Source organism: Girardinichthys multiradiatus, chromosome 20 (genome assembly GCF_021462225.1).
Source record: "Girardinichthys multiradiatus isolate DD_20200921_A chromosome 20, DD_fGirMul_XY1, whole genome shotgun sequence".
Classification (NCBI taxonomy): domain Eukaryota; kingdom Metazoa; phylum Chordata; class Actinopteri; order Cyprinodontiformes; family Goodeidae; genus Girardinichthys; species Girardinichthys multiradiatus.
Genome location: NC_061812.1, coordinates 30,927,803 through 31,038,419, shown reverse-complemented (window position 1 = coordinate 31,038,419; position 110,617 = coordinate 30,927,803). Strand labels below are relative to the sequence as shown.

The 110,617-nt window shown below is 39.2% G+C and overlaps 8 protein-coding genes across 15 annotated transcripts; 4 read left to right on the top strand and 4 right to left on the bottom strand.

Moving 5' to 3' along the window:
• The first annotated feature begins 1,357 nt into the window (after nt 1-1,357).
• Nucleotides 1,358-8,595, top strand: LOC124856725 (neuritin-like). The gene is made up of 3 exons (XM_047347503.1): nt 1,358-1,661; nt 2,818-2,971; nt 4,194-8,595. The coding sequence occupies exons 1-3, from the start codon at nt 1,610-1,612 to the stop codon at nt 4,420-4,422; spliced, it is 435 nt and encodes a 144-aa protein (XP_047203459.1). The 5' UTR covers nt 1,358-1,609; the 3' UTR covers nt 4,423-8,595.
• Nucleotides 8,596-11,577: 2,982 nt separating this feature from the next.
• On the bottom strand, nt 11,578-15,102 carry sys1 (SYS1 golgi trafficking protein). Its single transcript, XM_047347501.1, has 4 exons — nt 14,847-15,102; nt 13,585-13,843; nt 13,430-13,497; nt 11,578-12,222 (listed from the first exon to the last, which is right to left on the bottom strand). Exons 2-4 carry the CDS (start codon nt 13,744-13,746, stop codon nt 11,982-11,984), a joined length of 471 nt encoding a protein of 156 aa, XP_047203457.1. The 5' UTR covers nt 13,747-13,843; nt 14,847-15,102; the 3' UTR covers nt 11,578-11,981.
• Nucleotides 15,103-25,818: 10,716 nt separating this feature from the next.
• On the top strand, nt 25,819-36,378 carry LOC124856113 (bile acid-CoA:amino acid N-acyltransferase-like). Its single transcript, XM_047346325.1, has 11 exons — nt 25,819-25,998; nt 27,155-27,364; nt 27,574-27,673; nt 28,736-28,926; nt 29,016-29,191; nt 29,859-29,975; nt 30,104-30,189; nt 32,499-32,592; nt 32,859-32,939; nt 35,729-35,864; nt 35,955-36,378. Exons 1-11 carry the CDS (start codon nt 25,890-25,892, stop codon nt 36,053-36,055), a joined length of 1,401 nt encoding a protein of 466 aa, XP_047202281.1. The 5' UTR covers nt 25,819-25,889; the 3' UTR covers nt 36,056-36,378.
• Nucleotides 36,379-36,530: 152 nt separating this feature from the next.
• Nucleotides 36,531-37,488, bottom strand: LOC124856114 (protein S100-B-like). Its single transcript, XM_047346326.1, has 3 exons — nt 37,320-37,488; nt 36,960-37,103; nt 36,531-36,729 (listed from the first exon to the last, which is right to left on the bottom strand). Exons 1-3 carry the CDS (start codon nt 37,329-37,331, stop codon nt 36,580-36,582), a joined length of 306 nt encoding a protein of 101 aa, XP_047202282.1. The 5' UTR covers nt 37,332-37,488; the 3' UTR covers nt 36,531-36,579.
• Nucleotides 37,489-48,202: 10,714 nt separating this feature from the next.
• inpp1 (inositol polyphosphate-1-phosphatase) lies at nt 48,203-59,357 on the top strand. Of its 2 annotated transcripts, none has more exons than XM_047346587.1 (6): nt 48,203-48,446; nt 54,264-54,490; nt 54,573-54,633; nt 55,985-56,185; nt 56,257-56,431; nt 58,450-59,357. In XM_047346587.1, the coding sequence occupies exons 2-6, from the start codon at nt 54,287-54,289 to the stop codon at nt 58,949-58,951; spliced, it is 1,143 nt and encodes a 380-aa protein (XP_047202543.1). In that variant the 5' UTR covers nt 48,203-48,446; nt 54,264-54,286; the 3' UTR covers nt 58,952-59,357. The 2 variants fall into 2 exon arrangements, with proteins under 2 accessions (XP_047202543.1, XP_047202544.1); XM_047346588.1 differs by lacking the exon at nt 48,203-48,446 and adding an exon at nt 53,145-53,163.
• Nucleotides 59,358-61,800: 2,443 nt separating this feature from the next.
• dnajc14 (DnaJ (Hsp40) homolog, subfamily C, member 14) lies at nt 61,801-77,870 on the bottom strand. Of its 2 annotated transcripts, XM_047348100.1 has the most exons (8): nt 77,673-77,870; nt 76,243-76,408; nt 75,103-76,137; nt 74,911-75,017; nt 73,130-73,249; nt 72,819-72,979; nt 70,499-70,601; nt 61,801-65,798 (listed from the first exon to the last, which is right to left on the bottom strand). In XM_047348100.1, exons 2-8 carry the CDS (start codon nt 76,282-76,284, stop codon nt 65,501-65,503), a joined length of 1,866 nt encoding a protein of 621 aa, XP_047204056.1. In that variant the 5' UTR covers nt 76,285-76,408; nt 77,673-77,870; the 3' UTR covers nt 61,801-65,500. The 2 variants fall into 2 exon arrangements, with proteins under 2 accessions (XP_047204056.1, XP_047204055.1); XM_047348099.1 differs by having other exon boundaries at nt 75,103-76,408.
• A 3,339-nt stretch (nt 77,871-81,209) lies between these two features.
• Nucleotides 81,210-90,401, top strand: nab2 (NGFI-A binding protein 2 (EGR1 binding protein 2)). Of its 3 annotated transcripts, none has more exons than XM_047346615.1 (8): nt 81,210-81,510; nt 81,667-81,743; nt 81,969-82,891; nt 82,996-83,129; nt 84,174-84,225; nt 84,320-84,416; nt 84,511-84,696; nt 88,948-90,401. In XM_047346615.1, exons 3-8 carry the CDS (start codon nt 81,980-81,982, stop codon nt 89,052-89,054), a joined length of 1,488 nt encoding a protein of 495 aa, XP_047202571.1. In that variant the 5' UTR covers nt 81,210-81,510; nt 81,667-81,743; nt 81,969-81,979; the 3' UTR covers nt 89,055-90,401. The 3 variants fall into 3 exon arrangements, with proteins under 3 accessions (XP_047202571.1, XP_047202569.1, XP_047202570.1); XM_047346613.1 differs by having other exon boundaries at nt 81,216-81,510; nt 84,320-84,428; XM_047346614.1 differs by lacking the exon at nt 81,210-81,510 and having other exon boundaries at nt 81,517-81,743; nt 84,320-84,428.
• Nucleotides 90,402-92,761: 2,360 nt separating this feature from the next.
• zgc:113184 (uncharacterized protein LOC553745 homolog) lies at nt 92,762-98,025 on the bottom strand. 4 transcript variants are annotated; one of them, XM_047348034.1, is made up of 5 exons: nt 97,937-98,025; nt 97,015-97,076; nt 94,416-94,544; nt 93,970-94,337; nt 92,762-93,885 (listed from the first exon to the last, which is right to left on the bottom strand). In XM_047348034.1, exons 3-5 carry the CDS (start codon nt 94,525-94,527, stop codon nt 93,724-93,726), a joined length of 642 nt encoding a protein of 213 aa, XP_047203990.1. In that variant the 5' UTR covers nt 94,528-94,544; nt 97,015-97,076; nt 97,937-98,025; the 3' UTR covers nt 92,762-93,723. The 4 variants fall into 4 exon arrangements, with proteins under 4 accessions (XP_047203990.1, XP_047203993.1, XP_047203992.1 ...); XM_047348037.1 differs by having other exon boundaries at nt 94,416-94,547; nt 97,937-98,020; XM_047348036.1 differs by lacking the exon at nt 97,937-98,025 and adding an exon at nt 97,181-97,278 and having other exon boundaries at nt 94,416-94,547.
• Between the last annotated feature and the right edge of the window lie 12,592 nt (nt 98,026-110,617).

The window sequence follows — 110,617 nt, the reverse complement described above, 5'->3', positions numbered from 1 at the left end:
TAAGCAGAGGAGCAATTTGAGCCAGAAAATAGTTGTATTAGTGATGGAACTGAAGGACCCAAACCTGTCTTTATTTTCCCAGATATTTGCTGCAAGTATTTGTTTGCTTATAAACATTAGGTCATACAATAAAATCCCAAGCTTTGAACATATAATAGAGCTCTGTTAAATTCATCATCCAAAAGTGGAAAGGCACTGGCACAATTGTTAACCCACCAAGACAGATCAAGGATACCATTAATCAGAGAAGCAACCATGGTCACTATGGAGGAGCAGCAGATATCTACAGCTCAGGAAGGAGAATCTGTTAACAAGAGAAGTTCTAGTTGTGGACTCTGCAAATCTGGCCTTTATGGAAGAGGGAAGGTGGGCAGCAAATATGTGGAAGAAGGTACCCTGATCAGAAGAGACAAAAAATTATATTTCTGACCTACATACATCAGTGTGTGGCAGAAAACAATTACTGCACATCACCTCTAACTCACCATCTGAACAATGAAACATGGTGGTGGCAGCATCATTCAATGGGTTTGCAGGAAGAGGAAGTTAGCCTGAGGTGATGGAGAGATGGAAAGAGAAAAATACAGGGCTTATCTGAAGGAAAGTCTGTTGGAGATGCGGTGGACATTAACCTTCCAGCAGGACAACGACCATACACAGCTAGAGCTTCACTGGCATGGTTTAGATCAAAGCATATTCATGCATTGGAATGGCCTAGTCAAAGCCAAGGTCTAAATCCAACTGATAATCTGTTGCAATTAAAAATTGATGTCCACAGACGCTTGACTGTCCAATCAGACTGGGTTGTGTTACTTTAGAAGAAAATTGTCATGGTTTTTCTAGATTTGCAAAGCTGGCAGAAATCTACCCCGAAGGACTTGCAGCTGTATTTGCAGTAAAAAAGTGGTTCCACAAAGTTTTAAAAGCGCTGGATACAAACGCATATATACAATGCATGTAAGATGTTTATTAGTAATACCATTTTTTTTAAATCATCATTTTTATCCCAATTAAGAATTTCGCAGTGTTGGTCTATGTCATTACATTCCGATAAAATGTGAAAAACGTTTAAGGTCGATGGATATTTTTGCAACGAACTGTGTTTTCTCATATTACTTTTAGAAGGCTTCCTGCTGCAGGTCATAATCCTGCTCTTTGTTTAGCATTAAACTGACAATGGAAAAAGAATGGTTGGAAACCAGCATATTCAGCCTACTGTAATGCAATTCGGGGGGGTTGTCGGTTTCAGAAAAGGTTAAAAAGCTAAATAAATGAAGATCTAAATAATGACAGCCTCACAGCGCGATCAGGGGAAGCTATGGTGCTGAGCAGCTCTGGTAGGTGGGAGCTGTCCGGAGCTGAGGGGGGGCAGAGAGATGAGCTCAGCGCCCGCCGGGGGGCAGGTAACGTCAGCTGTCGGCCGGAGCAGGCAAAAAAGGAGAGAGAAACTGTGCAGGAGCTGCACACCTAATGAGTTTTTATCAAGACTCCATAATAAAATAAGAATGGGCAGCTAATCTGCTCCGTGCATGAGAACCAGCAGCGCCTCGATCCATCCTCATCCCAGAAGTGTCTCGGCAACATTCCGCCTGGCTTGAAATGGGATGAAATGGGATTATTCATGTCGACTAAGATCGGATGGATTCTTGCGATCGCCTCTGGTAAAGTAGCGCAAGATATTTGTTTTATTTGTTTGGACAAAGACAGGTACTGTTAGGCTTGATTTATTTTTATCTCCATCCATCCTACCCTTGTCGGCTAGGTGGGTGTTATCTTTGTTTTAGGACTGCGTGATGGTTATATGAGACCTGCACCATCGCCAGCTGGCTGTCGTACAGTTTGCCTGGTGTGCAAGCTTCAGGGCATCGCTATCTTAATATTTAACAACAGAAACAAAGTGGTTGGCTATAACTTCAGGTCCACTTTTATAGATATTCATGTTTAAGCTGCAGTTGTTTTGCATTCAGCAGAGTATAAACATGGTTTAACGTTAGAAATTTAAATACACAATAAAACTACTCTTCCTCATTAGGAGGGAGAGTAGTGTACAGATTTTACGTTTTTTGACTGCCTCAAAGGAAGCACTAAGAACTAGATCACACCTTGTAGAAGTATTCGTACTACACGTTAAAACCATGAACTTCAAAGTACTTTTCTGGGTATTAATGTGGTGTAGCTACTGTTAAGTAATGCATAATAGTTAAGTAGAAAATTATAACATTGTATAATTGTATTTTATCTTACAAAAGAAAAGCATCGCCACAGCATGATGCTGCCGCCGCCGTGTTTTACCACAGGGATGATTTGTGCAGTGTTAGTTTTTCATCACACATAAGGTTTAGCATGTGACCCAATTCAATTTTGCACTTTCTTCCATCTATTTTCTGTGCATGGTTAGTAGCCAAACAAATGGACTTAATTTTGCTTTCTTCTTGCCAGTCTTAAATAAAGCCACTCCGTTTCCACACACACCTACTCATCACAGGACTGGTGCGTATCTCCAGCCAAGGCATGGTACACCAAGAAAATAAGCTCACACATACTCAGACCTTTAAAGTGAGCGGTTAACTTAACCAAGGATTGAGCAGTCTTAATAAAAGGCATCAAAGTAGAATGACAAATGTGCCAAAATTTCAAAGGTGTAAATTTTTTTGCAAGGCACTATTTTTCTGTTCGTTAGTTTAGTCTATTTTGTGGTAAAATATTCTAAATTGCTTCTATAAGATTGTGCACACATTTAAGAGTTTCTATTTTAAATCTGCCTGTTTTTGGTTTATAATTATCTAGATCTAAGTGGCTCTGGTTTCTGTTTTGCAGTTTTCCTGCTCCTTGCAGTGCCTGCAGACTGTGTAGATGTGAAGTGTGAGAACGTTTATAGGGACTTCTCTGAATGCGTCCTGGAGCTGGGGGAGAGCATGGATAACTACCAGGAGAACGTGACCAGCGAGCGGGGAGTTGCTGCCGTGTGCAGGTGACAATGATTATATATATATATATATATATATATATATATATATATATATTAATTGCATTTTCAGACTTTATTCGTTATTATTGTCTAAATGTTTCCAACCATCCTGCTGTCTGTACATTTATTCTTCCTTTCTTATTTCTTTCCATCTTTTCTTGCTTCCTTCTTCCTTTTCACACTTCCTTCCTTCCTGTTGTTCCTTCTTTTTTCCCTTTATTTCTTCTTTTCCTACCTTTCTTCCTTTTGTTTTTCCATCTGTCTTTCCTTCCTTCCATTAATCTTTCAGAATTTCCTTAATTTCCCTCTTTTCTTCTTCACTGCTTTCCTTCTTTCCTTATGTTATTCCCTTTCCTTTGGTTCCTTTCCTAATCTGTGCCTTCCTTTGTTCAGTGCCTTTTCTACTTTCCTTTCTTCCTTCCTTAATAAAATGCCTTATTTCCTTCTGTCCTTCCTTTCTTCATTCCTTACTTCTTTCCTCCGTTCCTTTGTTCCCTCCTTCCTCTATTCCTCTCTCCCTCCTGTATTTAAAACCTAAACTCAATGGATGCTTATCTGCAGTAAATTCATGGTGATACTTTTTCTTTTTAAATTGGCCAAGGATGGATAGCTGTATTTAATTCCCAAAGGTATGGAGTTTGGATCTGAAAAATGAGCAGGAACCTTGAATTTGGACAATTGCAATTGATTTTAGACCTAAATTTGAATAAAAGAAAAACTTCTTAAATGAAATTACCAATTCTGAAGCATATTCACAACATTTCAGCTCAATTAGTATGACTGAGTACGTTAATGGAGATATTCATATCAAAAGCATATACTGTAGAGAGGGGAGCAGATGTTGTAATCTCAGAGGGAGAAAAGAGGAATGAATGATGCTGAGACACTGGGCCATTGTGCTAAATAATTTATGACTTTACTGCAGCAGTAATGAAATTCAGGGGACAATTTCTTTTGACATTGTTTTGGCATAAACTCGACAACCCTGGAAGTTATTGAAGGCAAAGATTTACACTTCAAGGCTTCTGTTAAAAATTGTCCACTTGTAATATCTGCGATATTGTCTCGCTCCCGGATGCTGTTGCCATGGCAATTGAAAACCAGTCTGACTCACTTGAGGCCATCTGAGCAACAGATTATTGGCAGCTAATTAATCCACAGCTGCTGTAGAATGCATGAAAATCTGTCACAGGTTGAATTATGACGGTCCTTTGTTTTGCCACAGCCACTGGGAAGCTTTCCACACGTGTGCTCTCACAGCCCTGTCGGACTGTCAGGAGGAAGTCAGCTCCATCTGGGAGACCCTGAGGCAGGACTCCAGGAAGATCCGCTTCCAGGGAAGTCTGTTTGATCTGTGCAGCCCCAGCTGCTCTCCCAGTGTACGTTTGCCCCTTGCTGCCCTCATCCTGCCACTGGTGCTGGTCCTGACTGGGCCTAATTGGGCTCCTGTATAGATGGTACATGGGTGCAGTTTAGGAAAATAAGATGGAGGACAGGCTGAAAGGGGTCTTCAGTTTTTATGAGTTTAAGTACTTCTGTGCTCAGATGTAACGCCAAGGATTTAAAAGAGAAAAATGTTTTAAAGGGTTTTTTTACACTGAGCTGTTCTTGTTTGTGGTAGGACAATCAATTTTGTTAGGCCAATAATCTTTCAAATCTTCTGAATATACTAAAGCCTATTTCTCCAAGATATAATTCACAAAGCATAGGAAAAAGATTATTTTTTGATCTTTAATTTAAAGCAGATTATAATAAATGCTCACTTTGATACAAATGATTTCAAATTCATTTTGGTCAGACATAGGTTACTAATATAGAAGGGGATCCATGTTCTCCATACCTAATGTTTTTAAAGTAGCAACTTTATTTTCTTACAAAGATGCCTAAACCGCCTAGCCAACTTGTGTATGTGGGCCCCATATTGATCATGGAGCTTGGGCTCACCTGGGACTTCTCGTATGGGGCCCACTTATGTTTACTAAATAAATATAATATTGGCAAAACAAGCTGTGTACTAACTTTGAATCTCAAATGGGTGTTTACGAAGGCAGAGTTGTCCAAAATCAAACCTATAGAGATAGTTATAACGGGGTTGTTATGTAACCTGTAGACAGTCCCACATGGCTCTTTGTTTTTGGCCTGTTTCCGACCCTTAAGTGATACTGGCTTGGCGATGACACTTCAATTAGATGTAACTACAGAATAAAAGATATAAAACATGCAAAGTTGCTCTTTACCCAGATAAAAAAATACCAATTATTGATTTTTATAATCATAGGCTTGGTTTTCATCCGCTTCTCAAATCTTTAGTATTTTCTAAATATTAGACTAAGCACACACTATGTTTCAGCTCAGACTTGTGACAAAAGCTGTAAATATGATTGTTAGACGAATGGCATTTTTTTACAGTACAGTGGCTTGAAAAAGTAATCATACACCTTAAACCTTTTCACATGCTGTCACATTTGTCACGCCTTGGTTCTGGACTTCATTTGTTCAGTTAAGTCCTCTAACAAACCTCTGAGGCCTTTACAGTAAAGCTACTGTGATGCTACCACCACCATGTCCCTGAAAACATGGATGGTGTATTCATGGTGAAGTGCAGTGCTCTCCGACAAACCTCAGAGGCATTCACAGAACAGCTGTAATTATACTGAGACTCAATTACCGCCTTCCTGTCTCTTGTGAAGAAAAGCATTTCCACAGTATAATGCTACCACCACTATGTTTCACCATCGTAATTAGGTGTATGTCGTCTGACGTCTTGATTTTATTTAGCGGTAGCGGGGGGGGGAGATGGGGGGGTGTAATGCAAATGCATGCCATAATCTACAGATTTCTAAATAGGCGTATCATTTTCCTTCCACTTCATAATGATGTACTACTATGTGTTGGTCAATGACATAAAATCCCAATTCAACACATCACAGTTCAGGTTTATAGAGTGACAAAATTCAGGGGGTATGGATATTTTTTCACTGTAGATGAACATGGAGTTTAGCAATACTTCCAAAGAGAAAACATATTTGCTGCTTGCCCTGTTGTGTCATCTGGGGAAAAAAAACACTTGAAATTAGGAAACATTTGCTCTCTAATGAGTAGTTTTACTGAATTTGTTTTAATTTGAACATTTCTTTTTCAAACAATACTGGTGTTTTTGTAAAAAAATAATAATAATTGTACATGGAGACATGAACCTCACAAGCCAGATAGCTCACCTTTTAAAAATTAAAGTTATATGTTGTCTTGAAACTAAAAATTTGATATTTTGATGCATGGTGACTGTATATCTGGATTTATATTTATATAAGGTATTTAGAATATGGAGCAATACTCTGACATGGTGCATGGTGGGATTCAAACACCTTCTAGACAGATCTACTTCTGTTGCCCCATTGACTTGTCACATTAGCGCCTTCAGTTTTGTTTGACTGACGGTCAGAGGGCAACTCTAATGAAGAATGAGAAAGAGAGAAAAATATAGTTTATTTTTCTTTTTTATACCTAGTGAAACCAAATTGCAATTTAAAACACAATATAATCAACATAGACTGGACTTAATTACCACTGATCAACGAACTCTGTTCACATGCAAAAAGCTACCAGTTTGAACTTCAGCTGGACTTTTTCACCACGTCTAGAAGCTTAAATGCATGTGTTGCTGCAATGTGATTTGCCAGTTTCCTTCTTGTATTAAGAATTAATTGAATGGGTGTACCTAATACAGTACAGCCAATGAGTGCAGATTTATCTTTGTATCAACTATCCAAACAACAATCTTAATCTTGATTTCCTGCAAGTTTTTTATAGAAACTTCTATAGCCAAGCAATCAGGACAAACTGATCAGTAAAATCACAAGAAAACATTAAAGAAACATTTAGCCAACACCTACAGCAGAATATCAGTTTTAATAAAATGTGTTTATTGATTGATCATTCAAAGATCCAGAGCAGCACATTAATTTGATTAAATAAATTAAATCAGAGCTAATAAGGAACTAGGGCTACAATTGACAAAATGCTCATTTAGCGTGTTTCATTTATAAAAAATGATGTGACAATCAAAGAAGTTGTGTAGAGATTTATACCTCTTTTTACCATCCATGTCAAATTATTTGGCCTTCTGCCTTAAGTCACAGCTATCATTGTTTGTATCACCTTTTAATGTGTGTAAAATAATAACTGAAGTGTGAATGTGGATCTTTCTTGTGAAATATTGCTTACCTGCAGTGAATATGTTTTGGAATAGTGAAATTATAAACAAAATACAAGCGGGGGAATGAAATGTTTAGTACTCAAAGCCAATGTGCATGTGGGCCCCATGTGGATTTTGGTTTAGACTGGGCTAGTATTAACTGGATGTAGACTCACAAATGACTTCTTGAGCAGAATCCATTGAGTTTAGTCAAATCAGCCCACTTCACCAAAACTAGTTCAGAATCAACTCTGGATCTCAAATTAGTGTTTAAGACAATCAGTAAAAATTATGAAACACATCTGGGATCCATGTGGGTCACAAATTCTACCTATAGTCCTTCTGCATTATACCTATAAAGGAAAAATAACATGGAGCCATTATGTTACATGGTGACATTCCCATCTAGGGCCCATTTTTGGCATATTTCCTACCATTATGTGTCCCATATGGGAATGTTAGCTACACCTTGTTTATTCAATACAAACCCATTTTACAACAGCAAAACCAATGCTGCTTCATGGCAGGAGGATCTACTCCAGAAAAATACCAAATAGTTGTACAATCTGGAACTGTCATAGTTAAGAAAATGTTACATACTTTTTACAGCGAACAAACTAACTCCATGATCAGCCTTTGGTAATACAAGTTTTATTGAAATAAGTTTGAGTTCTGCAGTTTGCGATAACTAACATTTATCCCACTCATCTGGTACAAATAAAATGTCATGGATGCCTGTAAAGATCTGTAAAAAGTTTATAAGGACAAAGTGTTTTTCACTACAAAAAGGAAGCAAGTGATGGTGACCTGTTTAGCAAGTGTTTGCTCAAGTTTTAACAAAATTATGTCAGCCTTTTCATATTTCTTTTTACTACAGACAGCCCTACCAGGTGTTTGCAACTGTTACTTGTTTGATCTTAAGATTTTGTTTCTCGCATGATATATTATGACCATGTGTCTGAAAAACTCTTAATTTTAGCTTGGATAACATGTAAGGTGGTTTGTGCATGAAGTGTAACAGAATCCTTTGTTACGCAGGTTTATATTATCCACACATCTCGCCTCTCATTATCCCGTAAGCATGTTTGTTCTAGTTGTTTCTACTTACTTCATGTTTTAAAAAGAGTAGTAACATGTTAATCCATTGTGTGCCTGGTAGTGAAACACAAAAAAACAGTCATCTCCTTAAAGCATGAGCAATATCTTCGGAGAGGACCCTTATACCTTCATATGCGGTTGATGAAAGCATGAAAACGGTGGTGATTGTGCACACAATAAAAGTAGGCTGAGACTTAACGCTGGTTTATTCATAAGAATTCCTGAATGTAAGTTCAACATGTTTCCTTTTTTACACAAACATTTACAAGATTCTGTAAAGCAATATATGGAAAAACAACATAACTGTAACAATAAAGGGTGAATATTAAAAACAGGACGTGTGAGCATTCATGTTTAACGGCAAAACTGGTGTACAGTGCAACTAATATAGCACACGTTCTCAGTTTTCCATCTAGCAGTGAACTGATAATGAGGACCACAAATAGCCTTTGTTTTTCCTTGTTAGTGCTAAGCCATCTGCTGCTTTCCACCTGGATACTTCCTGCAGACACAGAAGTGACTGAAAATGACAGACCAGGGCCTGCGGTAGAAAACCTCTTAAGTAAAGAGATGTTCATGATGTGCATCACATTAGAGATGCACATCATGAACGAGAAACAAGAAAAATATTTGTGAACATAAACACTAAGTAAACATTTCAAATAGCCACCAACTGTGTTCAGTGAGAATGAAAACACTGTTAAGATTTCATGTCCAGGATTTAGCTAGTAGTACTGGTGCAGCATCGATGGGAGTCACAGCAACATAAAGATCGGTTGATGTTAATGTAAAAATCAAGCTTTTCCTACAAAAATAACTCATTCTGTGATGTCAGCAGGTCTTACTTTCATAACCAGGATCATACTTTTGTAAATCTAAAACCTTCCAACCTTCTATCTTTTCCTGCAGTTAACTGAAAAAGTATTTGCCTCCATATATGTTTTTTTCTATCACAATTTAATGTTTCATATTATGCTTCTTTTAAATATCAAAGAGAAACTGAGTGCATACAAAGCAGTTTTTAAATCATCATTTCATTTATTAAGGGGAAAATCAATCCAAACCAGCCTGGCCCTATGCGAACATATAATAACCCCTCAACCTAACAGCTGGTGGTGTTTTTGCGAGAAAAGAAAATGGGTGTTTCTCATCACTGGGGAGGATTTTTGTCCTACTCAGAGCTCCCATCATTCAGCCCCATTGGAGGGTTTTTGAGTGTTAAAGATCTGCTTAACATCACGCCACAGCACCTGAATCATATTTGGGACTTTGACTAGGCTACTCCCAAGATATTACTTTTTCTAAACCATTCAAAGATGGGCTTGTTTGATGCTTATTAACCTGCATATTTGTTGCATTTTGCAGGAGGAAACCCTTTCTACTCACCCTGAATGTTATTCGATTTATTTAAAAGAAAAAACAGATCTCTGCCACACAGCATGTTTAACTTGGTAGACTGATCAACACTTTCTAACAGACATTTGTTTGATACATTTCTCTAACAGTCTTGGTAAAAACAAAGTACCCCCGCTATCAATGGTATGATTTTAACATACACATTCCAGGTTCTAAAACTATTTCAATCTGACCTAAAATGGATAAAAACACATTATAGATTCTAATATGTTATTTATTTTAAATAGATGAAGCAAAAACATTTGTAAAAAAAAAAAAGAATATAAAATGCATAAAATCCTAAAAAGGAAACAACTTTTCTCTTTACCAACACTGTAATTTATTTCTGAGGACAATAAAACACAATAGTAATATGGGGGCCTTTATGTCTACAGCATCGGTACCCATAATGATGTTATTATTATACGTTATGATTATGTTAAGTGGTAGCATCTAAGACGATTTCTCTGTACGTTGATTGTAAGAAATGTTTCATGTGATCCAGTCAACATACAAAACAAACCTCAACAATCTAATATCTCTCAACGTTTGGTCTTTATACCAATGATAAGCTTTGACACGGACAAGGAACAAAAAGACTGTTTTTAACTCTGGCTTCAAATGAGTAAAATTCAACTAAAACTGTTTTTTTAAATATGACCACCAAGCTTTTATTTAAATGTGTTAAAATATGTGCGCCCTCTTGCATCAACCTTAAAATATCCACTTCAAAGTAAAGTCAAAGCATGGCATGGTGTGTGAAATTATTTAAAGCACACATTGTTTGAAAAGACACCAGAACAGACTAGCTATGAATCCGATGACCAGTTTTGGAAGAAGACCAACGCCCCTCCTGTTCTGTACAAAATGATCTAGAAGCCAAAAACAGTTTGTAACTCGCACTGATTTTATGTTTGGATCATATTGATAAAACAAGAGACACCACAGTACTTACAATAAAATCAAAAACACTGCATAGTCTGCATTACCAAACTGTAAAGCTCAAAGAATGAGAGCATCTGAATGTGCATCACAAGACTTAAAAATTAAAGCAGTTCGCTTGGAGTTTTAGAAGCATTAGGGAGGCGCATGCTCCAGAAAACGTCCATGTACTTTTTCCTGTCATCTTCCCTCTTGTCAGAGCTCAGATGATGGCTGACAAACTGTCCCTAAGCGGGCCAGATTGTTCTGCATAATACACAAACGTGCAGAGACAAAGCCAAACAATACCAGCAGCAACAAGCTTAACAACTTTGATCTAGACAGGCAAAACCAAGCCTGATTTCATTACCCGTGGGTCGATCGGCTGAACCAGAATCCAGAAATAAACCTGACAGAAAAATCTGTGGGTCCACTGGAAGAGGGCTGTGGACAAGAGATGTCCCTTATAATCTGATACATTTGGAGAATGAGCAAATGTTACCAAGTGAAAATGTGGTATGTTGATAGACTCCTACCAAAAAAGACTGAATGCTGAAATAGAATCAGAAGGTGGTTCAGCAAAGCATTAGTTGAAGGTTGTGCACACTGATGCAACCTAACTGCTGGAGCTTTTACAGCTCATTTCTCATTTGAATTGTACAGGATTTATGTCAAGTTAAAAGGTGTAAGAAATATAGACAGGATTCATAAAGGTCTCAATTATTTAAGTGTCAAATACCTGAATATTTAACACAGGTGTGGCTTTTAAGAGCTCTGGTAAAAAGAAGCAGGAAACACCAAAGTTTGATTACATTATAGACCCGAACACTTTGTGTTTAAGACTATATTCCACGGGAGTCCGTGGTAGACTATGTGCACCTAATATGGAGGCCTCAGTTCTTAAAGCCATGGTCCCAGGTTTGATTCCCGTCCTCAGACCTTCTTCTTCTCTCTGCCTTGCAACCTGTCAAGCTACTGATGAATAAAGGCCACACAATCGTAAAAGAAATACTATATTCCACATTTTATACACCATGAACTTTAAGAAGGATCCTAAACAGGATGATAATGTGGGCATGGCATGTCTAAATTACAGAGTATCATAACATGATGATAAATGTATTAACAGGAGTGAACGTACAAACCATTACTCTAGCTGTAGGGATGATGGTGTCTGCTTTGAAAAACATTAAAAGACACATTTCAATAAACTAGAAAAAATACTGTCCAACATTTAATAAGCAGCTATGAATAAATATCAGGTCAGCTGGAGGACCACTTTATAAGATTCATAACTATTCAGTCTGTGTGTTCATGTAGGGGTTTTTCTTCTTTCTGTGTATCAACCATGAAAAACAACCTTCTCATTGAGTTCCTCTTGTCTTAAAAAAAATCTACACATGTTCACAGGTTAGATTTGGGTCCAGTGTTGACTGGAATTGCCCTGAGCTCAGTCCGCATGCACAGGTACTCCCCTATAACAGCCATCAGCGCGATGCAGGCCACGTTGACGAGCCACCAGGAGAGGGCCGAGGGAAGGTGGGAGTTATAGATCCAGCAACCAATCATGTGAAAAAAGTGCACGGTGATCGTGAAGTCCAGGCACTGCTTCCCTCGGCGGATGAAGAACCACAGACCGAGAGCACTGCCAGAACATTCAGAAGTTATCCTCAGAAAACATTGGTTCTTTCAGTTTAGATCAAATGTCCTTAATACGTACTGTACTTGAAATGAAAAAGAACAATTGAGTAAAACAAAAAGCGTACGCTAGCTGAATTTAGTTTTGAAGACTAAACATGTTTAATTCAAAGCTGATTGGATTTTAGAAAGTTGCTGTAGATGAATGCTATGCTGAACACAAAGTAGACTCTTCACACATTTACTGCAAAAACAGAAGAGTGGGAGGAGGAGGAGGAACACATGCAAGGCAAGAGAGTAAACCCAAACACACTACAATGAAAAAAAAAACATTTGTTTGGATAAATTTGGTGCAAAACATTAATCAGACTTCACTTAGCTGGATAAGCATTTTGTGTTGCATTAAATAAATCCTGAAACTACACAGCATTTTAAACTTTGAGCTTGAAATTCACGATAATGCTTAATAACTGCCATTTACATTTATTTTCACTGCTCTTTCATCTACTGTTACTTACAGTTTTCAAATAGTTTTTATTATTTGCCATTTTTAACCCTTGTGTAGCATAGGTAATCAAGCCTATGATCCCTGTTAAAATGTTCAGGTACAACATGCAAACAATTACATTTCCTCTCAACTTTTAAATATCTGAGTAACTGTTAAAGTGTACAGCTTCCAGTAGTTGAATAAACTCTAGTAAGTATTTGACCAGCAACTACACTTGTTTTCCTGCACCTTATGACCAAACACAGCTAAAATGGCCACAAGATGGTGGCTAAACTAATTTGAAACCACTACTATTTCTGTAAGTCAATGCAATCAGCTGGGTTTCCACAGATAGAAAACAATTTCAATGGTAAACAGAAACTGACTATCATTTAATAAGTAGGATCATACTGAAATGTTCGCACTTGACCTTGAATCCATCTGTATGATTTGATTGAATTTAACTTTTTTGTTTAAGGTGCCTTGAGACAATATTTGTTGTGAATTGGCACTATTTAAATAAACTGTAATGAACTGAAGCTATAAACCACCAGTTTAAGAAGACAAAAAACCTTCCATTAGTCATAATCTAAAATGTTATACTTTAAGGGGGCTGTGATTGCTGAGGGGGTTTCATATTCTTTAAATCTGCAATTTAGTGAACAGAAAACCTCCTCCTTTTTATCTCTTTGTGTGTGCACAGATAAAGACAGCAGCAATTTCTCACCTGGTAAGAGAGTTCAAGATAAACGCCATCATTGAGAGCCTGCCCTGCACTGTTGCAAAACCAAGGACCTATGAAAAAAAGAACCAGCATATAAAATGCAGGCTTAAAGGGCACAGAGATAACAGAGAGAACAAATTAAACATTTTCAAACTTACTTCATAGCTGAAAATCTGATTTAGTGACCGACTACTCCGCACAAGGCTGTCCACTCCAGCCAACCACAGGCCTAGGAAGCTGTAGTAGATACATTGCATCAAGACAATCTGGCATAAAATGAGGACTGGGTCCCAGATGTAGCTCCGGAAGTTGCTGGCCATATTTCACTGATGTTACACATGCAGGCCCAATGAATATTAGCAACTGGCCCAGTGCATCAACATCTGGCCCATCCAGTATCACCTGTGACCTCCTAACCTAGATGCAAAATAAAAGGAAATGCTTTTTTAACTGTAGCTCTACAGGTAAGCTTGTATAAAAAGCTCAATAAAAAGATTTAAACAGTAGCATCACAAAATGATCTTCATAAACAAAACTTAAAAAATCTGTCTAAAGCAGACGTTGCAGCAATAATAGTGGTAGAAGTAGTACAAATTAAAATAGTACAATGTGTGATATCTTCTTTTTAGCTCAGACATGTCCAAAACAAAGGATAAGAACTCCCAAACAGGAAGCTGTCTTCTTGTTCTTGTAGCCCTGGGAGAGAAACCACACTTATCTGTTCTTGCAGAGTTTGTGCTGGCCTTAAGGTATGTTAATATTAAACATCTGCTGACCCCCAACCTCAAACCCACTGAAAATTGGTGGAATTTGCCTAAAAGCTGGATTGGTGCCATGAAACCAACCATTTCTGGTAAAATCAATAGTCAAATATTCAGCAAGAATTATGCCAGTTTATCCCAGGCTACAACAATTGCAACGGGACATTTAGCCAATTATTAGAGGGGGTTTATGTATATATTTCTGTCTGTTTGTACAGTTTTACAAATGTATGGATTAGAAGAAAATTAACCATGCAATTAAAGTGATGCAGCCATTTTTTTTGTATCATCATTGTAACTCATAAAAAGCTAAATTCAAACAGTTCATAAAATGTACACTCGTGTCTTTGTCACATTCATTCATTACACAGTCACAGTAAAAAGGGCATGGGGGGGTAGTAGAATCTGAGGTAGAAAAGACTGAAAGCTGCTAACATACGGGCAGCTATTAGCTAACTCCACTAAAACATCAACACAAGCAGAGGCGATCAATTCAGAGGCAACCACACGACCTCGAATCCTGCTATGACAATTATCCAAGCAAAGAAAGTCTTGTTGTGTTGAGGTTTTGCCCAACAACTAAGACGGAGGATGACAACAGCTAGCATGTTTTTTTACAGCTGACCGTTTAAATGTTACAGATACAAGAAGACACACACCTGAAAACTGGACCAGAGGCTTCAGGCAGAACTTCAACTACACCACTTCTCTTAGATCACGGGTTTTAAGCCTCTCCAGAGATGAGGTGGATTTATTGACGACGGACTATTTACAACAAAGACGTCACAGCAGAAGACCCGGAAACTGAACTAAAGTCCTTCTAGTTCTGTGGTTGGATGAAAGTAGGCAAACAACGCTATGGTGCATTACTGCCACCTACTGGTAAAGAGGGTTAATCACGGCGGAGGTCATATTTTAAGATACACTTTCAGTTTCAATCAAGTAAAACTTAAATTAGACTTAAATTAACAATGGGTTTTTTCTATTGTAGATTGAATACAAATTAGCTATAGCATGTTTTTCTATCTCATCTATAATTATATTACATCGAACAGTATCATTTTTATCTGTATTCTTGATATTTTTTAAACAATCTGTGCATTGTAGTATTGTTTACCTTGTTCAGTACTTTGTTGTTTTTTTGTTTGTCCTTATTTACGTTTTTTTTACATCTAAAAATAAAGAAAACCGGAATATCACATGTTTCATGGTTTTGTTGTGTCCTTGTTTATTTTTGTTGTTCCCTATTCAGAATCAGAATCAGAATCAGAATCAGAATCAGAATCAGCTTTATTGCCAAGTTCGTACATACAAACATGGAATTTGACTCCGGTACACTTTGCTCTTTTGTTCTGTTTTTGCATTACAGAATATATAAATTTACAATGTACAATATACACATATCTAATAAAAAGGTGCATTTGCAACATCTGTATGCTGTTGTTCTGTACTCTATTAAATGTTCAACAGAGAAACAGCCTGGGGGAAGAAACTGTCTCTGTGGCGGCTGGTTTTAGTAAACAGTGCTCTGTAGCGGCGGCCTGAAGGTAAAGCTCTGAACAGTTTATGTGCAGGGTGTGTGGCGTCTGCAGAGATTTTAGCAGCTCTTTTCCTGACCCTAGACCTGTATAAGTCCCTGGATGGAGGGAAGGTCAGCCCTGATTATTCTCTCTGCATTCCTGATTCAGGATTTGATATTCTAATTACCCCTAATTAAGGTTTATTTTTAGTATCCTTTGTTGTTTTTCTAGAATTGTTGTTTTATGTTAATATTTGTTTCAATCTTGGATCTTGTACACATTCTCTATAGCTGAGATCTGCAAATCCATTTTCTGCACTCTAGGTCAGTCTGACAGTGTGTTTTACACCTAGCTCTTTTGATGCATATGTGTAAAAGCACCTTATGGTCACTGATAAAGATGGTGAAGGGTTTGTGATGCTGTGGGTACCCCTTGTTCTCTGTGCTTTTGGATCGTACATCTTTAATAACTTTGATATTAGTTTAGTAAGTTTTGAAGGCTTTTCCTCTTAACCAGTTTACCTCCTGCTTTTTGTTCCTACACCTTTAAACTTGGTACTAAGGTCCTGTATTTTTCTAGTAGATGGCGATAATGCATCTAAACGTTTGATGCCACCCGCCAAAAAAATCTCAAAAAGAAGAAGAATAACTCACTTGAGTGGTAATCAGACCAGCAAACTGAGTTCTGTCTTTCATGTTTCCTGATCCTGTTTCTTACCGGTGTTTTCCCTCCTCTCTTTAGAGTTGAAAGGACTGAATTTTCTGTTCATTGTTCCGAGGTTAAGTTCACAATTGGCTGAATGGACTTCACTGTGCTTCCCCAACCAATAGTCTCTTTCAGCTTACTGGAATCTGCAAGCCCAAATAAGGTACTAACCTCTTCTCTGGATAATCTGCCTGCAAGAATCCTGTCGGTCTACCCTCCAACTTCATATACACCTCCTGGAAGGAAACCCACATCACCATCTCACAACAACCTCACCTGTCAAACTCACCTGCCTCAATGGCCTCACTCACCTCCCCCTGGAAACTCATCGTCTTCCAAGATTCATCTACAAACATTTCTAGTCGCACATTAGCTTCAGCAACCTGTATTCACTTACGTGTCATCCTCAGTGCTCCAACCAGCAGAACCTGGATTTCCTGACGACCTTGTTGCATTTTCCTGTTTATCAATAAATCAGTTTAACTTGATCTCTGCCTCCGTAATTGTTGCTTCCGCTAAAGTCACCAGGTTTACCATTATGACACTGACACGATCTTTAGTGTTTTGATGCAGTGTAACATGGGTTACTGCTGAGACTATGTAATACTAAAATAGCACAGAATAACAAATATGAGTCCTTTATAATTATTTTTTTTAATTGCTCAGTGTGTGTTGAACTTAAAAGAAAATGGCGTCTTTAAAAGATCACACTTGAAAATGCAAGTTCGTAGATCAATTGATTCTGCAAGGCCGCGGCATATTTTATATTTCCAAATGCATTGAAAGTCATTTCACACTTGAGTCTGTTTAATTTGATTATTAATTACTGTTCAGTAATACCTGAGACCATTTGTGCCAGGAAGATTGTTTTTACAACAGATAACAAGTATAACTCACTGTTTACAAAAAATTAAATGGTGGGTTTCAATTAATTATTTCATTATCTATTATTTCATAATTTGATGATATGCAGATGTAAATTGACAAACTATTCCTTTATATTTTCTTTAATAGATAAATGCCTTTTAGTACTTTTAGCTCTAATGCAGATGATCTAAATAACATATATTTATCATGTATTTGTAGTTGGTTTTTGATGTTGCTGATGGAAAAGGATGAGGACGAGGTAGAAACAACAGAGAGGATAAAAGTTTGTTTGGGACAGAGAACGGTAAATTAACTCTACAAGAAAACTGTTAATAAAGAGATCACTGTAGTCCGCAAGAAGAATGTTAGAGAGGAATTCAAAATAAATCTGAAATTCAGAGAAGACAACATACAGCTTGGTCCGACAGCTTTATCCAGCTAACTCAAAAAGAACACATATCCCACCAGCAACAACTCTTAGAAATGGGAGATTACTAATAATTTACAAGACAGAAGAACTGAAAAACAAAGCCTTACATATTGAGGGTATCTGTGAAAAAACACTGCGAGAGAAAATAATTATAGAAGATTATAGGAGAGGAGTGCTAACAGGAATACCTGTGAATGAAGACCTAGAAAAAGCTTAAATGAAGTATTCATGGTGTGAAGGTGAGTTGAATAAAAAGATTGTTGAGAATAACTGGTGAAAGAGTTGAAGGAGAGAGATGAATGTTCAGCCAAATTCAACGTCACATTTAGAACATCAAGTAAAAACTGGCGGCAGAGCTTCGGGGGTGGATGAGATCCGCCCTGAGTACCTCAAGTCTATGGATATTATGGGGGTGTCATGGTTGACCCGCCTCTTCAACATTGCATGGCAGTCGGGGACAGAGCCTCTGGACTGGCAGACCGGGGTGGTGGTCCTCCTTCTTAAGAAGGGGGACCAGAGGGTGTATTCCAACTACAGGGGGATCAAACTCCTCAGCCTCCCTGGTAAGGCCTACGCCAGGGTATTGGAGAAGAGAGTCCAGCCGATAGTCGAACCTCGGCTTCAGGCGGAACAGTGTGATTTTCTTGCTGGCCGTGGAACACTGGACCAGCTCTGCACCCTCTGCAGGGTACTCAAGGGTTCATGGGAGTTTGTCCAAACGGTCCATATATGTTTTGTGGACCTGAAGAAGGCATTCGACTGTGTTCCTCATGGTGCCTTGTGGGGGGTGCTCCAGGAGTACGGAGTGGGGTACCCTTTATTAGGTCTCTGTACAAGCGGAGCGGGAGTTTGATTCGCATTGCCGGCACAAAGTCGAACCTGTTCCAAGGTGCATGTCGGACTCCAGTAGGGCTGCCCTTTGTCACCGGTCCTGTTCATAAGTTTAATGGACAGGATTTCTAGGCGGAGCCAAGGGCTGGAGGGGGTCTGGTTTGGGGGCCAGTGGATTTTGTCTCTTTTTTTTGCAGATGACGTGGTCCTGCTGGCCCCCTCTAGCCAAGACTTACAGCATGCACTGGGGTGGGTCGCGGCCGAGTGTGAAGCGGCTGGGATGAAGATCAGCTCCTCCACGTCCGAGGCCATGGTTCTTGACTGGAAATGGGTGGCTTGTCCTTTTCAGGTTGGAGGGGAGATCCTGCCTCAAGTATCTTGGGGTCTTGTTCATGAGTGAGGGGAGAATGAAGTGGGAGAATGATCAGTGCGGCTGCCGCAGTAATGGGGACCGCTGTGGTGAAGAGAGAGGTGAGCCAAAAAGCGAAACTCTCAATTTACCGGTTGGTCTACGTTCCTGCCCTCACCAATGGCCGTGAACTTTGGGTCATGACCGAAAGAACAAGATCTCGGATACAAGCGGCTGAAATGAGCTTCCTCCATAGTGTGGCCAGACACTCTCTTAGAGATAAGGTGAGGGGCTCGGCCATCCGGGAGGAGCTTGGAGTAGAGCCGCTGCTCCTCCACATCGAAAGGAGCCAGTTGAGGTGGCTCGGGCATCTATACCGGTTGCCTCCTGGACGCGTTCCTCGGGAGGTGTTCCAGGCACGTCCCACCGGGAGGAGGCCCAGGGGACAGCTCAGGACACACAGGAGGGACTAAGTCTCTCGGCTGGCCTGGAAACGCCTTGGGCTTGTTGGAAGATTTGTACATGAATTATCATTGCTTAGTTTAAAAAGAGTCTTTATCCTTGTGATTTACCATTAGAAGACGTTTTCATTTATTTAGTTTGGTAACTTTGATAGAAGTAAGTTTGACTACTTTTCACATTTGTTTTGAGTGTTTTATGAACTATTAACAGAATTGTCATCTTGTCTTAGAGTTGCATTTGGGTGGTTGCTATGCAGACTGACAGTCCATACCAGTTGGTGGCGGTAGTGTACCAATTCGTTGTTTGCCAACTACCAATGAATACCAAGAAGAAGACGTCACAGCCACGTAGGCCAGCCCCTCCCCTTTTAATGGTCGTTCCCCACCGTTCGTCTGCTACGAAGCTGAAGTTGGCTTCCGATTGTAGCTTCCGACTCGGGAAACGACTACTACTTCAAAAAGCGGCCTGTATTCATTAGTAGCTGGGCAGATAGAAAGGCAGAATGAGAAGGGGAAGACCAATAAATGGCTCGGTAATTGAACCCAGGACAGCTGCATCAAGCACTACAGGTCCTTCTCAAAATATTAGCATATTGTGATAAAGTTCATTATTTTCCATAATGTCATGATGGAAATGTAACATTCATATATTTTAGATTCATTGCACACTAACGGAAATATTTCAGGTCTTTTATTGTCTTAATATGGATGATTTTGGCATACAGCTCATGAAAACCCAAAATTCCTATCTCACAAAATTAGCATATCATTAAAAGGGTCTCTAAACGAGCTATGAACCTAATCATCTGAATCAACGAGTTAACTCTAAACACCTGCAAAAGATTCCTGAGGCCTTTAAAACTCCCAGCCTGGTTCATCACTCAAAACCCCAATCATGGGTAAGACTGCCGACCTGACTGCTGTCCAGAAGGCCACTATTGACACCCTCAAGCAAGAGGGTAAGACACAGAAAGAAATTTCTGAACGAATAGGCTGTTCCCAGAGTGCTGTATCAAGGCACCTCAGTGGGAAGTCTGTGGGAAGGAAAAAGTGTGGCAGAAAACGTTGCACAACGAGAAGAGGTGACCGGACCCTGAGGAAGATTGTGGAGAAGGGCCGATTCCAGACCTTGGGGGACCTGCGGAAGCAGTGGACTGAGTCTGGAGTAGAAACATCCAGAGCCACCGTGCACAGGAGTGTGCAGGAAATGGGCTACTGGTGCCGCATTCCCCAGGTCAAGCCACTTTTGAACCAGAAACAGCGGCAGAAGCGCCTGACCTGGGCTACAGAGAAGCAGCACTGGACTGTTGCTCAGTGGTCCAAAGTACTTTTTTCGGATGAAAGTAAATTCTGCATGTCCTTTGGAAACCAAGGTGCCAGAGTCTGGAGGAAGACTGGGGAGAAGGAAATGCCAAAATGCCAGAAGTCCAGTGTCAAGTACCCACAGTCAGTGATGGTCTGGGGTGCCGTGTCAGCTGCTGGTGTTGGTCCACTGTGTTTTATCAAGGGCAGGGTCAATGCAGCTAGCTATCAGGAGATTTTGGAGCACTTCATGCTTCCATCTGCTGAAAAGCTTTATGGAGATGAAGATTTCATTTTTCAGCACGACCTGGCACCTGCTCACAGTGCCAAAACCACTAGTAAATGGTTTACTGACCATGGTATCAGTGTGCTCAATTGGCCTGCCAACTCTCCTGACCTGAACCCCATAGAGAATCTGTGGGATATTGTGAAGAGAACGTTGAGAGACTCAAGACCCAACACTCTGGATGAGCTAAAGGCCGCTATCGAAGCATCCTGGGCCTCCATAAGACCTCAGCAGTGCCACAGGCTGATTGCCTCCATGCCACGCCGCATTGAAGCAGTCATTTCTGCAAAAGGATTCCCGACCAAGTATTGAGTGCATAACTGTACATGATTATTTGAAGGTTGACGTTTTTTGTATTAAAAACACTTTTCTTTTATTGGTCGGATGAAATATGCTAATTTTGTGAGATAGGAATTTTGGGTTTTCATGAGCTGTATGCCAAAATCATCCGTATTAAGACAATAAAAGACCTGAAATATTTCAGTTAGTGTGCAATGAATCTAAAATATATGAATGTTAAATTTTCATCATGACATTATGGAAAATAATTAACTTTATCACAATATGCTAATATTTTGAGAAGGACCTGTAGATCTATAGACTCCTCATATGGTGCACCTGCTGTAGCCCTGACCCACTCGGTTACTTATTTAACTCTTAAACAAGTAACCGAGTTAAATACCCCTTCGTAATTCTCAGATTGTTGTTTTTTCTGTGGATTTAGTTAATTTAAAAAAAAAAAAGTTTACAATTACACATACATTTTTTGCATATGGACATCTTTGCAAATTCTGAAATAAAAAGATTTTATTTGATCTTATCTAAAGTCACCGTGCTAAAGAATTGAACTGAGATAGTGTCGGAGCTGTTTAGCAGGTATTTCATTATTTTGTCAAGTTGTAAATAATCATCAAAGATGACTGGGCCCACTTTTTTTTAAATTAAAATGCAGCATCAACTTACCAGAGACAATGGCTTGTAAAATAAAAAAATTTAGAAGACAGATACATTCTATGTGAGGATAAAGTCAATTAACTTAAATTGTATCAATACAATAACTTTACTTTGGTTTATCTATATAGGTTCTCACTAGACTACAAATGTGGGTTTGTTTTTTGGGTTTTTTTGTGTACCACCTAGTGTATTAATTATTTGCTGTTACCATATGAATCTACTTTTTACTTTTTGACTAAGATTTAAGAAAATCAACTTTATACCAATTTCCATTTTTGAAATGTAAGAATAAAGACTTTGATGAGAATGTCACGTTTAAAAAGGTAATTTATGTAGATGACAAAAGAAGCACATTTATCTGGCCCATAGTAAACACCTCTGAGTTTAAGAAAGCCTTTTGTCAGCAAAAACTAACTATTGTAGTTTTTGAACTAGAGCGGAATAAATATGCTGAAGGTAGTGCAAAATGAGGTGGAATGGACCTTTAGCCGTTTCCCGAATCGAAAATCTCAATCAGAAGCCAATTTCAACACCTGGTAGGCCTACTATTTTCTTATCCAGAAACACAACAAAGACAGTTAAGTCAACGGTAAGGTAACTTTTGGACCCCTTAGAGGTGTGAGAGAATGTTTTTTATTGTTTGCTCCTGGAAAAGGTGGACAAACTTCCAGTTTGATCCTGGTCTTCCAGGTGGAGGGTGTGGTGATCATGCTTTAACTGGATATCAAACCTTATGTTTAAACTTTGAGATTGTTGTTTGCTCGCTGGGCCATCTATTTTCACCATGTCATTCATACATTTAAGATTTGTCACATTTCCAAAGTAAATATTTAGTTAGTAAGCTAGCTCCAAATTAAATATTTAGTTCCTAAGTAAATGTTTAGGTCTGAGCTAAATATTTAAACTAAATAATTCATTTGCTAACTAAATAATAATTAGCTCAGACCTAGACATTTAGTTTGAAACTAAATATTTAGCTTGCTCACTAAATATTTAATTTGCAAGCCAAATATTTAGTTTGGAACTTGGACACTTTTAAATGTATGAATGAGATGGTGAAAATATCACTTTGAAAAATGAAGCCCCATTTTTTTCTCTTATGACCGGCTAAATAACCCAAAATATTGCTGTCAAATTTTGACTGTGAAACTTTACAAATATGTTTGTACTTTATGTCAATGTGTATCTGCATATATGTTCCCAAACCTGTAGGTAAATGCAAAAGAACAATTAAAGCTGCAAACAGCTTGGAGCAGCCCTCGCTACTGCACCACTTTGGCTTGTGTCGCAACAGCTGCAGCTCTATTATCTGCTTTCTTTTCCTTTTTTTTTAAATATATCCTGTCCCAGCATTTTAGGGCTACCATATAGAGCAGATATTTGCCTACATGTGCTAAGGCAGTTTGGCTGTACAGAAAGGTTATTTTAAGACAGTATAAGTATTAAGTGCATGCATTTGTGTTGAGTTGGTGCATGTGAGGGCGAGTTTGTCACCTGGAAATGTACATTTGTAAGTGTGGCGAGAATGGTAAAAGGTCTGCTGTCCACAGGACCTAAATGGAGCGAAGGGCAGGTGGACCTGGCTCCTGAAGGCCGCAGCAGTCCCAGGCAGCCAGACATAAAGCATCACCCCAGGGCAGCCATATGCCCTGCACAGTAGTAGGTCACCAGCGAGGACAGGAGCAGCAGGCCCCAGGCCAAAGAGACGCGAGGCGGGACGGAGGGCCCTGAGTCCCCCAACCCAGCCACATTACCAGCCGCACAGGCCAAGCCCAGGAACCAGTCCCCCCAGCAGCCCAGGGACTGCGCCAACCCTGGGCAGCAAGACTGCCAAGCACCAAGCAGGGGAGACCTTCCAGCACCCCTAACACATCAGGCAGGCACCAGAGATACCCACCAAGTTAGGCAGCCCCCTGCTGGGTCCCCCATGGTGCCTAGATCCCCAAGCCATCCCCACACCCCCTGTTCCTGCCGAACCGGCATGGCGTGTCCCCTGAGCACAGCCACCCTCCGTGGTGTCCCTGGCACCGGCATCCCTATACCCCATGTCCCCTGATCCCAAGGTGGTAATGCCCATACCCCCTACGCCCCTAGGTGACATATATTTAATTATAGGACCAAACCAATTCAAAGTTATTCTGTTGGTTTTTCTTACAAACAGATATTCTCTCCATAGAAACAAATTCTAAATGGCATATTTTAAAACTTATTATTCCAGTTCTTGTATTGTTTTTAGCAGTGCTTAGAACTGCAACAAGAATGTGGCGTATATTTGTTTCCGAATCTACTTTTGTGAAGTCACCAAGAATGCAAAGTGAGGGGCAGATTGGAGCTGTGTACTGTTGGCATGTTGATACAAGTATTTGTCTGTCTGCTTTTACATGTGTATGAATATTGATGACATCTTTTTCTTAATCTATAAGGTCTAATTTATTAATGACCCACTGTTGCCAGCAATAGCAACTTTAACTGTTTTGTAAACATCATCCTCAAGGTTTGAGTTTGATCATAGATGAGTAAACCAGAATTGCCACCTATGCTCTAATTCATCCCAACGTCTTCAAGAAGGTTGAGGTCAGGACTCTGTGCAGGCCAGTCAAGTTTTCTCCACACCAAACATTATACACCTGCATCCATGGAAGTGATTGTAACACCGAAATTCATTGATTTCGTGGTGTGACCCAATACTTTTGACAATATAGTGTATTTGCACCGAATTTCATAAACCTCGGTCAAATCATGGGTTGGGGCTGATTGCTTTAATGCTTCTAGGGGGCGCTGTAGAGGAATTAGGACCTGCCAACCAATTTGTTTTGCCTAAATATCTGTTTGGGGCTGTGTTAATATCTATCATATTAAATTTGGTGCGAGATCAGATAATATATGTAACAATTAGAACCGAATGTGTGGCCATGGCGTGATATCGGATTTCATTACGCTGCCATGACCACACCCTCTAGCCAAAAGTCTCAGTACTTGAGAACAAGTTATTCTAACTTGTCTTCTGTCACTGGGTACAGTTTCATCTTGATTATGTCACACGGGTCAAATGTGGACCTTCCAAAGTAAAACATTACACTTTCTGTTCTCAGAGGGTGTGGCCTAAGTGATGTCAGCATTTTACTATTAAGTTTTGTTGGGGATTAGATGTGGATCAATCACAGAAGGATTTGTGTCTCTGTGACTCTGTTGGAGCCATAGCTATAATATAATTTAGTTTTTCTTGGCAAGAAGTCAAACTTTGAGGTCTGACCTCACCCCTTGGACATACAGGAATAGTCAGGATTTTGATAACTTTAGATCCCCTGTGCCTCATCAAAACCCGTAGGAGACGTTTGATCAAATGTGGACACTAAAAACAGCCAGAACAAGGTCAAAATCGCAAAGTCAATCCAAGATGGCCAACTTTCTGTTTGTTGTAGAGCATGGCCGCAAGAGTTTTGAGAGGGTCTGGAGAAGCTCTACAAGTGTACCAGATTTCATACCTCTATGATACGGTAGATAAGGTGGGTGTTTTGAAATTTTCTGGGAAGGGTGTGCTCTGGAGCAAGTTATTTTGTGACCTTTGCAAAATCCTTAAAATGCTTCAATTTGACGCATGACTGACGCATGTGAAAAATCTGGTCAGTTTTTGTATATGTTTAAGCTTCCAAAAAGCCAATTCATTTGTCAGGAGACTCATAATAATATGAAGCATTTGAATTTCCATAGGCCTTTGCATCTCTATTGTTGCTCTTGTCTAGTAATAACAAACTAATTCTCAGAGCTTAAACTCCACTTTAAATTCAGTGTCGGGTCGTGTTGCAGCTCAAAGGTCTAAGGTTAATTTCTAACTTGTGCAACTTATGCAAACAGACCTTGACATGTGCAGCTTACTGTTTGACATGTTGTTTTCCATTCCCTGATACCCCCAGCAGACGGTGATGGATGAGTTTTCCAATATTTCGCTGTTTGATCTTTTGTCATTCCTCTATGCAGAGCACACAGAGACGGTCTAATGTTCAGGGTACATCTGAGTGTGAACGCCATTCTGCAGCTCACTGACATTAAGATGAAACCAGGCTTCAGTGTTTATAGGAAACTGGCAGGGTTGGAGTGGCTTACAGGTAAAGTTGTGGTTTATCTTGTGCCGTTCTTTTCGGGGGGGCTTCTATGGAGGATGTTTGAAGGCGTAAAGAGGACAATCAGTAACTTAATAAAGCACTTCTTTACTTTTATATGTACTTTTCTATGTATTCTAAATAGTCAGTCATTTCATTTTTTTGATGAAATGACTGACTATTTTATATGTACTTTTCTATGTATTCTAAATATATTTTTATATATTTTTTATGTATTTTAAATATATTCGTTTTAAATATATATCATTATTGAGACCTCTCCAGTTATTCTTTCTCATTATCTGACTTTTATTTCATTTGATTGAAAAAATATATTATTTGTAAAGCATACCAGTCCGTTGGTATGCTTAGGGTGTGCTAAGGTGTGCCTCTAGTTCTCTCTGAAGTCCTAGGGTAAACCCATATTTTAACTACAACCAGACTTTAAAAATATGAAATCATTAATTCCTACAAACTAAAATTGTTCAGTTCTACAAACCCAAACTGGGACTATTCCTTTTATAATGCTGTGTTAACTCCTAGGAAACGTGAGGCAGGGTGGATGTGCAACAAACTGCCTTCTGGAGACAAGTTTATTTTCTTTATCACCATTTATACAGAGGATAATTTAAAATGCTTCACAAGATAATAAAGGAAAGGACATCTCAGGTTTATGGGAAGCAAAAAAAAAACTAAATGCTGCCTCACCTTGTTTATTGCTAGTACTGGAAACACAGAGTAAGTATGTCTCTGATGGCCTGAGCAGTCTTCATGGTACATACATGACCAGCAACTCAGAAACGTATTTAGGGTTAATGCCATTCAGTGCCTTACATAACAAATACAATTATTTTAAAATCCAGGGTTTGACAAACTGGGAGCCAGTGCAATGACACTGGTATGATGTGACCCATTTTCACAGTTTTGATCAGTATTCTGGCAGCAGCATTCTGGATGAGCTGCAGCTGCCTGATGGTTTTACAGACACCAGTGGTGGGATCAAACTTTAACTGTAATTCAACCTATTAAGCTAAAGGTTTCTATCCCCTGCCTTGAGACCTTTGCTTGATCCCCCCCCCCCCCTTCTCTCTTTGCCCATCTCCTGTCTGATTATTCTTAATAAAGGCCACTAAAGACCACTTTCATCGTCTTTATCCTGCAGGGGCAGTTCGGTGGAAGAGCAACACTAGACCAGCCCCAATATTGACGGCTGCTCCAGTTCGCGCCCTCATTGACGAGCAGATGAGCATTAAAGGACACTTCCTGCCCCCACACTGTCCTGTCACAGTGTGTGCAAGAATGCACAGTGATGAGGGAGACCTATGGCAGTCATTTGCTCATTATAATGCAAATGAGAGTGGAGTTTTAAGTTGTGAGTAAAATTGATTAATGGCTTCTTGTTTTATGTATATATGGGGTGATATGTAAGGTAATTTTTGATATCTGCTGGTAAATAAAGAAGAGGGTGCAAATATGTTAGAAAATGCCAGGTTTTATATTACCAGACTTTAACAAATGGTGTCTAGATAGGTTTTCATTTGCTTTTGTCTATTTGTTTCTTCTTCCTCCGCCTTTTAACAGTAACCCGTGATCCTTCTGTTGGAGGCTCCTATTTGGGCTGTGAGCCGATGGGACTCTTCTGGAGTATCCAGCCAGCTCCTGGAGAAAGAGAAGGTTTGAGGCACGTGATGAAAACAAACTCGGTATGAGCTTCGCAGAGTGAAGTTTGTGGCGTCAAACTCAAGCATGTCTCCTGATGTACTGATGAAAATTATAAAGAGCTAATATACAGTGTCTTTCAAAAGTTTTCATTATATTCCTAACTCAAGGCACACAGCCAACATACTTAAAAATGATTTTTAAGCTTTTTGGCCTACATGCAACATGCCATGTGTGGCAAAAAACTAACCCTGCCCATTAACATGAGCCTAACATCCCCCGAGTGAAACATAGTGGTGGCGGCATCATGCTGTGGGTGTGTCTTTCTTCAGTAGGCACAGAGAGGTCATTCTAGATAAGATGAATGGAGCAAAATAAAATACGGAGCGGAGGAAATATAATGCGTAGTTTTTAGATTTTATTTGTAAAAAATGTAATAAAAGCAAATATCGATTTTATTTTTTTTTTTCCCATTTTACACTTATGTGCTGTCTATGTTGAAATCCCAAAGTAACACATTGAAGTTTGTCATAGTAGCATGTCAAACAGTGGACAGGTTAAGGGGGTGTGAATATTTTCATGAGAAAACAAATGTGTTAGTCCTGAGCAAAGCTATATTTATTAATCCTATTCTAAAAAGACAGTTTTACATGTGTTGAATGCAGGATGTTTTGCTCTGATTCCCATTTACACGTTGCAGAGCTTAGTCAGGATGCATCCATTTTTTACACCCATATCTCCAAAAACGCAACATATGTGTCACTTTTGTCTTTCATTCTAAAGCCGTCTTCTCTTTATCTGCATCCATCCTGTTGGGATCTTGTCTCTTACAGTTGGAGCTTGTGTTGCATGAATCTTTTGAATGAAAGAAGCATGTTTGTATACTAACAAACCGAATGAACTCCGTGAGATAAAAAGAGATAGTTATGTTAGCTTTTAGACCTGCAGAAAGCAAAGAATCCTTGTTTTTTTTCTTTTTCTTTTATATTTTCCCAGCTTAGATCAGGTTTTTACATTTCATTACTGATGCTTTGTCATGCAGGGAAAATCAATAAATTTCTAACTGAAATCAACTCTTTTGAAGACTGAGGAAGAAAAATGTGGAGACTCCTTACATGGTGCACATCTCCCTCCTGGAAGGCCACGTCTCACCCAGTGAACAGCAGATTACGGAGCTGGCAGCTGTAACTGCTGAACGGTGGTACATCGCACCAGGAGTGAAGAGAATAGAGATTCGTCAAAATGGAGTTGTAGGGACATTGTTCGTACCTCCTGGTGAGAGTTTTATCCATTAATGTTGTGACTTTCCTCCTGTTAAGATACAATTTACCCTTTATGCACTCTTTTGTAATGGTTTCCTGCAGGCCCAGGCCCGTTTCCAGCCGTACTGGATCTGTGGGGAATGGGTGGAGGACTGATAGAATACCGCTCCTCTCTCCTGGCATCCAGAGGTCACATTAGTTTTTCTCTTGCCTACTTTGGGCACAAAGATCTACCTAGTCCACCAAATTGTATCAACGTTGGGGATTCATATTTTAAGGCAAGCTAATGCTTTCACTCATCTGGTCTTAATCATTTTAGCTAAATCTACAGTACTCTTCACATTCTCCATCCTCGTCCAGCCTTGTTTGTCACACTTCCAGTTGTTTTAAACCCTTTGATGTTTGCTCTTACCTTCGATATGGGCAAATCTAAGTAACAGCTCTTTTTTTATGTTGACATTTTTTGACTTATGAAGATCTGCCTTACTTGAGTGGTATGTTTTCTTGTCTTTTCCATCTTGAAGAGTGTTTAAAAGAAATTTGCTTCAGTGTCATGTCATCATCTTAAAACCAAGAAACAAGAAGTTATGAATTACACTTCAAAGCTCTCTTAATAGTAAAGTATGAATTTCATAATGCTTCGGGGGCGCTCTTGGCTCAGTGAGTAAAGTATTCGTCTTCCAGTTGGAAAGTTTGGGTTCTAGCTTCCTTCTTCCACATGTTGAAGTAACCCAATGATGTCTATACCAATCTGCGTATCAGCATATTAATAAATGTAAGTGTGATAAGTAAATATAGCTCTGGTATAAAGCACTTTGCGTGGTCACTATGACTAGAAAAGTGCTATATAATATCAGTCTATTTTCCACTCAATTACATTTATTTTATAGGGGTTGTTAGTGAAGCCACTATTGGTCATTATTAGTTTCTATCTTCATCTAACAGACTGCCTTCCAACTGCTTCAAGATCACCCTCAGGTCGTTTCAGACAGAATCGGGATCATCGGTCTCTCCTTCGGATGCTACTTGGCGCTTCGCATTGCTACCAGAACCGGAGTTCAAGTTGGTCATGAAGCTTGCTGTCTGATTTTAAACCCAACTTCTAATCTTAGAATTATGAAATGGTAGGTCGGTAATTATGTGGAATATCTAAATTGATTGAGTTGCTCTCATTCTGTGTTCCTCTGCAGCCATCTTGTTTGGTTTGTATCAATGGCCCAATGGGAAGTACGGTGCCACTCATAAATGCAGATGGCAGGACTGACCAGTTTGAAAGGTAAATAGTTAGGTGATACTGATGAAATGAGGCACAACGGGTTTCAGAACCACAGATGTCTTGAAATAAGCCTTATTTGATTTGACAACTGTTAAGAATTAAAAGAGCAGACATTTCTTTTTAAAGGAAGTCAATATATTTTCTTAGATTTGTTCCTTCTGATCAGTTTGTTATTATATGCTACTATATTTATAGGATATACATTGCCTGGCAAAGGTACTAACACCATTTGAAGATTTCACATTTTCCCAATTAGCCACCACAAACTACAATGTATTTAATGGAAATTTAATGTGATGGACCAACACAAAGTACTGCGTAGTGGTTGAAGTAGAAGGAACTTTATATAAGGTTTCAAATGGATTTTAGAAATAAAAATCATAAAGTGTTGAGAGCATTTGTATTCAGCTACCTTAAGTCAATACTTTGTATGACCAACCTTTCAGAGCAATTAAGGCTGCATGTCTTTTTGGTTATGTCTCCACCAGATTTGAACATTTAGAGACTAAAGGGATTGGATGTCGAGCTTGTCAGATATTCCTAAATGAATTTAGGTCTAGCAGATGGCCGCTCACACTGGGCCTGGTTCTGCTGGAGGTTTCTTCCTGTTAAAAGGGAGTTTTTCCTCTCCACTGTCGCTACATGCATGCTCAGTATGAGTGATTGCTGCAAAGTCAACGCCAGTGACTGTCCACTGTCTCTACATGCTCATCCAGGAGGAGTGAATGCTGCAAGTCACTGACTGGATGCAATCTGCTGGGTTTCCTTAGACAGAAAAACTTTTTATCCAATTTGAATAAAAAACTGAATCTGACTGCACTGTTCAATGGTTAGAATTATTTGGAATGTATGTACCTGACTTTTGTGAAGTGCCTTGAGACAACATGAGTTGTGAATTGGCGCTATATAAATAAAACTGAATTGAATTGAATTGAATTGAATTGAATTGAACCTCCGGCCCAGTCTAAAGTCTTTTGCTGCGTTTCTTCCAGTATTGCTCTGTTTAGCTCAAACCGTCGTTCTATCAACTCTTACCAGTTACCCTGTCATTGCTTGAGAAGAGCATTTCTACAGCATGATGTTGTCACCCCTATGTTTCACTGCAGGCATAGTGTGCAAAAGGTCATGTGTATTAGTTTTCTCCACAAGTAGCCTACAGGTAGGCCAAAAGTTAAATTTGTTCTCATCTCTTCAGAGATGCTTCTGGCAAACTGCGAACAGAACATATTTTGACTTTCTTTTAACAATGCATTTCTCCTTGCCTCTTTTCAATAAAGGCCATATTTATTGAGTCTGCATCTAATAGTTGTCCTGTTGGCAGATTGTCCCACATGAGATCTGGATCTTTTCAGCTCCTCCACAGCTATCATGAACCTCTTGGGTGCTTCTCTGATTAATGCTCTCCCTGTCTGATATGTACGTTTCCGTGGACAGTCATGTCTTTGCAGTTGTGCCATATTCTTTCCATTTTCACATGATGGACAGAACAGCACCCTGGGTCAAAACTTTCTCTCTGACCTGTCTGTTGTGTTCCTTGGTCTTCATTTTGCTGTTTGTTCACCAATGTTCTCTAAAAAACCTCTAAGATCCTCAAAACACAGCTAGATTTTAACAGATTAAGTTACATACAGGTGAACTCTGCTTAGTGTATAATCTGACTTTTGAAGTCAGTTGGTTCCACAGAATTTTATTTTGGGACATTAGAGTAGAGAAGGCTGAATAGAAATGGACACCATACTTCTCAGATCTTGTATTTGTCCACTTCATAATTAAGTGCTACTTTGTGTTGGTCTATCACAACAATCTCAACAAGACACATAGTCATAGTAGTTATATGACTAAATTGTGGGGGGAAAGGCTTTGTATACAGTGTTTTTACATACATTTCAATCTGCTTATTAGTGTGGCATTCTGTAACCTCACCCATTGTCCAAATAGGGTCACTTCCAGCTCCAATTACATTTAAATGGTAATAAATTGAAAATAAAGTGGCATAAAACAACAGTTTACCAAGGAGTAGATAAACTACATTCATTTTCTTTACAGCATGTATAGTGCAGGTATACCCAAATTTAGTTTATTTGTTTATATATCTTTGTTGTTGATCATGGTCAAGTTGGATAGTTTTAAAGTTAACATATTTAGACAGAAAAACACATTCTGTGGGTTACTCATCACTGAAACACAAATCAGTTGTAAAATAAAACAAAGAAAACTGAGCTGTTAGTAATCACTGATGCTCTAATTTTCATCAACATGTTATGAATAAGTAAAAATGTGATTTATCTGCTAGTTTGCCCTGTTTTTAGTTTCCAGGAATATTGGAATTTTGATGACGAGGGACGCGTCATTTTCAAAGAGATCTCCTTGCCTGCTAATCTTCTTCCCGAGAGCTTGGTTAAGGTAAAGAGACAAAAGATGGGTACACCTGGTGTTAACATGCATCCTTACTGTGCTGAGATCTGATCACTCAAACAAGAACAGATGGTCATAGGAGATGCTGGGGGCTTTCAATCATAGCAGCTCATTTAAGACGTGTTGACCCAGTAAACATATCTGTTGACCTAATTTAACTCACCTGTTAAATTGCCCTCCTCACTTTGAGCACACAAGCAGATTCACATATGAAAAGAAAAGATTAGTAATTCTGCTTTGTTTTTCTTCTGCAGCTGGAGAAGCTCGATTGTCCTCTGATGTACATAGTAGGTGAAGATGACCTGAGCACCTCAAGCACTGAGAATGCAGATCTGGTAAAATCGGTTAATTAGATCCAGATTTGTATTTTTGTTTGGAGCACGGTTCTGAAACCTTTCATGAGTACCACTTCAAACAGAACAAAGAAATTAAATTTTCCCTCAAGAAAAAAATGACATTCATGTTCTAGCAACCCTGGTTTGGGAGTTGGTGCAGCTTGTTTTTGACCCATGTATTTGGCAGAACTATTTTCTTGTTCGGTGTCTAAAAATTATACTGCAGTGGGATGGACCTATGGGAACTTCTCAGGAGGTCTGCTTTTATGAAATATAAAATGTCCTGCCAGAAAGAATGTTGTTCTTCTTGACACCTCAGGAAATTTATTTCTTTGTTCTTGTGGAGTATGCATTGGGCGTAAGTATAACCATCCTGATGAGTATTTAAAACACTACATTTGATTTGTACTTTTTTCATTTGTTTCCTCCCATTTAAAAAAAAAAAAAAAGAAGAAGTAAAAAATACATCATGATTGTTTTAAACAAAATTAGTTTTGAGAAATCATTGATGAGAGAGGATGTGCGCACAGTGGTCATAGCTCCTCCGTCCTACTAAAGACGAGCTGAAAAAAGTCATGTGAAACTGTTAAAATGTTCCATTAAATATTAATTTCTTTGAAAATAAATGTTCACATATTGATGTCAAACCTTTCTTTTATTTATCTGTTGGAAAAAAAAAGGCATTTGATTATAGGTCAACACTAAAAAGGCATCTTTTTTTACTCGTTAGGAGACCCTAACCCCTAACAGCAAGTCTTGCCCTTTTAGTTGAAATAACTAAAATGAGACACTTCTTGTGGTTACCTACTAATCTCTGACATCAGTTTTAAGGAAAGTTTCCCCAGTCCTAAATTCAGCTATGAGATGTTTGGAGAGTTCTTGTTCATCTTGTTTCAAATCTTCCCGCAGCACCTCAACAAGATCAAGATCTGAACTTAACATTTCTTAATATGAAGCCAGTCTTTGATGGATTTAACAATGTGTATTTCTTTTTTTTGTGTGTGTAATTTTCTTTGTATTTCTTTTGCTGGCAGTTTAACATTTCCAAAGCATATAACCAGTTACAACCAAAAGAAAAACATAAAAACTTTGATAAAAATAAAAATAAAACAAAAATACAGAAGAAGTGGTGAAGAGGCTTGCTTGACAACCAGACACCTTGGTACAAACACATTACTGTATCATAAAATAAAAGTGGTGGGTGGTTGGGTGGGAAGATGTGGTTTCACATGAAGTCCGACTTTAAAGGCTTTACATACTCAGACCATTTTGACCAAATTCTAAAAAATATATCTTCTTGTATCATGAGAGAAAATGTGATCTTTTCCATTATTTAAGTTTCATGCACAATAGCAAGCCATTCTTCAATAGTAGGTGGTTCCACTTTCAGCCATTTTCGTGTGATAGCCTTTTTACTGGCTGCCATAAGTAGACCAAACAATTTTCTATCATTTCTATTCAACTTCTGTTGTACATCAACCATATACATTGTAGTGCATATTTCTGGTATTTTTTAGGTCATTCTCATGAGTCAGGGCTCTGTTTTGCTTCACTTTTAATATTTTTACAGATGGGCGCCCCTTTTTTTGATACATAAAAGTAAAACCTGTGCATTCTCTTTCAGACTGCATAGGCATGCAATCAACAGTCAACATATGACATTTTAGGGATTGTTGGAGATTTCTTTCATGATCTTGTGGTCTGCTCTCAGGGGGGTGAACTTGCTTGTATTCCCAAAAGTGGGCTTGCTGGTAATTGTTCTAGACTATTTTCTGTACGGTGGAATGACGGATTTTTAATTCTTTTGAGCCCTTACCAGACTCATAAGCTGCTGCAATCCTCTTTCTCAAGGTCTCAGCCTGCTTTTCCAATCTCCCCATGGAGTTCACTCTCAATCCAACAGTTAGCATTACAACAAACTAAATTACAGAGGTTTAAATAGAGCAAACTTCCTTCAAAATGCAGAGTAACACTGTTCTAATTATGTGCTCCTGATGTCATATGACTGTGTGATTTTCAACATTTCAACCAGGACCTTACAGCAAGAAGGTCCTGGGTTCGACTCCCGGCCGGGGTTCTTTCTGCATGGAATTTGCATGTTCTCCCCGTGCATGCGTGGGTTCTCTCCGGGTACTCCAGCTTCCTCCCACAGTCTAAAAACATGACTGTTAGGTTAATTGGTCTCTCTAAATTGCCCTTAGGTGTGAATGAGTGTGTGGTTGGTTGTTTGTCCTGAATGTCTCTGTGTCGCCCTGTGATGGATTGGCGACCTGTCCAGGTTGTACCCTGCCTGTCGCCCGTAGACTGCTGGAGATAGGTACCAGCTCCTCTGTCACCCACTATAGAATAAACGGTATAGAAGATGAATGATTGAATAAATCTGGGAATGTTTAAATTTCTTTTATACAAGAAATTGCTTTTTTATTACTTTTTACACAAAATAGCTCAGGTTTGTTAAAAGTTAACTATTCATGTTAGTTCTCCATTTGGAGCCAAGATCATAATGTTGTTTAACCTCTCATGCCTTTTTGGTTTTTCTGCACTGTATCTTTGCATCACAATTGGGTTTATAATGAATTATTGGCTCAGTGTTAAACTTTTTAAAACTATGTTGAATACAACTAAAGGTAGCCCTAAGAACCACATGTTGAGAACTCTGGACCTAGAAAGTTCTGATATTTTTTTCCTGTATGACCCATGTGATTAGCTAGTATGTCTTCAAAATTTCTTAAATTTCCTTCAGTCATATGTTTTTGCATGCTTTTAATTCTTGGTTTCTAAATCATCAGATTGAGAAGAGTCTACAGTCTGCCGGTAAATCCCACCTGTTGACCCGCTTGTCGTATCCCGGCACTGGTCACCTGATTGAGCCACCCTATTCTCCGAATGCAAGAGAGTCCATGTGGGTCATCAAGCCGAAGAAATGTGAGCTGCCTCTGTAGTTTTGCATTAGCAGGTTTCTATTCTTTACTTGTCACTGTCATTGTTACATGTGAGTTGATGTTTCTCGTGCAGTAATCACAATGTGGGGTGGCCACCCTGCACCCCATGCTGCTGCTCAAGAAGATGCCTGGAAGAAAATCCTGGATTATTTGGAAAAACATCTGAGAAGTTGAATGTCTGGATAGATGCTGAATTTGAGAATGTTTTACATGCGGAACCTCAAATTGAAGCTGGTGTTCAATTTGCACAAAAACTTCAAAATCCATTTGTTGCTATGCGGCAAGTTGCAGATTATCCACAGGAGGGAGCTGCTTGGCCAACCACTGGACACGCATTAGTGAGGGTGGAAATTCATCGCAACAGCACTGGGCTGCTGCTGGATAATAGTCTCTGAATTTGTTTTCAGTCTGTACTGCACCATCTAAATACTGGCCATTTTATTTCATCTAGTAGAGAGTTCATAACAGAGTACTGATCTGTGCAAGCTGCTTCCCACCTCTGAGATGAGGCTCTAGTTCTTCACTCTAAACAGAATAAAGCATGGAAAGAATCTGTCATAATACAAACACAGATTTAACAACAACCTGCTCTCTGATTGGTCACAATCCAAACTAATCAAGTCACACTAATAGAAAAAATGAAGCCAAATTTCCAGGTTTCCTAAGTTGTTTAATGAATATTTATTGTAAACATAAAATCAATGTTTGTGGCTCGGGGAGACGACTTCATGACATGCTGAAGTAACCATGGCGATGAGGACTATGAACTCTTTGAAGTCAATCTCCCGGTCTTTGTTCTGGTCCAGATCAGCAAACACCTTGTCCAGAATCTTTTTGTCACTAATTTTCTGTGTAGAAAGAAAATTGTTCATCAAATGCAGGAATTGAAAAAATAAAATTGGACAAGTTGGAAAAACTACCGCAGCATGGGTGACATTTGTTTTTGCCATTCAGTGCATCTATAATCATGCAGCATCACAAAGATCTTTGAGGTCTCTCACATTCCGGTATTGATTTACAGTTTCTGTTGTGGACGTGCTTCTGTAATCTGACAAAATATTTAGATTGAATTGCTTACCATTATGAAGTGACTCATCTCATTGTTAATGAGTGCTTTAAGGTCTGCCTTCTTGAGCGTGCAACGGTGACCGGAGTATTTATGAAAAACATTAATGATAGTGGCCATGGCGCTCTCCAACTCTGATGCAGCATCCTTAGAGGCCTGCAACAAACAATTTACAACCAAACAGCCATTATTTCGATTTCCTTACTGCTATACAAAGCATTTGTATATTATATATATATATATATATATATATATATATATATATATATATATATATATATATATATATATATGGGTTTTTTTCTTTCAAATTGTGAACTAAAACCCTTCATATTTCCAGATAGAACAAAATATTGTGATACTAGTCCTTACCTTCATCTGCATCAGCTGCTTTCTCCAGTAAGGATCTTGAGTGGGACTGAAGACTAAATAGCAGTGTGCCGTCGACCTCGCCCAATTTACGATAGACACGTGGCTGTATCGATTAGCCTGTCATCTGTCATTCACTACATAATGCACTTCTAATGGACGCAAGTGGTCAGCTCTTTTACTAAACACAATCTGCTCATAAAAAGCATCATTTCATGTGTGTGTGTGAGGCTTTCCACTTTCTTGTCTTCTGACCTTCTGTTCAGACAGTCCTTAACAGAACTGCAGGAGTCTTCAGTAAAGCACTTTTAGTTTACGTTAGTTTGAGATAGTATGTACCAGTGTTAATTTTGACAGAACAATTTAATTTTCATTGAAATACAACTACAAATGTCAGCGTATTTATTTTAATATACTGAGCCAAGACAAAGGACTGAATATCTGAAATTGAAAACAAGCATGCAAGATTTTTTTTTAACAAAACCTTAAGGTGTGCATCTGCATTCATTCCCCTGAGTCAATACTTCGTAGAAGCACCTTTCACTGCATTCACATAATAATATGCACTGTTAGTTTTCTACCAGACACAGCAATTTGCCCACAAGCCAAAAAGTTAAATTTTTGATCCCATCTGACCAGAGCACCTTCTTCCAAGCTGTGTTCCCTATATGGCTTGTAGCAAACTGAGACCAGGACTTCTTATGGCATCATCTTTGCAAAGGCTTTCTTCTTATCGCTCTTCTATAAAAGTGTCAGATTTGTGGAGCAAGTGACTAATAGTTGCCTGGTTAACAGATTCTCTCATCTCAGCTGTGAATCTCTTCAGTTAATCCAAAGTTACCATGGGCCTCTTGGCTGCCTGTTTGATGAATTCTCTTGTTCGGTCTGCCAGTTTAGTTGGAAAGCCATCTATTGTTAGATTTCCAGATGTGCCAAACTTTCCAGTTTCAGAATGCTACGGGAAGCTTGAGATATTGTTTTATAACCTAAATCTGCTTTAAACTTTCTCCCAGTTTGTGCAGTACAAGTACAAAGGCAATCAGATTAGTCATTTGAAAATATTTACGTCAACACATCTTGGTAAGTGGTAAATGCACTTCCTTTTAGTTGTGATATAAAACTCAGCTGAGCCAAATATGTCCCAACTGATCTGCCATTAACAGTTGAAGCTTTTGTAATATTCATCTGAGAAGCACTTAACTCTACATCTGTGGTTTCTTTGCCTCTCAGCAGGAAGATATGTGGGGGATGCTTGCGGCTGATCTGTGGCATCACAGATGTCTAAAGACTAAAATATGTTATACTATCTTGCTAAAACATTTGTGAATACAGCGACATCCAAATAATAATCTACTGTTAAACTTACACTTGCCATCCTATTTACTTTTGACTGAATTGGTCTTTATGCATTGTCACTGTTACTTAACATTAAATTACAAGGGTTGAACATTTGGAAGATGGATTTGATGGCAGTAATTTTCCACTATGCTAGTCACTGGATGAAGAGAAAAACCTACTCCAGATTATTTGCCATTCACAGAATTTTCCAATTGCTCCTATTAGATTCTTTATGGAGATGGAGGTATTAAATTGGGGCTTTGAATGGTATTCAAGTCCTTCTCAAAATATTAGCATATTGTGATAAAGTTCATTATTTTCCATAATGTCATGATGAAAATTTAACATTCATATATTTTAGATTCATTGCACAATAACTGAAATATTTCAGGTCTTTTATTGTCTTAATACGGATGATTGTGGCGTACAACTCATGAAAACCCAAAATATCTATCTCACAAAATTTGCATATTTCATCCGATCAATAAAAGAAAAGTGTTTTTAAGACAAAAAACGTCAACCTTCAAATAATCATGTACAGTTATGCACTCAATACTTGGTCGGGAACCCTTTGGCAGAAATGACTGCTTCAATGCGGCGTGGCATGGAGGCAATCAGCCTGTGGCACTGCTGAGGTCTTATGGAGGCCCAGGATGCTTCGATAGCGGCCTTTAGCTCATCCAGAGTGTTGGGTCTTGAGTCTCTCAACGTTCTCTTCACAATATCCCACAGATTCTCTATGGGGTTCAGGTCAGGAGAGTTGACAGGCCAATTGAGCACAGTGATACCATGGTCAGTAAACCATTTACCAGTGGTTTTGGCACTGTGAGCAGGTGCCAGGTCATGCTGAAAAATGAAATCTTCATCTCCATAAAGCTTTTCAGCAGATGGAAGCATGAAGTGCTCCAAAATCTCCTGATAGCTAGCTGCATTGACACCTGCCCTTGATAAAACACAGTGGACCAACACCAGCAGCTGACACGGCACCCCAGACCATCACTGACTGTGGGTAATTGACACTGGACTTCTGGCATTTTGGCATTTCCTTCTCCCCAGTCTTCCTCCAGACTCTGGCACCTTGATTTCCGAATGACATGCAGAATTTGCTTTAATCCGAAAAAAGTACTTTGGACCACTGAGCAACAGTCCAGTGCTGCTTCTCTGTAGCCCAGGTCAGGCGCTTCTGCCGCTGTTTCTGGTTCAAAAGTGGCTTGACCTGGGGAATGCGGCACCTGTAGCCCATTTCCTGCACACGCCTGTGCACAGTGGCTCTGGATGTTTCTACTCCTGACTCAGTCCACTGCTTCCGCAGGTCTCCCAAGGTCTGGAATCGGCCCTTCTCCACAATCTTCCTCAGGGTCCGGTCACCTCTTCTCGTTGTGCAGCGTTTTCTGCCACACTTTTTCCTTCCCACATACTTCCCACTGAGGTGCCTTGATACAGCACTCTGGGAACAGCCTATTCGTTCAGAAATGTCTTTCTGTGTCTTACCCTCTTGCTTGAGGGTGTCAATAGTGGCCTTCTGGACAGCAGTCAGGTCGGCAGTCTTACCCATGATTGGGGTTTTGAGTGATGAACCAGGCTGGGAGTTTTAAAGGCCTCAGGAATCTTTTGCAGGTGTTTAGAGTTAACTCGTTGATTCAGATGATTAGGTTCATAGCTCGTTTAGAGACCCTTTTAATGATATGCTAATTTTGTGAGATAGGAATTTTGGGTTTTCATGAGCTGTATGCCAAAATCATCCGAATTAAGACAATAAAAGACCTGAAATATTTCAGTTAGTGTGCAATGAATCTAAAATATATGAATGTTAAATTTTCATCATTACATTATGGAAAATAATGAACTTTATCACAATATGCTAATATTTTGAGAAGGATCTGTAATCTTTTCAGGCTGCGATGATTATAAGATGTGTGTCAGTTTTGACTGATGGGGGGGCTCATTGTTTAATAGAGAGGCATGACAATAAATTAAGGTTTGAGGTGGATTCGTTTTTCAGCTCTAGGTCATGTTTACACCAATACCATCACATACCGAAAGCAACTAGCCGCTTTTTATACCCAGTTGACCCTGTATAATTTACAGTAAGAAACCATGAAAGGTAGAAATCAGAAAGCGAGAAATAATATTTACGCAAATCTAACATCCTAAACAATATATGGTACCTAATGAATATTTACATAAATACAAATCATTTTAAATTAACAAAACTAAAAATAATAAATCAAATTTAACATGACTCCTCTAACCTCTACCCTCCTAATCTCACTGGTTTTCTCAAAAACAGCTTTTAGGCACCATCTGGAGCATGTCTCTCCCTTTTGCAGAGAAAAATAATTCTGGACTGTGCTTAAAAGTTGGGAAACCGTTAAATTTAAATAAGTTCCACCAGTTCTGATAAGAGGGGTTCAAATATCTGGCTAAAATTATTCCAGGCGCTTGTTGACTGAAATAAAAAGCATATGGTTGAAATACAACATAAGGAACATTTGATGAAAAATCAGCAGGGTATCATATATAATTAAACATTAATATGATTGGTCCCAGTGGTGATTGTATTTTAAATTCTCACTATAACTGTATATCTTGTAAGGCTTTGTATTCGACAACTAAGATAAATGTGTGTAATAAAAGTGCTGAATTTCTGCGAAGTGTAATATTTTGTCTCTTGGTAGTTTCCTCTGGCTTAATGAAGAGCATTTCTTGAAGCACTCAAAACATTCAGCGAAGGATGTGGGGAAAAAGGATTAAAAATGTTAAAATTTAATCTGAATATCCATGTGCTTGATGCACCCAAGTGAGAAAAAATACATTTAGTGAATATGATTTCTTCATATTGAAACTTCAGACATACAGTCTCTTGCAAAAGCACAACCACAATCTTTATTTTGATTCTATGTGATATAGTACAAATGAAATGGACAGAATATATTGTTGCTAGCACAGTCCCTTTTGCGTGGATTTGGAAATAAGCAAAACAAAGCTTGCTTACAGTGCAAATGTTAGTGTCAATAGTGTGCCTTGCCGCCCTGGGTAGTGAGCCCTTTTGAACACAACAAAACTGCTGCTGGAGCCTGGGTGGTGCAGGGGTAAACGCTCAACCACTTTTCGGAGGCCTTAGTCCCCAATGTAGGCTGCCAGGGGTTTGAGTCACGGCCCGTTGAGCTTTGCTGCATGTATTTCCCCTCTTCCTCCTCAGCTCACCATCAAATAAGAGAAAACAAAAGCCTCTAGTGCTGGAAAAACATTAAAAAAACTGCCACTGGGATGATTTCTACAAAGTAACAATTAATAAATAGAAGCAATTCTAATTTAGTATTTACTGTTGACAGTAAATACTTTATCTTTATCTTTTCTGATACTTTATTAGCTTGGCTGTAACATTTTAAAAACTGTCAGTTATGAAACAGACTATAGTTTCATTCAGATTTGATTATTAAATGAAACCAAAATATAACTGTAAACCAACTTAAAGTCTGATAGTGATGTCATTTAGGAAGTGCTGAATGAAACTATGAATATCATAATATTCTAAACACATCTAAGTTATTTCAGTATAAACACAACACTAAGAAAATGTGTTTGGTCATTTTTTATCTTTATTGTAAAATGCTTCTTCATAATATATCTTGTTGGAAAGTCTGTTTATCTACCCATAAATTGTGCCACATGGGAAAACTTACCAGTAGAGGAAAGTATGTGGACTTCACACAATAAAAACTGTTTTTGGTGGAGGCAGTGTGATAGTTTGGGACAAGATCTCCCTAAGTGGAAAAACCTGTCATTAATTGAGGCAATCACAGTTCAATTAAATTCAATTCAAAAATACTTTATTAATCCCAAAGGGAAATTAAATGTTGTTATAGCTCATATTATGAAGGTTTCTTCAAAGAGTCGTTATAGATGCTGATGGCTGTGGGCAGGAAGGATCTCCTGTAGCGCTCCGTCTTACAGCAGATCTAAAGAAGCCTCTGACTGAAGACACTCTGTTGTTGTAGGACAGGCTCATGAAGAGGATGCTCAGGGTTCTCCATAATGTTCTTCATTTTATGAAGAATCCTTCTTTCCACAATGATCTCCAGAGGTTCCAGAGGAGTCCCCAGAACAGAGCCAGCCTTTTTTATCAGCTTGTTGAGCTTTTTTAAGTCCCTGGCTCTGATGCTGCTTCCCCAGCAGATGATGGCAGAAGAGATCACACTCTCCACAACAGACTTATAGAAGATATGCAGCATCTTGCTGCAAACACCAAAGGACCTAAGCTTCCTCAAGAAGTACAGTCTGCTCTGTCCCTTCTTGTAGATGGCTTCACAGTTGCATCTCCACTCTAGTCTGTTGTCCAGGTGAACACCGAGGTATTTATACTCCTCCACCACCTCCACTTCTTCTCCCATGATAGAAATAGTTTTTGACTTATTCCTGTTTCTCTTAAAATCTACAATCATCTCCTTTGTTTTAGTCACGTTCAAAATGAGATGATTGTTTCCACACCATGCCACAAAGCGGTCCACCACCTTCCTGTACTCAGCTTCTTGTCCATCTCTGATCCACCCCACGACTGCAGAATCATCCGAGTATCTCTGCAGATGACAAGAGTCTGTCTTGTACTGGAAGTCTGAGGTGTACAGAGTGAAAATGAATGGTGAGAGTACAGTCCCCTGTGGTGCTCCTGTGCTGCTGACTACGTGGTTAGACTCATAACCCTTCAGTCTCACAAACTGTGGTCTGTTTGTCAGGTAGTCTTTGATCCAGGAGATTGTTGAGGCCTCAACCTGAGTCTTCTGGAGTTTCTGACAAAGCAAATCAGATTGAATTGTATTAAATGCACTGGAGAAATCAAAGAACATGATCCTCACAGTGCTGCTGGCTTTGTCCAGATGACAGTGGGTTTGTTGAAGCAGGTGTATGATGGCATCTTCATCTCCAACTCCAACTCCACAGCGATAAGCAAACTGAAGGGGGTCCTGATGGTTTACTGTTTGCTTACTCAGGTGGGCCAACAGGAGTCTCTCTAGGACCTTCATGATGTGAGATGTTAGGGCAACAGGTCTATAGTCATTGAGGACTGATGGGTGAGTTTTCTTTGGTACCGGAACAAGACAGGAGGTCTTCCACCACACCGGAACCTTCTTCTGGGCCAGGCTAAGGTTGAAGAGGTGCTGCAGAATCCCACAGAGCTGCTCTGCACAGGCCTTCAGGACTCTAGGGCTGACATGATCTGGACCTGCAGCCTTATTCCTATTCAGTCTCTCCAGTTGTCTCTTCACCTGACTTCTTGAGACACACAGGTGGAAGGGGGAAGCAAAGGAAGCATCAGCATCTTCTGATATGGTTGAAGGCAAACATGTAGAAGCAGAAGGGTCTAGGGCTGAGGTGGAAGATAAAAAATGTGAGGTGTTACTGGACAGCTGTGGGTCCTGTGGGTCAAAGGAAGATGGAATGTCTGTTTGGCTGTGAGCAGGAGAGGAGGATGCGAAGCTGGTTTCTGAACTGAACCTATTGAATAATGTGTTCAGTTCATTGGCTCTGTCCAGACCTCCATCGGTCTAATCTTCTTTCTGCTTGAAGCCTGTGATCTTCTTCATCCCTGTCCACACATCTCTGATATTGTTTTGCTGGAGCTTGCTCTCTAGCTTCTTCTTGTACACCTCCTTGCTGTCTCTTATCTTGACTTTAAGTTGCTTCTGTATAATCCTCAATAATTTTCTGTCTCCCTCTCTGAAGGCTCTTTTTTTCTTGTTAAGCAGGTCCTTCAGGTCACTGGTGATCCAAGGTTTGTTATTGGGGAAGCATCTCACGGTTCTGGTGGGGATGATGTTATCCACACAGAAGTTTATATAGTCGGTTACACACTCAGTCATGGCATTGATGTCCTCTCCATGTGGCTGGCACAGTGCGTCCCAGTCTGTAGCCTCAAAGCAACCTTTCAGAGCTTCTTCAGCTTCCTGTGACCATTTTCTCACAGTCCTCTTTATTACAGGTTGTCTCTGAACAAGGGGCTTATATTTCGAGAAGAGAAAAACAAGATTGTGATTTGATTTGCCTAGAGGAGGTCGTGCTGTAGAGATGTATGAGTCCTTGACATTTGCATAAAACAAATCCAATGTTTTGTTTTCTCTGGTAGAGCAGCTGACAAACTGTTGAAACGTTGGAAGTGTAGCAGATAGTGAAGCATGGTTAAAATCACCAGAAATTGCCACAAAAGCATTGGGGTTTTGTGTCTGTAGCTTAGCAACAACTGAGCTGATGGCATCACATGCAGTGTCAGCAACAGCGGAAGGTGGAACGTAAACTGTTACCAAAATAACACTGTGAACTCTCTGGGTAAATAATATGGACGAAAACTTACTGCCAACTGTTCAATATCTGGACTGCAGAGATGACACTTCACAGTAACATGTCCTGGATTACACCATCTGTTGTTCACAAGTACTGCCAGTCCACCTCCTTTACATTTGCCGCTCCTCTTTAAATCTCTGTCTGCTCGTATGGTTAAAAAGCCCGGCAGAGAGACTCTATAGTCGGGGATATGATCCTGCAGCCATGTCTCAGTAAAACACATGATACTGCATGCCCGGTACTCTGGCTGGGTCCTTTGTAGGGCTTGGAGTTCATCCAACTTGTTTCCCAACGATCTCACATTGTCCATCATAATCGACGGAAGAGATGGTTTGAACTTCCTCCTTCTCTCTCTTCTCTTAGCACCTGCTCTGCATCCACGGCGTCTCCTTTTCAACTCATCAGGGATTTGGGGTTGTAGCTGAAGTATTATTTGAGCTTTTGAGATATTAATCAGCTGCTCCCGGTTGTAAGAAACAACCCCGTTGCCATGGCAATGCATCATAACAAATGTCCAAAAATAGAAAGTATTAAGAAAAATCCTCCAAGCTGCACAGCATCCGACACTGGAGTGGACAGTCATCCAAAAAAAATCAACTGTATCCACCACAAGAGGAATAGTTCCCAAAAAAGAATAAATCAGAATCAAAAGTAACAGAGCTACTCCAACCTGCTGCCACCTTGAGCGGCGCAATTCTAGAATACATATTGAGATGAGATTCTGTAACCAATTGCAATCCCATATCAGTACGTCTTGTTTTGCAAATGTTTAACCAGTGTTCAACTTCTCACAAATGTGGAAGTGCTTAGAGGTGGACAAATGGACCTTCTCAAGATATATTGCCAATAAACACTGTCACAACAAAGAAATTATAAATGTTCTGACTTTCAACAGTGTTTATATAGGTCCCTCCCAGCAGCTGTAAGATTCTGTAACCATCAGTGCTCCCAACAAACTCAAAGGGTTGTTTATATCCCTGCTATTATTTGCACATTTCTCAATTTTCTTGTAAATAATCTTGTTCTTTTTGCACAAATATACAGAGCACAGTTTGTAATTTTCTTTTATCTTAGTTGCACATTTCTTAGAATCTGCTATTTTTCATGCTTTTTTTCTTACATTGTAGGGAGACCGGGGACTGTCATTTTTCTCAAATCAAATACAAGCTAGCATGATGTCACTTGTACTGCACATGCTCAATTGGAATGCCCCCTCCCCACCCTTTTTTTGTTTGAGGTTTGTTTTTGTAATACTGTTGTGTGATTTAGCTCAAACCTATATGGTTTGAACGAGTGATACGTTTTTACTTAAATATAATGCAGTTCATTAGGTTAGAGCAGGGACAGGAGGTTTTAAGCGGCTATGTACATGCCTTTTTACGTGTTTATGTGCTGAGGAGGATACAATGAATAGTATCTTCCTCAGGCCAGTTTTCTTAAAGGTATATTTTGCATAATGAATGCAGGTACTGACAATTGACAAAATTAATGTTATTTGTCTCACAAATTGTTCCATTCTTCCTATGTCACTAAAAACCTATTGTATTTTATATCAGTTTGAATCTTTGACATCTGCATAAAAGGCCTTTTCATCTAGGCAAATACAGGTCCTTCTCAAAATATTAGCATATTGTGATAAAGTTCATTATTTTCCATAATGTCATGATGAAAATTTAACATTCATATATTTTAGATTCATTGCACACTAACTGAAATATTTCAGGTCTTTTATTGTCTTAATACGGATGATTTTGGCATACAGCTCATGAAAACCCAAAATTCCTATCTCACAAAATTAGCATATTTCATCCGACCAATAAAATAAAAGTGTTTTTAAGACAAAAAACGTCAACCTTCAAATAATCATGTACAGTTATGCACTCAATACTTGGTCGGGAATCCTTTGGCAGAAATGACTGCTTCAATGCGGCGTGGCATGGAGGCAATCAGCCTGTGGCACTGCTGAGGTCTTATGGAGGCCCAGGATGCTTCCCACAGACTTCCCACTGAGGTGCCTTGATACAGCACTCTGGGAACAGCCTATTCGTTCAGAAATTTCTTTCTGTGTCTTACCTTCTTGCTTGAGGGTGTCAATAGGGGCCTTCTGGACAGCAGTCAGGTCGGCAGTCTTACCCATGATTGGGGTTTTGAGTGATGAACCAGGCTGGGAGTTTTAAAGGCCTCAGGAATCTTTTGCAGGTGTTTAGAGTTAACTTGTTGATTCAGATGATTAGGTTCATAGCTCGTTTAGAGACCCTTTTAATGATATGCTAATTTTGTGAGATAGGAATTTTGGGTTTTCATGAGCTGTATGCCAAAATCATCCGTATTAAGACAATAAAAGACCTGAAATATTTCAGTTAGTGTGCAATGAATCTAAAATATATGAATGTTAAATTTTCATCATGACATTATGGAAAATAATGAACTTTATCACAATATGCTAATATTTTGAGAAGGACCTGTAAGCCACAATCATCCGTATTAAGACAATAAAAGACCTGAAATATTTCAGTTAGTGTGCAATGAATCTAAAATATATGAATGTTAAATTTTCATCATGACATTATGGAAAATAATGAACTTTATCACAATATGCTAATATTTTGAGAAGGACCTGTATATATTTGTCATGTGATCAAAACTGATAAGTAACCCAAATTATATTATAACATATTTTTTATTAAAAATAGTAATACATCATATAATAATAATAATAAACCTTTTATTAATTTTATTTCACTCTTAATATTTATTAAGAGTTAAATATATTATATTTGTAACATGCTGCAAGCGGCTCTGGGTCAGTAGCAACATCTGACTCGTTGCATTCTGATGCAAATTGTGAAAAATGTACCTTCTTTAATGAGCTTTAAATGGTTTTGACTATTAACAGATAGACGTAAGCTTATTGTATACAAATTTGGTTTGTCTAATCCAAACCATCTCTGAGCAACAGAATCAAATGCAAAAAGTATTGCCCTACCTTTGACCTTACAGTGCAGTCTATCGTGTTTTCCCATGTTTTTTAAATCATTATTGCTATCTGCGTGCTTCCATTTGCCTGTCACTTTGCCGCTGGTACACCTTCATTTCCCCACCGAGGAACAATAACTGTTTCTGTTTGTGCCTACATTTTAAATTGTCACCTGAACGCACCGCGCTTCGTTTCCGGTTGTCTGTGCCTTGAACAAACCACCGCGACGTCCTGCTGTGGCGCTGCTGTCTCCGCCTTGAATGTTTAGCGTTCCTGTGCGAGGAGCGTCCGGCCTTCTTGCGGTCGGAAACTGACGTAAAACGACCGGTTAGGCAGAGCTCGGCGTGAATTAAAATCTTAAATATAATAATTTCACTGGAAGTCCACGTCCGCTTTCCGAACTCGCTGCTGATCGGAACAGACAGGAAGACGCGGCTACCCAGAGGAAGATAGAAGCAGGCTGTAACCTGGCATTGGTAAGGTTTTAGTCATTCACACGATTTATTTATTTTGTTTTTACTTTGCCATCATTTAAATCCTGTCATACATGATTTCCTATCGATGCGAAGCGATACTCGTCCTGATTTTAATTGTATGGCTGAGCAGACGACAATAAGGACAGATACAAGTCGGAATGGAAATAATATAATAAAATACACGCAAAATCATATTGTTTAGGTTACCTCACGGTTTATGCTACAGTCTTTAGATAATATATTGGGGCTGTGATGTTAAGGGCTCCTAAGAGACGGTTCTCCAGAATCTCTTCCTGGTTTTTCTTTACAATTTTGCCAGAACTTGATCATTTTCTCACGGATGTTTTTTGAATGATAAAGAAACTTATCAAGTGGTGTATTTTTCCCTCTGTAACTCACGTTCCTTGATTTAAAAAACACAGCTGGGAAATAATGTATGGATTTCTACTGCAGTATTTAGCTAAATAAAAAGGTTTTAAAAAGAGGGCTGAACAAAACATTTTTTCTTGGTCGCTGCGTGTATTTGGTGATGCAGCGGCGCCGGATTAATTTCAGACGTGGGGAGGCGTGCGGGTATTGCGTCGCACAAACTCAGTTTTGTCACACTATGATGTTGGCGCGTACTTTAGGGGCGTTTTAAGGGTCTTGATATATTGGGAGCTTTAGTCCAGAACCCTCCTTCCTCCTGTTCCCTCTTTAAAAGTTGCCCTTTAGAGTCTCTGTTAATGTATTTTGACCACCATGTTTATTCCTCCTGCTACCTGCTGAGTGGGTTTCACCCCGGTCTCAGCATAAATGGTGAGATCGGACAAACGGTTCCCAAAGAAGATGTTTTTTCTTCAGCTCTTAGGGACCAGTGAAGCCCAGACCTTAAAGGGCTCTGCTTATTCTCATAGAATATGAGTTTATGTAACCCCAGATTCATAAGAGAGAAGCATAAAGAGAAGCGGAAAGGCTTCGAGTGCGTAAATACGCAGTCAGAGGCGCCCTGCGCAAATGAACAGGGAGGATAAATAATCTCGTCAGGGGCACATGACAAACCTGCTGCTGTGGACAGTGACGACACAGCTGAACAAACTGTAACATTCTAGAAAAGCAGGAGCAGAATATAACAGAAGGAAAAACATCAGCAGCTGGATCATTCAGAATGACGCAGCGCAACAACCTCCTGCCTGCTTCAAGCGTTCAGAGCAGAGGGCGTCTGTTCGCTACACGGGAAAACACGCAGTGCCAGGCCAGCTGTGGTTCTCACTGAGCCCACAGGAGGATCCACCGTTAGGAGTGGACCACTTCCCTCTCATAGTCCATGGCCGAAGATTCTCCTTTGTTGTTTTGCTCCAGTTCAGCTGAACCCGCAGCCTCTGGACGAGTCACTGTTCCTCCTGCAACCCGTGGAGGAGCCGCAGGAGCAGCGGAAAATAAAGAATAATTTTAGATAATCAAATTTTACCTTATCAGAATCAGAATCAGCTTTATTGCCAAGTTCGTACATACAAACAAGGAATTTGCCTCCGGTACACTTTGCTCTTTTGTTCTGGTTTTGCATTACAGAATATACAAATTTACAATTTACAATGTAAAAATATACACATATCTAATAAAAAAGGTGCATTTGCAACATCTGTATGCTGTTGTTTTGTACTCTATTAAATGTTCATCAGAGAAACAGCCTGGGAGAAGAAACTGTCTCTGTGGCGGCTGGTTTTAGTAAACAGTGCTCTGTAGCGGCGGTCTGAAGGTAAAACTCTAAACAGTTTATGTGCAGGGTGTGTGGGGTCTGCAGAGATTTTAGCAGCTCTTTTCTTGACCCTAGACCTGTATAAGTCCTGGATGGAGGGAAGGTCAGCTCTGATTATTCTCTCTGCATTCCTGATTACTCGTTGCAGTCTGGACCTAACCTGTTTTGTGGATGAGCCAAACTACACTAAGATGGATGAAGACAGGACAGACTTATATTAAACGAATATTAAATCTTTAGTTTTTCTTGCTGTCATATTGTTGAACAGTATAGAATTAATTAAAATATAGTTAAAAGCTTTTAAAACAACTAAGTTTTAACTGAGTTAAAAGCAATTAAATATGGCTTTCTATATTGGGTTCATATATTTGTACATCCGAGTCTAAGGGCTTCACCAGTCATGGACCTCACCGCACGTCACTGAAATTAGATCAATTATAGCCCGGGGAATACTAAATATGTGCATGTTACAGGCTATTATTATATCACAAATAATCCCAACAAAGATTTATTAAGAACAATCATTAGGCCTACATTGATACACGAACCGGTAGAATAATGATAAACAGGAGTGTTTTCATTGTAAATCTGATTTGTCATATGTAATATTTTCTTATTAAAATAAAGAAAATTAAAATTAAAATAAAACATTGTCTTCTGTTTTGTCGTTGTTTTTGAACGGTTTTTGCAGAACTTCTGCTGACAAAACAACCGTTTTTTCCTTTTTTTCATATTAACCAATATTGTCTTTAATAAAAGAAAAAGTAAAACAGAAGTTCTCCATTCATTAAAAACGGTTTCGTGCGTCCTGGGCGTCTGGAGAGATTATGTGACGGCCGTTCCTGACTGGTTATGCATTCAGAAAACGAAACAATGACCCTGACAGGCTGCCACAGGTCCGGATTATTTTATTCTTTTATTATTTCAAAGATGTTCACACGAACAGAGAAGGTCATTGCTGTTCTTTTCATCTGCCTGCATTTTCTCCACATAGCGACCTTCCATCGGTGTTCACTGCGCTGCTGTTGCAAATTGCAGCTGCCTTTGGGACACGCATGGATGACAGACTAATAATGAACACAGCTATTTGCAGTTTTAGTGAGTTAATAACACTGCATGTGTTATAGAAACATATTGGCATTGGTGTTATTGTGCGCTTCTGATTTCATTGCGCATTTAAGTATATCACGCTGTGCGTGTTTTTGCGGATGCTGTCCGGTTTCAGGAGCCACACGTTTTGTTTGTGACTCTGTCTCTAGACAGCGAGAGAACCAGAGAGGGAGAGAGAGAGATCCGTCGCAGCCTCTCAGCACAATCGGGTCTAGCCCACGTGAATATCTGGTGGGACCAGATCACGGCCGGCCAGGGCCGTAAAGTGCGGGGGGTAATGGCCCCCTGCCGCCCTCCCCCTATTTCCGGCGCCACTGGTGTGATGACATCACAAGAGGCACAATAGTCGAGCTGATCAGCCGCTGTTAGTAAAAACTATATCAGACGAGCAACTTTTAACAGATTTCAACACAGATTCTGAAGCTTTTGAGTAAATTTTTAAGGGGTTCAGCCTGACGCAGCTGATGATGCCCAAACCATGGGATGCTGCTGTGGACGCTGAAGCTAAAGCTGAAGCACACATTGACAGTGACAATGATTGTCTTCAGATCTTTAACTAGAACCAATCGGTTTAAATTCCTATTTGTATCTTTCCATTTGATTGGTTTGCCTGCATTTTCAGCACCCCTACAATTAGTTACTACTGTATTCTACTTTCATCCCCTTACATTGGTATGTTATTTGTCAGTACAGTGGCACTGCATGCAGTCTGAACTCATTTCTTTAGTTTACATGAACAATGTCTCTTCCGATTGAGTGGTGGGGTTGTTCTATTCTTCCCTCTGGTGTGGACTGGAACGATGGTGATGGTATAGGCTATACCTGGTATCTGGTAGCATTGGGCTCATAGAAACCTGTCTGCTCAGCAATGATTTTTAACAAATCCTCCAACTAGAACTCAACCAGACCATGTGAGGTTTATAACAACTCTGGTTAAAATGATCGGTGAAGATCTTGATGATAAAATCTGGCCTTTCCAGTCCGCCCTGTTCCACTTGCGTTTTGTCGTTGCCAAATTTTCCCACATACATTTTGTTGCAGCTATACAGAATTTGAAAACCATGCAAAAAAAACAAATACAAGAAAAATACACATCCAGAACTCTGATCGGTTATGTGATGTCACCCGAGGCATGTGAATGTAAAAGTTTGTTTTGGGTCAAGGTAGATAAATAATTTCACTTGCTAATTATTTATATCAAAACAGAAAAACAAAGTATGTGAAGTAACTAGTATCTCTTATATCAAGTTATATTGTAAGTGACAAACTAGAGTTTAATGAAAAAGTCAGACTAGTAGCTCTAAATTACATTAAGAATATGGGTTAAACTGTAATAAACCATGTCAAAGCCAAAATAGTGAATTGCTGTTCTGTTTTTTTTGTCATTGAACTCTAAACAAGCAAGCTTACATCATTTGAAGAACTTTCTCTTAGGGTGTATTCACACCAGGAAAGTCATTTGGTCCGCTTGTTTGGACTGGACCAAAAGCGAACCTTATTTTTTTTCATTTGGTGCGGTTTGTTTTCACATTGTACTTTTTGCAAGTGAACTATTACTTGTAAACAAAGCCACGCGGATGACGATCATTGTTCCCATTGGACAGAAATGACGGGGGCGGGACAGAACACAGACCCGGAAATTGAGGAAAACATCCGTAGACGTGCTGCGTGCAGCACCTCTGTTCTGCATATTTGTGTCGTTACTACAGCTGCAATATTATTGTGAGGGTGAAGAGCAGCTCATTCAACACAGACTTTGAAATGTTCCATTTATAATGTTGGAATCCCGTCGGAGAATACGTCCTGAACGCCGACGTTCTCTACGTGCAACAAGCCGGTAGTGTTGCTAAGCAACACACAGCTTATCAGGTATGATTACCTTACAACACACACCTTTGCTACCGGCTACGGTGGCTTTTTATGTCCAAAGAGACGTACGCTTTTTGTAGTTGGTTCGGATCGGGGCCGGTTTGTATTCAAACCATAAGCGAACCGCACCAGAGTCCGTTTGGAAGCGGACCGAGACCACCTCAGAAAGTGGGTCTCGGTCCGGTTGTTTGGTCCAAACCAGGGTTCGCTTGAGTGTATTCACACCTGCACAAAAGGTCCGGACCAAGAGGGGAAACGAACTCTGGTCCGTTTAAAGCGGACCAAAAGTGACAAGTGTGAATACACCCTAAATAAACATTTATATTAACCCAAAAAACCATGCTAATAATGAGTAAGTTGCGTAGAATTACTGTAAAATACAAATTGATGTTTTCAAAATACCTCTGATCAGTTGCCTTGGATGATGTCATCAGACAAAGGTTTGCGTTTGGAAGCTTGTTTCTGGGAGAGTATGATTCATCTTGAGCACATGATGATTTAATATAGGATTGTAAACAAATAGAAAACTGACGATAAAACGTTGTGCTACAGGTGCAGAAAACGTCAGTTTGTAGGTTTGAAAAAATAACATCTGAATCGTAACCATTTAGTCATCAAGGTATACAAAAAGATCCTAAACTTAAAGACTAAACCAGGGAAAATAAGTGAAATGATAAAAAGTCCAAAGAAAACCGTTCAAACTTTATTTAAAGCTATTGATCAAGACCACTTTGAGTGTCACAAGAAAATGTTTCTCCTTGGAAGCAAAATAGAAACAAATGAGGGGTGGCTAAAAGGTTTTCAACAGCACTGTTTATACGAATGCTTTCTCCAATCAGTGTGTGCCTCTGTGTAACTCTAATGCTATGATGCAAAGTTTTGCATAATTTCAAAGTATTTCCTTGGGAATTGAATTGTGAGCTGAACACGTTTGAACTTTCTCTGCTGGGTCACATGCAAAACCCTGCAGACACATCCCTCATCTCTCCCGCACTCATTTCCCTTTTCAGAAGTGCCCTGTTTTCGTTTTTCAGGCTATAATTAGCCCATCGTGCAAATGTGACCTCCTTCATCGCGTTTTCTCTTTCTCTCCCAAACAGTTCTCGGTCTGTCTTGCACAGACATGGCCGATCTGCTGAAGCTGCTGCTGCGGGTGGGTGAGAAGGCTGCGAACGTGGCTCGCCTCTGCAGACAAGAGGCTCCTCTCTTTCAGCTGCTGGTGCAGGAGAAGACTGGAGAAGACAAGAACAAGAAGTTTGTGCAGGACTTCAAAACGCTCGCTGATGTGGTGATTCAGGAGATGATCCGGCATGATGTGAGAGTTCAGGTGGGAAAAGTCATTAATTGTGACCCAGCAGAAAGTAGTAGAGCTGAATTGGGTTTTTATTGTCATGTTTTCTAATTTGCAGTTCCCTGAGATGGCTGGTTTCATTCATGGAGAGGAGTCAAACATGTTTGAAAATGGGCTTGGTAATTACTCATACTTATCATTGTTTTTACAATGTTTGCATTTCATATTTCCTTTCTGTAACTCATTAAAGTAAGGCAGTTATTAAGGCTGGCAACAGTTAGGAGTAATAATAAATATGTCACACACAATTTAGGGCATTATGCATGCAGCGCATGGGATAATGGTAAGCCAATAAAAATATGTAATAGCAAAGCCTTCAGCTCCGATGCGAGTTAATATTCTAAAACGTATATGGTTATTAGTTCAGTGAGGAGGAAGTTAAGACACATGTTGTTTGAGATTGGAACTTGGAGACCCGACAGAACCAGCACTCAGACATGTAGAAACACTCTGGAGAGCTCACTCTGCCTCTAATTTCTCACAGTGGTGAATGACTGCTTGTGAAAACAATTATCCAGCCACATTTTAAAAGACAATATTCTTTTTGCCTCTTTTAAGATAGAAAAAATACAACTTTAAATGTTTGAACACTCTCAGACAGATACTGGTTCACGCCAAGGATAAAACAACCTTACACTTCCTTAGAGGCATGATGGATGCAGTCCAGTGTAGCAATTTATGTTCACAGCAGCTTCTGTGTTGGGATGGTCTAACACAGAAGAGTCAAATTATCTTTCAGGCCTGAGAACACAATCCCAACTGTGCAACACAGAGGTGGCACTATCATGTGTGGGTGTTTTGCTGCAAGAGGGACAGGTGTTCTTCATATAATAGATGGCATCATTGAAAAAAGAACATTGTGTGGAAATTTGAATGCAACATCTCTAGACATCAGCCAGCAAGTTAAAGTTTGGCCATAAATGAGTCTTCCAGATGGATGATAACCCTAGATAAAAAAAATAAATCTGCAAACAAATTCCCCGGTTAAATTGGTATCGAACACAAAGAAACTATTTTAGTCCTTTCTGGCCTAAAACAGGAAATGCATAGTTGGCTTTAATTTCAGATGAGGGAAAAGGGATTTGGCTTTTTTTTATACAGTAAAAATAAGATTTTAACTGTATATAATAAAATTGTTTTCGTGTTATAGAGGTATGCTTCCAAATAATTTATTGTGTCACAAAAGATTTTTAAAAGGATTGAAAAACAATGAAAAGGCAGAATTTAATGCATTTACTTTCAATACTGAATTTGTTTGTTTTTTTAAATAAAATAGTAATTGACCTATAAACATGACTACAAACTATTTTACACATGAAGAGATAAGCATACATGTGGTGCGCTCTTCAAACACAAACCCAGCACTTCAGTGTGTCACTGTCCAAATATTTAAACACAATTACAGGTTCTGCTGTTTAAACACCTGACGCCATTAGCTATAAATTAACCAAAGCCTCACTGTGTCACCAGGAGAAAGTGTGACTGTAACAGTGTGCACCACAGAGGAGGAGACCGCGAAGCTATTGGCCACCGTGTTAGACGGCGACCAGACGGCGGCGTCTCTGCTGGCTCGAGCCATCCACCAAGACCCGGCCACCATTGAGGTGAGCACAGACAGCCTGACGATTCCCCTTAAACCCTCTGAGCTTGGCATCTGGATCGACCCCATAGGTAAAAAGACTAGCTGCTATAATAGCTCCCAAAAGAAGAGCTGAATATTAATGTCTCTATTATGTATCAAGACGCCACCAGTCAGTACATAAAAGGGCGAGAGGAGGTGCTGGAAGAGGGCCGCTTGTTCCCTTCAGGTCTTCACTGTGCGCTGGTTCTGATCGGGGTTTACCTGCGGAGCACAGGCGAGCCAGTCATGGGGGTGATCAACCAGCCGTTCAACAACAAAGATCCAGCTGACAGAGGGTGAGCTGAGCAACAAAGAATCTTTGTAACTCCTGTCTATCAGCTTTGAGCATTCAACTCTCTTCCTGATAAGGCACTTTAATTTTATTTTCATTCTTAACATTGACTTTGTACTTTCCTGATCAAAATCTTGAGAGCACTTAAAATATTGCAAGAATGTGCATTTTGCACAGTTGGATCTTGAAAGTAGAGCTTCACATTGCTAAGAAAAGAAATAGGAGAAGGAGACAAAGAAGTTTGAGCAGACAATTTATGCACAACTGCATTTAAAGTCAAACATGCTTTTGTCAGCTGAAGACAATAGCCTTTTAAAAGCCCAAATCTGCACAAAGATTTTGATTCTATGTCATTTTCTGTCAAGTATTTACACTTTCAGGACCTCCTGATGGCAAATGAAAAAAGATTACTGTCTTTGAACGTGGTATGATTGCTGAGCTGCATAAACAGGGCATCTTACATCGAGCCATTGCTGCTGAGGTTGGACGCAGTAAGAGAATCATTTTGAATTTCTAATAAGACCCTGAGGGTAGTGGAAAACAAAAAGGCTATTGGTAGACCCAAAAAACTTTCACTGGCGCTGAGCCGCAGCAGGATGCACTTGGCTGTCTGCCAAAACAAAGGACGATACTCGACCTAAATTAAGGGCATTACTGGCGCTGACTGCAGACCAATCACCATGGGAAACAAAAAAGCGTCATCAAAGGCAATGTCTCTTTTAACAGCTCAGAATTGCCTGTTTAGACGGAGCACCAGACATGAGACATTGAAAACTGAAGTCTCATTCTCTGACGAAAATAATTTACCCTGTTCTGATGGGGTCCAACGTTACTTGCATGACAAAAAGATCCCACCTGAGATGCTTTGCACCAGGGGCAAATCATGATTTGGGGTGCTTTTTCCTTCAATGGAACAACGGAGCTTCAGGTTGCAGGGATGTCAAACAGCAGCTATCTATGTGGAGATGTTGCAGCGGGCATCCTCCATGATTGAGGGCCATCGTCTCTGTAACAACGAATGGGGTTTTCAGCAAGACAATGTTGCAGTTCGCAATGCCCACCTGATTAAGAAATTTTTCCAGAAAAATAACATCACTCTTTTGGACCATCTTTCATGTTCCCCTCATCTAAATCCGATTGAAAACATTTGGGGATGGATGACAAGGGAAGTTAGAAAAAATGGACAGTGAACGCCCCTCGTGGAGCCATCTTCAACACTTGGAGCAACAGTCCCACTATGTCTCCTGGAATCAATTGCAGCCAGCGTGCCTCAATGACACGAATGTTTTAGCATTGTGAAGCTCTACTTAGCTCCTTAAGATCCAATAGTTCAACGAGCTAATTCTTGCCATTTTTTTAACTGATCTTAAGAGTTTTATCAGGATAGTATTTGATATAATAATATTTTTATTTGGGTCAGCAATAACATTTGTTGAGCAGATTTAAATGAGCAGAAAAATTGAGTTTAAGTAGAAATGACAGATAATATTGAAAGAAATGTGCAGGAAGAAGCGTATTAAGCCTACACTATTTTACAATGACTAACATAAGAGGGAGCACTTATTGTTTACTGTGACGATCCAATCCCACTTTCATTTCTACCTGTTTTTAAACAATTTTTTCTGCATTTTGATTGTAAACGAGCCTTTTTCAAGTCCTAATCCTTTTGGTTTATTAAACACTTTTTCACTGACGTTTAGACTTTATATTCATGTATCTCTCCAGTCATTTCATCAGCAGTCTATAGTGGCAAAGGCTGTTGGTAATCTTCCATTAGTAAAGTAAATACATATTTCAACCACATTTAACACATTTTAGGACTTTGTAAATAAGCGTTTTTAGTCATTACATCATTATCATCATCTTCTTCTTTCTTTTTGCATTAATGTGATAGCATCCACTCCACAAATCTGGGTTAATGAAATGTTTCATAAATGCCATTAGTGAATCTGTCTTTAATCAGCTTTCCAGTGTGAAGCTGAGCATTTTAGCCTGACTAAAAGTGGTCTTCTGTATCCTCAGTTGGAGAGGAAAGCATTACTGGGGTGTGTCCTGCGGCAGCATCAACATCTGTTCAGAGTCCAGACCACGAAACAGATCCGAGGGACAGCGAGGCTTGTCCGTGGTGCTGAGCTCTAGTGAGAAGCAGGGTGTGAAGGAAGCCCTGACTTCGGTGTGCGGCCCAGACAAGCTCATATACGCTTCTGGAGCGGGCCATAAGATCCTGTGCATCATCCAGGGCCTGGCGGATGCTTACGTCCTGTCAGAGGGAAGCACCTTTAAGTGGGACTCCTGCGCCCCTCACGCTCTGCTCCGGGCCCTTGGAGGGGGGGTGGTGGACTTGGCTATGTGTCTGCAGCAGTCAGACAGTGGAGCTCAGGATCCCAGTACAGAACTGACCTATCACCTGCCTCGCACTGATCGAAAGGGAGCAGAGCGCTGGGCTAATCACGGTGGCCTAGTGGCCTACAGAGACAGTTCTCAGCTCCGTAGCATCATTGGAGCTCTGAAAGGCAAACTGTAGGTGTAAAACCTAGAAGGGCCCACAAGGTCAAAGGGTTAATGTTGAATATACTGTCATATTTATCTTTTATATGTTTGTGGGGGAAAACGTCAACTAATTTTTAACCAGATTTATATAAAGGGGTGTGGCCAAGTCAATATTAGGTTAAGTGGAAGTTATGATGTTTTAATGTTGAATTATTTTTAAATAATAAAAAGTGTGCTATAACTCTTAAAGGCTCATAAACAGTCAGGTTTGCAGTATTATTCCCAAAAGAAACAATATTTTAAAGTTCAAGATTATATTATTTTGTGTTCATGAATGAAGTTATTATTAATGTCCTAAAAAGACATATGTATTTTGGATAAAAAGAATTATCAATAATGAAATTAAATGAATTTACTCACAGAAAAATGTGAGCCTTTCAGGTTTTGAAGTCTTATTTTTTAAAGTGGAAAAAAAATGTTAACAAAACTTTTTAGATTTAAGGTGCTTTGTCGTATGGCTCAGATGTTATTTTACAGAGAACTGTTGCTTGCAGCTGGACAGCTTGAGGATTTAGTCACAAACACTATTATATTTCATTGGGATTTTATCTGATAGTCCAACAAAAAGGAGTGCATTATTTTGATGCCTAAGGAAAAGGATACAAGGTTTTTCCAAATGATCTAAGAAAGTAACCCCCCAACTAATCAGGAGGCATCACACCATGTAGACCAAGGAGCTCTCCAAACAAGTCAGGGTGGGGTTATAATCTTTGATCTTTTTCGGGAGCACCATCAAAACCATCATCTTCACATGGAAAGCACATGGTACCACAACAAACCTGTCAAGAGAAGCCCACCCACCAAAACTCACAGACCAGGCAAGGAAAGCATTAATCATAGAGGAACAACAGAGTCTAAAGGTAACCCTGAAGGAGCTGCAAAGTTCCACAGCAGAGACGGTAGTATCTGTCTAGAGGGCCAGGCCTGGGCTTTATGGAAGAGTGGCCAGAAAACAGCCATTACTTAGTGTTAAAAATGAGAAGGTACATGTTGAGTTTGCTAAAAGACAGGTGGGCAACTCCTCAATGTATGGAAGAAGGTGCTCTGGTTACTGAAAGTTTGTCTGGCAGAAACCCAACGCATCCCATCACCCCAAGAACACCATCCCACAGTGAAACATGGTGGTGGCAGCATCATGCCCTGTGTTTTTCACCAACATGGACTGGGAAACTGGTCCAAGTCTAGGGAAAGATGGATGGTGATACATACAGGGATATTCTTGAGCAAAATCTGTGTCGTTCTGCCTGTTATTTGAGACTGGGGCGGAGATTCTCCTTCCAGCAGGACAATGACCTGAAGCACACTGCTAAAGCAACACTAGAGTGGTTTAAGGGGAAACATTTAAATGTGTTGGAATGACCTAGTCAAAGTCCAGACCTCATTCTAATTGAGAATCTGTGGTTAGACTTGAAGATTGCTACATGAAGGAGCTGGAGCTATTTTGCCTTGAGAAATGGGCGAAAGTCCAAGTGGCAAGATGTGGCGAGCGCATACAGACCTATCCAAAGGGACTTGGAGTTGTAATTGCTTTAAGAGGTGATTCTACAAAGTCCTGACTGGGGGGTTGAACAGTTATGCACGCCGAAGTTTTATTTTGTCCTATTTGTTTTTAGTTCACTTTAAAAAAAAAACATCTTCATAATTGTTGGCATGTTCTGTAAATGAAAAGGTCTCAAACAATTATTTTAATTCCAGGTTGGGAGGCAATAAAAGAGGGTGAATACTTTTGCAAGGCGCTGTATTTAGATCCACCTCAGCTTTTCACAGTGGAAATGGTGTGTTCCGGTTGATTCAGTGTTAGTTTTCTGCCTTATAGTGTTTTGCACCATTTTACCAGAGCACGTTCTCTCATGGTTGCTTTGATCTGCCACATGGTTAATGGTAACTGCAAATGGTACTTTTTATATCTTTATTTTAGCAACGGTTGTCTTCTTGCCACTCTTTTGAAAAGGCCATATTTGTGTCGGGCACAACTGTTACTTGTCCTGCCAACAGTTTCTTCCACCTGACCTGTAGATCTTTGCAGCTCCTCTAGACTTACCAGGTGTCAGTTTAGGTGGACAGCCATGATGATGGATTGAACGGTACTGTTAAAAGCTTCAAAGCCAGGGATATTGTTTAATAATCTAATCCTGCTTTCAAACTTCTCCAGTTTTATTCCTGGAACATGATGTGTTCCTTGGTCTTCTTGATGCTGTTTGTTCACTAAAGTTCTCTAACACACCTCCAAGGCCTTCACAGAACAGCTGGATTTACACCGAGATTAAATTACACACAGGTAGACTATTTACTTATCAGGTGGGATGAATATAATGCACAACACATTTTGTTTTCTTTAAACTATCACTTTTCTTCCTCTTCCCAAATATTCACTACTTTTTGTTGGTCTATTACACAAAATTCATTGAGGATTGTGGTTGTAACCTGACAAAATGTGGAAATATTTAAGAGGTATGAACAAGTTTGCAAGGAACTATACAAATATACAGAAGAATGCTTTCTACTGACCCAGACATTCACATCAGTTAATCTGGTGATGATTTCTTTTTTTCTTTTTTCCCATCACACCAGGGAGTCAATCTCTTTGAAGCAGCTCCTTGTAAGGAGCAGAGATTTACTGGTGCCCCACCCCATTTTCACAGGCATAACACAGCCGTACAAAGGTCAGCGAGTGGAAAATGAGGTGAAATGGTGACACAGTACTTTTTGCTTTGTTTTTAGACCAGGTTGGATATAAGGACTGCTACAGACAGTTCGATTCCTGAGTAAAATGTTCTGTATGACAGGTAGGGTGGAAATGAGCAGAAAACACAACAAACATTGTACATCTCGGAAATCATCTTTATTTTGAAAACCAAAGAAAGCAGGGGAAAGAAACCCAAGATTACTTTAAAACCGTTCACCAACTGGGAACTCAGCTTTTAACTTCATACAAAAAAACCTGATGATTGTCAAATATTTTTGAAATATTTCTGCATAATCGGCTTTTAAAATGTAAAAAGGAAACAGAACACTGAAGCGTCTTGGGCTCTGAACTGCTACCTTAAAACGTACAGCACTTCATATTCTCAAATCACAGAGTTGAAAAGGAAAAAAGCAAGGCAGTTAAACGCAATCATGGATGGGGGCTGTGCAGTTCCTCAAGCGGACAATTAAACCGTCCGGCTCAACATCTGTGGGACCTGAAGGTCAGGGGCTGATGTGTTAATGATCGAATTCACTTCATCTAATTAGAAAACGTTTGCCTTCATAAGATAGCCAGCTTTAGATTTTACATCTTGGTTTATTATAATAAGGAGCCTATATTATATCTCAGATTCCTTTGTGTGTGGAAAGCCAGCCAAAATCCTTTTAGCAGGTGAAGATAAGCAAAGATTTCCTGCGCAAACAAGCATCTGCAACAAGAGCTCCTTTTAGGTGTTCACTCTGTGCAACACAATAACACAACCTATCTTCTCCAAAGCGCGATGGCTGTGCAAAAATAAAATCTGTAAATGAGCTGTCATTTTGGTGAGTAATACCTCCCACGCACCTGCAGCAAGCGGCTTAGCTTCAAAATCACTGAATCAAAACCACCTTTTTATTCAACGCTGGGCGTGCAAAAAGACACATCCAAGAAAGGAGAAAATTAACACAATAGAAAACTTCTTATGAATATACAATATAGCCTTACACACAGTTGCTTTTTCAATAACTGCCCACAATCTTCAAGTCAGGTGTAAACAAAGCAGTAGGTTGCTTTTACAAGGCTACAAAAAAGGTTTTAATGAAATAATAATCAATTCATTTCTAGGTAAGGCCCGTGTGAACTCAACCGCCTTGTTTATGATTTTACGACAGGTGTGCACTGGGTAGACTTCCTGTGAGTCTGTATCTGAACCACAATAACCGTAATCAAATGAGAGTCTGCAGAACATGACATGGACTGGGACATCAGCGGCTGGAAAGAATAATTAAATGTTTAACAGTAATGATCCTGGAATAAAACATGCTAAAGACGTGCAACAACTTCTGCTCAGGAGGAAAACAGAGACAGAATTCAGATAACTGGAACATGAATTATTTTAGCCGCTACGTAAAAATATAAACGAGAGCAAATGGGCAATGCTGCAGCATACGCATATTTTTGCTGCATTCTGCATCAGAAAAGTACCTCTGTTTAAATCTGTGTACTTTCTGATTCCAGTCTAATCGTTTCCACCGGAAGAAGCTGCGGTTTATTAAATTATATGGAAATCATCCTGAAAAACATTTTTTTTTCAGGATTCAGACAGAAAATCGGTCTGTTATTATAGTATGTAGCCCCATGATGCAAGCGAATAACGAGCAGCTTCAAAATGTTTCTTTAAAAGAGAATATCAGAACTAAAGCAGGTTTTTAATTAAATAAATGCAAATAGTAAAGATTTCCTATTCTTTTTGAGAGATCTGTAGCTTTAACAAAAAAACATTTTACTACTCACTAAGGCCGCATGTAAATTAAACCATTGTACAGTGCCTTCCAAAAGTATTCACATCCCCTTGTTTTCTTTTTCACACATAAAAATCAAAAAGCGTGCTGTGCACTTGTATTCAGCCCCCATCATGCTGGTAACTCTAATCAACCATGGCCTTCAGAAGTCACCCAATCATTAAACTGAGTTCACGTGTGAATCATTTAAGGTCAGTATAAACCCAGCTGTGCTGTGAAGGGCTCAAAGATTTGTCAGAGAACATCTTCCAACAAACCGTATCATGAGGACCAAGGACCACAGTAGACAGGTCCAGGAAAAAGGTGCAAAGATGTTTAAAGCAGGGCTGGTTGATAAAACAATATTCCAAGCTTTGGATATTTTACAGGGGGCTGTTAAAACCAGAACTCAAAAATGACTATGGCCCTACCAAGACATGGGCGCCTATCTAAACTCAAAGGCCGTGCAAGGAGAGCAGTAATCAGAGAAGAAGCCAGGAGGCCCACTCCACAAATCTGGCCTTTATGGAAGAGTGGCAATAAAAAAGCTATAGAGGTCCTATTTGCAGTTTGCCACAAGCAATTTGAGGAAAAAGGAGACATGTGGGAAGAAGGAGCTCTGGTCGGATGAAACAAAACTGAACTTTTCAGCCTTGAACCAAGTATTCCTACTGTGAAACCTGGTCGATCATCGTGTACATCGTGCTGTGGGGATGCTCTTCTTCACTTGAGGCAGGAAAGTTGATTAAAGTTGACTGCAAGATGTATGGAGCTGATACAGGATAATCCTGGAAGAAAAACCTGTTAGAAGTTGCAAACGAGCTTCTAGCAGGAGAACCCTAAACATACAGACACAGGAGCCGTGGCATTTCAATCAAAGCATATTCATGTGTCAGAAGGGCCCGTCAAACTCCAGGCCTAAACCCAATTGAAATGACTTGGGAAAACACCCTCCATCCAATCTCCCTAAGCTTGAGTTTATTTTTGCAAAGAAAGATTAGCAAAAATTTCAGCCCTTGTGTTCAAAGCTGCTTGAGACATTCCCCAAAAATCCCTGAAGTTGAAACTGAAGCAAAAGGTGTTTTTCTACAACGTATTCACTGAGGAGTTAATAGAAACCGTTTAGCATACTTTTTAGTTTATTTGTAAAAAGAAGAAATTTGAAAACCATGTACATTTTTCATCTCGGTGCATATTTATGCACCAATTTGTGTTGGTCGATTACATAAAATCCAAGGAAAATACATAGGAGTTTGTGGGCGCAATGAAACAAAACTCAACAAGGTTGAAGGGGTATAAATAATCTTGCAAGGCACTGTTAGAACAACCTGAGCCACATAAAGTCAAGAACAAAGCCATGAATGTGAGAACAGGAATTGTAAAACATTTCCAGATAAACCGTTCTGCTGAATGTAAAAAACCATTCTGTATTCAGTGTCCCGTTAGCGTGGTTCAGATTTGTTCCATCATTTGGTTTGGGTTACTTCTAAGAATATGAAGGACAAGGCTTTGCTCCAGAAGCAGAAAACAATGAACTCACAGCAATAATACCAGTAACACTGACACACTGAAGCTGCACAAACCCTCGTCTTCATTTCCCAGTTATAATGATCCGCAAATCTTGATGACTGTAGCCCTCTCCTCAACCGTTTCTCTCTCTCTCTCCACTTTCCAAGTGAAAAATTAACCCGATACAAAACAGAAGAAAAAAAAAAGGTGAATAAATCATGCAATAATGGATTTGGCAGGAAATTCTCAAAAAGAAAATGCTTCATTACGGCATAAGAGGGATTTCGGTTTTCAAGGCTACAGTCAAGATTAAAACCAACAACGATAAGATGAAATGGCAGATAGAGCACCGTCACTGCCACTTCCTCGGCCTTCATCACTAAGATCCACTGGTCAACTGGTTTCTCTTTGTAATCCAGTAACTTTCGGCTTGGCTGATCTGACTGCAGCTTTATACTCAACCACTAACCGTTTCAGATCTTGGCATGCCAACAGGCAGGCGAGAGACAAACATGGCCATTGTTTTTTTATCATTTCCCTGTTTTGACACACAAGTAAACAGACTTCACCTCTGGAAGGGTTTTCGGACCTTCTTTCTCCTCCTGGGGGGTTTGCCCCCATCAGGCCACGTCTCGCTGGACTCTGGCCGATGGCCCCCCGGCATGTAGAAACCTGTCTGACCCGAGGGAGGGGAGAAAGGAGTTGCTCCAGCACCGGGTGGGTTATGGTGGGGTGGACCTGAGGGAAAAAAGCCTCCACCATTGGCAGCCATTTCATTTGGCGGTCCACCCTTAAACATTCTGTTGAAGAAGTCCTGCAAATCAGCCGGGTGTGACGGACCTGTGGTATGCTCTGAGGGGCTCCTGCAAGGGAACACATGAAATGGTTTTCATTGTTGCCAAAGCATTAGCATCAAACACACACACAATTGTCTTTAATTTTTTCTTTATCCAACATTAGACATGATTTTGGTTAAACAAAAGGGACCTTGAACATGTTGTCCCTGGATAGGGGAGGTCTGCCAGAAAGGTTCTGACAACCAAAAACATGCCAGGATTTCCCAGACTCACTGTGAAAGTTGATTTTAGGCTCCATGTACAATAAAACATAAAACAGGAAACAGGAAACAGTCTCTTCTTAATCTGATAGATTTGGAAAAAGTCGCACCAAACATTGTAAAACCTCTGTTACTAAGCTGATCTTTCAACCACTGTATAAGAAAGCTGGAGCCTAACTAAGAATATAAATAATAATAATGAATCCATATGTTTCTTTTCTATCAATGGGTCATTTAAGTTTTTTTTTCCAAAATGACACATTTATTACAAACATTTTATGCAACTTTTGATCCGTTTTACACAGCATGGATTTTTAACTGGATTAACGCAATTCTATGATTATTATTTAACAGCAGTAAGGGAAGTGAAAAGGTCACGCATTCAAAGTGTGATGTTTACATGAAGCAGCTGTAGGACTGTGGACAGCATGCTGCCATCAAATGGTCTCTTAACAAAAATAGGACAAACGGTAACCCCTCAGACAGAGAGAACAAAACAGTCCATAAAGAGAACGTAAATATTAATGGTACCTTTATGGGAAAAAACCTGTTCTCTAAATTAAACATTTAGATAGTTCAGGTTCATGTTAATTTTACATTATCACAACTTCAAGATGTTTAGGTGAACAGCTCTACAAACAGAAATTGTATCATTTCAGATCTCTTTGAATATCTCAGGTAAGAAACAAAGAGAAAAAATTCATTATTTATTGAGGGGCAGCAGGGCTGTATCAGACAGGCAGCTGAGGAAATTAAAAAGGTGTTTTTGCCGCTCAAGAAAACACGTTTAATATTTGCATTGCTGTTGCATTCATGGTTACATTTGAACAGTATTTTATGTGTAAGGGTTGATTTGTAAAGAACAACCGTTTATATAAATGTCTTTAAATTTTAGAAGAATGAATAATTTTTTCTGTGGAGCCTGAGCTACTTTAAAACTGTGTTGTCACTGTTTGTATTGAATAAAACATGTAATACAGCGCCCCCAAGTGTCAAAAAGAAGAATAATGAGGTCATTTTATTGGAAGCTTCTCTTCAAATAAGTTGGGTGTTTAAAATGAAAGAAAGTTTTCACAGACTGTTAAGTATCCTCATGTTCTAAAAGGTTTATGGAAATCTTGACGGGGCATGAATTTATTATAGAGTGTGATATATATATGTGAACATGTCTTATGTTGACTTTTTCTTTGTGTATCACTCTTTATATTGCTTTACTATCTAATAAGGAGGAAAATCTACCAAAATAATTTTTAGAGCAGGGGAGTCAAAATTGGGGGTCTTTGAATTATTTTTGTGCAGCCCCCACCCGCAATAAAACGGTGTAAATTTAACCCGCCACCACAGGCAGCTGATGCAAATGGATAATTCTTCACCTTTTAAAAGGAGAGGTTTTCATTCATGTTAAAATCTTCCTTAAAATGGATAGTGTTAAGTGAACATAAATTGTCTTGTTTTCATTTTGATTTCATAGTAAATAGGACCACAAAGATTCACTGACCTTTACTCAAAATCAGATTTGAGTGGACTCATTTATTAAACTTGAAGAAAGAGTGATCTATATCCTGTTCTTATTGCAGAGAATAAACGAGAAACATTTTGTAGACTACCAAAACTGAAAGCAAATTGACCCAAAACATCTAGGAAATTTTTTTTAATAAGGCGAACCTGTCAAATTATTTCTTATGTTTTGGCCGGCAGATGCGAACACGTAGCAAACAGCTAAAAACATGAATGACGGAAACTCCAAAACACACAAACAAAAAACAAAGGCAACAGAAAAACGCTGCAAAAGAAAAATTCTGAAATCACAGAAAATAGATAGAAGCAAAAGAATAAAATGTTGCAAATACCAAAAACAGCAGCTAGTTAAATAAATTTTTAAAAAAGCTGCAAGCTCACTCCACGAAACACAAGTGCACCAGACCAGTAGGGGCACAGTACAATTACTGACGTAAATATGCTGCCGTTTTATAATATTGTAAAAGATTATCCCCTACCTAGTTGAACTAGCCCAGCCCAGCAGAGCTGGACGACATCTGCTGGAGGTGCCTTGCTCTAGGTGCAAGCAGGGGGACCAGTCTTTTGTTAGGGGCTGGCCCAACATCCTGAAATAGACTTCCCTATGAGTTGCGCACCATCTCCAACCTGTTTTTATTCAAAAGCTAAACTTAAGACCTATTTATTCAAAAAGGCTTTTGACATTTGATTTTTAGTGTTTTAAATTGTCTTTTAATGTATTTGTATTTCTAGTTTTTACTTGACACGATATTTTGTTTGATTGTGTTCTGTATTTATTTGTTTTATTTTGTAAAGCACCTTGGCCAATGCAAAGCGTTGTTGGAAGGTGCTATAGAAATATATTTTGATTGATTGATTGATTGATTGAAGATTATGGCTCCTTGTTTAAAAAAGACATGAAGTAAAACGTATCCTTTCTTTCTTCTCTCTAACTTTCTTCTGGGAATGCTGTTAATGTTTTTACTCAGGGTCTTGGTCCCATATGACTTAGTGGTCGACTCCCTGTAGTAATCTGGTGCACGTCCATTTTGTGAAGCGAGCTTGCAGGTTTTCTTAACTTTCTGTTTTTCTGTTTTTGCTGCATTTTCCTTTTCAGCGTTTTTCTGTTGCATTTGTTTTTGTTTGTTTTGGAGTTTGCATCATTCAAGTGTTTGCAGCACGTTTCGCCATTTGTGGCGCGTTTAGGCGTTTGCTGAGCTTTCGCACCTGTCGGCCACCAGGTTCTACCGGTTTTGGATCTACAATGGTTTATAAATCCCTTTTCTACAAAAAGCCAACTACTTTGTTAATTTCATTAAAATTCTCCATGTTTAGTTAATTGCTGTGGAGGTAAATAAAATAAGCAAGAAATTTCAAAATAAAATGTATGATTTTTTTGTGGATACAAGTTTTTTTCATTTGAACACCACAACTCTAAATATTTTTAACCTGTGTGGCCTAGTTAAGGCAGCCCAGTACACCTGACACATTCAGACCTTACATAGTCAGGGAGAGTTTATAGTCCCTGCTGGGCCAGCAATAAAACCAAAGTTAAATGCAAATCACTTCTATCTCCAAGGCAAATGTATCAGAAAATAGCTTTATAACAGTTATGATATACGTTGACGTCATGTGGATGACAGGATTTCTACGTTACATACAGGAAGCATGACACCTGCTGTTCTCTACTATTAGTTCATTCTTTCAACTGTACAAAGGCTGCAAAATGTATTTTTACAGTGTTTCTTAGAGTGTCACTGTGGTCATAACAGAATTATTCAATGAGAAACTGACAGTATCGGCACTGATATCGTAGAATAGATTTACATCCGTCAACAACAGCTTGCATTGGCAAAAATGGGACACCGAAGTCAGGGCGAAACACCACATCAGGTTTTCATCCTTCTAAGAACATATGCAGCTGAAATTTACTTGTCCGCAAATTCTCTGAATTGTTTACAGGTATTTGATACTGCAGAACTGTGTCAATAAACTGGGCAATTTTCCCCCGACTGGTTCTGACCACTGATGACAAATGAAATACAGGAAAATCTCAGCATATTTCTCTTTCATGGTCAATCATTTTAATGTTACATTTCTTAAAAATGTTGTGTGTCTTTAGAAGGGAAAGCAGAGTTGCCCAGTATCAGATTAAACAGGTCAGACCAACAATTAAACAAAAAAAAACTGTATTGGCCAGAAAAGACCCAAATGGTGCATTCTTGTGGAAAAACAACCTAAATAACTATCAACCAACTGACAAAGTCAACTTTTTATTGCACCTTTAAGCACCTTCAGAGTTAAAAGATCATTTATGTCGGCTACTCTTTTTGTAGCTGACAAAGAGGGTTGCACAACATATCGCAAATGCATTGTCATCACAATATTAGTGTGCGCAGAGGACTGGTTGAAATTCACCGATTGTAGGGTGATATATTAAGTGTTATGAGCTCACACTTTGCTTGCCAGTGTAATACTGAGCCTGTTGGATGGGGTCTCACTGCAGTAGAAGTGCCACACCTGACCCAGAGTTTTGGAAGCACAGTTGAGAAAGAGAGAAGTGACAAAATCATGAATTTATCACAACTCCCGTGGCAATATTTAACAATAATATTACCATTGCATAACTTTCTAACATTATGCAACCCTACTGAAAGCTTCTTTATGTTCATGTTGTGCACACGTGAAGAAATTCCTTCCTTAACACCTCAGCAGCTATGCATATACAGTACAGACAGGCCAACAAGACTATATTAAAAATCCTTTGGTTTTAATTGGTCTTCTGTAATATTCACCTTTTTTGAGAAACAAAAATCTGGGTTTTCATCAGCTGTAAGCCGTAATCAGAAAAATTAACAGAAATAAACCCTTGGAGTATATTACTCTGCGTGTACCAAATCTATATATTTTATGAAAGTTTCCCTTTTTGAATTGAACCAATTAAATAAATGTACATTTGGGTGATATTGTAATTTAGTGAGAGGGACCTGTATCCTTGGAGAGACGTACCTGTGTCGTGCGGCGTTGCTGTTATTCTTCGACCCAAAGGAGATGTGGTACGGTACGCGATGTGTATCGGGGGAAATGCTTATTCTTTGGCAACCGGCCCACTCTGAAACATGACAGCAAACAAGTGATTCATCAATATAGAATTTCTGATGCACAGAGAAGGACCAAAAGTACTAACTTTGCAGAAATACTTAAACATTACTTTTAAGTTCACAGTTTTTAGTTGTTTTTTTTTTATTGCTTTTAAAAAGGTCTATTGTTGATTTGAAAAGATTGAAAACAACTTTATCTCTAACAGGAAGATGCTCACATGACTTGATGCGTTAGATCATAAACACAGCAGCAGAAAAACAAAAAACAGCTTAGAGACAGCGCAGTGGCAAATAACCTGGTCTAAAATCTAACATCCGACAAACAAACGGTCACTGATGCATTATGGGAATATTTTGTCAAACCATGAAGTACTCAAATAAGCTGCAAACAATTAGGTAGAAACTCAGAATCTAAAGGTCTCAGCTATTTTTTAAGTGTTTAGGTTTATATGGAAAATATTAAATAGACTGCAAAAGTATGGCTAGTTAGTATAGGTTCCTGTCTTTAAAAAAATGTGCGACAATACAGATTAGATTCTTAAAGCTGCATATGAATCACAAGAATTTGATTAAAATGTCTTTTGGACAGACAAGAACCCAAATGGGAATGTTTGGCCCCAATGCACAGCAGAACTCTGGACAGAGGTTTAGTTTTTATCCAGGGACTACAGATGACTACAGATTTCGAGCCAGAAAACATCACTGTATTGCGAATTACTGCAAAGTAAAATAAGGTTTGTTGAAGTTTGGCTGAAATATAGACATACAACAGGAAAATCATACCAAACACACCAGTAAATCCTTAACAAACTGCAAGAAAAAAGAAGGAAAGTTTTCCACATAGAAAGTAAGACTGCAGACCTCAATGTGAAATGTACAGGGGGACTTTAAAGGGGACATATCATGCTTTTCAATTCTTCCTTTTCAAATTTAAATCATTCAGTTGTGGCCTATGAAGGGGGATTGTGTAAAGAAATGTGTGGTTTAATACACACAACAACCGGACATTTAGACTTATCAACTTGCAGAGTCGGCATACTTGAGCTGGTACTACAAAATCACAGCGGGAAATAAAAATGGCAGATACGCGAATTGGTCAGCCGGAAGTCCATGACCTGGTTTAGCTGTTCCGCATCAAATACTGTGACATAACAGTTCAAAAAACGTTACAGATGATGGAGAAAGCTGAACAGTTGGAAAAATATGACCCAAATAGAATATAAAGATATCTACGCAGCACCTGGAGAGACTACATTCAACTTTTCGGCACTCCTACAGACTCCAAGTAAACAACAAAATGTATTTAAGGGCTACAAAAATGGATTTTGCATGATGTCCCCTTTAAGAGAGCTTCAATGAGCTGATGCAACGCTGTAAAGAAAATTGGACCAAAACGTTTAGCAACAACTTGAGAGACCATTTGAACATAAGTAGGTCAGATTAATGCTGCTTAAGGTGTTAGTCAAGAATAATTCACCTTTATGTTTCTGCAGCAACTGAGAAGATCTGGAGTAGACTAATTATTTATTACTGTCTTAATATTTTAGAACTCAGATAAGGTGTAGACAGCTGTCAGTTTCCTAAATAGCTCTTACATTTTGCCTGAGAGTTTTACTTCCATTTCTTCCTTTTAAGGCTACAACACTGCTGATCACAGCCATGTAAAAAAAGCCAAGAACCCCAGATATAGGTTTTAAGCAGCAATATTCTGACCATGCACATACAGTACCTCGATAAACTTTTCCACATTTTCTCAACAAAAGACTTCAGTCTATCCTATTGGAATTTTATGCGATAGACCAACACAAAGTAGTGCATAACTGCAGGGTGGAAAGACAATGACAAAGAGTGCCTGTGAAGAGCAGTTTCCCAAAGTATTGCTGCAGATTTACAATTAGATGCAAGTCTTTGCTTTGACTGGGCCATATTATCACATGAATATGATTTGATCTAAACCATTCCATTGTAGGTCTGGCTGTAACTTCAGGGTCTTTATCTGCTGAAAGGTGAACCTCTGCCCCAGTCTGAAGTCTTTTGCAACCTCTAACAGGTTTTCTTTCTATCAGCTTCTGACAAGAAGAAGAAAGTTTGATGATGAGAGCATGATGATGCTACCACTATATTTCAGGATGGAGGTCGTGTGTTTAGGGGGATGAAGCTTTTCAACCTGCATGATACAGTATGTGTTTGAGGGTAGAAAGAAAAACAAAATAAAATCTGTTCTTCACCTGTAATATCATACACCTTTCCTTCCATACAAGCAAAGAACGTGATGCGTAAGCCCAACATGCTGGACTCGGCCCACAGGTCTCCCTCCTCAGCACTATGGCAACGGTTGCATTCAGAACAAAAGCGGGCTTCAGCGGGATCTCGATCCATCTCGAACCGCCTGCACACACAGGTCATGAAGGAAATACCACTGAGGTGGAAGTACACTGGACAACACAAGATGTGGCTCTGATATGAATAATACTGCACGTTTCAGATAGTGAGGGTTAAACGATCAGGTGATTATGATGTCTGATGTGCATCAACGTACTTGTGCTTGCCTTCACACTTTGTGCACATCATGGTGTTCATAGCTTCCTTCAGGTCATCCTGTAGCTTAGTAAGAAACTCGTTCATGGACTTTGAGAGCTCAGTTGCTGCCATTCGCTTCCTGTGTGGGAAAGAAATAACTGATGATTCAAGTTAACTCAGAAGTTGCATACTAGATACATCTATAGGGGGAATTTCCAATCTTCTTTTACACGTATTTGCTATTTTTCTGCACTGGAATCACAAAGCAGATTGTGAGAAATACACACAGAAGCAAACACTCCCCATCAATAACAGCAGATCTGCAACTAAACTACAGGTCAAAAGTTTTAGATACACTTTCTCATTTAATGGTTTTCTTCACGTTTATGACAATTTACGTTGAACATAGATTCTCAGTGAAGGCATCAAAACAGTGAATGAACACATATGCAATTATGTAGCAAACCAAAAATTATGAAATAACTTTAAATATGTTATATTTTAGAATCCTTAAAGTAGACGCCCTTTGCTGTAATGACTGAAATATTAACCTTTGGCCGTCTCTCAATGAACATCTGGGAAGTTCTTTCAAGACTCTTTGGAAAACCATTTCAGGTGACCACCACATGAAGCTCATGGAGAAAATATTAAGAGATCAAAGCAGTCATCAAAGCAAAGGGTGGATATTTTGTAACAATCTAAAATATAAAACTGTTTAGAGTTATTTCACACTTTTTGTTTACTACATAATTCCATGTGTGCTCATTTACAGTTTTGTTGCCTCTGGTGAGAATCTACAATGTAAATAGTCATGAAACTAAAGAGACCCATTGAGTTAGAAAAGCGTTCTAAAACTTTTGACGGTGGTGTATGTTTGCTTTAGGTCCTTGTCTTCTCTTCAATCACAAATACAGCAAATGCATAAGTGATCAAAGAGAGAGAAAAAAATGCGTTATTCTTTTTTAACTAATTATTTTAGTAAACAGGCAGCCCTTAAAATTTTGAGAATGTCCGACTAGAGGTAACCGCATTGGAATGACATTTCTAAAGCTTTAAGTGATGCTGTAGATTGTAAAATACCTCGCTGTGGCGCATGTTTTATTGTCAATGCAGTAAACAAGTAGACAGAGATTCCTCAGTGAGCAACACAGACTGGTCTTTCTTAACAAGTTAATTTATTTGTGTTCTCTATATCGTCTGCATGTTCAGGATCTTCCAAAACAAGTTCCACTTATTTGATCAGAAAAATTTGAACTAAAAATACAGGTGAGACCCCACTGGAAGAAATGGTGCATTTTTTGCTCAGACATCAAAATTTCCACCAGTTTTCAGCAGAGGGTATTTTTTCCCCATCTAATCTGTTGCAGTTAAGAAGGCAAGGCTATTTCCCCTGGCTGTAATTTAAGGAAATTTATACATCGGCATAAATCCATTAAATGCACACTTAATCCTAAAAAAAAAAAAAAAAAGAGAGTGAGAGAGAGAGAGGGGGGGGGGGGGGGGGGGGCACATTTAATAAAAGTTGATTGATTAATGCAGTTGCCTGTATGTGTCATACTCTTCAAGTCTTATTAAATCAGTTTGGAGGAAAAATATATCTGCACATGAAAAGTGAGTTTTTATTTAGAACAAAGTTTTGTGAGAGTGGTGAGTGTAAAAATTACCCTCACAATTGTATCATCTGAGCAAATGACAAAAGCTAAACAAAGAAATAAATATCAAGTTTATATATTTTGTGTGTGCTTATGGTAAGATGTGTTTTCTTATTGTGTATTGTTTCTACAGGACCTGATTACTTACAGCTCATACTCTCGACGTGTCTCAGGGTTGCTGACAATATCCCAGGCTGCCCTCAGAACTTTAAACGCCTCTCCAGCTCGTGGATGCTTGTTCTTGTCTGGATGGACCTAAAAGTACAGAAGTAAAAGTTACTTGAGTAAAAAAGAAAAAAAGACTCATTACTCCAGAAATTCTCACACTTTAGCCACACACCTGGACAGCCAGCTGTCTGTAGGCCTTCTTCAGCTCAGTCTCTGTAGCATGTACCTCCACGCCAAGCACCATGAAGGGGTCAAGCTCCCCCTCTGGCACCTCGGCCAACGCCAGCAGTCGTTCTAGCTCCTGACTTGGCTCACCTCTTCCTGCTCTGCCTGGTGACTCAGGTGATGAGGGTGTATTGCGATACTTCCTAAACCAGCTCCGAACTCTCTCCAGCACAGACACAATCCTCTTCCAGACTCGTGATTCCAGAAAAGCTGTCCAACAGCGTTTACCCCTCTCACCACCAACACGCAGCAACATTCCCTTTACCCACTGGAAGCTGAAAATAACTACAGCACAGAAAAGTCTGAAACAAGATGAGACAGCTGTCTTTAACCACTTCAGAGTCCTCATGGTTTTATCCCCAAGGTCGGCTCCTGCGCATTTCATCCATTTCAAAATCCGACTAATGTCTGCCTTCATTCCAGGTAGATCAGTGATCTTAACAAGAAGTTGCATCCCAAAGTTGTAAAGTTTCAAGACTCCGGTTTCCACACAGACTCCACAGTTGTGAGTTAATGTCACAATAATCTCAATCAGCATGTGGACGCACGAGATGCACCAGACACTCAGAGACTCAGACAGCATCTCTCTGAAAGCCAAGAAAAGTTGTCTTCCTGACCTCCTGCGACCCCGGCTCTGCTGATGGTGGTGATGGTTGCGCCTGCGAGTCGGCTTGTGCCGACTTCCACTTGATGGGATGCTGCCTTTCTGAAAGGAGGAAAAAGCACTTTGACCGCTCTGCTCAAACAGAGAACTGTCGCTCCTCAACTTGCACCTCCGTCCACCTCCCAATGCCCTGCAGCCGGACTCTCCATTCATTTGTTGCTCCTTTGCAGCTTCATCCTGTTCTTGATTTATAACCTGTGGGTTCTCATAATCCAAGTCATGTTCAAACCCCACTGAAACCTCTTCTGTATTCTCTTTAGTCTCTGTGGATTCACATGACTCTGCATCACCAACTCCAGAGTCAATAACTGGTATTTCCTGAGATTTGAGATGGACAAAATTATGCTCCTGCGTGTACTCACCAGTCCCTCCAGTTTGCTGCTCACTAAAACTGGCCTCTGAGACAAAATCACCTACACATACCTCCTCATCATCCATCTCTTTCTCAGCCACTTCCCTCTCCATGTCCTTTAAGGTTGTCAGTTTCAAAAGACGCAAATTGTTCCTAAATCCATGATCTGCTGCTCCTCCAGATGCTCATATCAAGTTGAAAAGGGTTCCTCACAGTTCACATGATGTAATACGTCACCTGAAAATAAATAGATCTCTATACAAGACAGGTACTTCAATCAAATAATACAACCTCAAAATTTAAATAAGCTCATAGACAGCTGGAGATAGGCACCACCTTCCCCGCGACCCACTATGGAATAAGCGGTAGAAAGTGACTGACTGATATATAAAAAGGTAACATAGGTATGTAAATTTTTACTATATTAGTTACCCTGTGCTACATATTCTCCCAGTAGATAAGGGTTGATTAATATGCAAGTCAGTAAAAAGTTTTGGGGGTTTTTTTTCAGTAATTTTATTCCCTGGAATAGCCAAAGGACGTTCAAATTAGATATTTTACCAATAAAACTTTTATTTTCAAGATTTTTTTATATTCCAAATTTTAGCACAAAAGTGTTTTGAAAAAGTGTCCATAGCTTTTGAACTATTTCACGTTTTTTTCACGTTACAACCCCAAACTTCAATGTACTTTATTGGGATTTAATGTGATAAATTAATACAAAGCAGCAGGAAAAGCTTTTTATTTTATTTTTGATTCAATTACCATGTAACGATCGTAATGCAGGATATCTATCTGCAGCAGAGTATATCTATATTGTGGCATTGATTTTTTAGAAAGGCGAAAGTCAATTATTCATAAAACACAGCAATCGAGTTTATCATAATAGCAAAAATATGCATGTTTCGAAGAAATTCACAAGAAAAAGGCAATAGTCCGTGCTGTTATTTGCTTATGGTGAATTTACATGTATTGCGGATGACTGTCTTTAACTGTCAAGCCCTTGATAAAAGGATATAAACGCTTGCTTCAACACGAACACATGTAAACATGCAACATAAGGTACAATCAATACACAGCAGATAGACTCATCTGACAGCAACCTGGCTGTGAGTCAGATCTCATGTTAGTCCTGTTAAAAGGACCAGATGTTTTTCTTAAAACGACGAATGTTAGCAAGCAACCAGGGTGTTAGCATGAGAAAGCAGAGAAAGAGATATGAGTAATATTAGCGTCTTCTGTGTCCAACCTATAAATGTTTCCACTAAAACAAAGCTTCACTCGCACAAAAAAATGAAGAAACATAGTAAACAGTAAATGTGCACGTCTTTAGCTTGCCAGAAGCTAACTCTTAGCCAGTGATACTAACTGGACCTGCTATTATTAGCGCCTGTTTCCTATTCCTGTCAGCTCAGACGAGCTTAAAAAGAGACACGAAGCCCAGCAAGTGCCAGAATCATTTAACAGATTTCATCCCAAAAAGCTGAGTTTTTTAACATACCGTTAAGATAGATGTGTAACCTTGTTTGTTAACAGAAAGCCAACTGTTTCTTTTCCTCCTCCACTTCCTTCTTTGGTGTTTTCTGACAGTAGCCAGTCATCAGTGGGGCGCCGCTGCCACCTAGTGTTCAGTGGAGAGATCAAGCTCATAAAAGAATGGGATAGTTCAGATCCCAGTTTAAATTGTAGCCAATTGCTGCGTTGTAGTCTTAAAGTAGTTTTGATCATCTAAAATTCATTGGGTAAAATTACGAAGCCCGCAAGGGGGCATGGGAATTTTTTTCTTTTGCGTTCGCTCGCAATACTTTTGCGTGCCCACGCTATACCATTTGCGTTCTCACGCAATAGTCTTTGCGTTATCTCGCAATACTTTGTGGGAGATCCGTTTTTGAGATTTATTGAGTTTTATTTTGAAATCGGCCTTAAATAAAAGGATCTTCAATCAGACTTAAAGACAGTTATTATCCACAAGCTGTCAAACTACTGAACTCTGGACCATAATACTGCACGAAACCACATCTGACACTTTTTTGCTAATTACTGCTGCATGATGTGTACTTTTTTTGCACGCCACTTTTGTTTTTATAGTGATTTGAACGGTTCGTCTTATCCTAAGCATTTAATCGCATTGTTGACAGCGTGTTAACCTGCATATAACAAATAAACCATATCAATGCCATATCAGTGTTTTTTGTTTTGTGAGCAGTTTGTCAAATGTGCTGCTGTTCCAAAATGCACAGCTTTCTCTAGGTGATTAACAACGTTTGCGAGCGAACTTAAAAGTACTGCGTAGGAACGCAAAAGAAAAAAAATTCCCTCATGTCCCCTCGCGGGCTCCGTATAAAATAAAATTGGATTTAATCTGAATTATGATGCTCCAACTAAAAAAATATTCAAAAATAAACACAAAACAACTTGAATTTTCCTGTGTGACGTCTAGGGAAAATGGCACCAAATTCAGAGAGGCAATTTGAAATCACAAAGCTACACCATACATACAATCCAACAAAGCCCGTTTGCTTAGCTCCAGGGTAACAAACAGCGCAAAAGTAATTTTTTTACTTTTCCACATTTTTATAATACAACTACAAAATTGGGATACATTGTATTGTGATTGTATGTGAACAACACAAAGCTGTGTATAACTGTGAAGCGGAAAGTATTTGATAAAAGGTTTTCAAATTTTATTACAAAAAAACAGAAAGCACTGATACCCCTAAAAAATTTAATGTGGCCAATTAATTAGCAAAAGAACAATCTGTGTGTGAGAGAGTTGTTGAGGAGTATAAATCAGGGTTAGATCATAAAACAACATTCCAAGCTTTAAAAATTGTACAGAACTCTGTTCGGTGAGTCAGCAAAAATTCAGAAGTATTGCACAACTAAAAACCTACCAAGACAGACAGGCTAGGCAAGGACAGGATTTTAGCAATTGGTGAAAGAAAGCCATAAAAAGTCCAGTTTTAAGTTTGCCACAAGCAATTTAAAACAATATACCAAACAGGTGGAAGAAGGTGCTTTGGTTAGAAGAGAACAACATTGAATTTTTCTGCCAACATCCAAACGGCTTTATGTGGAGGAATATAGCCAGGTAAAAAGTGAATTGTTTGTCCTATGAAATCTTTTAATAGAGATTTTTTTCACAAGTACATATATTACACAGTAAAGTGTAAACTTAATGTTACTCTATTTCATGTTATTTAAATCGAGTTCTGAGTAAGCATTCATACCTCTTCAACTTTTCCACATGTTGACATGTTACATCTCCAAACTTCATTGTATTTAGTTGGGATGTGATATGCATATTACTTTGACACTTAGACATCCCTGAATAAAGCTTATGTGTAAAATAAAAGCCATAATATGTTCAATTTAAATGTTGAGACAAGCAAACACGTGGAAGAAGGCTGTCTGGTCAGATGAGACTAAAATATAACCTTTTAATGTCAAGCAAGGCATCTGTGTGGTAGAAAACTTATACTGCCATCACCTTAACCCCACTGCCCCCATAATGAGACATGGTGGGGGTAGCATCATGCCGTGGTGATGTTTTTTTTAGAAGGGTCAGGGAAGCTGGTCAGAGCTGAAGTGAAGAGGGAGCCTGTTAAAGACCCATTTATTTGATTCAGATGTTTAAACAGGGAAACATCTAAAACATGCAGGACACTGGCCCTTGAGCACGGCTGCTGGAAAGCTATATGTTAGAGACTGCAAAAAACTTGAGATTGAGGTGGAGATTTACCATTCAGTCGGACAACGACCCCAAACATACAGCCAGAGCTACAAAGGAGTTTAGATCAAAGCACACCCATGTATTAAAAACAGCCTAGTCAAAGTCAAGACCTAAAGCCAATTAAGAATCTGTGCCAGTATATAAAAATGATGTTCCCAGACTGTCTCTATTCAATCTTACCAAGCAATTGGCAAAAATGTCTGTCTCTTGGTGTGCAAAGTTGCAAGACATTTGACACACCCCAACAGACTTTCAGCTGTAATTGCTACAAAAGGTTGTTCTATAAAGTACTGCCTATAACAGGGGCTGAATACAAATGCAAGCCACAAAAAATGAAACCATGTATCAGTTTCTATCCATACTTAAGTACTTTATGATGAGTCCAAAATTGTAGAAAGGCCAGTTTTGCACATCTACTGGTACAGGTGTCAACAACGGTGGTGTAATATCTGTATAATGTGGTCTGGTAGCATCTTGCTAAAACTAACAAGGTCTTCACCAAAAAAGACACCTAGTGAACTTTGTCCAATAGATTTTGTTTTGTTTTTGCCGATTCAGCTCAATTTAAAAATCCGTTATTGACCCCAAAGATAAATTAAAAGTTGTGGCAACTCAAGCTACGTTTCTTCAAAGAGTTGTTGCAGATGGTGATGGCTGTGGCCATAAAGGATCTCCTTTTGCGGCTTGTCTTACAGCAGATTCAAAGAAGCTTCTAACTTAAAGTGCTCTGTTATTTTTATTACAGTCTCGTTAAAAGAATGCTCAGGGTTGTCCATTATATAAAATATCCTCATCTCCAGAGGTTCCAAAGCAGTCCCAAAAACAGAGCCAGACTTTTCAATTGTTGATTTTTAACTTGTTGATTTTTTAAGTCATTGGCTCTCATGCTACTACCCCAACAGATGATCCCAGAAAACATTGCACTCTCCACAAACAATATATAGAAAATATGTAGCATCTTGCCTCGAACCCTGACGAACCTAAGCATCCTCAAGAACAGTCTGCTCTGCCCCTTCTTGTAGATTGCATGCCAGCCTTTTCAGATTTGATTTGTTTAATAAAACCAATTTTAACCATGTATAATTTTCCTTCCAGTTCACAATTGTGCGCTACTTTGTGTTGTTCTGTCACTTAAAACCCAATGGAGGTTGTGAAATTCATTGAAGCGGTGTAATTATTTTTCTTTATGCCATCAGACAGGAACCCTAATCTCCTTCATTTCTTGGCCATTTTAAAGGCAAGTCTCCATGATGACTGTTTGGAGGGTCTTTTGACACGGAACAACTCCGGGAATCCCCCGAAGCCTCTGCATGAAGGACTAATCTTGAAGACGCGTGAGGGTTAATTTGAAGCCCCCACTATACCACCACCCACATCTTCAATTTGAAAGCCGCCTCTCTACCGGGAGAGGAAGGCTCTTTTTCGGTCAGATGGCGTGCTGCAGTCCGCCCCCGTCATTCTCCAGCCCACACAGACAGCAAAAAAGGCAGCCAGCAACCAATACGGTGCGCCGGAGGAGGATTTCTGCCAGTGATATCAGTCGCGGAGCGATACGCAAAGGGGATTTACTACGACAAATCTGCGCCGTGGAGGCTCTCGGCGAGAGGTAAGAGTAACGAACAGGATAATAAGCGCGATGTGACGCCGAGCAGGGTGTCCTCCTGTAGCAGCTTTAGAGCGGAGCCAGTGATCCAAGTAATTCCTGTGTGAATACGTGCTGCTCCTGTATGAGAGACCAGCTGATGTTGAGTTTCTTTGTCAGTTTCGCTCCGGGACGTGACATTGGAGAGACTATTCCCCAGTTTGAGCAGAACAGATCCTCACAAGGAACCTGAAAAGGTAAGAAAAATTAACTATGCAAAGATTTATAGTTGCATTAGAAAGGGCATGCATGAAAAATACAGAGTTGTTTTTGCTTAGAGAGCAAGACCTCAAGAATTTCTTAGAAGCTTATGAACTTATGTTTGAACCCCATGCCAAAGTCCTTTTCTTAGTAATTAACATGTCCAGGGCTTCTCCATCTTTAGCTTCATGTAATTCACATCCCTTGCTTGAACTTTCCAGTGCTGTGTGTCATGTCTCTGCCACGCACCCTTGGGGAGTTGCAACTCTATCGGGTGCTGCAGAGGGCCAATCTGTTGGCCTACTATGAAACATTCATCCAGCAAGGCGGTGATGACGTGCAACAGCTCTGCGAGGCTGCCGAGGAGGAGTTCCTGGAAATCATGGCCCTGGTTGGCATGGCCACCAAGCCGCTGCATGTGCGTAGGCTGCAGAAGGCTCTCCGAGACTGGGCGGCGAACCCTGCCCTTTTCAGCCAGCCTGTGGCTAATGTCCCTCTTGGGGGGATACCACTGTTCAAAGTTGAAGGGACTGGCTCGAGTGGATCAGCAGGTGGGCCCAGAAAGGGTTTGAGCAACGGGCAGCCTGGTTCTCCCTGTGAGAGAGAGGATAGGGCATGTCTCACCCCAATGTACAGTGGGAGTCCAAGAAGTCCCTGTTCCCAGGCCTCTCCACAGCCACCGGACACACACTACAGGGAAAAACTTTCTCCCATGGACCCACACTGGCTCAGCCCAGACCCTGATGGGAATGGTGCTCTTGCCTCTGCATCTGGAGCAGAGGAGGAGCCGCACAGCCCACCTCTTGTGTCAACAGGTCCTCCGGGTCCCTCCACATCTCCAGTTCCCTCTGCGTCCTTCGTCCCAGCACCCCTGTCAGCCTGGCCAGGAGGGCAGCTTGATGAGGAGACAACCAGAGCCGTGGTGGAGAGCGTGGAAAGACTCCACAGAACCCTGCCCAGGTCAGACCCTGCAGAGGTAAAGACTCTGCTGAGGATGAACAAGAAAATTGCAAAAACTGTGGGTCACATCTTCAGAATGGGCTCTCAGGATGCAAACAAGGAGGAGGAGATCCGGAAATACAGTCTCATTTATGGTCGCTTTGACTCCAAGAGGAGAGAAGGCAAGCAGCTCACACATCATGAGGTAAACTCACAAAAAATAGAGCTCAACAAGAATGCAGCTTTCATCCTGCATAGATGCCAATTTCAAAGCATCCCTCATCCTTCGTTGTTTTTTTCCTTCCCTAGTTGATCATCAATGAGGCTGCTGCCCAGTTCTGCATGAGAGACAACGCTCTCCTGCTCAGACGGGTGGAGCTCTTTTCTTTGGCTCGACAGGTGGCGAGGAAATGTGCCTACACTTCCACACTGAAACACGCAAGGCAAGGGTGGTGTCTGGGGGGTAATATATGATTACCGCACCTCACACCTCATGCATAGATCAATGCCTAAAAGGCAAAGACTGGACATTCATTGACACATTTTTCACTACTTTTTAAGGCTCGTTATTCAGCCCTGAAATATACATTGAAAACAGGACTTTCGTTAACCTGTAGGTCCCTGAAGTTGAAAGTCAGGCTTGGTTAACACATTTGATCAACCCCAAACACCTTTAAACCACATTTAAACCTCAGTAGATATCTCTAAGTGTGTATGTATATTCACATTTTACTTTTCCAGAACTTCCAGAACAGGCAAAGGTGAACATAGAATTTTCTATGCTTATACCTGAAAATCTAGATTTTGCTTAATTAAAACGTGTCTGATTATACGAAAATGCTGAGGTGAAATAAGTTAATAGATTTTAAAGTATCCCATGTGGTCATATGCCTTCAAGTGGATAAAAGAATCTACTTTAGATCACATAAAAAATCAGCTTCAAACTGTTCAGTCTTAGTGAAATAAATTTAATCTGATGGAAGGAGTTGTTAAACCATAAAAAAACATGTTTACGGTCATGTTCAGAAAGGTGTTGCTGAGTTGGAAACAAAAAGTACAATCATAATTGTATATTCATTCAAAACTCATAACTGCATTTCTATACAACGGTTTTAAAGCAACAAAAAAAGAAAACTGTTTCACCTTTTTGTGAATAAAGTAGGACTGAGGACCGTTGATTATTCCTAATTTAAGAGACAGTTATACTTACACTTAGCATTTTAACCTCAAGAAATATAAAGTAAAACATCTTCCACCCTTTTTAAAATGTAATACTTTTTTTTAAATACAAACTTATGGTAGGTAGGGTCAAGGGTTAATTAAGGTCAAACTGCTAGTGTAACAAATACTTTTCTCTCTTGATATAGTGTCCTTGATTGTCAATTTAAGGTTTCAGTGGGGGGTTCTTTACTTCAAATAATCAAAACACAGTTTCAAAGGTCCAAAACAAAGATGCAATCTCAGCTTTTTGTTTATTTCTCTCGCAGGTCAAATGCAGATGAGAACTGCGGTTTGTCTCAGAAGAGAGCGAGACACGAGGTGAATCTTTGTTGCTGTTTCCACTGGTTATTAGAGCTCATCTGGTCTCATCGTTTGAAGTGGCTCATGAGCGGGCTTGTATGATGTGTTTAAGGTCATTGTGTCTGAGTCATCACTCCTTGGAGTGGAGGGATCTGAAGGAGCAACTCAGAGAATGGATGAAGACAGCTTGTCTACAGAGAGCCTTGACTGTGTGTCGCATGGTAACGCTTTGCATTGATATTGTATAAGAAGAAAAATATATTAAAAGAAAAAAATTGAACTCGGCTCTGTTTACTCTGTTAGACTCCAGCTACCAGTGCAACCAGTCCTCTTCCCCACGTCCCCACACTGACGCCTCAAACCCTGCCAGCTGGAGCCGCCATCTAATACAGCAGACACTAATGGACGAAGGCCTGCGTTTGGCTCGGATGGTGTCACACGATCGGGCTGGAAAACTCACCCTGGGGCCGGAGGGAACTCACTCTGCAGGTGATTTTTCAGAGACTCCCATGCCTGCATTGGTTGCTGTAATACAGATTCAAATTGGACTTTGCAATGTTTCCCTGCAAGGTAGATGAGTAATTTGGGATTTATTGCATGCCTGGTAGCTACGACAGTAAGCTTTTGAGAATTTTCTACTTTTAGTCATGAATGAATGAATGTGATTTCACAAAAAAGACTAAGCATGTGCTTCAATTTGAAGGTGGCTACAATATTAAATGAAGTGAAGTGATATTTTTTGTGTCTGGTGGTCAAAAAGTCTCTGTCATTTTCAATTCAGTCCAACCATCATTTTACCCACTTTTAAATGAATAGTTCAGGATTTTTGAGGTGGGGTTCTTTTAAAAGGTTATAAGCGGTTAATGTCTGACCTGCGGTACATACCTCTGTTCATTTAGCATTAATCCAGGTTATTTGGTCCTGAAGGCTAGTTCGAGTGGCGCCAAGACAATCACAGTCCTACCATTTTAAAACAACTTTTTAAAACATTTTTAATGCTGTGCTGTTTTAACAGATCAAAATTCTAGATGATTAAAACTGAAAATTAAACAGACAGCTTGTGCTACTCAAATTAACCCTCATGCGCCTTCAAGATTAGTTCTTCATGCAGACAGCTTGAACCTACTCTCAATAATAATAAAAATAATAAATATATCACCTAAGGAGACTCACAGAGGTAAAATTTTCTTTTTAGAGGGTCAATTATGAAAATAATAAAACTAGATGGTGTCATCTTAGTAATGTTCCCTATAGTGGCGCAACAAAAGACTGTAAACTCCACACCCTTTATCCCAATACACATGCACTATTCGGACCAGACGTGCAATTAGCACTGCTGTGGGTTTGTAATGCTGTAAACCATAGGTGTTTGTATTCATTAAATGGAGAGAAACACAATGTTAGGTTGTAATGTTAACAATAGTTAGCAACAAAACAATTAGCAAAGCCCACTGGCTTTCCGACTTGCAACATCTGTCCTCATTCACAGAACCAAGGTCTGACTCTCGAGATAAAATGAATGCACCATTAAACTGCTGTTTGTCTGCTTCTTACAATCCTAATTTTCTATTATTTCTCTACCTGGAAATGCTTTTACATCTTCAACTTTACATGTGTTTCACACAGGAATATCATTGTTTGTGCACCATCTCCAACCTCCATTTCCTGTATAAATAATACAATTTCTGTAAATATGAGGATGGCAACTGTTTCGAATTCTTGAAATAGTGTTTGCATATACCACTATGACATTTTTTAAATTGTGGCTGTTCTATTATGGTAGAGCTCTGCTTTGGTCTTGGCTCTTTTTATATTAGATGTTAGCTTCAGCAAGCAGAACCTGCTAACGTGGATTTATTTTAAATGAAGATGCCAGAGTTACTTACTGCAGGTAAGATAATAACTGCTCATAACTTCTTAACAAAACTTCACTTTGAAAATCCTGAACTATCCTCTCATTAAGATGATACTGGGTCTGAACAGAATGACAAACAGAGACTCCCCAACCTCCAGTAACAATGAATATTTTATAGCTCCACAGTTTGAACCCCAGTGAGTCAGGATCTCTCAGAGGTGATGCCGTCTGCAGTTGAACTCCACCAGGCTGTAAAGTAGAAAGGAGAGAAGTTAGAAAGGGGAAACAGAAGGTGGTGGAGAGGAAGAGTGTGAGAAGCAGGGCAGAGGAGGGAGGGAAAGAGACAGAAAAAAGGAGAGAGGGGGTGAGGATGTTACACTGCTATTGCAAACTCTTTAATACCTTGTTAGTTTTGTGATGCATCACAAACAAAAAGTAAGTGGTTTGGGCAGAGTTAGTCGCTCTGCGCTGTGATCGTCAGCTGAAGCGATTAAGCAAAGGAGAAGGAAGCCAGCAAAGACATGAGGAGGCAGGGCGGTAGGGGAGGGGGGATAGGAAGTACTCTGTGGGCGACAGAGTCGGACCCCCCTCCCTACTTTAGCAGTGACTGACGTCAGAGTGTGTTAGGCGCGTGGGCTGCAGGGCGGGATGGATGGGGCGTGGGGGCGACAGAGTGGGAGGTAATTGGAGGGGCGTTGCACTGACTCACCAAGCGACAGCGTACAAAAATAAAATCTGTGGGCAGGGAAATGGCACAGTGTTTTTTTATATACATCCTCTCGCTATACCAAAAGGACTGAGGAAATAACAAAACATGACATATGTTTCATCTCTGGCATCAATCTGCCTCCCTCTGTCATGCTTCTGTTTGCTTATCTCTCACTCATTCAAGTTTCTCTCATGTGCCACACTCATTTTTCTCAACTTTCTCCCACTTCCTCCTAACGTCACAAGTTCAGCTGTAACCCATTTTCCACTGTCACAGAATGTCACAGAGTATAACCGATAAATATTCTTTGTGGGTTTTGTTTTGTGTTTTTCTCTAGCTGAATCTGCGATAAATGGCATTGTTATATGTTTAACAGTTATAAAAGATTTGAAAAAACTTAAACAAACAGATTTAGAGATGCTAGAACAGCTTAGAAAAATAATAATTTTGATGTTTTTATTCTGTTGATTTTTTTCTCACAGCTGCAATATTTCACTTAGGTATTAAAATTTAGATGCAGTGAGAAATCCGCTAAGGGACTGCTTGATTTTCAGCTTGAGAGGCCCTGAACGGCAACCAGCCAGCAGGAAATCAAAAGATTAATCTTTTTTGTATTCAGTGAAAGCAAAAATATTACTTGCTACCAAAACGTGGTATCAACAAAGAAACAGACAAATTAAAGTTAGCTATTTTCTGTGTTAAAAATGTGTTTAAAATGAAGCTGATGAAAAGGAAAAAAATCTATGACATGTCTGCAGTTTGTTTAGGATGCGAGAGAGCAAGAATTTAAGTTGTAAAGGCTAAATTAAATATAGCGCAGTAACCCAGTTTTATCTTTAATAGCATTCAGTCTCTGTTATGGAACCTGTTGGAAACATTGACAGCCTTTCCAAAATTTTAGAGCTAAGGATCTACATTCCAATATACATATGGAGACTGCTGGTTGATGCTAAATGCGCTAACCACTAATTTAAATGTTAAATATAGTTTCATATATTTGAGATCACTGTTGGGAAATCACCTCATACTGCTTCTGGTCTTGATGCAGCCAAGTTGCCTGTTGTTGCATATTCTACACATACTAAGAATAATATAAGAGGCACTTTGATGCCATCTAGAGTCCAGAAGGTAAACAAGATACTGTTATGAGCTGTATTTCAAATACGGTGGAACAGAATAGACTTACAGAAAATTACACTGTAATTTATTTTCAAAGCCCTGTTTACCAATAGCAGAATCAATAGAAAATCTACATACCTGAGACTGGAAAATTTGTTCACTATTATTACTGATTATGCCTAATGTTGCTAATTTGCATCTCACCTAAATATATATTTATGGTTTGTACTTTATTTAAAGTAATCTCCACCTAATTTAGCATAATTTAATTTATTTCCCCTAATTTAACATTTTGTATGATTCTAAATAAAATCAGGCTGTAACATTTTAATAATATTTTCATTGTTTTAAAATATTAATAAAACCGTGTTTCACAAATATCTGTACTCTTATACAACTGTTTGACCTAGCCTGTAACCAGAAAACATACAGCACTTGAACATGTCATACTCTGCCAGCTCAAAATAAAAAAACGCTGATAGTAACTCCTTTCACGTTGTATAGTGGAAGATTGCATGACTTATTGCAGCTGAATCATGTTGGATAGCAATATCGATCTCCAATAAATGAACAGGAAATGGCAGGCGTTAATGTTAATATTAATGATTTGCTCTGCATATAGTTATATAATAAATACAAACTTAGAACTTAAATAAATACAGTGTCTTCATTGCTTTTTTTTTTACCCTATCGTCACTCCTTTGTCTCATCGAGACTGGGGACATTTTGTTATTTACCAGCTTACATTGGTCACACAAACCATGACGACTTCACTTCATGTGGGAGAGTTTCCTGGTGAATTCCCCCAAACCAGCATTCAAAGCCTTTAAACACCGGTTGTATGTCCCTTTAAATAGTGTTTTTGTACTGCTTTGCTGCCCCTGCTATGTTAAAGCACAGTAATTTCAATGTTACAGTCAAAGCAGATCAGAGTTTAAGGTGTTGCAGATAGCCTTTAACAAAACCCTGCTCTATAGCGGTCAATTACGTGCTCGTCATTTCTGTTTGAGTTAACTTTTGTTTTTAGTCTCATATTCAAACCCACGTCTCTCCACAGACCATGACATTAAGGTGGAGCGGCCAGTCTTGTTAACAGCATGCAGGAGCAGTAGCCCTTGTGTCACCAAAGAGCCAACCATCACCTCCAACCACAGAGGAAAGTGAAACCTGCTGTACATCAGGGGAACTCTGCTCAGAGAGAGGGCTTAAAATCAAACTGTAAATCTGAGACTGAATAAAAATGCCCATCATGACTTGTATACAAATCAGCTGTAAATGATCCAATTGTTTTGTTTTTATATCTGTTAGAAGGAAACCAGTTCTTGTTTTAGTGTCATGTAGAGTTTAGCTGTATTCTGTCAGGGAAAATGTTTATGTCACTGTGAGGGTCGCTGTGTGCTGGAGAATCCACCTGCCACAGATGAAACAAAGTTCACACAGCAGGTGGCACTGCAACTTTGGAAAATTGACTTGTAAAGTTCCCCCACACTGAGCAACACTGCAGAGGAAATGTGCGTTTAGCAAAGACCCATCTTTTTGCAAGTTACAGCATAATGCTCAGGAGCTCCACACCTCAGAACACAACTGATGCTGTGGACAGAGGTCAGCATTGTACAAGTCAAACTAACTCAGAAGAGACTGATACATATAGTTCCTTGCAAAAATATTTGTACTTCTGGAAATGTTTGCGTTTTGATACATTATAATGGCAAGCTTCAATTTGTTTTATTAGGATTTGTCATGCACTACATTGTGCTGGTCTATCTCATAAAATGCACTGAAGTTTATGGTTGTAACGCATCAGTTAGGGGGATGGATACTTTAGCAAGGCACTGCATGTTGAGGTGAAAAAGTGTTTCTTTTTTAGTAGGCTTTGCCACAAGCCTCAGTGTTCTTGGTTTGGCACTCTGACCTTTGTCCCGTTCAGAGTTTAATGTTGCCCACTAAAGGTAATAGTGTCCAGTTGTTGACAGCACTGCATTTCAAACTATATTGAAAGATTATTCATAATAAAAGCTGTTTGATGCAACACTTGTTAATAAACAGTGATATTACAGTCAATTTTCCTAAGTTGCAATTAAAACCTACAATATACTGGCGTGTTTTTGAGAAATTTCAGCCATCTTAGATGAATAAATCAATCCTTGTGTGAGTTTTCTTTGTCTTTTAAAACAGGTTATGATTGTTTTGGGGTGACTGTTTTGTTCAATTTATATTTAAGAAAACTCAGAGGTTGAAAGGAATGGTCCTCTCTCTTGGTGCAGCAGCTTCTTCAAACTTCATCACCCTATTTGTCCTCAGCAGCAGAGTTTACATGTTCAGTTAACTGATGTTGATGGTCAAAAATGTAAAAAACTTTGTAGACTAATTACAGAATTATCAGTGAGGTAGCGTGCTGTGCATAGGTTACACCTACCTGTCTCTTGAGCATTCGTATCCTCCTCAGTGTATGTTGCAAGACAGATAATTTATTTTGTTATATCCTAATAAATGTTACTTTAATGATTTCAACTAATGTTGTAATTCTTTCTAGAAAGACTTGACTTTTTTCCATGTTAATTTTAACAGCTCTGATGAGGCAACAGAAGCTGTGTCACACAGCCAGCAACACTTCTGCTCTTGCACTGACGCTTCGATGCTGCCATGACTCACTAGCGCCTGTCATGTCATCCACACAGAGACTGTACAGTAAAACGACACTCAAGAGCAAACCCCGTACTATCCAGACAAATTCTGCTGTATGAAATTTAACTACTGTTGGCTGTGTGAGTTAAAGTAAATCCCAACAAAATGAGTTCAAGGCACTAAAATAGTCCGAAGCATTATTAAGCGTCACAGCCTTGTGGGAATGGCAAGCATGCTCATCCACACTGGAACATCTTTGCTCTTATAAAAGAACTTGCAAGTAAACTTGCATATTTCCCCATGGAGTTCTTTTTAATATCATGAAACACCTATTCTGTGCAGAGCACACGCGCACCTTAGGTTTGACTTTTCATCTACATGAGCTCTCTTTAGCTTTGCCAGACTTCAGACAAAATACCTGTGATTAAACCCTCTGTTTTGGTTCAGTTTCATGAGCTACACCCTGGCCTGATTACTGCCAGATCCATAGAGTCAAGAACTCACTTGAAGTAGGCTAGAGAGTTTTAAAGGCAGCACATTATCCCCACATCTAAACAAATTCAAGAATAGATGAGAAAATAAGCCATTTACACCTCTCTCAGTCTCAAAAGTGCTACAAAGCCATTATTAAGACTGGGAAAAGATGGAACTGTGGGGAACCTTCTCTGGAGCAGCTGAAATACCAAAATAACGTCAATAACTCATTATCAGCTTATCTAGAAGGTCACAAAAGAAACAAGAACAACATCCAAAGCACTGCAAGCCTCACTTGCCTCAGTAAAAATCAAAGTCCATGATTCAAAAATAAGAGTCTGGGCAAAAATTGCATCAATGGGAGAGTTCCAAAACCAAAACCACAGCTGAACAAAAAGAACACAAAGGCCCATCTGACATTTACCATAAAACATCTTGTGGATCCCCAAGACTTTTGTAGAAATGTTCTGTGGACCAATGAGACAAAATGGGAACTTTTTGGAAAAATCTTGCAAAACTAACAAAGAATTTCAGGAAAAAAATATTATACAGACAGTTAAACATGGAGGTGATAGTGTGATGATCCAGAGCTGCGTTGCTGCTTCAGGACCTGGACTGATTGATAGAACCATGTGTTCTGCTCTTTACAAGAAAATCCTAAAGGAGAATGTCCAGCCATTAGTTCACACCTTTAAACGAAAGAGTGCATAGGTTATGCAGTGGAATAATGATATGAAGAACATCAGTAGGTTCCATTTCCGAATGGCTTAAGAAAAAGGCCTAGTCAAAGTCTGGACTTTTATCTCACTAGATTGTGTGGCATGAACTATACTCCAAAACCCTCCAATGTGGCTGAATTACAACAATTCTGTAACAACTTTCTTCTTCCATTGATCACTACGTACCTATGAGACTGCATGTCTTAAATATAATAAATAGGACTATTAAATTTTGTCTTTAAATGTCTTCTAAGTTTATATTATACATTTTATTTGAAGAGCTGATTCATTTTTGCGCTGATTCAGAATAAACTGCAATGCTGTGAAACATACAGAAATCATCTGGCTTTTGTTTTAACATGGAATAAATATCACTCCCAGGAAAAGTAAACAAGGTTCAGAAATATTAATCTAATTAACTTCGGCTGCATCTATCAATCATTTATACTTGTGTCTGTGTTTACAGCTTTGAAGCTCATTTATTTATGAAGTTTATCTAACAATAAATACCTTTTTATCTTAAATATGAAACAGAAATTGTGTTCAACAGCTTAAGTCTGATTATAAGATCAATCTGGGAACAGTGACAAAAAGGAGCTGTTATCATCATTCAGCTGTCAGTGCTGCTAATTAGGGAGTTTAATCTTTGCATCTATTTTTAGTTCATGTTTTTTTTCCTCAGTAACAGTGTGGAGCAGCAGACAGCTGATCTGATGACAAGCAGCACAAGGACAGCTGAAGTAAGCAGTTGAGTATGAAGTAGCAGTTTGGGTTTACAGATCTTTTTAATATTTCAAGGATTGTTCATTTTAGTACTGAAAATTGAGTAGGAAATTGTGTAATTGCTTGTATAACAAAATACACTTACTGACCACTTGATTAGGTAGTCATAATATTAAGATACATGAAAGCCAGAGCAGCTGTCAAAAGGTAAAGAGATTATTTTTAAATTCCAGATGCTTATAATTCATCTATTCATCGGGGAGTTACCTCCTAGTGAAGGAGCTGAATCAAACACGTTGTTGAAACCGTTCAACTAAAATGCACTGCATCTATAACAGAGATAAACATTTTTTTTTTATTAATATTTTTATTAATGCAGATGATTCTGTTTCCAAATGTCCTTGGATTTTTGTTGCATTCAAAATTTATTAACACACATTGAAAGACAAAAGAAACCCTGGGTGAGACACTTCAAAAGACATTCACATCCAGCTAATCCTTTAAAACCTGTTGCTATTCATTTCCCACTATAGACACAAAAATCAACTGACGATTAAAAAAAAATAAAGAGCACCCAATGACACATTTCCTAGAGGTTTTGTTACCAGTGCTGTAAATGCACCATCACAGTCAAGTCAAATGTCAGTAAGAGACAAATTACAGTACAGTGAAAAAGTATTTGCCCCCCTACAGATTTCTTTTGTTCGTCACAGTGAAATGTTTCAAATCATCAACTAAATTTCAATATCAGATGACGATAACCTGACAAGATACAAAATACAGCTTTCAAATTATGATTTAATATATCAGAGAAAAAAAGCTAAACCAACTGGCTTTTCCACCCTTGGCGACAAGTGTCATCAAGAGTTTGTGTCAAAGACTCTTTTACATCACTTTGAAGGAAGATTGGCACGCTCTTGTTTGCAAAATTATTGTAATTCAGTTGTAGAGCATGTATGATCTGTTTAAGGTCACCTCACAGCATCAGATTTAAGTTTGGATTTTGACTAAGTGCCTCCAAAATCTTCATCAGAGGAGAAATTGCCTGTGTGCTTTGGATCATAATCTTGCTTCATAACCCAAGTGTGCTTGAGCTTAAAGAATTGATGGCTGGACCTTATGCTACAGAGAAAAATTCATGGTTCCATTGATTATGGCACTGACCGATAGAAGTCTTTATCTGATATTAAATCTAGTTTAATGATCTAAAACATGTAGGTGCGACAAAAACTTAAAAACAGAAGGAATCTATAAGGGGCAAATACTTTTTCACGGCACTGTATATTTTTGGTCTATGTAACATGGGTGTAAAGATGTCGTAGAAATTCTCCTCGTGTGGTTGAGTCTCCAGGAAAAACGGCTTGGCAGAACTCACAAATGTGTGAGTGCAGCGCCACATCGGACATCATACCTACTCCAGACAGGTTCAGGAGGCCTCCATCAGTCATCGGCATCTGACAAAAAAAAACAGAACCAAGGACAAAGGTTTAAAAAAGAACACAATAAAGACTAGCGGTTCTGGACCTAACAATGCTCACCTTCACTGTGTATTGAGCTCTGTTGTCACCAGGACCATTTTGTTCTGAAGGCTTTGTTTTGCAGGAAGAAGCTCCATGGTATTTTGAGGACTCCAGATTGAACATGAATGGGTTCAACATCTCCATCTTCGCATCCTGCTTTCTCTGACAAGGCATGTCCACGCTGAGCTTCGACATGCCTTCAGCAAGGATACCAGAAGCACAGCCAACATTTCTGGAAGAGTGATCAGCCCCACATGGCTGTGCGGGGTCTGGTCCTTTAGATGTTAGTGGTTGAGGCTTTTCGTACAGGCATGCAGGGATCTCATAGGAGCACTGGACAGGAATGGAAATCAGATCGGTCACATCTACTTCAGGAGCAGAGACACCTGGATAAAAGTGTTTATTTATAGGTTACTTTTAATGATTGAGACGTTGTTCATTAACTTTAAACTTTCAATGCACACCTTGCTGTTTCTGCAGAGCTGTTGTGAGCTGATGAAGCAGAGCTGCCTGTTTGAGGCACAATGACCTGAGGCGAAGAAACTGCTGATAAAGTTCAGTGTACGCTTCCTCCATCTCACCTGCACAGGGCTCTGCTGATAGCAAACATCACAGGGTTAGTTACACCCATTTGTAGAGTGCACAATGATATATCAGAGGCTTAAAGTCTCCTGTGTGTATTTTAACCTCATTGTAAAGACAGCTGTTCTGTGAAGGCCTCAGAGGTTTGTTAGAGAACATTAGTGAACAAACAGCATCATAAAAACCAAGGAACACAGCAGACGGCTCAGGGATGAGGCTCTGGAGAAATTTAAAGCATGGTTATAAATTAACATCCCAAGCTCTGAACGTCTGACCAACCACCATTCTTTTACAGAACAACTGCAAACTAGGAATGGGCCATATGGACTTAAAATTTTATCACAAGGTTTGGTGATATTTATTGGGATAACGATAAAAGTGACAATAAAAAGTGCTAAATAAAATCTACAATTCCATCTATCTACAATTTTAAATATATTAATATTTACTGATGGTCTCATGGACCAACAGTGGAAAAAATTGAACAATTAACTATTTAGACCTTGCTGTTGGTTTTTAAGGTTTGCAACCATCATCAATTAGAATCTATTATCACATCAAATCACAATTTATATTACAATAAAAAAAAACCTGATAACGATAAACTGTGCACTAACTACCCATCCCTACAGCAAACCTAATAAGATGTGCCCATCTGCCTGAACTGGCCACTGATCTACCCATCTCTGCAACTCTGGAGGAGCTACAGAGATCCTCGGGTCAGGTGGGAGAATATGTTGATAGAACAGCTATTAGGTCTCTTTCTTTTATAAAAGAATGTTTGAGATTGTCCTCATTGAAAGAAAGCCATAACAAATCCCCTCTGTAGCTTGCTACAAGCCATGTAGGAGACAAACGTGTGGAAAAAGGTTCACTGTTCACATGTGATCTAAACTGGGCTTAGTGGCCAACATGTGTGGAGGAAAACAAACACTGCACATCACAATCTCCATAGCGAAATACGGTAGTGGCAGCATCATGACGAGGGGATATTTTTCTTCAGCAAAGCCAATGAATCTGGTCAGATTTGATAGAACAGTAGATGGAGTTAAATACCGGGCATTCCTGGAAAAACATCTATTAAAGGCTACTACAGACTTGAGACTGGGGCAGAGGTTCACCTTCAAACAGGACAGCCACCCTAAACATACAGCCAAGGGTACAATGAAAATGGTTGAGGTCAAGACATATTCATGTTTCAGAATGGCCCAGTCAAAGTCCAGACCTTTATCCAATGGGGAATATATGGTAACATTTTAAAATTGATGTTCACAGATGAAATCCATCCAATATGACAGAGCTTGAGTTTATTTTTACAAAGAAAAATGAGCAAAAGACTTAAATCCAAATAAAATAATGTGTTTTTCTGATAGGTGAATACACCGTATCTGAGTGCTACTAGATCAGAATCAGAATCAGAATCAGAAAAGCTTTATTGCCAAGTACGTTTTTGGACATACAAGGAATTTGTTTTGGCGTAGTCGGTGCAATACAGTACAAATTAAACAGTATAAACATATCTACAATATAATATAAATATATGTGCACAGTTTTAAGTGAGTGAGAGTAAATATAGAGCAGATTGTGCTAATAATACCCTTTAAATAAAACGTTGTTACTGAGGAAAAATATTCACGGTTAACTATTTTCAGTATCTGTGAGGTGCACACAAATGAAGTGAGAAGATGTACACAGATGTAGGAAACTATTTATAAGAACACTATATTTTATATAGAGGCCTGCTAACTGTTCATTCAGGCCACTTCTTTTAAACTCAAAGACTTCATCAGATAACATTAAAGTAAAAAGTACTGCAGCAATTTTGTTCAGTTTCATCCTATTTCTCTTTCAACCTCTTTCTATAATGGAACAGACTGGAAATGTTGGCAGCTTTTTGGAAAGCTCAGAGTTAAGGTAAGGATCAGCATTTTCTGCAAAATAGACACTTCTGTTTATAGTAACTGCTAGCACTGAAAGTACTAACCGTCAATATGAAAAGTTCAAAATGTCAACTCCATGATCCTATGGTGTTAGTTTTAAAATAAGAGAAATTCAAATGGGCTAAAACTGATACTTGCAGGTCAAAGCTTTACAAGAACCTGAGGTCGGAAACCGTCCAAAACATTCAGAACAATGCATCTTTAATGTTCTTCATATGAAGCAACCACCTTGTGCATAGTTGTTTGCAAGCACTGTTATAGAGAGATATAAGCACTGGTTGCTTCCTTTAAAAAAAATACATGTTCTTTCATATTACGTTCATGCAATAAAGATTTTGACATAAAATATGAAGGGAAGAGGGTTAAAAGTTATCATACGAAATTCAGGCACTCTGGTCTTTTATCAATAATAATTTAAGTCCCCAGATACAACTAATTAAACCATGCTCTGTTGTTTATTAGGTTTAAAGTGGAAGAGAAAGAAGTTACAAGCCCTAGTTCAGTTAGTTTGCATGTTGCATATTAATATTGGCTCACTTACCGCTCGAATGACTGACCGTCCTTACAAAAGCTGGAATCAGGCCTCAAAGTCATTCAAACTTCCTGTCATTTTCAAAAAAACAAGAGACTGATTATAAACTTAAAGACCAATTACCTAGCACAATCTACAACTTGTTCATGATCTTAAATCCAGTCTTCAAACTGACCTGATTCAAGACTGTTTCTTCTTATATTGAAAAGTAAACCCAAGGCTCATTTAATGCAACTGCACAAAGTAAGTATATGAAACAGCTATGCATAAGGAAGTAGCTTTTGAAAACAGAGAAGTGAAACTCCTTTAGCAGAAAAAAAGCCAGTGCACCATCTATTATCTCTCAGTTTGGCTTTAACACGGCAATCTGCAAAACAGAAGTGTGCAATGACCTTTTTCAACAGTAAAAAGTACAGATGATTGCATTTTTTTCCATCTGACTCTGATCTAAAATAAGAACAACAGATCTGAGTTTTAATATTTTATTTGATAAAGAAAATGGAAGACAGAAATATTTGTTAAAGGGAAACAAAAACAAAATCTTATGTCCATTTTTCAGAAAAGAACATAACATTCTACAGGAATGTGATTATGTTTAACATGTTATAAAATGTGCTGCAATACACAAGCTTGGTCATAGCTTTATGTGTCCAGTTCACCCACAGTTTCTATATTCCTTTGCATTTTATCATTGTTTTAATTCTCAAGTGAAATTACTAACTGATAAAAATAAAAGCTGTACCTCTGCTAGTTTTATTTTGTTCTGCAATTCCTTACTGCTTACCTTTATGTGAGATAATAATCACAGCATTATCAACCATACTAAACTGTAGGCTGAGTCAGAGTTGTTTAACTTGCTCTGATTGTGCCTCAGTTTCTCTAAACAATAAAAACTAAAGAATCTTTTTTTTTTATGAATCTTTCTACTTACAGTTTTTCCCAGCAGTGGAACATTGACGGTTCATCGAGCTGAAGGAGCAGATCCGCATTTTTCTTTTTTACACCCATGATGTCACCACACCTACGTCAGACAGGTAAACTAGGCAAATAACTTCCTCTAAGGCTGCCTTCAAAATAAGAGATCCAACTTCCTTGTGGCAATTCAACAGAACTCAAATCAAACGAGCTCCGGGAAAAACGACTTTCCTTTCTGACTCATAGTTTAGTATGATCTAAAGCTGAAATAAAAATGCTAAAATTACTGTGATACAGAACAGGAAGGCTGTTTATTTTGTGATTTGGCAGATAGGTATGATTTTGGGATTCTGAGCAAATCTAGGTAGGTACAAATAGATTTTCCACATGCCAGCAAATATATATAGGTATATTTTATTTTTAGGTCGTGTCTTTTTAGCAGTATATGTAAACATCTTGTTTCAGTTGTATTTTGTTTTGTTTGTGTCACTCGATGTGCATTTTCCCTTTTAAAGTATAACCTAAACTAAGCAGTGGTGCAGGTTTTGTGGACAATGGACGAATCACATAAGAAGACAGACAGATCTCCCTGGTCTTCTTCTCTCCTCAATCTTTTTTTTCCTCTCATTTCTGAAAAAATCAACTTTCAGGAAGCTGTTGTAGATGTTAAGACCCCGTTTGTCCAAATTGTTTAAACTTCATGAATCAAATTGTTTGTCCAATGATATTATTTTATTTCCACCACTGTGGTTGTAGAAGGGCTTTGGTTTTGGATGTGGATTTGCAACAGATTGCTTTCAACAAAGCATGTATGAATAAAAGCTGATGCTCCATTAGGTTTGGATTATTTGTGTGTTAAAATAGATCTAAATGATCTCAAGACATAATGGTTGGACACCTGGAATGAAAACAGTTTGTTTACACAAAACAGAGAGGGATACAACATTTTTTGGACTAACCTGAACACACAACAAACCAAAATCTTTTTGACTGGTCAAATGAATCCCAGGGAATGCATGTACTAAGGACACTAATATAATGCAAGCTGTCCCAGCCATTTACTGCAATCAAAATGAGAAACACATTAGGAAACCAAACTAATGGAAGAGACTGAAGTGAGCATTAAAGCTGTATCATCACTATATCCTGTCAGAAATCAGATAATTGTTGCACTTCTCAGCTAACATTAAAGGAAACCGTGTCCAATTCCCAGCTCATTAAATTTGCATTAAGATGAAATGAACACATTACTGGTGTATCTTGTATTGTACCGACCACCAGTAGGTTGTTAATGGTGTCACATTATCAGCAAGTTTCAAGAGGCTGACAGAAAAATCCTCCCACCGCAGTTTTCTTGCCAAAACGAGGGGACTCAGTATATCCAGTAAACAGAAGTAAAGACCCTTCTGGCTCTGTTTTCACACGCTGTAAAAGTCTTTAAGTCCTGTCTTTAACAACTCTTCATGTTTCCAGCGCCATGTGGGCAGCTCTTGGCCTGGTATAAGTTTGTTGGTGTATTTCGACAATACTCTGGAAACACGCTAAAAGTTAAAGAGGCCCTGTGGAGTTGTGTCTTCAGCAGTCAGATTGTTGAATGATGCAGTTCTCCTCTTTAGACCCCCTGCTTGTGTTTGTGTGTTTGCTGGTTTGTACCATGTGCCTGCTTTGACTTTGAGCCCCCATTTTCACTCACACACACACACACACTCACACACACACACACACACACACACATATATATATATATATATGTGTATATATATATATATATATATATATACACATATATATATATATATATATATATATATATATATACTGCTATATCATAGCTTGTCCCCAAGACCCCCCTCTCCTTTAGCACCACTTTGATCCCTGGGGCTGCAAGTGTGTGTGTGTGTGTGTGTGGTTGTATACATGTGTGTCTGCTGAGGGGGTGGTTGCTGTGAATAACTACCAGGCAGTCAGCCAAGATCTGTCATCTGCCAGTGAAACACTATCCTTCTTGTCAATCTTGTTTTATAATCGTAACATTCTCATATTCTCCGGCTGAGCAGGGAGAACTTTCCAACATAGTGAGACAGACTGACACATACAGCGCACATACACACACACATACACAAAGGCAGCACCAACTGCTTCTTTGATATATTTAAATTCTCTCTTTAATTGGTTAATTGCTTGCAAAAGTGATTTCAGCCTTGCAGTTAAAGCAAATGTCAGTTGTTCCAATAATGGTGCCCTGGGGGTTGTTTCTTACAACCGGGAGCAGCTGATTAATATCTCAAAAGCTAAAATAATACTTCAACTACAACAACAAATCCCTGATGAGTTGAAAAGGAGATGCCGTGGATGCAGAGCAGGAGCTAAGAGAAGAGAGAGAAGGAGGAAGTTCAAACCATCTCTTCCGTCGATTATGATGGACAATGTGAGATCGTTGGGAAACAAGTTGGATGAACTCCAAGCCCTATAAAGGACCAAGTCGGAGTATTATGCGGTATTACGTGTTTCACTGAGACATGACTGCAGGATCATACCCCCGACTCCAGCGTCTCTCTGCTGAGCTTTTTATCCATACAAGCAGACAGAGATTTAAAGAGCAGCGGCAAATGTAAAGGAGGTGGACTGGCAGTACTTGTGAACAACAGATGGTGTAATCCAGGACATGTTACTGTGAAGTGTCATCTCTGCAGTCCAGATATTGAATTATTGGCAGTAAGTTTTCATCCATATTATTTACCCAGAGAGTTCACCAGTGTTATTTTGGCAACAGTTTACGTTCCACCTTCCGCTGTTGCCGACACTGCATGTGATGCCATCAGCTCAGTTGTTGCTAAGCTACAGACACAAAACCCCAATGCTTTTGTGGCAATTTCTGGTGATTTTAACCATGCTTCACTCTCTGCTACACTTCCAACGTTTCAACAGTTTGTCAGCTGCTCTACCAGAGAAAACAAAACATTGGATTTGTTTTATGCAAATGTCAAGAACTCATACATCTCTACAGCACGACCTCCTCTAGGCAAATCAGATCACAATCTTGTTTTTCTCTGCTCAAAATATAAGCCCCTTGTTCAGAGGCAACCTGTAATAAAGAGGACTGTGAGAAAATGGTCACAGGAAGCTGAAGAAGCTCTGCAAGGTTGCTTTGAGGCTACAGACTGGGATGCACTGTGCCAGCCACATGGAGAGGACATCAATGCCATGACTGAGTGTGTAACCGACTATATAAACTTCTGTGTGGATAACATCATACCCACCAGAACCGTGAAATGCTTCCCCAATAACAAACCTTGGATCACCAGTGACCTGAAGGACCTGCTTAACAAGAAAAAAAGAGCCTTCAGAGAGGGAGACAGAGAATTATTGAGGATTATACAGAAGCAACTTAAAGTCAAGATAAGAGACAGCAAGGAGGTGTACAAGAAGAAGCTGGAGAGCAAGCTCCAGCAAAACAATATCAGAGATGTGTGGACAGGGATGAAGAAGATCACAGGCTTCAAGCAGAAAGAAGATCAGACCGATGGAGGTCGGGACAGAGCCAATGAACTGAACACATTCTTCAATAGGTTCAGTTCAGAAACAAGCTTCGCATCCTCCTCTCCTGCTCACAGGCAAACAGACATCCCATCCTCCTTTGACCCACAGCTGTCCAGTAACACCTCACATTTCTTATCTTCCACCTCAGCCCTAGACCCTTCTGCTTCTACATGTTTGCCTTCAACCATATCAGAAGATGCTGATGCTTCCTTTGCTTCCCCCTTCCACCTGTGTGTCTCAAGAAGTCAGGTGAAGAGACAACTGGAGAGACTGAATAGGAATAAGGCAGCAGGTCCAGATCATGTAAGCCCTAGAGTCTTGAAGGCCTGTGCAGAGCAGCTCTGTGGGATTCTGCAGCACCTCTTCAACCTTAGCCTGGCCCAGAAGAAGGTTCCGGTGTTGTGGAAGACCTCCTGTCTTGTTCCGGTACCAAAGAAAACTCACCCATCAGTCCTCAATGACTATAGACCTGTTGTCCTGACATCCCACATCATGAAGGTCCTAGAGAGACTCCTGTTGGCCCACCTGAGTAAGCAAACAATAAACCATCAGGACCCCCTTCAGTTTGCTTATCACTGTGGAGTTGGAGTTGAAGATGCCATCATACACCTGCTTCAACAAACCCACTGTCATCTGGACAAAGCCAGCAGCACTGTGAGGATCATGTTCTTTGATTTCTCCAGTGCATTTAATACAATCCAACCTGATTTGCTTTGTCAGAAACTCCAGAAGACTCAGGTGGAGGCCTCAACAATCTCCGGGATCAAAGACTACCTGATAAACAGACCACAGTTTGTGAGACTGAAGGGTTGTGAGTCTAACCATGTAGTCAGCAGCACAGGAGCACCACAGGGGACTGTACTCTCACCATTCCTTTTCACTCTGTACACCTCAGACTTCCAGTACTAGACAGACTCCTGTCATCTGCAGAAATACTCGGATGATTCTGCAGTCGTGGGGTGGATCAGAGATGGACAAGAAGCTGAGTACAGGAAGGTGGTGGACCGCTTTGTGTCATGGTGTGGAAACAATCATCTCATTTTGAACGTGACTAAAACAAAGGAGATTATTGTAGATTTTAAGAGAAACAGGAATAAGTCAAAAACTATTTCTATCATGGGAGAAGAAGTGGAGGTGGTGGAGGAGTATAAATACCTCGGTGTTCACCTGGACAACAGACTAGAGTGGAGTTGCAACTGTGAAGCCATCTACAAGAAGGGACAGAGCAGACTGTACTTCTTGAGGAATCTTAGGTCCTTTGGTGTTTGCAGCAAGATGCTGCATATCTTCTATAAGTCTGTTGCAGAGTGTGATCTCTTCTGCCATCATCTGCTGGGGAAGCAGCATCAGAGCCAGGGACTTAAAAAAGCTCAACAAGCTGATAAAAAAGGCTGGCTCTGTTCTGGGGACTCCTCTGGAACCTCTGGAGATCATTGTGGAAAGACGGATTCTTCATAAAATGAAGAACATTATGGAGAACCCTGAGCATCCTCTTCATGAGACTGTCCTACAACAACAGAGTGTCTTCAGTCAGAGGCTTCTTCAGATCTGCTGTAAGACGGAGCGCTACAGGAGATCCTTCCTGCCCACAGCCATCAGCATCTACAACGGCTCTTTGAGGAAACCTTCATAATATGAGCTATAACAACATTTAATTTCCCTTTGGGATTAATAAAGTATTTTTGAATTTAATTTGAATTGAATTGAATTGAACAATTCCCTTCCTCTGCTAACTATTCCCCCGAACAGATAGATAGATAGATAGATAGATAGATAGATAGATAGATAGATAGATAGATAGATAGATAGATAGATAGATAGATAGATAGACAGACAGACAGACAGACAGACAGACAGACAGACAGACAGACAGACAGACAGACAGACAGACAGACAGACAGACAGACAGACAGACAGACAGACAGATAGATAGATAGATAGAGAGAGAGAGAGAGAGAGAGGGACGGACGGACTGACAGACAGACAGACAGATTTATTCTAAAATAAAAGGCATTACTGGGTCATAATCTGCTGGTTTGGGGTCTTGAGTTGAGTACTGTTTACGTTCTCTGCACTTCTGTTATTTATGTTTCATATTAGATTCATTCTGGTGTTTAGATATTTGTTACTTCCCCGGATTTCTATGTTAGATGTGTTAGTTGGTATTTTTTATTGATCTGTTTTCTAACTGTTCATGTTAGTTTGGTAGTCTCATTGTTCACTTGCTCTGTTCACTTATATGTTTTCGGTTACTTCCCTGCCCATGAGTTAATTAATCACTCTGCCTCAGTTTTCTTCAGTTTCAGCAGTTGTTCCTGATTCCATTCAATTAGCTCCCTGTGTTCATTGCTCCTTTTTTCTACCCTTCCGAAGTATTTAGACTCTCCGGTTTTCTGTTCTTGTTACTGGGCCGTACTGTTATCTTCTTCATATTCTGTGCCTTGCCTCTGTAAGTTTTTCTTGTGTTTAAATTAAATGAACTCAACTCACCATGCCACGCAAAGCTCCTGATCTGCACGTTGGTCCTGCAAACTCCCAGCCAAACTTGACAAATTGAGAACATTTTTTAAATAAACTTTTGATCATTTTAAATCGGTTCATTCACTTCCGATTGAATGATCTTTTTGATACGTTTAATGAAGCAACATTTATTTAGCATCACTAATGTGATTACAATTTAATCAAGAACTGTATGCAAAAAAATTGTCAAATTCACTTGTTAGGACATATGAGTGATAAACAATACAAAAGTTTTCAAACCCTAACATCACTAATAATTAATGTAATTATTAGGTTGGCTGCCCTTCAGCGGATAAAGTAAGTGAGGTGCGGAAGTAGACAGGCAGAGGCAGGAAGTGGCGTGGTCCACAATGTTTAATTTCTGGCATTAATCCCTATTTACAAAACCAATTGCACATGCCAAAGGTGCAAGTGCAAATGGGGGCAGAGGCACAGTGTCTTCTCCAGTTGCAGCATAAACCAGACAGTGCTGGAAACAGGCTCCTTAAATACTGTTTTCACTGATTGGCCAAAATCAACGAAACTCACCCAGGGATGTACCTGTTAACATGAGCACATAAACCTAACTAAGACCCTCCATAAACGATAACCACAACCATAAACCATATAAAAACCCAAGCTATATACATAAACCCTAAAACCAACAACAGAGATAAATACTAACCCCATAAACCAATAAACAGCTAGACCTGGCTCCCCTATACCCTTCCCTGCATTGGCACAGCCCGGAACCTTCTTAGGGGCCCTCATTCTGCGCAGGACTCTTTTAGCTGACGGACCTGCACACAAGGACATGGTAAGTACAAACGCACTAAAACATCCTTCACTTTAAGATACCATAAAACTCACACACAACCACCAAACAAGGCTAAATTGAAATATTGCACAAACTGAGGTCTATTTTATGTCTCCCTTCTTCTCCAGGGCCCAACCACTCTTAATTGAAGTGCTGCAATGTCACTGGCTCCAAAACAGGACAAAAGGAAAGAAAACAGACAATAAATAAACGCTTCAACAATAAATTGTGTGCAATTATTATTTCCTCATCTGTGCAAATATGCTAGTTAAAGTGCTTAAGTGAAAAGGTGAAGGTACTTGTGTCTACTTATGCGTAACAAACGGACTGTTTGTTACAGTAATCATGGATTTTATTTATTAATAATCAACACAGGGTCTAGTATCTAATATCTACTAATTAGACGTAAAAGAAATCAGAAATAAACAGAAACAAAAATATATCACACTAACTCTACACTGTTGCTACTACTGAAAGCAAAGAAGAGATGTTTTATAAAGAAGGAACTGAATGTTCAGAGTAGTGTCTGAGCTGATTGAAGTCAAACTTTGATCAAAGGTTAAATTGTCTCTCTGGTAGTTTATGAATCACTTTTTATCCATCAGCTTCTCACACCAGAACCGCCGGGCAAAAAAAGGACGATAGATTTCCTGTGTGTGTTATCCAAAATCGTACTGTTGGCTCACTCAGAGTTGACTGGATCACTCCAGGTTTACAGCCCCCACAGTTCAGTCTCTCAGCTCAGCTGACATGGAAATGTCAGCACAATAATCATTGTTCCGACCAAAACGTCACTCAGACTGGAAGGCTCTCAGTTCCGGTTCAGTATTTTTGGGTATCTCTGCGCTTCCTCACTTTGGATTCAGAACCAGGTAATATGAAGGAAAAGCAAAACAAAAAAAGCTAACCCTACACAAAAATCTGACGAGTCTAGGCTTAGGCTCTACAATGTTGAGTCACTCAGGCATAGTTTTGTGGTAATTCTGGTTCTTTAAGTGTCTCGCCCCAAGTTTCAGAACTCATCTAACTCAGGAGTTAGTAGCTTCAGGGGAAGGAGTCATCTCAAGATGCTGAGAAACCAATCAAAAGCAGGCTTTTGAAACATGCTAACCACAACGTGTTACAAAGCTAATAAGAAAAATCTATCATTTTCTTCGACTACATTCCTCAGACAAGAAAGAGAATGAGAAAGTAAACTTTCCTTGTAGGTACCTTGTGACATATAAGGAATCTTGTCCAGATCATAAAAACGTTTATGCATCGGAAACAGAGGGAGCTATCTGTGTGGAAACACTTACTGTGGCTAAATCTAAAAGGTCCAGCAAGGACACATTAAAGGAGCTTGGAGAAAAAAAGTTCTTGGTTTTGATCTTCAAGCATTAAAACTATGTTGCATCAAAATGTCTGTAACACACTGATACTCTAATCTTATAGACAAAATCAGGTAACTGGGTCAGTGCACACTTAGCAGCTTGAAATAAAACCATGCAAATTAAAATAATGTACACAACACCAGCTAAACATTTGCTTATGCCCAATCATTCATTCAGTCAGTCTTATTGTCGGTGAATATAGGTCACAAGCCAGCATTCCTGATGGTGTTACATGAGTAACTTGCACATTTCTGAAGGCACCATTGGTGCTAAATGTATACACAGTATGCTGCCTTTCAGGCCTGGCGTATTTCATTGATAAAATACCGAACAAAATTCTGCACATATGACCACAGAGCGGCTCCATAAGAGTCAGAGTGTTAAACTGTCATGGCTGAAGCCCAGTGCAGTCCTGCATTGAAAATATTTGACACACTTTGAAACTAAAAATACAACAAAGGAGGCCCTGAACTGTTGAGCAGTTGAAATATATATCGTGCAAGTATAAAAAAAATATATTTAACACAAAACTAGAAGAACTGGTCTCCTCGGTTCATAGGAAAGGGTGCCAATTTATTTCTAATGTGTCTTACCTCAGCTGACATGTGGAGGAAAATTGGGCCCTCCAAAGGATAACGAGGGGAGCCTTTTGTGAACTTGGCATCAGGCAACATCAAAAGCAGAACCATCAGACTTCAACCCATGTAGTTCATATTACTGCACGTATTTCATCTGCTTTTATCTATATTGTGTTTTTATCTGTTTATTATTTTTTCACACTAATCTGTTAAAGATCCCACAGATCTCTTTTTGATATTTGCTTTATAAATTACAGGAAAAGGATTTGATTTAACCATTCAACGTAAAAGAACGAAAAGTGTAAACCGTCGGAAAGCTTCCAGAAAGTAATACTTTGTTCATTTTAGGTGAGAGTTTTAATATCAATCTCTCATTTTTACATATGTCCAACCACTAGCAATTTGTTTTGGTCCTTGAGGTAATTCTCAAGGTTTCACCCTCCCTTCCTCTCACTAACTAATCGTTCACATATATATATTTAATCCTGCTGGATATAAGACCCTATTATTGTGATGTGTTGCAACACAAGGAGACCACGAGCAATGACACCCGCCCTCTCGTTTATCATCAGACATTCTCAGTGAGGGAGACCAGATCCAATTACTCAGGATACTGTGGGCTCAACGATGGTCTGACTAAAAATACATCCATAATGGGTTTTCCACACTCAACAATACACCTACATAGAACTTGATGATGCAGCATGAATCTACATGCATGTATACAATTTTACAAAGCATGTAGAGGGACCCTATAGAGACATTATATCTGCAACATGTCTGTTACAAAAAGTGATATTACAGATGTACTAAAAGAGAAAAAGTTCCTGAAGTCACCACAGAGCTCCCAACTGCTTCACAAAGTTATTTACAGCTCAGTCCATCAACAAGCAGCAGGTGCAGCATCCTCGCAAACAAACCTATTAGCTTTCCTCCCTCTGGAACAGTAACATCTCCGGCAATCAGCTGCTCTCACACACGGATCCATTAGTGACAAATTGTATGATTTGGTTGTGTTACATATTACGTGTGGGATCTTTGCTTTTTGTTTTAATCTTTTAAAAGTAGACCAAAGAAAGTGGATGTCAGTTTTATTTAAGATTTAAAGTGTCTTGTTTAATAGTATCTGCACTCAGAAGATGGGGCACTTGGACTGGGCCTTGAACTGCAATTTTATCCATCTTCTTCAAGTAGGCTGCTGTCGTTCTTCATCTATGCCCGGAGAATTGTTAACTTAGTCTTTGAAAATCTCTGGACCTCCTCATCTGCATCACACAGCATACTTTTTTTACTATTATTGCGACTTTGTTGAAGTCACGTTGGAAGGTGTAACGTTGCGTCACATTATTTATTGTTAAATTACATTACGCTACTTAAGGTTAAATACTGTTAAGTTACATTCATCAGTGTGCGTTGCTAATTGTTAAGATGCCATACGTTGCATTACTTTACATTACAGAAAGTTACGTTACTTAATATTACATTATATTGAATCACTTAATGTTACATTACTTGAATTTAATTAACTTGTTACCTTAAGGTATGTTACTTAATATGACATTACATCACTCATTGTTATGTATGTAAGTTTTTATGTAATTAAGTTACGCTGCATTACTTGTATTTAAGTCAAGTTAAGCTGTTTCATGTTATGTTACATAAGTAAAACTAAGTTACTTAATGTTACAGTACAGTGATAAGTAAAGTTATATCACATTACTTAGCGTGGCATTAAAATACTCACTGTTAAGTTTAACTACATTACTTATTGTTATGTTAAGTTGGATTACTTACTATTTAATTATGTTAATCATTTAAGTTAAGTTACCTATTGTTACTTTACCAGAAGAAAAAATAAAAGCGAAAACACCTTAAAAAGTTATTTGTGTAACATTTTATAATACGTTGGTTGGTTGATCAACATAAAATATCTGCATTGATTGGATTGTGTGTCTCCACCATTTCCATTTGTCACATTTGTAGTTACAAAAATAGGATGGTTTGGGATGAAACAAAGAACAATGGATGATATTACAAACTTTTGTACCTTTTCATCAACAAAACAATGCTAAAAAATATAGCCATGTTTTAGGATGCAGGTAAAGTTCCTCCAAAGAGATAGCAGAGTTCTGTTAAGACATATAACATCTTTCTTGTAGTAGTCTATACTATCTGCATTTTTTGTCCTTTACCCGATTACAGTACATTGAGGGGCTAACGAACAAGGCCAAGTACAGTAAAATCTTGGATGAGAATCTTCTACCTTCAGCCAGAACATCAGCAGTGGGTCATGGATGGATCTAATTTCTCAAAGCATGTCACCAAGGCACTAAAGGAGCGGCTGAACAAGAAGCACTTTAAGGTCACTAAGTGGGCAGCTCAGTCCCCAGAACTTATTTTCCGTCTGAAAAATCTGTCGAAGGAGCTGAAGCTTTAAGTGGCCAAGCGGCAGCCAAGAAACAATGAAAGATCTAGAGCATTTTTGTACTGAGGAGTGGATCATAATCTATCTATTCTTTGGAGCAAATATTTCCATCACTAAGTTCTTAATTTTTGTTTTGTTTTAGGATCAAAAACGTATATCTCTCGGAAAAATACAAATTTGTTTTTAACTTTTAGATAATGTTTTCTTTCTGGATTCATAATTGATGTTCTGTACCTACTATAAAAATAAACTTAAATAAAAACTATTTGTGAGCTAATTTTCTAAATGAGCAGGGTATTAATATTTCCCCCCTTTTAGGAACGCTGACTGTTAAGATATCATCTGCTTGCGAAGTGTCAACAAAGCACAAATAAGTCGTTAAAAAAGTTAATAAATAATGAGTAACCCAACTGTATATAAAGTTGGGATATTTCAGGCTTGTTCCTGAAAGAAGTGTTGCATGTCAAGTCAGAGGTCAAAGAGCCAATAGCAGCTCCAGATGGTAACTTTCTACTTTTGGAAAACAAATGGTGTCAAGAAACACTGCAAAACACGAGATACTTTGGCATGAGGATGTATTTTGAGTTTGGGTTTGGGAAATATGAAGGGACAGCATACCTGGCCTATTATAGATAAGGGGTCATAAAGAATAAATTTTGACATTCAAAATGGATATGCAGCTTTTGAATCAGATGAAAAATATGCTTCTCGTCACAATGAATCACTGCATCTGTCTTTAATTCTCTTTATGAAACCAGAATAATCTGCTCATCACATTATATTCAATTCAATTCAATTCAAAAATACTTTATTAATCCCAAAGGGAAATTAAATGATAATATGTGGCTTATACAACATGTTTGCCATACCATTTTGTAACAGAACAAACATTTCTGTGCATTCTAGCTTTGCTTTTGCCTCCTTCTCTTTTTTATTCCACATCCCTTTTTCCATTCTCTCTGCCAGTGCCAATATCCAGAGGGCCAGTACGTGGTGTACAGTACGATCAGATGTCAAGTGACTGCATGCCGTCAGTGCTGCAGTCTTCTGTGGCTGAGAGGGGCATGGTGTCGTCTTGTTCTGGTTAAAAATTTTGACATTAACACCATGTGCAACAAAACTGACACCAACTCAAGGAAAAGTATCTTGTATAATACCTTTTGCCACATCGTTATGTAACAACCAGTATGTTATGGTCTTCCTTTCGTAAAACTTGAACATTCATCCACCAACCTCAGTCTGTAAACCTGCTGTCTTTCTTTTTGGTGAATGGCAATTATTGCATGCTACAGTGACAAAAAAGTTCACTTTTGCAGTCGTTTGAGCTTAGTTTTGCATATTAGCATTCTACACTACATATTACGATGCTATATACAAATATACACTGGTTAATGTATTAGCATGACTTTTGACCTATTAGAATGCAAAGTAACATATAGGATTTTTGAAATAGTGCAGCAGCTAA

Bases quoted from the DNA above. Each gene is read 5' to 3' on its own strand.
- LOC124856725 (XM_047347503.1), top strand. From the start codon at position 1,610: ATGGGATTATTCATGTCGACTAAGATCGGATGGATTCTTGCGATCGCC. The intron at 1,662-2,817 runs GTAAAGTAGCGC...TCTGTTTTGCAG, and splicing joins GATTCTTGCGATCGCCTCTG to TTTTCCTGCTCCTTGCAGTG. The intron at 2,972-4,193 runs GTGACAATGATT...GTTTTGCCACAG, and splicing joins GGAGTTGCTGCCGTGTGCAG to CCACTGGGAAGCTTTCCACA.
- sys1 (XM_047347501.1), bottom strand. From the start codon at position 13,746: ATGGCCAGCAACTTCCGGAGCTACATCTGGGACCCAGTCCTCATTTTA. The intron at 13,498-13,584 runs GTAAGTTTGAAA...TTTTTTTCATAG, and splicing joins ATCAGATTTTCAGCTATGAA to GTCCTTGGTTTTGCAACAGT. The intron at 12,223-13,429 runs GTGAGAAATTGC...ATGTTCTGGCAG, and splicing joins ATCTTGAACTCTCTTACCAG to TGCTCTCGGTCTGTGGTTCT.
- LOC124856113 (XM_047346325.1), top strand. From the start codon at position 25,890: ATGTTCAGGGTACATCTGAGTGTGAACGCCATTCTGCAGCTCACTGAC. The intron at 25,999-27,154 runs GTAAAGTTGTGG...TTTATCCTGCAG, and splicing joins AGGGTTGGAGTGGCTTACAG to GGGCAGTTCGGTGGAAGAGC. The intron at 30,190-32,498 runs GTAAATAGTTAG...CCCTGTTTTTAG, and splicing joins AGGACTGACCAGTTTGAAAG to TTTCCAGGAATATTGGAATT.
- LOC124856114 (XM_047346326.1), bottom strand. The intron at 36,730-36,959 runs GTAAGCAATTCA...CTTTCTACACAG, and splicing joins AGATGAGTCACTTCATAATG to AAAATTAGTGACAAAAAGAT.
- inpp1 (XM_047346587.1), top strand. From the start codon at position 54,287: ATGGCCGATCTGCTGAAGCTGCTGCTGCGGGTGGGTGAGAAGGCTGCG. The intron at 54,491-54,572 runs GTGGGAAAAGTC...TCTAATTTGCAG, and splicing joins GGCATGATGTGAGAGTTCAG to TTCCCTGAGATGGCTGGTTT. The intron at 56,186-56,256 runs GTAAAAAGACTA...TTATGTATCAAG, and splicing joins CATCTGGATCGACCCCATAG to ACGCCACCAGTCAGTACATA.
- dnajc14 (XM_047348099.1), bottom strand. From the start codon at position 76,284: ATGGAGAGGGAAGTGGCTGAGAAAGAGATGGATGATGAGGAGGTATGT. The intron at 75,018-75,102 runs GTGTGTGGCTAA...CTGTACTTTTAG, and splicing joins ACAGACAGCTGGCTGTCCAG to GTCCATCCAGACAAGAACAA. The intron at 70,602-72,818 runs GTGAAGAACAGA...GTCATGTTTCAG, and splicing joins AAAGGTGTATGATATTACAG to AGTGGGCCGGTTGCCAAAGA.
- nab2 (XM_047346613.1), top strand. From the start codon at position 81,980: ATGTCTCTGCCACGCACCCTTGGGGAGTTGCAACTCTATCGGGTGCTG. The intron at 82,892-82,995 runs GTAAACTCACAA...TTCCTTCCCTAG, and splicing joins AGCAGCTCACACATCATGAG to TTGATCATCAATGAGGCTGC. The intron at 84,226-84,319 runs GTGAATCTTTGT...GATGTGTTTAAG, and splicing joins AGAAGAGAGCGAGACACGAG to GTCATTGTGTCTGAGTCATC.
- zgc:113184 (XM_047348034.1), bottom strand. From the start codon at position 94,527: ATGGAGGAAGCGTACACTGAACTTTATCAGCAGTTTCTTCGCCTCAGG. The intron at 94,338-94,415 runs GTGTGCATTGAA...ACTTTTATCCAG, and splicing joins AGCTCTGCAGAAACAGCAAG to GTGTCTCTGCTCCTGAAGTA. The intron at 93,886-93,969 runs GTGAGCATTGTT...TTTTTTTGTCAG, and splicing joins GAGCTCAATACACAGTGAAG to ATGCCGATGACTGATGGAGG.